Source organism: Calypte anna, chromosome 8, assembly GCF_003957555.1.
Source record: "Calypte anna isolate BGI_N300 chromosome 8, bCalAnn1_v1.p, whole genome shotgun sequence".
Lineage (NCBI taxonomy): Eukaryota > Metazoa > Chordata > Aves > Apodiformes > Trochilidae > Calypte > Calypte anna.
The window spans coordinates 26,631,492-26,766,142 of NC_044254.1; the positions used below are offsets into that span (position 1 = coordinate 26,631,492).

The following is a 134,651-nucleotide window of genomic DNA, read 5'->3' on the forward strand; positions in this document are numbered from 1 at the left end:
GCAGACTGTTTTTATAATGAGGCCATTCAGGCATAAAATCCCTTTAAATAGGGAGTTTGTTTCCACGTTGCAGAATTATTTTCATCCCACTCTTTCAAGGAGGAGTGTATCTAGGCCCAGGGATGGATAAATAATAAACAGCCCTGGGGACAAGGCATTTTTGCTTTTCCCCCCCCCCTCATCTGCTTCGTATCCTGTTGCAGTTGGTCTCGGGCTGCAAAATGAATTTTGTTTTCTGAAATAATATTATTTACTTTGAGCCCAGTCCTCTGCAAGAGGCCCTGAATTCTCTTCTGCAGTTGCAATGTCCTAAACCAGACAAGAGCTTTGCAGTCGTGCATTTTCATTAAATGCCTTTGCTCTGGGTTGTGGGGCAGCTTGCTCTGAGGACAAGTCCAGTCCCGTTAGCTCAGGGACCTCCAGAAAGTTCTGGGTGGGCATCCAGGGTTTGGATGGGAATGGACCAGGGATATCTCCATGGAGACCAGAGATCCAGGATCACTGTGGAGGGGGTGGCTTGGAGAAGGGGGTGGACTGGAGAAGGGGGTGGACTGGAGAAGGGGGTCATAGCCACCCTGTTGGAGATACACCCACCCCAGTGAGACTCTCCAGACAGTCATAACAGGTTCATTTTTTGAATCATGTGATGCTGAGCATCTCTGAATAGATTTTTAAGAGTAACTGCATCCAATATCCCATCCAGCATGACCAGGAGGTAACATCAGCTCTCCTCTCACAAGGTCTCATCCTGCCCACTGGGAGCTTCTCTGTCCCCACAGTAATGGCATGAACATGCCCTGGGTAACTGCTTAGAGGACTTAAGGTCTGAAGCAGCAGCCCAGCCCTCCTGCTGAAGGTGGTGACCAGCAAGCAGCCCTGGAGAGATCCTGCCAGTGATTTAGACCTCATGGGAGGGAAGGAAGGAGACTGGAGCACCCATGGGACTCAACCTATTCACCACTTCCCACCTGTAAGCTTTTTGGAGGGAGTTTGGGTACATATAACCTATGGCTTTCAAGCATTTGATCTCAAGGGTTCTTGGTTTGAATCTCCATCTCTCTCAGCCAGCCATGGCATCTGTTGTTTTCTTGTGACATAAACCTGGGTTTTAGACCCTCATTAGGCAAGAGCAGAACCAGACTGAATAAAGAACCAATATTTAAGAGGCATGAAAGATTGAAGATTGCCTTTTCTAGTTTGGTTGTGGTCTCAGGGTTTCCCTAAAGGCTTGACAGGAGGGAAAGAAAAAGTTGGGAGCTGCTTCTTCCTTGGACTGCTGCCTGGGCATCGTCAGGGATGGATGATGGAAGTGAAAGTGGCAATAGGACAGGATTTGGGTATGAAAAGGAGACTCAGGGCTCAGTGAAGGGATCCCATAAGGATGGAACACAGATCAGGTGGCTGACAGAGGGGGATAACAGGGACCTTCATCATGGAAAGGGGTTGGATTCAATGGGCTCAAGTGAAAAGGCTCCATCACATTTGCTGGGGAGGTCCTAGGGTTGTAGCAGAAGTTTGAGCCCAGGGGAAAATAAATAGAAAAAAAAAATTAAGGAAGGATCAGCCTGAAATGATCCAGACATGCAATAAAGTCCCAGGTTACTGGAGGGGGAGGGAGCAAAATTCCTTCTCTCCTCAAGGAACATGAGTGATTAGTTCTAAATCCATGTGCCAACCCCTCCTCCCTGCCTGCCACCGCTCAAGATAAAACAACAGGGCATCTGCTGAGGTCCTCCCAGCCTGAAATCTAATTTCTCTGCTCCAGGGGCTTAAGTGCTGGTTCAAAGGTCAGCAGGCAACACCAGTCCCTGAGCAAGGCTGAAGCTCATTTTCCCTAAAACCAGAGCCCCCAGAGCAGGACCCTGTGCTCAGGGCATCACACCCAGACTCAGCAGGGAAGGAAATGTTTGGAGATCAATAACCCAGAGGGCTGGTGCATTTCCCTTCAACTCCCTGTAGCCCAAAAACTTGAAAGTACAGACCTGCAAAATCAATCTCAGCACCTCAAGGTAACTCTGAGAGAAGTCCCCATGGCTCTCTTCCTTCACACCAAAACTCTGGATGTTTTTTGTCCAGGAACCATATTATTGCTACCTAAACACTGCCTTCACCTGTTAAAGGATGAGCTCTCTAGGTCTCTCTAAAACCCTTTGGGTTTTTTTGTTTTTTCAAATGGAAATACTCATATTTGTTGTTTGAAAGGCCCTTTCATTTCAGTTCCAGGGTTCTGGTTTCTTAGTACTGGAAGAGCAATACTTAATGGGGTTGAAAGTATGAAGCACAACTGGGACAGCAGACACCCAGTATCTCCCTGGGCACTGGGATGTCCCTTGTCCTTACTGGAAGGAGGGTGACAACCAGCAGAACCTGGAGTTGGGCTGGCAGAGGGCTAGAGCTATGAAAAGGTCACACACTGCTAGGCTGGAAAACAGTTTTTGGGTTTTTTCCCCCCCAGATAGCATGGAAAACCAGTGCAAAAAGGCATGAGAAGTAAAATGAGGAGCCCTTTATCAGACAGGCAAAACTACAGAGAGAATTAATGATTGGAATAGGCTGCCCAGGGAAGTAGTGGATTCTCCATCCCTGGAGATATTTCAAAAGAGACTGGATGTGGCACTCAGTGCCATGGTCTAGCAACCACAACGGTGGTTCAAGGGTTGGACTTGATGATCTCTGAGGTCCCTTCCAGCCCAGCCAGTTCTATGATTCTATGAATCCAGCATAACACTTGTATTGGAGGACCAGTAGATGAAAGAGCACTAGAAATTCTGGAAAAATCAACTAAGTAGGATGCTAAGGAGCCCAAGACCTGTTTCAGATTAGATGTCACTCTATGTTTGCCCTGGGCCATGAATTTCCACCCCACCCTCTTCACTTATACCCTACTTTTTGTTCTTCCCTTACCAAAGCACCTATTTGCTTGCCCTTAAAAAACCCACAGCCCTTCTCCAGGAAGAAACAGCCCCCCAGAAAACCAACTCCAACACAAAAGCTCTCAGGGGTTTGTTGGAGGTGCTCAGCAAAGCACTGAAGGGTTTGAAATGTTTGCTCATTAGAAGCAGAAGCAGCTTTTTTCCATTATAAAGTGATCAATTTCACAGTTTTCAGCCCAAAGTGTCAAGCAACCAAGCAGCAGAGAGTCCTTAATTAATATATTTCAGCACCTAATGAATCTGTGCAAAAAAAAAGGCAGGTAAAGGATAGGAACAGCCCCCAGTTAACCCCTGCCCTCCCCTTGCAAGGATTTTTTTTTCCTCCCCTATCTCCCAGCTTTGTGTTTTTACTGAGTGGCAATTAATTAAAAAGATGAAGATAGAAGAAAGATGGAAACCTTATTACTGGTGTTGTATTTCCATCCTACTTTTGCCCAGGGACAGAGTTTCCCAGGAGATCAGCTAATAGTTGAGGTATTAAAGGCTTCTAAACTGGAAAGGTTCTTTGCAAGGTCAGACAACTTGACTAAGCTGGTAGTTTCAAACTTATCCTGTTGTTCCTTTACTAATTCATCCATCAAAATGACACCTTTTTCATTCTAAATGAAAGTGGAACAGATTTTAATTCCCATCATGTAACCCCTGCAAGAAAACTGGACATTACGAGCCTCTAAGTGCAGTAAGTTTTAAGCAGAAATGAAACAATTTGTTCTTATTATTCCAAGTGCTGATTTACTACAAATTCACCAAGAGCTGAGCCACCCTTCCCCCTGAAAAGGTAAAATCTAACCAGGCTCTCAGAGATGTTCTGAGCAGAATAACACAACATTCACCTCCCAGGAGCATGAGTTCTCTTCCCCACTCCCAGGTAAAGGGACAGAGGCACTTCAGGGAGCAAATAGAGAGGAAGGGGAAAAAAAATCCAGGGTTTTTCTCACAGATTCCCTAACAAAACCCAGAATTTCTCAGTGGGAAGCCAAAAGATCCCCAGAGGAGGGCTGAGCTCCTGCACCTTGTCTCAGGACATCACTAAATCCCACCTGGATTCAAGGCATCTCCGTGCCATTCACAAAGGCTGTTCCCAGAAGAAATGCTTGGAATCAATGATGAAAGGACCAAGGATCTGTTGTTCCCCTTCTGCTTCATCTTTTGAAGCCCATCACCATCAATATCTACATCACCCAGGTCTGATGCCACTTTAAGGGTGGGTGTGTGGGGTTTCCAGCTCTTTATAAGCTTTGGATTTTTTCTTAACACCAAGGGCAGGCACTGCAGAAGTTGCATTTGAGATATCCTCATTTGGAGAGGTTGAGCACCTCTTAGATTTGAAGCCAGCTGCAGAGAGGAATATTTGCTGCTTTTTATAGGGAGAAAGTGGGGTATGAGGTCGGGAGGGGTTAACTCAACCTGCAAAGCAGGCTGACAGGTCCAACCAGGACTGGGTGACTTAGCAGCAATGCCCATTATGGTTGGGATGAGGCCATAAACCATCAGGTTTATTTACAGCTGAGGTTGTCACTGGGGTTTTGGCTCTGTGCTGAAGCAAGAGGAGCAGGAATCTTCCTGAGAAGGGCAGAGGTGCTGCTCCTCCAGGTTATCATCATCTGCTGGGTCTGGCTGCCTGGGTCACACAGGTTCTCCCACATCTCCAAAGTGTGTTAGATGCAGATGTGCTGCTCTGGGGGTAAACTGGTGTAGGAATGGCTCCAGAGATGCAGTCCCAGTTACAAGGTGTGATAATGGCTCCAGACAGGGGTTTGCAGAAAAGCCTTCTCCAGAAAACAGGGTCCTCTAGGAGTATCAGAGTAGGCATCAAAGAACAAGTCATTAATATGGAAAAAAAGCATCATCCTGAGCATCAAACTTGGTCCTACAGCCAGGAGGAGGGAAAAGCCCTCAGAGGGGATGCTTGGGAGGCCCAGACCTCAGAGACCTTGAGGCTTTTCCACCCTGGGCACAACACTCAGAGCTCCCTAGAGCTGTGTCAGCCCAGGGAGCTGTGCTCTGCAGGCCACTTCCATCAGAAGTCTGTGTGCCATCTCATCACCAGCTGCCTGAAAAATCATCTGCTTTTGTGGGCAGCAGTGACAAACGTTGCTTTTCTTTCCATCTGGACCCCTCTGTGTCCTCCAGCAAAGGATTCAGCACTTGTGGCTACAGCTGGAGCAAAACCCATATGGCAAAGCTTGGATCATTTTCTTTCCCAGCCAAGGCATCTGGATCTGTGGCTTGTTCTGCTAATAGCCTTGCTAGCAGGCTTGCAAGCAGCTCTGGAGCTAAATACTCCCAGGGAAGCTTGGGGAGGAGCTCACCTGTCCTACAGGGCACTTTCCAGTCTTTCTTTGGACAAGATGGGACTCCCTGACATAAATTTCACAGACATGCTACTGGATAATAACAACCTCCTTTCAAAGCCTCTGCTATCACATCTCCTGCTACTTCAAGAATTGCTCCTGTCAAGATAATGTGTTTATAAGGGTGTTTTGGTTTTTTTTTTTCACCAGGAATCAGTTGCAAAATATTCAAGGAGCAGGACATATGGAAATCATATGAGGTTTTGCTGCAGTACCTCTGAAAGTGATCTCTAAGAACAAGGGGACTCAGGAGTCACAGGACACTGTTTAATATCATTGCTGAGGCATCACCCAGAGGTGATGGACAGGAGGAGGGGAAATGGGAAACAACTCAGCCTTTCATCTTTGGTGGGATCACTGGAATTTGGGGCTGGTCAAAAAAAAAAAAATCTCCCATTGAACTTTTTTCAGGGAGAACATGGGGTATGGTTATGTCAACACCATCTGTGTTCTCCAAAGGTTTGTTTTTACTAGTGGAAACTGAAACCCCCAGTGGTGAGCAGCCCAGTTCTCTGGATCCAAAACCTGAGGAGGGGATTTCTAACAATGATGAGCAGAGCATCAGAGTCCCAGAATGGTTTGGGTTGGAAATAACCTTAAAGCTCATCCAGTTCCAACCTCCACTAGACCAGGTTCTCCAAGCTCCATCCAACCTGATCTTCAGCACTTCAAGGGATGGGGCAGCCACAGTTTCTCTAGGAAACCTCAGCCAGAATCTCAGCACCCTCACAGTAAAGAATTCCTAATGTGATATCAGAGTTCCTGAGGCAGCACTGCTGCCCCAGAGCTAGAAATGAGACAGGAATAATATTGAATGACACAGTCAGGGACCTCTTGAGCTGCTTGGACCCCCACAAGTCTATGGGACCGGATGGGATCCACCCAAGAGTGATGAGGGAGCTGGCAGAAGAGCTCGCCAAGCCTCTCTCTATCATCTACCAACAGTCCTGGCTCACTGGGGACATCCCAGATGACTGGAAGTTGGCGAATGTCACACCAATCCACAAAAAGGGCTGGAAGGAGAACCCGGGAAACTACAGGCCCGTCAGCCTGACCTCAGTGCCTGGCAGGGTCATGGAACAGATCATCCTCAGTGCAATCACACAGCACCTGCAGGATGGGCAAGGGATCAGACCCAGCCAGCACGGGGTTAGGAAGGGCAGGTCCTGTCTGACCAACCTGATCTCCTTTTATGATCAGGGGACTGCCTGGTGGATGAGGGGAAGGCTGTGGATGTGGTCTGCTTGGACTTCAGCAAGGCCTTTGACACCATCCCCCATAGCATCCTCCTGGAAAAGCTGTCAGGCCACAGCTTGTACAGGAGCACCCTGTGCTGGGTTAGGAACTGGCTGGAGGGCCGGGCCCAGAGAGTGGTGCTGAACGGGGCTGCATCAAAATGGCGGCCGGTCACTAGTGGTGTCCCCCAGGGATCAGTGTTGGGCCCAGTTCTGTTCAACATCTTCATTGATGATTTAGATGAGGGGATTGAGTCCATCATCAGCAAATTCGCAGATGACACCAAGCTGGGAGGAAGTGTGGACCAACTCGAAGGCAGGAGGGCTCTGCAGAGGGACCTGGACAGACTGGAGAGCTGGGCCGATTCCAACGGGATGAGGTTCAACAAGGCCAAGTGCCGGGTCCTGCACTTTGGCCACAACAACCCCATGGGGAGCTCCAGGCTGGGCACAGAGTGGCTGAGAGCAGCCAGGCAGAAAGGGACCTGGGAGTCTGCATTGACAAGAAACTGAACATGAGCCAGCAGTGTGCCCAGGTGGCCAAGGCGGCCAATGGCATCCTGGCCTGGATCAGAAACAGCGTCACCAGCAGGTCCAGGGAGGTGATTCTTCCCCTGTACTCAGCGCTGGTGAGGCCACACCTCGAGTACTGTGTCCAGTTCTGGGCCCCTCAGTTTAAGAAGGATGTAGAGGTCCTGGAACAGGTCCAAAGGAGGGCAACCAGGCTGGTGAAGGGACTCGAGCACAGGCCCTATGAGGAGAGGCTGAGAGAACTGGGGCTGTTCAGCCTGAAGAAGAGGAGGCTCAGGGGAGACCTCATCGCTGCCTACAACTCCCTGAAAGGAGGCTGTAGCGAGGTGGGAACTGGACTCTTTTCACAGACGACCTTCAACAAGACAAGAGGACACAGTCTTAAGTTGTGCCAGGGGAGGTTTAGGTTAGATATTAGAAAGAATTTCTTCACGGAGAGGGTGATCAGGCTATGGAATGGACTGCCCGGTGAGGTGGTAGATTCTCCGTCCCTGGAGACATTTAAAAAAAGACTGGATGTGGCACTCAGTGCCATGGTCTAGCAACTGCTCCGGTGGGTCAAGGGTTGGACTAGATGATCTCTGAGGTCCCTTCCAACCCGGCTAATTCTATGATTCTATGATTCTATGAATGGTGACATGAGCAGGAGACTCCAGGAACGAGATGCTGACCTCCTCTCTTCCCACCTCTCATTTCTTGTCCTGCAACATCACTGAGTGCACAAATTGCTCCTTATCTAACTCCAGCCATGCCTGCTGCCTCTGAACTCTCCTTTTCCTAGATTAACTCCATCCTTAGCATCTCCATCCTTTTTTATGGCAGAGAACAGACCTCTCTTACAGATCAGCTGTAGTAGAACCTACCTGGGGCTTTGATGATTTTTTTTTTTTTAATACGGCAAGTTCAAAGCAGCCAAGAAAGAGGCAGCACACCAAGACAGCTCATGTTTGCTATATGAATTTTGCCTTTGCTGTTCAGCAGATGAATGAAGCCTTGCACATAAGCAGGCTTCAACAGATAAGAAAATCATAGAATCATAGAACTGGCTGGGTTGGAAGGGACCTCAGAGATCATCAAGTCCAACCCTTGATCCATTCCCACTGCAGTTCCCAGCCCATGGCACTGAGTGCCACATCCAGGCTCTTTTGAAATATCTCCAGACACGGAGAATCCACTACTTCCCTGGGCAGCCCATTCCAATGCTTGATCGCCCTCTCCGTAAAGAAATTCTTTCTAATATCCAACCTAAACCTCCCCTGGCACAACTTGAGACCCTGCCCTCTTGTCTTGCTGAGAGTTGCCTGGGAAAAGAGCCCAACTCCCCCCTGGCTCCAACCTCCTTTCAGGGAGTTGTAGAGAGTGATGAGGTCTCCCCTGAGCCTCCTCTTCTCCAGGCTGAACACCCCCAGCTCCCTCAGCCTCTCTTCATAGGATCTGTGCTCGAGTCCCTTCACCAGCCCAGTTGCCTCCTTTGGACCCGCTCCAGCACCTCAATCTCCTTCCTGAACTGAGGGGCCCAAAACTGGACACAGGACTCGAGGTGTGGCCTCACCAGGGCTGAGTACAGGGGCAAAATGCATCAACCAAGCTGATAGAAAAGCAGCCCAACCTCTGGGCAGAAAAGTCATTTGCTTTGCAGAAGGCCTGGACCAGGGCAAGCGGAAAAAAGGGAGAGAGCCAGAAGGAAAGAGAGACACCTGCCCTACAGCCCCAGCACCCACAACAGAAGTGAGGTGTTGGTTCAGACCAGAGCACACACTCCTCTACCCTCTACACAATCCTTTACCCTAAAAGATGGAGTGGTTTTGTGCTGGGGAGAACAGCATTTTGCTATCACAGCCTGACCATCAGGCTTTGTTTCTTATTTAAATCTTTCCCCTGAAGCTCCATCATTAAAACTTTCCTCACTTGTAGTGTCTTGGGTGGGTAAATGGTTTCTTTTTCTGTTTTTAAACAGGATGCACTTTGTCCTAGCACCTTTAATTTCATCCAAGATCCCACACCTCAGCTTCTGGAAGAAATGGCTGAGCAGAGATTTGTGTTCTAGTTGAACATCGTGAAGCCTGTAAACAGCAAGCTTTCTTCTGGGGACAGCATGTGGGTTATTATTAAACCAGAAAACATATGTGAATAATTGAGAAAAGGGATCCAGCATTTAAGCTCAGAAAATGTGAAGTCAGCTTGCTGTGAATAACATAGCTCTGAATTCTGACCTGCTGCTGACAACAAATGTATTTCACTATTACCTGGATAGCAATAGCAATGTAGCAATGACTGGTGGGGTTTTTTGGGGTTTTTTTTTTTACTCCTCTAAATGAAAGCCAGTTGAGAGAAGTTGGCAACAGACAAATGATGCTCATTCCACCCCTGCTTTTACTTAATGGCAGATATCAAGATCCTCAGCATTCATTTGTGACATTCCAATTAAAACCATATTTCTGATCTGGCTCTTTTATTCCTACAAATGGAGGAGGGAAATAAATCTGAGCAGTGAGCACAGAGCCATAGGAAGGAGAAAAGTTGGCCCCAGGCTGGAGTCCACTGAGCTGTGCACCTGCCTGGGCTGAGCTTGCCAGGCATCAACAGGGAACTGCCAAACCCTGATCCTTAGGGACCCAAAATGCACTGGACTCAATAAAAAAAGATGCAAAACCCAAAGGTAAATGCAGAATGGTGTCATATCAACCAGCACTGGTCATGCAATGCTCCATGAGGCAATCCCAGGTGAAGGGGCAATGCAAAGGGGTTGGGATGGCTGCAGAGCATGCTGATCCATCACACTGTGTGCTCCAATCCTGGCAGAAATCCATCTTATTAATTCAATATATAAAGATATTTATCATGGAATTGTTTTGGTTGGAAGAGACCTTGAAGAACATCAAATCCAACCATTAACCCAACACTAAACTGCGTCCCTCAGCACCACATCTACACAGCTTTTAATTCCCTGCAGGGATACTGAGTCTGCCACTTCCCTGGGCAGCCTGTGCCAGGGCCTGACAACCCTCTCAATAAAGGATTTTCCCCAATACTCAAACTAAACCTCCCCTGGCACAACTTGAAGCCATTTCCTCCTGTCTGTGTGGGTTTTTTTCTGAGCAGCATCATCTGTGCCACATGAGATGCAGACACCATCCTATCCAGGCTCTGCAATTAAAAATAGGAATTAAAATTTCATATGAAATTCTAGTTTGGGGAGGACTGGAAAACAGGGCTTTCCCTTTTTCCCCTTCATCCCCAGAAAGGCTTTTATTGGGGAAGATGAGTAAATGTTTCACAGTCTTTTCTACTATGGAAAAGAGGTTGTTTTTTTTTTTAATCACACATGTTTCTGAGATTAAATTGCCTCACCAGATTGGTTTAGAGTACTATAAAACCTGACCTGGAATGGTTATTAAGGTGGGACAACACAGTGAATCAGATGAAATTTAATGACAAAGTCATTTTTTTTTGTTTACATTACCCAAACATGAGTCTGAAGTTGTGCTTTGCCTCCAGTTTATCTGAGTTTCTCTATTTTCTTACCTGTCCTTGGGGCATGGACAAAGCTTTACCTATTTATCTGTAAATATATATACAAAAAATATATATATTTTTCAGTAAAGAAAAAACAAACTTCAAGCTTCTAAGATCTAAAGATGACCATTCAGCAGCATGTTAGAGGTGACTTCTGGGGGATTAGGGCAGCTGGTGAGGAGTTCTAACAGTGACAGGAAAAATCCCAAATTTTTCCTTGTTATGGCATCACCTAAGAACCAACTGGGAAAAAGAGGGATAGAAAGAGAAGAAAAACACTGGGTGCCTCATTATTTCATATTTTTTTTTCTTTTTTATGGCCATATCTTGTTAATTTTCTCCTTGCAAAATCCTTAGGTAGGACAACAGCTCTTTAGCCCCAGGAGGAGAGAAATGTATCAGAAATCCCAGCACTCCTCCTACACCAAGAAGCCAAAACCCATTGAGGTCTCCTAGGGATGGACCAAGCTGCAATCCTCATTTTTTTTAAATTAAAGGGAAATCTTGAGATCTTAGGAGCTGACTGATGGGTGTTTCAGGCTGTGCCAGAGCCACACTCACTGCAGGGACTTCAAAGCCAAACCCTGGGATATCCCAACCTGTAAGGAGCCTGATTTGCAGGGAATAACATCCCTTTCTCTCCCCTTGGAGGGCTCCCTGAGGAATAACATGATATTTTATCACATCACCAATCCTTTACTGCTCCATTTTGCTTCCAGCTCTACAAGGACAACATGGGGTGAATTGAGCAGACAAAACTGATGAGAAACCAGGCAAAGTTGGGGTGAAAACTTCCAGATTTACTGCCACCTCTATACCCAGTTGAAATCACAACTTGATTGACTGAGCACAAGTAGCTCAGGAAGGTAAAAACCATTTTAGAGCCAGACTCTTTATGCAGTTTTATTTTGTGCTATTTTTCCACTGTGTCTGATCAAAGTATTAATTCTGTGGCAAAGTGAATGCAAGACTGATAATTTATGATTTTTTTTTTTTTACCTGAGAAAAGACATTAAACTACTTTCTTTGGCTGCCCTTCTTACCCTGCAGAAATTATTTCTCCAAGCACAAGAGCAAAGTGGGAGAGGGGAGGAATAAAAAGAGAAACTGCCCACAAAAATCTTGACTCCCTGGAACGAAGACACCAGGAAAAAAAAAAAAAAAAAGGGAAAAAGAAGCAAAGCCCCTTGCTGTGTTCTCAATTTCAAAGGGAAGGTGTCAGCTTCGACAGCAGCTCCAAAAGGCTGCAAGGTTCAAGCTGCAAAATCCCTCTCCCATGGTTTTCAAGGCCATAAAGCAGGCAGGAGAGAGGAGAAATCCTGTTTAAAGCAGCTCTGCCTGTACCTCAAAGGCATGTAAATCCCAAAGAGCAAGTTGCTTCCTTGACTCCATGAAAATAAAGCAGAGAAAACACTTGGGAAAATGGGAGTGAGCATCATTGCCCATAGGGAAGATGAGAAGGGGTAGGGGATTTTTTTTTTTCCCTTCAGTGCCTACCACAAACTGCTCTCTTTAGGTTTAATAGAGGAGTCACATCTTTTCCCAGCTCCCTGGAGTGATGGGAGCTTAGCCTGGGAGCTAAGTGGGATGTGCACAAACACTATTGGTGACTGTAGGGCCCATAAAAAAAAAAAATAAAGAGCTCAAGTTGCAAAAAAATAATAATAAAAAAAGGTGATCTAGGAGTGAAACATGAGAGAAGTACGTAGGCTGCTTGACAGCTCCAACCCAACCAGCAAGGCTGTAGAAAAAGCTTGGAGTAACTTCTATCCCCAGGAAAAGCCAGCTCAGTGCAGCTGGGAGGACTGGAAAACATGGTCATAGAAAATGAGATTTGCAGAGTAAGCAGGGAAAGGGGAGATGGGAGCATTTGGGAAAGCAATCTGTGCAGATGAGCAAGGAAGCAGCACAGCTCATCAAGCAGAACCTGACATGAATAAACCAGGAGTGGAGGAAAGGAGATAAACCCTGGCACAGCTTTTGGCAGGAGGGTCTTTTTTGGCTCTTCACCAAGAATAATCCAGCCACCAACAAAAACCCTGACATCTTTCTCTTGCTTTTAGCCAACTAAAACCACAGCCTTCACTCCCATAGGTTTCAGGTGGTGCCATCCACTTCTTTGAGTGATCCTACAGGACTATAAGCAAGCAGGAAGGCATTTCCACCTCCAGCACAGGGGAAGGAAACAATATCATCCCAGGGGAGCCCAGGGACCAAGAAAATGAGAAATGGGATTTTCAGAATCACTCTGAGCTGCACAAGGGCTGAGCTCACTGAAGTTAATTGCAGCTTTCCTCCTGGGATCCACAGGAGCATCATTACCATGGATAAAATGGCTGTGTCTGGAGAAAAAACCCAGTGAGGAGAGGCTGTGGGAACTGAGGAGGTTTAGTTTGGAGAAGAGGAGGCTGAGAGGAGACCTTATCTCCTCTCAGATATTGATATATATAGTGTTCTATATATATATTTTTTATTCAGGGCTAGAGAGGAAGATGGAGTGGATGACAACTGGTGGTCTCAGGGGTCTTTTCCTACTGTGACAATTCTGTAATAGTCCCAATCAGGGCTGTATACCCCAAATGGATGCAGCCAGACAGGCTGGAAGAGCTGTCTCCTGGATTCCAGCAGGAGCATCTTCTTAGAAATGACACCACTGGTGAGCTCCATGGAGCACCAGAAACAGACCTGCAAGCACAATCCATCTCTCCTCACCCCCTGGGCAACATCTCAGAAGACAAAACTTGAAAGTGGAGAAGCTGAAAAGTGCCTGAGATAGGAGGAACAGACCTTTGGAGAGGAAAGCAGGTGACTTCTAGGGGGAGAGGCCTGGTATTCACACAGTAAAATCCCAGAATGGGGAATATTGGATTGCCCTGAACCCTCTCAAACCAGGCCAGGAGGGGGAAAGCCCTAAGGGAATCCCTGATGGGAAGAAGTTGAGCCAGCAGAACTGGCCCTGTTAACATGAAACCCCAGATAAAATTTAGTCCAGACTACCAGGCTTTTCCAAGCCTCCATCAGGTTGGTCCCAGCCATGTGTGAGCCAGATACCAGCTCTGCATCTCCTCCAGAGGAGAACTCTGGTAGCTCTCATGTGGCCTTTCCAGCTTCTGGTTTTCAGAGGAGCCCAGGCTGACTTCTCAGAGGTGTTGAGCTCTGCCTGGCTCAGATTCAGGCCATGCATTATCCCTTGGGGATAGGCAGACCCCAAAAAGCTGAGCTGATTTCCAGAGAGAAACTTCTAGCAAAGGAAATTAATTCAGTGCTGTACACTGTATGCAAGCTTTTTAAAGTGCTTTTTGTTTTAAAGCAGAGAATTCACATTTGGTTGAAACTGCTGGGTTTTTTTTAAAGGATTCATGCATGCAATGGAAGGAGAATGGGTAAAATAATCAATATCAGAAGTAGTTTGGACAATCAGCACCTACAGAGAAAAGATCCTTCTGGATATCCTGCTTTGCAAAGATACCAGCACTCTGCAGCCCTTAAACTCTGGAATTCCTGTCTTTAGGGCTGACTCTAGGACCAAGTTCAGAAACCTTTTTATGGGGGATGCCTTATGAAGCCAGCAGAGAAGCACTGCAAAAAGAGCAAGGAGAGATGCCCAGCACACATACAAACTGTGCTGGGACCTTTCTACCTTCATCAGTCAGAAAAGCAGCTACTCTGATAGGTAATAACCCTGTAGGTCCAAGCAGAGCAATTAACCAGCCAGTCCCTCATCTCCAGAGCATCCTCCATCCTCAACAACACCCCTGGGGCAGAAGGTTTTTGTCCTCCCCCTCCTCAATGGCTTTAAGTGACATCTCCCTGGTGGCTCCCACAGCCCAGCCACTAACCCCCTCCTTGCCTCTAAAAAAATTCAGAGGCTGTGAAATGTTCTTTTAAAGCACTCCTTGCTTATTTGTGACCTTCATGCATCAGAGTTTTCTGCATTGTCTCTTTCTCTGTCTTGGGGTCATTTCCTCTCCACAGGAAACAAGAACAGGATGGCCAAGTTTGCCTGAAATCTCTGTTCTTGCCTGGGAGAAAACCCAGACTGCTGACTCAGGTTAGGCTCCCAAACACTGCAAAATATATAACACCAGCAATTCCTCCAGCTCCTCATTTTCCCACTCTAACCACCCACCACATCTTGGCTCTGGAAATCACCCACCTTGAGGAGCTGCTCTTGGAAAGCAGCAAGGGAAAAAAAAAGAACATTTTGGAAGGCAGAGGCTGAGTACATCCTTACACATCACCTCCTCCTGATGCAGCTCAGAGCTGTAAAACGTGTTAGGGGGAAGATGTCCCCAGTCAGAGCCTTTTGACAGGTTTGGGGGGGTACATGTGCACTGGGCTGTACTCCTTAGGGACCTTCCCTTCCCAGGAGGAAATTAACTTCTCTTCCCCCTGACATCTGTGAGCAAGCTGAGGATGCTCCATACCCCACAGCTTGGCTTCCTAACACTGTGGGGAAGAAATATCTGAAAGAGGCCAAATGATAACTCTGAGTTTGCTCACAGGTCTTCCCTCTGGGTTCCAACCACTCAGTAGAAATCAACAGAATATCTACCCTGTGTGATCAGAGCAGCCAGATTCACTCACCTCTCCTTTTTTTTGTCTCCAAAGGCTCTCAAAATGAGTCCAGCATCCCAGTAAATGTCCACAATAACCTTGGAGCAAGCAATCAGGACCTCCCCAGAAAATCAGGAGAAAATCAGTGACCAACATCCTTCTCCAGCAAGAAAACAGGTTGCAGGAGGAAATATAAACCCACCTCAACCCAGCCAGCAAAGAAACCAAAAAAAAGCTTGCTCAGGAACCATCTTATATTGAGCACCATGGGAAGGAGCACTCTAATTGGGACATTGAGGTCACCTGAACCACCTTATTGAGGTCACCTGAACCACCTTCTCCTCCCAACAAGGCTCAGCTGCTCCTCATTTATCTGCCACATCAACAGCCTGGCAGCAGCTGGGTCAGGTCTGGGGATGTCTCAAGCCAGGATGGCTGCAGGCAATTTCTATCCTGGTCCTCTCAAACCAGGTCATGTTCCCAGTCTGTGTGTCTTGTTTGAGGCTGCCATAGATCAGGAATTCATCTTTGGAATTCATCTTTGGATGAGCTGCTGCTTGCCCAGAGTTTGTCACTGCTTCCAGCAGAAAAATGCCTCAAAACATTCATCATTATTTTAACTGCAATTGCAGCTCATTCCCAGGAAAGCAACATCAATTTCTCACACAGCAATCCCTGATAAACCATCAGCAATTCTTTTTTTTTAATTTTCTTTGTTTTAAGATGTATTATTTCCAACAGGAATAGCATGAACTTCCTGCTCCTTAGGCTGGGAGGGGGGTTCAGATCCATGTCTACGTGTAAACTGCAAGCTGGTCTGAGTGCCAGCACTGGGCTCTGTGTAACCCAAGTGAAAACAGCCAAAGGTAATTGGGAAATAGATGTCAGCAAATCATCACAGGCCTCCTTTGACACATGTTTTTAATTGCTTTTGAAAAAAAAAAAAAAAAAAAAAAGGGAATAAAACCAGTTATGAATAATCTAATAAGCTCACAAACCACCTGTGAAACGTGGCTTCCCAGCTGCAGAAAATTGAAGGCAAGAATAAAAACCAGAATTCTCCGAGGCAACACACATTGACATTAAGATGAGAGTCATTCCAAAGCCCCAGAAGAAAAATGCATTAATGCCATTTTTGGCTCCTGGAGTCCATGGCACTCTTGGAAAAAAAGGAGAAGTGTTTGTTTAAGAAACACACAGCACATCCTTTAAAGTCAAAAGGTAGAAGGGGAAGATGGAAGAGGGAAACCTGCTCCTTGCCATGATTTCAAACAAAAAAGAAAACAAAACCCAACCTCGTCAACAAAAAAATCCCCTGTAGCATTAATTTGAGGGATTGCAGTCCAGCAGGCAAAATTACTCAGGAATAATGAAGCATGTTTCCCTGGTATAAAGATATTTAGGAGTAAGTGCTCCAGCAAAGTTCAAACGCAGAGCTATATAGGCAGGGATTTATTAAAGAAGTAATTTGTTTTCCTGCTCTGAAAAGAGGGTTATGTTCCTCACGTTTTGGAGCCACCCAGCTAATGTCCTGGCGAAGCTGTTTTTTCATGGGAAAGAGCTGTTTCACCGAGGGAAAAAGGTAACATCCTGACATGGAAGGGAAAAAAAAACAAGGCGAGTGTATTTTCAAGGCTGTTTTGACATGTTTTTCTTCTACACAGAACCAGACTTCAAATACAGCTTCTTAACCACGACAGCTAAATGACCCACCCAGAGAAGTCTTTTTCCACAAACAATATAGAGTCAGGAGAAGGAGCCTGAGAGGAAAAGCAAACAGTCCTTAAAGCAGCTGCTTTATTTGGATAGTTCTGAACCACTGGCATTGGGGGTAGATTTGAAGTTTGGGGGGTGTGAGGAGAGGAAAGCTCCTGGTTTTGATTTGAAGTAGCCACATCAAACCCTGTTTTAGAGAAGGGAATGGCAGTATTTTGAAAAATACATCCTTCTTAAAAGGATGTTAGGGAAAACAATTCCGTGGCCTGTTGAATGATAAAAGCCAACATGTTGGCTGAGGAGGGGGAAAAAAAAATAAAATTGCCTGTAAATTATATTCTTGGATAAATCCAAGGTATAGCTGGTGACAGTGATACCTTTAAGGGAAGGAAATCATCATGCAGCCGTGGTGCTAGTGGAGCAGGGTCAGTGAGCAGTGACGTCAGAATGTTTTTTCTTTCCCATCGAATGTATTGCAAAGCTGCAGTGTCAGCAAGAAAGTCAAAACTGACTGTCAGACCCTGGAGTTATGGAACCATCCACCTGTCCTCTCCAAGTAACTCCTGTCAGCCCAGAGTCCCCAAGTCACTGCTGCTGGATGAGACACAAACCTGCATGCTGGTGGCCACGGGATGCTTTTGAAGAGTAACATTGAGAAGGTGGAATATTGGGACAGCTCTTGCAGAGTCTTTTAGCTTTGATTTTGGCTTTGCCAGGCACTCCTGGTCATAGAATCCTAGCATGGTTTGGATCAGAAGGGACATTCCATACCCCCTGTCTTGGGCAGAGATACTTCCCACCAGACCAGGTTGCTCCAAGTCCCATCCGACCTGGCCTCGAACACATGCTGACTCTGTTACAAGTCTCCTCTGGTTTTATTTGGTGATAATATTTAATTTCCCATGCTCCCACAATGTTGCATCTTCCCCAGATGACTGCTGCTAGCTCCAAATGAGGTTTTTTTTAATTTTTTTTTTGTCAGCCACCTTGCACATTTCAGCAGGTAAACATAAGGCAGTTTTTCTGCATTGCCAGAAGCTTCTGGGGAGGTGGGGGAGAAAAGCAGAGAAGAACAGAAGATGGATGATGTCCCCACTGAAATCCAAGCAGGAGGTGAGTGGCCATGATGTGGCTGGACCAGCAAAGGGCCATGGGATTTCTGGCTGAGGCAGCCAGAGATCAGCAGTGCAATTCCACAAAGGTTTCTGAGGACTAGAAATTTGTTTTTATTCAAGTGTGGAACAAAACCCAAACTTTTCAAATGCTTCTGAAATGGATTTTGGGATTTTTTTTTTGTTGTTGTTGTTGTTGTTACCATTGAAACATCTGTTTTCAGACTGGGAAGATCAGTGTTCTTGTTCAGATCATTCCCTGCTTATAAATTGACCCCAGAAACTCTGAAAACTTTCCCATGAAAATGTTATTAATGGGATTATTTCAACGCCAGAAGTTTGGGGCTGGATGAAGCCCAACACACAACAACAACAACAAAGCTCATTAAAATGTTTGCATGGCTCCAGTCTCCAAAAACACCAAGAGGATTTTTTGAGCATCTTCGGATCCTGCAGCATAAAACATGGGACAACAAAGTCACATTATTGTCACCCACCAGAGAGGCAATAATAGTGGTCACTTTGCATATCTGTAATGGACCTACATCAATGGAGCTTTGTTTGCAAGAAATCTCTGACAGAAAAAATGGGAAGAGGAAAATACCATGAAATACCTCCAGACTCTCAATGCCATTCAGCAAGGATGCATTTTGGTCATTAATCACCCACATTTAGGCAAGCAGTTAGAAAAGCCCAGCTGTTCCAGGCCACAATGCTTTCCTTTATTGCTTTAAGGTCTCCATCCTAACAAGAGAACTTCAGCACAGATCTCCAAGAAGGGCTACAATGCCTTATTCCCAATGTGGTCACTGTGGCATTGTTAGAGATTGAAAAGTTCATGGAGTTAATGCCTTTCAAAAATCTTGGTTCAGCCTAATTATCTTCTGAAGAGTTTAGCACAAGCAAGAGCTGATTTCAAACCTGTTCCCAAGACAGAGGAGGCTCTCTGGGGAGCACAAAAGTGAGCTCTTGTTTTCCTATGAAACCTTCACAGAAAGCTGCCAGCAGTTATAGATACCCCCTCTCCAGAAATGCACTTCTGGGGTAGGGTTGGGTACAAAACAAAATCTGAGCTTCCAAGAGGTGGGAATTTGGTGCCACATCCTGCTAAATCACTGACCAACTCATAGAATCATAGAATCATAGAATTGGCTGGGCTGGAAGGGACCTCAGAGATCATCAAGTCCAACCCTTGATCCACTACCACTGCAGTTCCCAGCCCATGGCACTGAGTGCCACATCCAGGCTCTTTTGAAATATCTCCAGACACGGAGAATCCACTACTTCCCTGGGCAGCCCATTCCAATGCCTGATCACCCTCTCCAGAAAGAAATTCTTTCTAATATCCAACCTAAACTTCCCCTGGCACAACTTGAGACCCTGCCCTCTTGTCTTGCTGAGAGTTGCCTGGGAAAAGAGCCCAACCCCCCCTGGCTCCAACCTCCTTTCAGGGAGTTGTAGAGAGTGATGAGGTCTCCCCTGAGCCTCCTCTTCTCCAGGCTGAACACCCCCAGCTCCCTCAGCCTCTCCTCATAGGATCTGTGCTTGAGTCCCTTCACCAGCCCAGTTGCCTCTTTTGGACCTGCTCCAGGACCTCAGTCTCCTTCCTGAACTGAGGGGCCCAGAACTGGACACCTTATTCTTTGCCCTTCCATTAGCAGCACAGAGCTGATGTGTTCCCTCTGCTCACCTCTACTTCTGGTTCTTTTTTCCCAGGAATCAGACATCCTGCTACCCCTGACATCCCTTTTTCCCTGCTCCTCACACCCACTTCTCCAGCAATGTGGCCCTTTTTGCTTCCCACCACTCATCCTCCTACTCAGCAATGTCCAGTCCACCCATAGCTCCCCAGCCTGGCTCTTCCCAGGGATTTCAGTGCAGGATAGGATTCAGGCACTGCTGAGCACTTCCAGGTAAAGTTCAATGCTTATTTTGCTGGATCCAACCCACGAGCATCCTCCCTCACAGGACCACGGGGTCGGGGCTGCACGTCTGGAGCTGCTGGCAGCCACCCCCTCTTCTGGCAGTACCTTTCCCCATCCATGCCTTCCAGGGACTAAATCCCTTGCTGTTCAAAGCCACAGCTTTGGAGTGGGTTTAAAATATCCCAGAGCACATTCCTACAGCCTCCAGTTTCCAAACTCTCAGGAATTTGCCACACAAACATGTTCCTTCCCTTTATTTGTGTCTCCCAAGTAATTAGATGGGGGATTGTTTGCTACCTGTCATAGCTTGGGTTAAGTCATTTGGGAACAAAGTGAGAAAAGAGGGAAAAAAAAAAAAAAAAAGGAAAAAAAAGGAGACTTGCAGTGGATTAAGACTGCTGATTGTAGTAACAAGAGGAGGTATTTTAATGACAGGTTTAAGACTTGCTAAGTAACTGCCATGAGGATTATGAATGTATTTTGTAACAGGGTAAGATTAACAGATAATCCCTTACAAAAAATATAGATGGCAAATGGGTTTTTTAAAATAAAAATAAACTCAAGAAAAAAAAACCACTGAAAGCCTTTGGAAGTTCCACATGAGAAAAATTATCTCCAGAAATGTTGACATCACAAAATATTTTCAGGTCAGTGTCCTTCAGAGAATGAACTTGATGTGTCTTGATGTGAGTGGAACTGTGTTGATTTATACCTCTTTTAATTTAGGCATTTTTAAAATGAACAAGCAAGCTTCTTGGCTGAGAGCAGCCTGGCATCCTCAGCTGCATGGAGCACAATCTGCAAGGAGCAAGCTGCCTTGCTTAGAAAATGAGCTCTTGCTTCCAAACAATGCTGTTATTGATACCTAAATGTCATATGGAAATTTTGAGGACACTTGGGGCCTTTCTCTTTCCTGACTCCTTGAGATTTGTTCTTAACCCTTGGCCAAATGGAATCTCTGACCAAGCTTCTGGATTTGACCCTTTCATTCTCTGTTCCCTATGGGTACCAGAGAAAAGGCCCTGTTTTCATTCCTTACCAGCAGTGGGGATGTACTGGCTGTGACACCTTCTTCCTGGCTCTACCTGGGTGGTTTTGTATCCATGAGTGAAGTTTCTGAGCAGGTTTTGGGGCTTTGGAAAAGCAGCAGTGGACTCAGATGCTCATTCTTGGTAAAGAATGTGGCTGCTCAGATGCTGCCAGCTGCAACACAAGCCCAGCATCAATGGGACAGACTCACTCTGTTTTTCAGGCAGCAGAAATTGGGATTGATTTCCTTATTTTTTCTTTAAATGCCATTTATTCCAGCATGAGGAAGTGTATAAATTTAGAAATGAGTTAAAAGTATTTTCAGGAGATTGTACAGGCTCTTTCAGTTCACTTGAAACTGGACTTCACCAACTCTGATTTCCAACTGCAAAATCAGAGAGCTTCTAAATGCAGCAAGACTTGTGGGACATGGTGGGAATCTCTGGTTTAAGACATTTCTGAGCAAATAACACAATCTGTTTTCCAAGAGGGAAGCACTGATGTCACCATAATTTATAAGTTGCCCATGAATGACAGACCTCAGTAGTCTGGCAATTAAAAGCAGCAGAACAAAATCACACCATGGGAGTAAAAAGAAATATTAATAGATCATTTTTGCTAGGAAGCATCTTACTAGGCTTCTGCTCTCACTCAGCAGAGACAGATGAAGATGAGTGCCTGCCACACCACAGGATAAATCCAAAATTCCAAAGGTTTCTCCCATGGATGGGTCTCTTCCCCTTCTGAGGCCCAGAGGCCAGACAAAAGCTCCATTGCTGCTGTGACATTGAATGGTGTTTGGGGGGCTGCTGAAGGGCTTTCTGAGATTAAAGAGAGACAAATGAAAGCTAACTATGTTTTAAATGAAGGTGGGAAGTGTTGTTCAAAGGATAAAACAGTCTGGACATAAGTTTCCTCAAGAGCCACTGAAATCAGTGCAAGCCTTTTCATTCATCCAGATGGGTTTTGCAGCAAGCTTGTGGTAAAGCTTCCAGTTATGGTCTCTTTTTGCTCCATGGCCAGAGAAAAGTAAAAACTGCTTTTTCTCCCAGAGAGGCAGTTTCTTGCCAAGTATCCCCACACAAAGAAAACAAACACACAAGAAGGCACCATCACAGATACCCAGGGAGATAAGCTGCAAAAACATGTGCTCTGGGCAAAAGTGCAAGGTGCAGAATGTGAGTTCATGATCTACATGTGTTCTTCACTCTGCTTTGTTTATTTTCCCTCGGTTTTGATGTGTTAAATTAAGGGATAGTTCATGGCCCTAAGTCATCTTCTTGCTGTTGGAAACCAACTAGTGGGAAGCAGGTATCTTGCACATCAGAGGGCAGCTGTTTCACAGGGAGACTTCAAATGACTGGGATGAGAAAAGGAGCAGTTGTTCTGTGGCTTAAGATGTTGAAGTTACTCCAGAGTTTCAGAAACAAAGATTGCCTGAGGTCTCAGCTGCAAATTAGAAAAGGATGAGAATATCTGCTCCTCGAAGTGCTTGGATTATTGAGGTCCTAAAATTACTGGGGATGGGTCTGAGTTCCAGTGGTCCTTGGTGGTACAGGTCCTGCTGTGAAGGGTTTGCTTGGAGCAGGAGCAGCCTGTGTGGTGTGAAGGCTGCAAGGGCAATTCTGGCCTTGGGATTCAGGAGGGAAGGGAACAATGATCCTCCTTTACCTGCAGAAAAAGTGTCCCCACATGGCTGTGGTGGTTCCCACTGCCACTGGGAAGAGTCCTCCTTCCCCCATTGCTCTTCTCTCCAAATCCTTTTTCCTCCTCCCCTTCCCCATGTTACCATCTGCAATAGTCCATGCTTGGCCTTACTCTGCATTCATGCTCATCTGTTCCTTTGTCAGTTATTTGGGAGCAAAAAGAGATCCTTCATTTCCCTGTCAGATATTTCCTGCTGTATCAGTGAGTCAAACTGGCAGGATCTGTGTGAAATACACAGAGCTGGGAAGTCCTGGGAGATCACAAGCAACAGAATCCTGTAATCTGGAGAAGAGGTGGGTGCTCTCAGCATCTACAAAGGGTCAGCTGAACATTTTTCTTTCCCTTTCCCAAGATCTCTTTTCCCATGCAGCAGCTGGCAGTGTTATACAGAGCAGTATTTACAATATTTACAATATATACAATACATCACTGATCCTTGAGTGGTGACAAAGACACCTTAAGGAGTTTTAGATTAAGTCATCCCCTGCACCTGGACAGCTCTGGCTGTTGGTGCCTGAGACCCAGCAGGAGGTTTCTGGATGCTCTCACTGTCTTGATGCTGTTGACAAGGGAAACTTAGGCAGCAAGAGAAAGAAAAAACAAACTTCCTACAAAATCTTCCCTTGCCACACGTTAAAACCTGACTATACAGGACTCACAGCTCTTGATCTTTAGAGTCCATCATCCTTAAACATTAGTGGTCCCTCCTGCAGCCATAAACTCTGTGGGTTGTCACAACCCAGCTCCTAGTGCAGCAGGCAAGTGTGCTATCAAGCAGCAGGTTAAAGCAGCAGCAATCAAGGCTACAGGATGATAACAAAAATTCTGTTCTGTGTGTTCACTGTGATCATTTTTATCCATGGTTTTGTAGTAGAACATTTGAGGAGACAGTGGGGAAACTGCCAGAAGCCAAAATCTTGTAGGAGATGCTGGGCTGCAGAGAGAGTGGCTGAGAACCCAAATATTGTCCAGTGTGTGCACAAGAGGGAGGGCTGGATTAAGTAATACAAAAAGAAAAAAAAAAAAATATATATATATATTATTTTTTCCCCCACAAATAAACTGTGAAGTTCTCAGTTTGTTATTTATGGGTTTCATAGTTTCAGCTATGCTCTGGCAGTGTTTCCAAGTGGTGAGGTCCACCAAAGTTTACCATGAAGATGCTTTTCCTCATAAAAAATGTAGAAGTGAGAGATTCATTCCTGGTTACTTAATATTCAGTTCCCTAAGCAAGAAACAGAGGGTTTAAATCATCAGTGGCACACTGAGACTTCACAGAAATTAAACCAAGCACTTTTTTTAACACTCCTCAGTTGCCAAAAGAGTTTGCATAAAATGCATACCAATAATGAATGCTTTCATAGGCTCATCCATCACTGTAAAGTGGGATTGAATTCATCTGGTAATTTCTTCCCAATGAATAACCCAATCTGCTCAGAACACAAAGGACTCACTACCCTGTTTTTCCTGAGCCACCGAGTATTTCCCTCTTCCATCCACCACAACCTGTTGATACCACTGATGCCAACAAAACCACCAAGAGGGAACCAACTAACACCACCAGCAGTCAAATTGCTAACACACAGCTCAGCATCAAGGTTGTAGCTTTCCTGTGTGTTTTCCCAAACCCAGTTTCAAGTCATAACCTACTTTATTAGCTGCAGACAGAATATTTAAATTCAAAATATTTTTTTTTTAAAGTTTCATCTTTTGAAATGGCAATTGGTGGTATTCAAGCCACATGTTAGCCACTTGTTTTTAGGATGGAGGGTGGACTTTAGTACAAACCTTTCTCTGTTTCTTGAAAAAACAACAATAAAACACCCTTTGCCTTTTATCCACATCTGGCTGCAGCAAAAACAGTGACCCATGGAATTCAAAATTTCATACTTCACTGCTGCAGGCAAAGTCCAGAGGTTATTCTTGCTGTGTTTGTGAAAGATGTGGCACTGTCAGAAGGAGAAGTGCTTATTGAAAAAACACGTGGGGTTTCTATTTCCAAAAATGATGGAATTAGCCAGTGATAAGAGAAATTTTAATGCCCTCTAACCAGTCATGGAGCTTCATAGGGAATGGCTCAGGTAATTGCAAGACTAAAGAATAAATTTCAGGTCTTGTGCATGGGAAGTGCCACCACCACTGTTTTGCAGAAGTAATATCTCTTCAAGGGTCTGCAATTCCAAGTAGACTCATACACATAAAATAATAGTAACCTTAAATTTAACCTTATGCTAAAGATGTTGTAATGCCTTAAGGACTCAATGAGGAGTTATCAGAAGGAGGAGGATAAAGTTAAGCCATTTTCCCACTTCCATCACCCACAGATCACCCTTCTGCATTCCTGAGGACCTTCATTTGGTAGAATATAAATTTGATTTGATTTGAGAAACTGGGAGTAATGCTCCAATCCATATTCACCAAGGCACTTACTTTGTCTGACAAAGTATCTTGCTATAGTTACTACAAACCCTGCTTGTGAGAGGTGTGAGTTCAAAGACCATATTTTTATTTTCTCATCCTTTTAACTTATTGCTGGAGGTGCTGAAGCTCATCTCTAATGTTGTTGTCCCCTGGTAGAAGGGGTTTCCTACATCTAAATTTAGATATTTTTATGGAAGAGAAAATACAACTGGGGGAACAGAGTGGGAACAGGAATGTGGGAAGCCTCTGTCAGCTTCATCATTCCCAAATTCATTTTCCCCCAGGTAGGATGTAGAGGGATGATGGAGCTATAAAGTAGGCAGCTGTCCTTTGCTGCAGTGGAATTCAGGATTGTGGGAAGAGGTCATGCTCTGGAAGCTGTGGGCAATCAATGCCAGCACAGGGTAATCTTCCCAACTTTAGGAAAGGAAGAATCTCCACTGCTCAGGTTCTCTGCTCATCTAGGAAAAAGGCTCTTGCAATATGACTGACAGCAGCAGCTCTGTGCTGTGCAGGAGGGGCAGGCCAAGAGGTGTATTTCTGCACAATAAATGCAAATAGTTGTAACCAAACCTCTCTTCTATTTATTTTTACTACTTGCATGGGAAGAAGCAGCAAAACATGGACAGTGGCCATCCCTGTCCCTCTTTTGGGGTCCCTGCAAGGAGCTGCCAGATGGTGTTGGGATACAGGAGCATGATGGCAGGGGGTGAGGAGCTGCTTATCAGCTGGAAGATCAGCATGCTGCTCCTTCCAAGGGAAATGTCTGATTCCCAAATCTGGTTTTGGCTGACATGCAAATCCCATCATCTTTCATGTGTGTGCAGGGTGGGACCACTTAACAACTTTAATGATTGCAGAAAGATATTAATCTGCCAGTAGGACCTTTAGGAAGCACATTTCCTTCTGTCTTGCATGTGATTCTGAAAAACATTTGGTTGACATCTTTCTTTGAAGCTGCCCAACCATCCCACGGATCTACAAAACCCAAACAGCAAACCATTGGCAGAACCACAGTTTCACAATATTTTGATTAAGGAACAACTCATCCTCTCTGCTTTGATGCTTCCCTTTCTGGAGTCAGGAGTTCAGCACTCAGAAGGCCATTGGACCCTGTGCATGTCAAGGGATGATGCTTCTCCTTTGTGCTGTTGAGGGAAACACCCTGAAAACAAGGTGTGACTGGGTATTTAAATGCTTTCCTTTCTTGGTATAGACTTAAGGATGTTTAAGTCCTTTCCTACCTTATCACCATAAGGTCTCAGCACATGCCATAGGAGCTAGATTGAACATGCTTCAAATAGTTGCAGAATAAGGATGGTATCCTGGTGCTAGTGTGTATTTGCTCACCAAACATTATAAATTACAATAACCTAAGTAATTCAGACAGTACAAATGAAACAAAACAGCAAACCAAGTGAAGCAAAAAAATCCACTTCACCTACATAGTGTCATTTCCCATCCCTATTAGAAGGAAAGTCTTATTAATAAACTCTCTATTATTTCTTTTAAGCCCCAAACCAGGTAATACACTGCATCATACTGGTCATATGGGAGCTACAGGAGAAGAATTTCTTTCCATTTTGCTTGCCTAAGAGTTAACCTAGGAGAAAGACAGAGCATGCTGATGACACCAGGCCCATGAAGATAAATATCATATGCTTTCCACCACCACCACATTTGGTTTATATCAGCAGTGCTGAATTCCTCTATAATTCCCCAAATTGCATTCCAGTGAGTTGACATCCACATTAGCTGGATGTTAATCCAGTTAAAAATAAATGCAAATTTTGAAAAGAAAATGAACTCATATGTGCTAACAAGCTATTCCCCCTTTTGCTGTCTCCTGGGAGTCATCAGCAGTTTTTTTCTTCCCCATTCTTTTCAAGCCCATTTGAGAGGGCTGAGAAGGTATTTTAAAACACCAGGAAAATGGGAGAAATGACTCACAAGCTTCTCTGAAGGTCACCTTCATCCTCACTTCCAAACCAGGTCCTGTGGTTTGCTTTGCAAGCCAAGAGCAAGGATCTTTGCCAGCCATCCAGGTCTCCATCACACCTATTCCATGGATTCTTCACCACAGCATGGTTCCTGTTGCAGAGAAATGGGATGAATCAGGAAAGCTTTCCTGCTGCATCACCACCACTCCTAAAAGGAAACAGCATCAAACTGGCATTCTTGCTTTCTCTTTTCCCCCCAAGGTCTGCCCAGCCATGCTCTGTCTCTGGGGTTATCTCCACCATCACCACCTGGTGAGCCCCAGGGATATCACAGCCTCATTAAGAAAAATCTTGGAGAAGGGAAGCACCAAAGGTGTGAGGGGCATTTCCTCCCATGTGGTGTCCAAGGAGAAGCTCCTATTGATGACAGATGAGCCTGGTTCACGCAGCACTTGCCCTCCAGCCTTATTTACTTGCCCATTTTGCTCCCCAAAGCTCCCAGGCTCCCTGTGCAGAGCATTTCCAGAAGCCTTCAGAGAGGCTGGCCCATGCTGGGTTGGAGTCTGCATCCCTGATTACAAGGGCTTTAATGTCCATTTCCCTGCTCCTTTGATCCTGCCCATGGCATGCAGAAGAAAGGAAAATCTGGCTTTTGTCTGAAGTACATTTAACCCCACTGCCCAGAAATGGGACCTTGTCACTCAGTGGATTTCATGGGTGGATGAATGAGATCACAACAGTCTTCAGTTCATTAAAAATAAAAGGCCTTCCCAGCTCTTGCTTGAGATCTATTAAGAAATTAATGCACTTCATGTCAGCCCTTAATGGCAGCAGAACACATAATTATTATTACTTTTATAAGACAAATACAAGCAGTAGCTAAATAGCTCATCAGCTGTGGGCTGGGGGTGGATTTCAGGCAAGCTCCTGCTGCCCAGCTGGTATGAAATCCCTGATAATGGACCACAGATGAGACCACTGCAACCAGGGCTCAGGCAGGAATTCTGCTAAATTGGGCTGCAAACAGCAGCCTGGATGGTGGGATCATATGTCCATGTCTCCAGCCAGGATTTTCAGAGGATTTTGATGTTGAGAGCAAAGCCTGGACACTTTTTTTTTTTTTTTTAACCCCCCACTTCAAGGACTTCCAGAGTCCAGGCTGATTTTAAAACTTCTGGAGGCACTTTAAAAAAAAAAAAAGGATTTGTCAGAGAAATCCATGTGTCTCCCCAACATCTGTTTCTGGCAGATGCCAATCAAAGCTTGAGCCTGTGCTGGTTTCCCAGTAAACCACTGATGCAGTTGAGCTGGGGGCATGTTCAATTATATAGAATACATATATATAATACTCCAGAAACAGAAAGATTTAGATTAGATATCAGGAATTAATTCTTTGCTGTATGGGTGGTGAGATGGTGGCCCAGGCTGCCCAGAGAAGCTGTGACTTCCCCATCCTTGGAAATGTTCAAGGCCAGGCTGGATGGGGCTTGGAGAAAGCTGGTGGGAGGTGTCCCTGTCCATAGCAGGGAGGTTGGAATTAGATGAGCTTTAAGGTCCCTTCCAACCCAACCCAATCTATGATTGTGTAATTTAAATTGCATACTAACAGTCACAAAAACATACCCAAACCCAAAGCAGCAGCCAGAACCAAAGATTTCTTCCTCACTCATGCCAGGACATTGCATGGCAAAGATTGAGCCTCCCTGAGCTAAGTTTTTTGTCATCCTCAAGGTGTGAGAGCAAACAGAAGAAAACCTGAGGAAAATCAGTAAATCTCCATGATTTACCTGTAATAAAGAGGCTGGGAGCAAGGACCAAAAGCAGTCATGACCAAGGCTGGAATAATCCCAGATATCTGCCTGTCTGAAATTTCCTGGCTTGATAGCTGCACCTATGGGGAGTGAGCTCTTCTGGGAGTCATCATCTTCCTGACCTGCTTGCTGATAATACTCATCTGTCAGATAAAGGGAAAGCCAGGCAGAAACAGAAACTGGAGTTCAAATACTTGCAGCCAGAAACTAAACCTGTGTCCTGAGTGTAATTATCCACTGGGGCTCTCCCAAGGGATGTGGTTGCCTCTTCCTCACTTGAAGATTCCTGACCAAGATTGGATGGCAGTCCCAGGGCATTGCCACAGCCCTCCCTGTGGCCCTGATGCATCATGGCAGGAGAGGTGGATGGCAAAGAGCAAACCCTTGTGATCTCCAAACAGACTTCAGGGTTCACTTGTGCTTATGAATTAAGCTGGCAGTGAAATCTCCCCAGTAAATCCAGCAAGTGTTAACATTTCTTGATGTTCATGAAGTCACTGAATGGCTGACTGCAGAAAAGCTGTGCTTATACACCCAAAACTCAGCCTGGGACTATCCAAGGGGCTTAAAAGGAATGATATCTAATCCTTGGTGTGCTCCTACCTGCTGTGGCAGGAGGAGGGTGAAGGGAAGGTGTCTGTCAGCACTTGGTTTCTGTCCTGCCAGAAGAGGTTTTCACTGACACACAGACAGCATTGCCTCTCCCCTGCACGCTTGACTTGCAAAGAGCTGAAACATCTGATTCATGCTTAGCCTAATTATATTAATCCTAAAACAAATAATCCCAGCTCTTAGGTTGTCAGCCTGCAGTTTTGCTGTTATTTCCAAATCACAGCAAATGGAGCTGGAAGGGAGCTCATGAGGTCATGCAACATGTCCAAGATCTCTCCAAACCATCCCTGCTGTGTGGAGGTGCCCCGTGTGGCCAAGCAGCAGCAGCAAATCCACAACCTGTCCTAAAACTCCATTCTAGAGCATCCTCCCCTTTAACCTCTGTCTCTTTTGCCACAGACTAAACCCATCATTTCATTCCCCATCCCTTAGCTGACACCAAACCAGTTTATTCATTTCTTTCCTATTTGAATATTTGAGTTACAATATCATGTTTTCCCCTCCATCCTTCCAGCTCAGGACAGCCCAAGCTCAGTTCTTGGCATCTTTCTGCAGCAATCACATTTTCTAGACCTCACATCACTTGCTGAACTCTCTCCAGATCTTTCCAGAAGCCTGGATCACCAAAGTTGGAGCCTCCACTGGAGAGGAGGCTTGGCCAGCCCCAAGCAGAGCAGGGGGGATAAACATCTGAGGGTGATGGATAGAGATGTGCTTGGCACAGAACACTCTGGTTTCTATATTCCATAGTGCATTCTGCATTTTCCAGGAGTCATCTGCCACTCCAGGCTGTCTCTGTGGCATTTTTGGGACAGCCACCTGAGTTTATGTCCCAGTTCAGCCTTTTTCTGCAGTTCCTTGCCTGCTGTCCCAACCTGTCTGAGGAAATGTCAGTATGTGCCTTTTTACACATTAAATAGCATCATTTTTCTTTCACTTTGTTCAGATCTTTTGAGGCTCCAATGCTATCCACAAAAGGGCTTACAACACCTCTTGCCTTGTCATCACCTAAGCATTGGTTGAAATTAATTTAGGTACAAGGAAAAAATATTTTGTTTCGTTGTTATTGTTGGTGTTTAATAAACTGACAAAGAGAAACCCAAACAAACTCCTTCTGGATTTCTGAATCACCCTGAGGTGCTGAATTTTGACTTCCCAATGACAAGGGTAGATTTTTCCAAAATTTATCTAGCACCTCCAGGCTTTGGCTTCCTCTGGTGGAAACACTGGCAGAAATGTTTTGGGTTTTTTTGTAATAGTAGTTCATTATTTCCACTTTCTTTCCCAACTTTTACATGCTCTGAAAAGATTTGGACACATTAATTGGGATACAACTCCAACTTAATTTTTTTATTTATCTCAAATCTGTTTGTTTGCTGTCATTTAAGTGCAATGTTGAGCTAAGCTTAGTTCTGGGGTACTGTAACACCAGGACAAATCATAAAATAAATTGTCTGTTCAGACATTTTTAATTTTAAATTAAATAACCTAGCAGAATAGGGCTGGCCAGATCCAAAGGTTTTCTCTGCTGCTTTTGGAGCTACCTCAAGCTGAGGGGCAGTTTTGCTTCAAGAAATGGTATTTTTGCTCAGATGAATTTCTAAACTTCATGATTTGGGCTGAACATTCCATGGGAACCTCTATACAGCCTCTCCTTCAAAGCTTTCTTGCAGGGGTTGGGATGGATTTGAAGCACAGAGGGAGAGCAGGAAAGGTTTGGAAGTGAAGGAAAGTAGAGCCAGCTATGACATTGGAAACAAGCAGGGAGTAAGTGTTTGGAGAGTGAGATCTTTAAAAAGAATTGTGGGGCCATGTTCTCAGAATGATTATTCTTGATGTTAGGAAAATAGGCTTTATTTCAAGCCTGGGCTAACCCTGAGGGTTTAGGGCTGTTGCAACATGGTCCCAATCTCCCTCGGTGAGCATCAGGATGAAGGAGAATTTCACTGCTGGGACACAGAGAGACAATAGTCCTTGGCTAACACAGCAAAAACCACCCAAACCCCTGAGAGTTTCCAAACCCTGATCAAACACCTCCCCTGGGAACTGCCAAAGAAGATCATGAACCATCTGGGGCTCTGGATCAATTTCCTTCAGCTCTCCTGCAACTATGAGGGCACTAGGGTCAAGAAGAGCCTCCCAGCAAGGGCAACCATTTCTGAACCTGCTTTTAAAATAAAAATGGATCTGTGTGTGAGAGGGGTCACATGAAGTACCAGCATGAGACAGATGTTTCAGCCTTGGAATCAAAATCCCAGAGAGAAGCAACACGAAGGCAGCATCTGGGGAGAGAAAAGAGAAATAGTGAGTAGGAAAGAGAAAAAGCAAATAATAAAATATTACTCTGGTGAATCACTGCTACACTGTGGAGATAAATACACTTTTGGAGTATGTACACATATTACACACTATTGCATTCTAAAAAACCTTCCAAAACAAAAGCTGCCATCAGAGCTGGTGGGTGAGAGCAGAGCTGCTCAGAGCTGTGACTTCTGAGTCAGGATGTGTACATCCCAGCATCCAGGACAAAACAAATCCCAGCAAAATGTCCTGCTTTCCTAGCTACAAGAACCAGACAAAGCTTACTGAGTGCTAACCAGGAGTTTGGTGTCCAACCAGAACCCAGGTTTGCAAAACTGAGTGAACTCCTCACCAGACTGGGGATGAATCTCATTTTTCAACCACTTTGAAAAGTTCAGTCTTTGCCACTCACAAAAAATCCAGCCCTGTGTTTTTGGTTTCTTTCTCTCTTTGTGCAATAGTGGTGTCTCCCAGAACTAAAAGCAATCCTTTTTTCCAGGAAAGAACAACAAGGGCAAGAAGTCTTCTCTGAATTAATGAATTCCATGTGCAGGGCTGAAAGGACATTCATCTCAGCAGCTAATGGATGTGCAGCTTAGGGAACCCTACTCCCAGCTGGCACAGCCTTCAGGGCTGGGGTTTCTTCTGGGCTGGGGTTTCTCCTGGGCCTTACACCCCATAAATGCTGCTAGGACATGGCACAGCCCTAGTTGTGACACAGAGAAAGGAGGCCCTGACTCCTAGAAATGTGTATGTGGGATGGCAATCCCTGCTGAGCCACTCGAGTGCTGGGTTCTCATTCTGCTTCTCTGCCTGGCAGGGAAGGCAAATGCAAATTTGCAGCCAAGGGAAATGGAAATGCTGAGAGAGAAGCTGGGTTTTGGGATGCACCAAGGTGAGATGCTTTTAAGGTTGGGTGAAAAGTGACGTAGGTGATCTGCAAATGGAAGCACGTGTAAGAACAGAGATTATACCCACAATTACATCAGGAGGGAGGAAAATGCAAGGCAAAGAGCCAAGGCAAAGAAAAAAATATGCCTCCCCGTGGTATATTACTGTGCAATTAGGTATGTGTGATAGGTAGCAGATGAGAATCTCTCTTGCTATGAAACACTATTGCAAAGAAACCCTAAAAGCCCAGTGAACTGTTCCCATATGAGCGTCCCTAAATTCTTAGACATGACCCAGGTTCTGTCTTCAAAGAGTGCACTTTTTTTTTCTTTTTTCTCCCCTGTCACCAGGCTTGAAAAGTTCCCACTCAGCCAGTCCCGATGTGTTCCTCAGGAAGCCCTTTTGCTGCCATCTTACACGGGAGGGAAGCGTTTTCGGGGAGGCCTGGAGCACGGACTGGGTCTGAACGTGTGCTGAGAGCAGTTCAATAACAGAAGGCAGGAACCAAGGTTCTTCCACTGCTAAATAAGCTCCTGTACCTCTGGGGATTCACTTTCCTGCTAACCACCCCCTATTAATGCCATTAAGCACTGCTCTAATTCCCTGCCTCCATCACAAGCCATGGCTAGGCCGGCCCCCACAAACCCCCACAGCAAACCTGCCATTTATTTCAATAACAGGAGGATTTGGCTACAAATATCCACCTTTTCCTGACCTTCTACATGCAAGAGAGTTAAAGCTTCTCTGTCACTGGTTTTGCTCTTCTTTTTCCCCTTCCAGAAGCTGTAGGAGGTCAAAAACGTTGCACCTAAAATGACACCAGGAGCTGCCATGCATGGTGCAGCGGTCTGGGCTGAACCCCACAGACCCCCAGAGCAAACCTGCCATTTATTTCAATAACAGGAGGATTTGGCTACAAATATCCATCTTTTCCTGACCTTCAACGTGCAAGAGAGCTGAAGCTTCTCTGTCACTGGTTTTGCTCTTCTTCTTCCCCTTCCAGAAGCTGTGGAAGGTCAAAAAATTGCACCTAAAATGACACCAGGAGCTGCTGGCGCAGTGTGTGGCGCAGCGGTCTGGGCCCTTCCCTCACAGACACCCATGGCAAACCCACCATTTATTTCAATAACAGGAGGATTTAGCTACAAATATCCACCTTTTCCTGACCTTCTACATGCAAGAGTGCTAAAGCTTCTCTCTTACTGGTTTTGCTCTTCTTCTTCCCCTTCCAGAAGCTGTGGGAGGTCAAAAAAGTTGCACCTGAAATGCCACCAGCAGCTGCCATGCATGGTGCAGCGGTCTGGGCCCTACCCTCACAGACACCAATGGCAACCCCTCCATTTATTTCAATAACAGAAAAAATTGGCTACAATTATCCATCTTTTCCTGACCTTCAACGTGCAAGAGAGCTGAAGCTTCTCTGTCACTGGTTTTGCTCTTCTTCTTCCCCTTCCAGAAGCTGTAGGAGGTCAAAAACGTTGCACCTAAAATGACACCAGGAGCTGCCGTGTATGGCTCAGCGATCTGTGCCCTACCCTCACAGACCCCCACAGCAAACCCGCCATTTATTTCAATAACAGGAGGATTTGGCTACAAATATCCACCTTTTCCTGACCTTCTACATGCAAGAGAGCTAAAGCTTCTCTGTCACTGGTTTTGCTCTTCTTCTTCCCCTTCCAGAAGCTGTAGGAGGTCAAAAAAAGTTGCACCTGAAATGCCACCAGCAGCTGCCGTGTCTGCACTGCATGTCCCTCAGTGTGAAAATGCATGAAGAGCGTTTGAAGGGAGGATCATTTAATGAAATCAGGGGGTCAAAAATTAATAACGTGAGAAAGGTTTTGCATGGACCCAGGAAAGTGCCCTCTTTTCCAGCCATGATCCTCCCACATGCTACAAAAACCCCAGCCCAAACGTCTCTGCCTCTGCTTGCATGTGGGTGATTGGGGTGCCCACAATTTCTCCCTTGTGCCCTATTTACCACAGCAGCCCAGCACCACCAAGCAGTACCATTCACCAATCTCACTTTTCCTTCTCCCAATTAAATATTTTGAGGGATCTTAGCACCTTCAGGTGGTGGCTCACATGCTTGTGGCAGGGTGAAGTCCTGACCATGGTCATCAGGCACCTATGTCTTAGTCCCAAGTCCAAACCACTTCATTATGAACTGATTTTCCCTGGTGAGGCCACACCTCGAGTCCTGTGTCCAGTTCTGGGCCCCCCAGTTCAGGAAGGATATCGAGGTCCTGGAGCAGGTCCAAAGGAGGGCAACAAGGCTGGTGAAGGGACTTGAGCACAGATCCTATGAGGAGAGGCTGAGGGAGCTGGGGGTGTTCAGGCTGGAGAAGAGGAGGCTCAGGGGAGACCTCATCACTCTCTACAACTCCCTGAAAGGAGGTTGTAACCGGGTGGACGTTGGTCTCTTTTGCCAGACGACTTTCAACAAGACAAGAGGGCACGGTCTTAAGTTGTGCCAGGGGAAATTTAGGTTAGATATTAGAAAGAATTTCTTTACGGAGAGGGTGATCAGACATTGGAATGGGCTGCCCAGGGAAGTAGTGGATTCTCCGTGTCTGGAGTTATTTCAAAAGAGACTGGATGTGGCACTCAGTGCCATGGTCTAGCAACCGCAACGGTGGTTCAAGGGTTGGACTCGATGATCTCTGAGGTCCCTTCCAACCCAGCCAATTCTGTGATTCTATGATTCTGTGATGTCCTGTTATACCTCTCTGCATTTTCCTCTGAGCTATTTGTACATTGCTTATAAATATTAGCAGGATTGAGTTCAATGAAAAAAACCAAACATTAATTTTCCTAGTTGTGGCATGAGACTGGGGCTGGCAATGGGGGATGTTGAATTGTTGCATCAAGATCTGAGTTGTTCTTTCATTTGAAACACCATCATGAAATAATAACACAATAATCAAACAGTCTCCATAGAGTCAACTTGTGAGGACCAACTGCCTTTCTCCATGATACTGACCCAGAACTTGGGCAAAGTCAAATAGTGTTGAATTGGTGTGGATCCCATGTGACTGTTGAACAAATGGACATTTGAAATGGGCCTTCTGCCCACAAATGGCATTTTTTCTTCTCTAAAATCACTTTGGTTAGATCATCCCCCTTGGTGTTTAATAATAGATTTATTGCATGTGGAGAAGCAGCTGCTTTACTCAAATCAGTTCTACTAAGCTTTAGCAAATGTATAATAAATACTGGCGTGTTTAATGCAATTAAACCAAAGAGCATCAGATTCTCTGCCCTGTTACGGGGGCAGAAAAAGAGAATAAACAGTCAGAAACAGGCTTAATTATTTCTGATACAATCAAGACATGTTATGGTTAAATTTTCATCTCATTTCTGGTTTTGGCACCCCAGAAGCCAGGAGAGAAGTATCTTTATAAGAGATCAAGCCTGGGTTAAAGACCCAGATGCCATTTATTCCCAGTCTGGCAAATGACCCTAAAGTATATGGTAAAAAGTGTGAATAAAATGACCCAGACTTCCTCACCAGAGACTACTGAGCCTGTTTATTTACTCAGCTCATACAGTCCATGTTTTATACTTGGATGCATATGAATAACAACAATTTTTTAAGCCTGTTCCAGCTGGTTTGCTTAAGACTCTAACTACTTTTACACCCAGGGCATGTTGAAAAGAGTGGAAACACCTTCCCACAGTGAAACCAACCCACCCACCAGTCCCCATCAGGCTCTTACCTGAACCTTGTTTCTTACTGAACTCCCTCCTCTCTTTTAAACACTCTGCAGATGATGTCAAGGTAATGAAAGGGCTTTACAGAAATGACCACATATATTTTCATTATTTCCTTGTGTTTTAAAAATGATCCTTGCAATAGATCTACCATGATATTAACTGAACTGTGTTTTTTCCAAGGCTTTTCTCCTTCCTTGAACACCTTTTCCACTGCATCAAGTCCTCAAGTGGCCCCATCTCCTTCTCCTATTCCCCCTGTGCTTTGCATCTCTCCCACCATAACACCATCCCCTCACCTCTCCTTCCCAGATCTTTCTTCTCCAAACCCAAGCCCTGGATCCAAGCAATGATGCCATGCTGTAAAAGTAATGGAATTTACTATTTGGCCTTTAGGAAGTCTTGTGAGATTTTGGGGGTTTAGGTGAGCATGGGTAAGGTGCAGTTATCAATATTGTTACTTTACTCAGTGCACTTCACTGCTCTCCCACCTGTAGGAGGATGTTTCCTTTTTTCTTCTTGGCCTTTCATGCCTCTAAACAAGGGAAGAGCCTTGATGCCCCCCCTTTAATCAACCTGCTCTGTAGATTAAAACTGCCTTTAAAACTCACAAGAGTTGTGAGACCTGGGGATTTGATGTGGATCAACTATTTCACTGCACAGGATATATTTTTCTTTTTTTTTTTTTTTTTTCTGGCAATCCCAGAAACATCCTGAAGCCCCAGGTCTGTCTGTGGATACTCCCTGTCTTCTTGATGACAGGCAACATCCGCCCTCATAGGACATCCCATTGTGGCCTTTCTGGGACCAACGGGGTAAAGGGGAAGGTGACAGAACCTGGGCATGAGCCACCTTGGTGTGTCCCATCCACACCACAGAAGAATGTCCCTGGAAAACTCATTTTCCTGAACTTGCAAGTGAAATAATTTGGTTGTGATTGTTCACTGGAATAACATGAATAAGAAAAGCTCCTTCCTACAAGTTCCTTCCAGGAGGCTGCACACTACACAGGATGGAGAACACCTCAGCCGAGCGTTCGAGGAATTCCTGTTCACCAGCCAGCCAGAAAAGAGACTGAATCCCAACTTTTTTGTTTCCACTTATCCCTCATTTACTAATCCAGTGTTTCTAACATGTGTAATATTCTGCTTTATTATTATGCATTAGCCTAAGCTTATAATGAACACGGCATGAGATGTAAAAGGGGCAGAGTGTTGTGAGCAGCTCTGATTGACGGTGCCGTGCAGTGATGACAGCACTCTGTTTTCCTTTCATTTTTGGAGCCTAAGTGGCTTACATGTGGTCCCATTTAAAGGATGTCTGGGTGGCAGCTGCAGCCTCCTGTGTGCTTAGGAGAGGGAAATGAACTTTTCAGTCCCGAAATACTGGAAAATAAAAAAAAAAAAAAAGGGAAAAAAAATAGGAAAAAAAAAAAAAAGAAAGTGTTATGTAAAAAGGCTGCATGTAGCTTATTGAAAGGGGGGGAAATATCCTCTCCAGACAATGCAGTTTCCTGTTTACAAAATCCGAATGTTTTGGACATCACTCTGAAATGTCACGCAAGATTTTTGATGCTTTCCAGAGCAGTGTCAGGCTGGTGATACAAATGATTTTTGTTCTTGGAGAATTAGACTCCTTTGAGGCTGGGCATCTGAAATCACGGGGCTGCTTCCCAAATTTCAACCTCCCTCTTGAAACAGGGAGAGCTCCCCTTGATGGATGCTGAGCCTGTGCTCTTAACACCCTCCCAGTTATGCGGGGGTTCAAACCATTGAACCCTGTGCCTGTGACTTCTTTCTTTTCCATTTGCAGATATTTTGCTCTTTAAAAACAGTGCAGGACTGAAAAACCACCAAACCCCTAAACCTGCTGCAAGAGTTAGGACAGGAAAAACAACTCCACCTCTGGATGAAGGGCAAGTGGTCAGCCTGCTCAGTTTCTAGACACAAAGAGAGGAATTTCACTGGTATGGGAAATGTGAGCAGCCATGGCTGCCCCATGTGCCTCTTTACATTAGGACCAAGAGATATTTATCTCTATTTCTTCATAAGGATATCTTAAAACCAGTGGTGGGATCTGCAAACACCTCCTGCACTTCTTCCTAGGGAGCCCAGCTGAATAGGACCTGACAGCATCCATCTCCCCTCTTCTCCTGGATGCTGGCAAGTGGCATTTCTTTTCCTTTCCTAGGACTGTCCCAACAGCTCATTGATTTTTTTACTGAGGGGAAGCCAAGGGCAGCTGAGGAGCTCTCCTCATGCTTTGGCACCAAGGATTGAAGCTGAGGAGGGAGTGAACAAGCAGGTGGGTCCTGCCAAGACAAAATGGTCACTTAGAGGAGAGTTGTGGCCTCATGTGACAAAGTACAAGGAGACTGCCAGCTGAGGGCTGACCCAGCAAAATGTTGGTTTATTTATACATTTCAGAGCATGCCAAATGCATGCACTTTACTATATTCCCTGAGGGGAGTGGTAAGGGTGAGGGGGAACCATGTGATGAAATATGTAGTCTGGAAACCACACACGCCAGGGCTGCACATCCAAGAATGATTTCCAGAATGAATATTTCCTGAGGGACACCCAGCTGTCCCTACTTCCCACTTAGGAATTAGAGACTGAGGGTTGGTGGCTGTGGTATTTATTACACCTGGTACCCAGGGGGAAAATGGGAGACAGGAACTCCTTACCTGCTCTTCCCATCCCTGATGCTGGATGCAGACATGGACCAGCAAGCTCCCTCAAGGCACACATGGTCTTCACAAGGCTCTCACCTGCAACCCAAAGCTGAGCAGCTCTGATGAAGTCTCTACCACCACAGACATCTCATATTTGGGATAATTTTCCTTCTCCTTTCATCCACCTTTGTCATACAAAGGGAGGAGATAGGGAAGGAGATTTAGTGTCTAGGGTACAGAACATGCACCAGTTTGGATCCCACATCTGTAAGGTTAAACTGCAATATTTCATTTTCTTTTTCTTGTTGGTCTGGTCACTGATAAGCTGTGTCTGTGAAGCAGCTAAACATCAGCACTTGCTCTCAGTACACAGAAGTCACTGTTTGGGTCATTGCTATCATGCACATGATGTACCTCAAATGTTCCTTAGATAGTCAGAAAACACAAAGCATCCACATGAGCTAAATTTAGTGCTTTTTTTCTTCTTTATTTTTTTTTTCCCCAGCACCAGAAAGCAGGCACAGAGGAGAGGAGACCTCTCTCAGGCTCCTTGCTTCTGTCTGCTCCCCAAATAGCACATTAATCACCCTGAAAATGTAACTGAACTCCAGGCTGCTCGCATTTTGCTTTGAAAAATGCTCTTATCACTTCTGAAATATTAGGATCTGGGAAGCAAGGCTGTCACGGTTGCATTTTTCTGAAATTTGACATAGCCTGGAGAGCCTCATCTCTTGGGAGCACTGACTGTGGGTCCATGGGCCTGTCTGAGGAACACATAAAATTTTCTCTGCTAGGAAGCCAAGGAAGAGTGTGGTGCCCATCCTCACCCACACCTAACCTGGATGAACCTTGTTATGGCACAGACAAGTCCTGTTTGGGTTCAAAAGAGCTGTTGTTTATTGTTTAAGCTGATTTAGGACATTTTTCACCCTGACCCCTTATCAGTTGTGCCCCTAGCACCTTTAAAGGGTTATCTAATTCCTTTCCAGACCATGAGGGCTTCTCAAAGTGTATAAAATGCCAGGCAGAGATGAATCCTGAATGGTCCAAGCTGTGTAGGAAGAAAACATCCTTCTCCTGACAAATCCCAGAACCAGCCTGGTGAGGTTATTGACAGAAAAGTCAAACCAAAGCACAGAGAGTGTTTTATGGGGTGTGGGAAAACACCAAGGGGCTCAGTGAGAGGAGGAGAGCCAAGGCTTTGGGGGTCTCTCAAAGGACCTTGGTGGTCCTGGGCTGGCTGCAGACTGGCCCAGTGAAGAATAATCAGGGAACTTGTCCTCCCTGCAGAAGGAACAAGAAGACGAAAACTGAAAATGAATTTTGAAAATCAAGTTTGCACCAGGTCATAAAAAAATAATAAATGAGGAAAAAAACTGTCCACGGAAGCTTTGCCTCGCTGAAGGTCTGCTGGGGTCAAGGAAAGCAGGGCTGTGGGGTGGGAGGGTGTGATATCTGGTGAAAAAGGGAGATAAAGGTGAAAAGAGAGGAGGAGAAGGCACAGGGGATATCTAGAGGCAGGCACTGGCCTTTCAGAAGTCTTGTTTACTCCCCTGGGCTCTGTGAAACCCCCAGAGCTCTCACCTTCACCTGCTGGGGCTGTAAGTCTTAATGTAAGACACCAGCTAAAATTGCTTCCTCTGGACTGTGATAAACCCACTCAGGTCCAGGGCAGGAGACTGCTGCTTACAGAAGCAAAGAGAGACAAGAAATTAAAAAAAAAAAAATGAAGATGGTTTCTGTAATAAAGGGAAAAGCAAAGAGGAATGTTAAAGGTAGTGAGTGCATTTTGTCATCTTTGGAGCATTGCTTCCCCCCTGGCTGCCCGTGAGGCAAAGCATCTTGCCATGGTGCCAGGCAAGACTTGAGTGAGCTGAATCCTTGTTTAGAAGTGCCATGGGATGGGATGCAACCCAGGAATTTTCTTGCCCCTTTGCACCCTGAGTGACTCCACCACCTCCCTCCTGGTGCTGGGAGGCAGCGCGTAAGGGGACCACGCTGTTCAGAGGCACAAACCTGCACTTGGCTGTCGTGACAAACCTCCTGCATGACCCCATCATCATCTCTGCCTCAATCCATCTTCATTTGGCTTTGAACAGGGAGAGATGGCTCAGCAGGTTTTGATTATGGCAATTTGATCAAGGCTCATGATGAGCTGTGGAGAATTCCCCACCAGCAGCCTTATCTCGTTATACTTCCATGGCTGGCTAGAATTCTTGATTTCCAGGGGAATAATCTTGCTGGGAAAGCTGACCAAGGATTGGTATGTTGGGAGGGAGTGAGAAACAGATTTTCCTCACCATTTCTTGCTTTTAACACTCACAACCTGGTAATGTCTCCCAGCTCACTGCTTTCTGCAGCCAGGCCTGTGTTTGTGGTTAGGGTTGAAGTTTGCCCTGCTGAGCAATTCCACTTTGTTAGCTTAAAATCATAATACAAAACAAAACAAAAAAGAAACAACCCAAAAACCATTAGGCATGAGTTTTTAGAGTGAGGAAGAAGCCAATCTTTTCCACATTTGATGAAAATGAGATGCTTGCTCAAGCAGCAGTTAGGGGGGTGATGCCGATGCTGCTGAGTGAAGCTGGATGGGCCGTGTAGAGCAGGTGGTGGAGCTGGAAGGGTCCTTCTCTTCTGGCCCTAAAATGGATTAATAACCTCTTAAAAAAATAATTTTTTTGTTTTTCCTGGGGATTAGAGAAAGATGAAATGAACTCAAATGAGCTTTGGAAGTACCCAGGGACTATTCACACCCCTATGGCTCTGTGCAGTCAGTTCGTCTCACTTGCAGGATTAAACTGGGAGGGTTTATTGGTTTATGGTGAAGTGAGGAGACCTCCTGGTGCTGATGTGCCACAGACCACTTGCTGCCTTGCTGGCCTGTGTTTCCCTGCTGTGCTCCCATCTGCTGCACACAGGGGTCAGGCAAACAAAAGTTGCCCTCTTGCAGAGGAGGACTGATGGCTCTGTGCTGTTCCCATGGTGTGGAGCTGCTCAAAGCCACCTTTTCACTAAGGGGACCCTCCTGCCACCCTTTCACTAAGGGGATCCTCTTTTTGTGCAGCATGGGAGGTGCAGAAAGGGCTTAAGCGTTTCCCTAGCAGGGCCCTTCTTGCTTAGAGTATGGTAAGGCTATGAAAAGGACCTATTAAAATGTTATATCACAGCATCAGGAACTGCACTGCTGGCAAGGCACTGCTTTGACTTCTAGGGAAGAGAAGCAGCAGCATCTGTTGGGATCTGCAGTGGCAGAGGAAGGGGATGGATGGCATTTGCTGCTGCTCCCAAGCACTAATGATCCTTCATCAGTTTATGTGCAGGGTCTTGTGGTCTTTAGTCCAAGTTTCAGCAGAGAGAAATACCTCACACACTGTTTATTATCATTATTCTGAAAAAGCAAACACCAAAGCTTCCCTCAGCTGAGTCACAAGATTCTTTTTTTTTTTTTTTTTTTTTGAAGGCAAACATGCAAAACTTTGGAGTCTTTTTCCTTAGTTATTCTTGATTTCTTACATAACTGATGTGGCTCAAGTCAAATTTACTCAGGGAAAAAATGTACAGCTCCCACAGCCAGGGATGGTCAGGGTTTTCCTGAGCTCTGAATCAGAGCCCTTGATAACAGGGAACTGATGATACAGTTGGGGCTCTGCAATCCAGGGGCTGAAGAGCAGCTGCAGATTAAAGAGCAGCTCAGTGCTTCTGGGTGGACCACAAGCTCATTGCAGAGAAAGCCTCATCATGGTGTTCCAAATGAAATGAGAGCAAGAAGTTTCCAGGGAGTTGCTCTGAAGGTGCTGGAGGAAAAGGGGAAAATGCTTTCTTCATGTCTTCACAACCTCCAGGACATCACAGCTGCAGCCATGATAATAAATGAGGCAAGACCAGAGCTGAGCATCCCCCAGATGCCAGCATTAATCTCTACTTTTCCATGGTTCACAGGATGCTCTTCTACATGGGCTGCCCTGGAAGGTCTCAGCCAGGTCAGTGAGCACTTTTTGGTCCCCATTTCCCAACATTAAGGGTGCTTGAGACATGAAGGGATGTTGTCCTGAGGCAGCTCAGAGTCCCTAGATTTTTTTTTGTAGTTTCTAGGGAATTACCAGATTATCTTCCAGTTACTCAGCCGTGGCACAAAGTGCTGCTTCACCCTGCATTCTCCCAGCTTTGCCAGGCTGTGCTTTTCCTGAGCCACATTGGGCTGATGACCACAAGCACTTCTGAACTTTCCATTTATTTACACTGCTTAAAGACACCTTATTACACCCACTTTGCACAGATAGGCAGGGGAGCCTATTAAATTAAGACAAAACCCCAGCAAATTATCAATTAATACACTCCTGAAGCTATTTAGGCAGTCTCCTGGGGGGTGTAGGTTGGATCTGCTCTTTCTACCTTCTCCAGAAAGAATTTAATGCTTCCCCCTGAATACACACAGGAGCAGAGGAGAGAAAAAAGTTCATTCCATTGAGGCCACTTAGCTGGAGGCTCTGAAAAATCCCTTTGCTGGTCAGGAAACATAAACCAGTCCCAGGTGGTACCACAGCTTTGCCAAGTTCTTCTCTCTTCCCCTCCTTGAATTTTGCCACCTTGGGGCTCAGAGCCCTCCTGGAGGGGATCAAAGGGGCAGCCTGGATGGGCTGGAATCCAACCCTTGGAAATAAACCCCTTCCCATTCAACCCACAAGTGGTAAGGGTGCAAGAGGCTGTTCCTCTCCTTCTTTTATTTCCCTTTCTCTGCTGGTTCAGTGTGGATGACAAATCATGTTTGAAGCTCATCAAGGAAATGACCTCAGAGTTTTAAGTTCTTTCCTGGGACAGCTCTGAATATTTCAATGTATGTGTGTGCTTTGCTGCCTCTTTCTTCTCTCCTACACATCCCATAAAACAGCTTCCCCTCCTGAAAGGAAGAGGGGCTGATATCATAGCTGGGTAAAATGCACTTGCTGCTTTAGCCCTCCTTGGGTTTCTAAAGGCTCACTCAAATTTCACCGAAGTTGGCTCTTTTTCAAAGCTTCAGATGATGGATCACTGGGCCAGATTTCTCCTCTTGCTTTTGCCATTCCAGAGGCATATTAAGGCAGCAAAATTAATAATGCTGTGATTTTACTAGGAAATGTTATCCATTACCAACCCTGTGCTCTTGAACGTCAGTATTTACCATGACCTCCTTGCTGGCTCCTTTAAGCACTTCCCTGTCTGTAAGATTTGGGTCCTTAGAGCAGCTCTGTCAGGTGGAAATATATCCACTTCTACTTTATGGAAAGGAGGAAAAAAAGCACAATTTATCATAGGTTCAGGAGTAATCTCACCTACCCCTAGCTACCCATACTACCCAGCTCCCATCTCACTCATAAAAGACACACTGACATCTCCAAGGTGAAGCTTTTAGATGTCCACAAGGAGCTCTAGAGAATTCTCCTTTTCTTTCTTCACAGACTACAGATGCAGTTGGGGCATAGTGAGATGAAATCTGCTCTGCTTGAGAGCCCACATCAAATGTTTATTAGCTAAAAAGGAATGAAAACTTCCCCTCCTGCACTTCTGAGATTTATGGGCACTTCTTCAGAGAGCCAGCACCTGCCTGTGAGCTCAGCCCTACCCCAAACTCTGCAAAGATGAAGATCTCTGGGCCATCTACAGAGAGACTGAGATGTTACACATCATGGGAACAATGGTGCTCAAGATTTCACTGGAGGAAAAAACATCTGTCCAAGAAAAGATAATTTCAAGTTGAGCATTCTTTAGGGTGATTACTATTAGAGCTACTGCTGTACTAAAATAAATCTCTTCTATTGCATAAGGTGGGGAATATTATGCAGCTTTGCAGTCTTTCATTAGCAATTGCCCTCCCAGGACAGCAAGCTGGGATTCTGTGAGAAGACACGTGGCACTTTTTAAAGACAAGTCATCACAAATCATTTTATTTCTTCTGCTCTTATCCAAAGTCCTTCAATAACACCGAAGATTATTCAAAACCTCATTTAGGAAAGTCTGGCACTTCAAGTTTGGGGAGGAAAGAGAGGAAGATTTAGGGTCCATTACAGCTTTCCTCATGTGATATTCAACTCCATCACAGAATTACCAAAGTAAAAAGAGGGGGACCCACAGAGTTTGGTGTGTTTTGTCTCAGGGACCTCGATTCAATCTGCATCTTGGTAAATGAACTTCATTTCTGTAACGTCTCTGAGTACCTCACACACACACAAAAAAATCAGAATAACCCTGTTTCAGAGCAGCTCTGAAGAAGACAGATCCACAGGAGGCTGAGCTATCAGGTTTGCCTCCAAACCTCAGTCAGTGGAAAAAGGATAACATCTCCATGATCGTGTTTCTCCAGCCGGTTTGTTAATCCCTTTGCCACATGGATGTAAAGTGCTACTTCCTCCTTCCTCCAGAGAATTCAATCATCTGGTTTGTGCACCAGTGGTGATAAAAAATGTACCATTCAAGCTAGGCTGAGGATGAAGATATTTAAAGAGAAGCAGACAAGCTGAGGCAAAGGCAGTTGGTTATGGAAGCCTGCTAAAGGCCCACAAGTGAGATGGGCAGGAACAATGTTTGGGGAAGGGGGGTGTTGGAGTTGATTATTGGCTCAAAAGCATTTTTTTATATGTACAGGCACTGTTGTCCAATGTTGTCAGGCACAATTCATGCAACTGGTGCCCATCTTGCACCCATGAGGCAGCCTTTGGAGTCTATTGGGATGTAGGAGCTCATTTCTCAACCAAACCATAGCTGGAGAAACTTCATTGCCAAATCACTGCAGTTGACTGATGGTTTAAACCAGGATGAGTATCAGGCCAGGGAGATGGGAATGGAACATGGAGAGACTGATAAAATAAGACATGCTTAAAATGGCATCGTGTTATGCCAAGTCTCCCTGAGCAGAAATCCTCATGAATAGAGAAAAGGAAATAAAATATCTGAAAGCTCAAACAATGTGAAGGGTTTCCAGCTTGCAGCTGAAGGCACTGGTTATTTCTGCACCATCTGGGCATGTTGGGTGCAGGAAACATTCTACATCTGAAGGCACAAAGCTGAGAGGGTTTTTTAGCACAGTTTTCATGAACTGCTCATATGAGAAGAAACAAACCCCAAGGAAAGGAACTGTCTGCCCAGGAGTCACAACTGGGAAAAACCAAAGCAGCAGACATTGAAGTAAGGATGATGTGGGTTTTGACACACCTGGATGTCACTTCCCCAGCCTGTTCACCATCAATTCCATGTCAGTAGAAACCTGTTGGACCCCTCAAGAGCAAGAGCAAAGATTTGGGGAGAGATGTAGCTTGTAGTCAGAGCTTTCACTAACCCTGGTGATCACGAGAATTGGTTTGCTCGTGTGGGTTTTGTTTCTCAGGTGAAACTTTTCACCTCCTGGTTTGGTGAGAACCAGTCAGGAGACATTTTCAGAATCTCGCCTCGCTCGCGTGAGTTGACAGCCCAAAAGGATTTGCCAAAAAGTTGGGAAAAGGGCCAAGTTTTCATTAAACCTCTTGTAAACCCCCCAACTGCCGTCCTGCGAGGCCACATCTGGCATGGAAGCCATCTGTGATTCGTAGGGTCCTGCTCCAACAAAACGACAACAGTGTGAAAAACTCTTTTCTCTGGTCGGCAGTGAACTGTAAAAGTAACATTAGTAATAGCTTCTGCAGGCTCAGGAATGACATAATTGACATTGGCTGAAAGCACAAGCCCCAACCCTGAGGTCTTGCCAAAGCTCTGGGTTGATTCATATCAGCCTTCCAAACTCCAGGTCATCGTCAGTCGCCCTCCTGGACTCTGCTTCGTGTGCTGGGGAGGTGATTGCTCTCCTCCTGAGCAGCATCTGCAGTGAAATCTGTCAGAGTACAAGAGTACAAACCTCCTGACCCCAGCCTTAGCAAAAAAAGTTTAAAAAAGGGGAGGGGGGAGAGGCTGTTCTGCTCGACTGAAGACATTTGCTTGATCCCCAAACAAGCCCTGGCTTTGGAATTGTTTAAAACCCTGCACAGAGCAGTGCACATTGCACCTACTCCTCTCTTCTATCTGTAGCAACATGACCTGGTGTGTTTTATTTAATGCAGAGCCCTAGTGAGGAGACTGGGCTCTAAGCCATCTGCACATATGTTTCTTGGATGCCTGATATTTTCATTTTGCTTCAGATGAGCTGCACTGTTAGGGGGCTCCCATTTATAGCATCCGGGATTTTTTCCAGTATATGTTGTGCTCACCCCGTCTGCAAACCCTGCTTTCCCCCTCAACCCCTTGCACCCCCATGACTCAAAGAATACAAACCCCAGCAGATGTCCATTACAAATAAAAATAAAATAAAATAAAAGAGAAAGAAGAGAAGAGAAAGAAGGAGGAGGAGAGGAGAGGAGAGGAGAGGAGAGGAGAGGAGAGAGAGGAGGAGGAGAGGGAGGAGAGGAGAGGAGAGGAGAGGAGAGGAGAGGAGAGGAGAGAGAGGAAGGAGAGGAGAGGAAGAGGAGAGGAGAGGAGAGGAAAGAGAAGAGAAGAGAGAGAAGAGAAGAGAAGAGAAGAGAAGAGAAGAGAAGAGAAGAGAAGAGAAGAGAAGAGAAGAGAAGAGAAGAGAAGAGAAGAGAAGAGAAGAGAAGAGAAGAGAAGAGAAGAGAAGAGAAGAAAAGAGAAGAGGAGAAAAGAGAAGAGAAGAGAAGAGAAGAGAAGAGAAGAGAAGAGAAGAGAAGAGAAGAGAAGAGAAGAGAAGAGAAAAAGGGGAAAAGATTGAGTCAGAAAGCACTGATTTGCTCAGATCTCTTGCTAAAGAAACCCTTCCCCAGCTCCCTTTGTATTTAAAAGCTTGAGGCCCCCTGTTTTAGAGAAATCCTAGAAATAGGATTTAAAGCCCTCGGTGGGACCCTGCAGCACTGAGAGGCTGCATGCTTGCTGCTGGGGAATGTTTAGAAAAACAACACCTAATGCCACCAAGGTTTCCATTCGCACCTCTCCTGTTCTACACGTTTCACCGAGAGCCTGGCTTGCAACACAGGAGCTTTTCCTGCATTATTTATACAAGTAAGTGACAAAAAAACACTGGACCATAGCCTGAACTCTCCACTAAATCTTTAGACCTTCCTGATTCAGGCAGGTGGGGGTTTAACCAGCTGAGGGAAGACCAAAAGAAGATGAAAAAGAAAATCAAGAGCCCGAAGGACTATCGGGTAGCACAGACCCCAGGGCCTGATGTTGACCCTCCCCTGTGGAGTGAGTGAATCCACATTTGTGAAGATCAGAGGCTGCTCTTTGCTGAGTGATGGGCTCCAGGATGGAGGAGGGGGGACAAAAGATCATGGAGAATGTGCTTTTAGTTTTTCAAAAAGTGTCAGGACTGAGTGGCCAAAGCCAGAGTGGCTGCCAAGGGGTGCACCTCCCTCAAATCCCCCTCCTGCTCAGAGTGCCTGGGAGTTTGATGAGGGAAAAGATGAAAGCAAGAAAGCTGAGGTGAGATGTGCTGGGCCAGCTCTCATTGGGCTATTCATGACCCATGAGATCACAAGCATCACTATGCTGCTTGATGTCCTGCTGGGGTCACCTCTGCTCTCTTTCTGCAGCCACCTTAACCCAGCCCAGCCCTTTCTCCCTGTGCTTGCCAGACTCCCAGGGCCAGATTAGCAAAGGGATTTCTCTGAACTCCATTCCTCCTGCAGCTCCTTCCTCCTGCCAGCCCCTGTGCCAGAGGCAGAGCCCACCCAGACTGCCAGAGTTTCCAAAGCCAGAGCTTGGAAGCCAGGTTGGGATGCTGGGAACTGACTCTGAACATGCCCTTCTCTGGCTCCAGTGTCCATTGGCTCTTGCCTTTGGCATGGTTTGAAGGTCCCACGGGCCATAATCTGTGGTCTCTTTTTTGTTTCACACTGACTCTTCAAGAGGAGCCTTGGGGGGATGTTCATGGGCAGCTTGTTGGGTGGGAGACAGGGAGTTCATAAACTTGTCTGCCAGAGCTCCCGGCTGGCAATGCAAGGCTGCTTCTCAAAGGGGAGGTTGGGGGTTCTTTTCAACACCAGTGGTGCTGGAGGGTTGTGCAAGGCTGTCATGAGGCAGGGATGGGTCTCCCAACAGGGTTTTGTAACATGGATGTGCCAGGACAATAGAGCTCAACTGGAGCTTTCCAAAAATAAAACCATCCCATCCCCAGCACGGCCCGAGGGGTGTGAAACTTGAAAGGCTCCAGTGCCTCCTATGCAGATGCTGGCCCTGCTGAAGGACATGTCCCTGCTGCTGAGGAGGGACCAGAGCCACCAGTGAATGCCACACAACCTCCATGCCACAGACACAGCCCAAGGACAGCATTTTTTGGTGTGCCTAAGAGAGCCCTGTTGCCTTGGAGCACCACTGCCCAGGTTCCCTCAAGTAACAAGGATTTGGGGTTGGCCACCCTCGAGCTTCCTTGTTGCTGATCTTTCTGCACTGAGGATTTCAGCTGCATGTTACCCTGAGAACTGCTCCCCAAGGAGCCCCCCCAGACCCTCCCAGTTCTCACAAGCTGGGTCTGAACTCCTTGGTCCTGCTAAAGCAGGGGGGGAGGTGATTGCAAAAGGGAAAACTACGTAATGCAGGCAGGGAAACAGGCAACATGAGCAGAAATCTGGTCAAGGGTGGTCATTTCCTCCATTTGTATGAGGATTCAGGAAGGCCATTACAAAGTACTCCATCACTGTCACTTAATTCCAGCTGGATTTACAAAAGATTAATGGTTGGGCTCCTTCTACCCCCTGCCAGCGTGGTGCAGAGGGTGTTATCAGCCCCTCAGTGAGTGTCAGGTAGAGTTTCCCAGGACTTTGAGGAGCTTTCTTTTACTCTCTAATGCCTTCATAATTGGACCTAAATCATCATGGGAGCCCTTCAGATTCTTCCAGGCATCTCAATGCAGGAAACACACGGTGGGAAGAGCTGCTGACCAGCAACATGTCTTTGGAAGGCAGAAATGAAGCTGTGGTGCCTACAAGTGACCTGGCTGGGAGATCTCCTTTTTATTAGGTTGTTTCTCAAGCTGGTATTTCTGTCACTGTACACCAGAGGCCATTAATAACTCTGGGTCATGGCACCAGGGTGATAAGCAAGGCCTTTACAAGCTGCATTCTCAGCTTTGGCCCCAACCTTGTGGTCCTAAGCAATTCAACCTGATCTCCAAATGTTTTACAGCCTCTTCTTTTGCTTTTCCTCAGTCTTTTCCCACATAAACTGACTTTGATGTGAGAAGCCACGTGAGCAATCACAAGAAAAAGTGGGGATTTGACAGAGGCTTCACACTTCCACCACCTCTTTACGCACCTTGGACTGACACATCAGGTAGCCTGGTGTTATTTTCCAGGCATCTTGTCAGGATTCATATGAGCTCTGTAATATCAGCAGGTGCTCCACTTGCTCCCAGGGCTATGATGGGATGCACATCCCTACCCATTATGTCAAATTTAGGGAGAGATTTGCATGGGATGTTGGTTCATGGAAAGGAAGTAGGGAAGACCCAAGTGGCTCATCCATATCTGCTGCCTCTCTGGGACAGTGATCACTGCAGAAGCTGGAGGGATAAGTTTTTATCACTTTTTCACCCATCAAAATGGGGCTTGAGGAGGAGAAAGGCTATGCATGGAGTCAGACCTGTGAAAAGAGGGAATGCTGGCCCTGGAAAATATCCCTGTTTTTCTATCAGTGATTCTTAAATGCAAAGATTGGCCACGGGAATGCTGTGAATATTCATTTTGTTGTTTTCTGCATCTTCACGTGTTTCAGATTTTCTTTTCCTAGTGCTGTGGTTTCAAAAATGAACTTGAACCTTGGAAAAGGTTATCCAAAAAGATTATATAGCCCCCAAGTGAAGCAAAAAAAATTCTCACATTTAGCCAAAAGTTTCAGACTGCTCCACTAATGAAAACTTCGAGCTTTGTTTCTTCCCTTTTAGTGACAAAACAAGTAAGATACAATCACTGAGCTAGCCACGAACCTCCCCAGTGATCAGTGGATGTAAGAACTAAAGGAGAAAAAATGAGAAGATTTAATATTGGTATAAATATTAATATTGCTGCTGTAGTCATTATGAGTGTTCAGTCAAAGCATGATGCTTGTAAAGGGGTGGTACCTCCCTACCCTGGGCTCCAGAGCCATGGACCAATTTTTTCTCTTTGCCTTCAGGGCTGATCTGACTGCCAAAATCCTCTGTGGCCTTTGTGTTCCATCTTCTTGGCTCCCAAACAGGGCACCAAGCAGACAGATAATGAAAAAAACCCCAAGGGTCAGACCAAATATCTTGGACAGAAATGTGCAGGTTGTTCTGATCAGTCCCCTTTGAGAAATTGTCTGCTGAAAGACTTGGGCTCTTCTGTACCTCCTAGTTCACACTTAATAATTTACATACCTTGTCTGGCATTTTTCATTGTCATAATCATACGAAGGGTCACAGTTCACTGCTGAATCTGGATTTTGTGGTCATATCAAACACAAGGATAAGCCTCACACTTTAACAGCAGAAAACGATGCTCCTAGAATCATTTTTCCCATCTGTTTCCTAAGGGCTGGCCCAGAGCTGGCCAAAAAATCCTCTCAAAGGCTTTTTTTTTTTTTTTTTTTCCCCTTTTCTCCTTCCAGAGTTTCTTATTCCACTAAGGCTGTATTATTATTTTCAACTTAATGGGAATTTAATCAGAAAGGAGTGACGCAGTGACTAGTCACCAGCTGAGCTCTGCAGAGAGCCCTGCTCCTGCCTGCCAGAGTTCTCTTTTTGGTTTGGAAATCATTTCTTTTGCCTCCTGTGGCCATGGCAGCTGATTACAGTACCAGGGGAATTCAAACCCTTCACCTGCCCTGGCACTCACTCAGTTTTCCTCCCTGCCAAGTGCAGGTAACAGGCTGCAAAACCCCCAGCACCTCCAAACTGCTGCAGATGTTTTGCTTTAATAAAGGGGGGGATGAGAAAGGGGAGGAAAAGGAATTGGTGAGGGGCCTTGGAGAGGAAAGGTGAGAGGAAAAAGAGGAAAAAATGGACCCATCCCATCTGCTTTTAGCCCTCCATTATCTGACTGGTTTACCTGGGAGGGATGCTCCAAGTGGAGAACGAGGTGAAGGTGTCCACCAAGTGCTTCTCACTAAAAAAAAAAAAAAAAAAATAAGACAAGAAGGTCCCAAAATTTGACCCTGACCTAAACTTAAACTCACTTGGTGCCTCATTAACATCAGCCTAATTTTCTAGCCTGTTCTCATGCCTCTGAGTTCAGGCTGAGATTTTGTTTTAAGTGGCTCTGCAATTTGGAGTTGTTGGGGTCAAGGGTTTTGCTTTGGCAAGCTCTTAACTATTCCTGGCTGTTCCTGTGCCATGGGAGGTCTGAGAGTATTTCCAGGTTTATCAGCAGCATTTCTTCTGAACTTGCTCCTCTAACCCTGCATTTTTGTGTGCATTGCTGATAACCCATGGCTGAAACCATGGTTTGACTCTTTGCTTGGCTGAGATCCACCTGGATGTAAAAAAAGCTCCATGCCAGAATGGTCCTTTTTTGTCAGCTTTATTCCCACTGAGGAGGCTTCTGAGCTAATGAAGATATTCAGAAGGAATGAAGCAAATCCTAAGTGAAGTCCCAGGGGCTTCAGACCCAGGTTCCTGCAGCAGGAATTATTTTGCCATAATCTCACCTTCTGCACTCCTCAGGCATCTCTTTTAAGCAAACAACAAACTTCACTTCATCTCCCCCCATCCTCACAACCTCTCTGAAAGTGTCCCTTGTTTTCTTTTTCAGATTTAACCCTCCCAAGCCAACTGCAACACCAAAGCAAGGGATGGGAAGGTGGGATGCCAAGGGTGCTGTGGTACAGCAGGAAAGCTTTGTCAACCCATTTAGAAAAACCTTATAGACACAGAAAGCTGGTACAGGCACCAAACCCCACTTTCAACAGATCTCCACCTCACAGGACTCTTTTAGAAGACATGCTGATTATGGTTTTTTTTTTTAAACAGAAATCAAGGATTTAGCCTATTTGCTGTGCTGTGGAGCAAACCCACCTGCTTTCCATTTTTAGGGTATTTTTCCATTCTTGGGAAAGACTGGACAATTGTGTGACTATATAAAAGCTGGTTTATTTCCCCTCCATCAGAAGAAGAAATGATATGCAGGATTTGCAACTGTAATGGGAAGAACCTTTCTTGCTCCTGAGGCTCAACGAGCTGCTGATCTCTCCATTGCCTCACACCAGAGTGGGCTGAGCTGGGCTGCCCTCTGTGGGTGTGTGTCCCACCTTTATTGGCCCCCTGGTAATAGGGGGCCTGCCCTAACCAGGCACAGGTGGACTCACACCCACTTTTTGGCAACTCAAGGCACCTGGTTTATCTTGTTTCTCTACATTTCCCCCTTTTTTTTCTTTTTTTATAGCTTACAACACAAACATTACATATTTTTTTCGACTGACACAAACATACACTTATAGCTTACGGGATTTAAGCCTAGCTTGCAAACAAAGTCTCTGCCTTTCCAACTTGAGTTGTTCTTCTCCCTCCTGTATCTGCTCTTCTCTTGGCTTCCCTCTGCTCAGGGGTTTCCAAAGAGAGAATCCTTATCTTGGCTTCCCTCTGCTCAGGGGTTTCCAATCCAAAGAGCTTGCTGGTCATACCTTTCAGGGAGAGTGTTAGCCCAGGCACTTTTTCAAATCAGGGAGAATGTTCCTGTTGCCAGCTCCTCACATTGCTGCTTCTTTAGACGTCTGTATGTTACCTGCATTCTCCACCAAACGTAGCAGGAGGAGCCTTTCTTGCTCCTGAGGCTCAACGAGCTGCTGACCTCTCCATTGCCTCACACCAGAGTGGGCTGAGTTAGGCTGCCCTCTGTGGGTGTGTGTCCCACCTTTATTGGCCCCCTGGTAATAGGGAGCCTGTCCTAACCAGGCACAGGTGGACTCACACCCACTCTTTGGCAACTCGACGCACCTGGTTTATCTTGTTTCTCTACATGCAACTAGATGGACAAAATATGTGACAAGAATGAATGAATCCTTTTCATTGATATGTCTTTTAGCTCAGATTTAGTGGAAAAACTGCTCTAAAGAAGCTTAAATGTGACTTGATGCCTGATGCTCTGCTAACTTGGCAAATACCTGAGCATGAAGTATGGAGGAGAGCTAACCTATAAAGTATCCTGTATTTTAACAGCCTGTTTCTCCATTAAATATTTTTAGACATCAATAAAAACAATCATCCTATATTGTATGTTACAAGTCTGTGGGCAGTAAAAACATGAAGGTTTTTGTCAGCTTGCTCCTTTAACCCTGAAAGACATTCCTGATGGCTGCTGCTCCAACAAAGTCCTTGTCCCTTGGCTTTTTTTTTGGGAAGCTGCTGTTGATTTTATGGCTCTGCAACCACATCATCATTTGTTTTCACCCTCAAGAAGCTCCAGATGCTGGTGGTGATTTTATTGCAGCTGCTCTCATGGTTTGCTTGTGAGCTCCTCCATAGACCAGGATGCTTTCAGATGGAGAAATACATCAATGTCAAGCAAAAAGACCCCAAAGGCTTTTGTGATTTCCACCTCAGCACTGCAGCTCTAAGGCAGGGACATTCCTGCAAAACACTGGCAAAAAAATAAAAATAAATCTGAAGACCATTAGTTGCATGCTTGTCCTTGGGCACTTCCACGTGAAAAAAAGTGAAAAAGTGCAAATTAAACTCAAACCTTGGCAGCTGAAGGTATGGAAGGAGACTGGAGGTGGGTGGGGTGTTGAAAGAAAAACTGGGGGCTTTAAATTTGTGCAGGAGTGAAGTCCAGGTGGACATCACTGCAGCCTGGGTCTCCCTCTGTTGACAAGGGTTGGTTGCTCTGGCTTTGAACCTTCTTGCTAGGATTTTTGGCACCATCTTCACCTCTTCCTGCTTGGGGCTGGGGCTGGGTGACTCCCTGTGTGTCCTGCCTGACCTGGAAGCAGCGATAGCCCCAGGAGCAGCTCCCACTCACACAATATTCACATCATCCTGGTTGCTTCCTGCACATGGGACTTGGAGATAACCACCACCCACCCTCTCTATGGGTACAGCCTATAGAGCAGGTTCCCACCAAGCAGGGACTGTGCTAAACAGCTTGTCCTGGAGTAATTGTCTTAATTTGAATCAAATTCCTTAATTCACAATAAGTCTGAGTTAGCTCAGCTCTGTTTCATTGATTCATCAGGACCCCATTGACATTACTCAGGACTATCCAACCCTACAACTACAAGGGCACCACAAGGTACCTCTGAAATTCCTGTTTTCAGGCCATGGTGGCTCTGCTTGCAAAACCAAAAAGAGAACCAAAACCAAAATAAGGAGCTCCTTTCCCAGTGCATTCATGTTCTTCACCACTGCATATTGGGCTGGGGAGAAATTTATCCTTGTTGAAATTAATTCTCACTTTCTCCTTCTAAAAATATTGGTTACAGCACAAAACCATCTCCAGGATCTGGCCTGTACAATTTGGGCAAGGGGAGTGGTGGAGGCAACACCACAATAAAGATGCAGAAGATGTTTAAAACTGACCTTTTATGACAATAAATTATTCACTTCAATGATTGAACCATTCACAAGCACCTGCTGGGGGCAAGTGTAGAGGGCAAGAGCCCTTGGCTGGTCTCACAACCAACCCAGTGGGTCTCAGGCTTCACCCAAGGACCACCAGAGCCATAAGACAAGGAAAAAAGGGCTGTGATTTCCTCATCATGCTGCCAAACACAAAACCCTGTTCACCTTTATGTTCTCAAGAGTGCAAGCAAAAAGAAAAGAGTATTTTGGGGAAATATTGCAATAAGTGAATATGTGTCTTGGCTCCCTTCTTTTACTAGTCTTATATTAAAAAAAAAAAAAAAAAAGGGAAACTTGATGGCACATCCATAAAGTGGACTCTGGGTTCTCCTCTAAAAGGTCCCACAACCCTCTAGTTGAAAAAAAAAAAATAAAAATCAAACGTGGAGGCAAACTGAATGACTCTGATATTTCTGCCAAGCTTTTAATAAGAGAGCAGTAGCAGCTGCAAGGCTCACCAGGAAAGAAGTGAGTAGCCAGTGCTTGGCCAGCACCTTGGGGAAGGTGTTTGTGAGGAGCTGGTGACTGAGGAGCCTCCATCAGGTAGGTGGTCTCTGCTCCCCCTGTGTTCCCTGGAATGGCCATGGCTCTCTCCCAAGCCCCATGGGCACTGCTCTATATTTACATTCCTCACCATGGTATGTGAAGCAGCTTCTCTGGAGCCAAGAGGTTTCTTACCTGGAAGTCCCATAAGCAACTCTCACACGAAGCTGAAGAATTCACCTAAGAGATGGGTGATAGCAACACCCAGGGCTGCAAACTCCTGCTATACCCCCCCCCCCCCTTTTTTTTTTCCTTTTTTTAGCATTTTACTGCTGAACACATGGAAATCTCTGCTGGGGGACATTTCACAGAAGAATAAACAGGCTCCCCTCTCTCTTGCTTTGTGTTGGAAGCTGGGAGTTCACATCCTCTGCCTCTTCCTCTTTGCTGCTGCCTCCCTGGAAGAGCAGAACCACCCCCCAGGGACAGCCCAAGGGGCCAGAACAAAGAACTCTTCAGCCCTGTGAAAACCTTGTCCTGTGAAAACTTTGTCCTGTGAAAACCTTGTCCTATGAAAACCTTGTCCTGGAAAAGGGAGTCAAGCCCAAGGTGGGATGGGGATAAAAAAAGCACCAGGAAAAAAGAATAAAAGCAGAATTAAAGAACAAAACCAAAGATAACGGGGCTTCTGGAGCATGTTTTAGAGTTTGTGCCCACATAGCTTTCCACATATATATTTCCAGGAGGGAAATCTGAGCTTTATTTATAAAAACTACAGGCTGAGTTTCACCTCTACCCTCTCCACAGCAGCCTGAGCCCAGGGATTGCTTTGTGCAGGGCAAAATGTTCCCCTGGCCCAATTTGGTTTGGAAAGGAGGAAGCAATTGAGGAGTTTCTCACCTCCTTGCTATCTGCTTTTGTCTCCCAGGAGCCCAGGGAAAAGCAAGAAGTTTGCAAAGAGCTTCAGGTGTAGCTGTGGTTGCATCATTCCCATCCTGGCATCCACAGAGCAGCTCCTCTTCCAGTGCCTTTGAGACTCAGAGTGCCAAAAGCCTTGTTGCTACCTCTGGTGCTTGTAACTACCTTGTAACTACCACCTGTAGTTATTTCTTGGCTACTCCATTCTGTTTCCCTGGTGCCTGGAGATCTTGCTGGCTGTAGACACAGCCCCCAGGATTGATGTGATACTTCTGATAAACACAAATATGCCTGCAGGCCTCAAATGCATAAATCAGTGGAAGGGTTAGGTATTTATCTTATATATATATATATATTTATAACTTGATTTTAATGGTGTTGTCCCTCTTAAAGCTGGGCGTGGAGTCTAATATATGGTGTTAATATATTAAGATAACCTTCCCACTCATTTACTCCTTGTGGTGTAGGCATAGTGTAAGACAGGAATTCAGCTAGAAAAAAGCTGCCTTTGCAATACCACTGGATTTCCCAGGAAAGGTGTAAACTGGAAGAAGTGGGCAGGGAAATCCCCTTAAGCATGTCCTTGGGATGTCCTTGGGCAAGCAGAGCTGCTCTGTTGGGAAGAAAAGGTAGAGGACTGAAATGACATGTGGGCTGTTGGTCTCTTGTCCCAGGGAAAACCAGAGCCAAAGTGGGTTATTTTTTAATGGCTGGGACAGCAGGTACATCCAGGTATGAATATTCAAATGTCTCATTTGCATTTAATCTTTGGGTATCAGGGGACAATTTAATGAGCACCACACTTTGCCTGGAGTGTGAGCTCTGTATGGCCTCAGGAGTCCAGGCAGGGCTGAAGGAAGGACAACACCATCACAATCCATTAAAACTCTTAAATGAAAGAAATTGGGTGTTGGAAAAAATAATCACTGCACTTCTGCCAGGAAAATTCCTGCTGGGAGCACCCAGGGGGTTGCCCGATCTTGTGTTGCTGAACCAGAGCAAACTTTGGCTCTTTGGGAAGAGCCAAATCAAAGCAGAGAGTTGCATAAATGGGAATTTTCTTGCTCTGAATCTTTTGTTTCAGTTTGCATGATTCATCCAACGATTCCATTGGAGCCTGTAAATAACTTCCCCCCCCTCAGCTCTATTATTACCCTAATAATTCTCCTGAGATTGAAAATGTATTTATTTTGACGCAGAGGTTGTTAAACCACAGGAATAAAACAAGTTTAGGCTGCCAGAGCTTTATTTAATTTCTTGTTCTTTTGCTGAAGCTCTGAGAATAACTTCTGCTTCCTTCCTAAGAAGGAAACAGTGTTTTCCTCAGCTTATGTAAATATGACTTCCCCACTCATACATTTTCCCAGTGCTGGAAAAAAAAAGGCAGGAATCTTCCCAGTGCCTGAAAATTGCAGCCTGTCTATAGGATTTTTCCTTGTGCCCAGTTCACTGTGGGCTGGCTTGGAGTGGTTGGAGTTTCCCCAAATGGAGTTTAAGTCCTTTTGGGTGTGCAGAGGTTTGGCAGAGCAATGGAAGGTGCTGACCAGATCTCAGCAAGGAGCTACCTCCAAACCAGAGGGCTCCAACTTCCCTGTGACCTCCTCTCTCTGCGTTCAATTTTTTTTTTTTTTCCCTATGATTTAAGTCACTTGGCCACAACGTATAATCAAGACTTCCCTTCCTAAGAGGAGCTGCAACAAGAGCAGAGGAGAAAAATATAGGCTTAGCCATGTAATAGGAGTGTGTGAGTGTGGGATGGGACATGTAAAGAGCAGGCCAGGGAGGCAGAGATGCAGAATAAAAGCAGCACTGACATCAGGAGTTATTCCCCTGGCATGTGTATAATCATATGATAATACCCAGTTGGGAGAACATGGTAGAACGTTTCAAACAAAAGAAATGGCCAGTGCCTGGAGCTCCTCTGCATATTTATTACATCAACATAATGATATAGAGAAATAAAAGAGGCATAGGATGGTGTTACAAGTGGGTGAGTGATGCTGCTACTGTGTGGAGAACACAGGCTTGGTGTGGAGGATGGAGTTAGGAGAAGATGCCAGTGATTTAGTGAGAACTTAGGGAAACACACCTGAAGACTGATGTGTGAAAACCTGGCTGTGCAGTGAGCAGCTCAGAGTTTGACCCCTTGAGGTCCCCAAGGAGGAGGGCAAGAGGTGGTTCCCTCAGTTCCTGGTGACAAATCAGTCTTGCATTGAGCCAGCAGAAACTGGAAGATCAACTCAGATAAAATCAAGCCAGATGGGAGGTGGAAATGTTCAACCATTCCTAGTCATGACCCATACTAATGGGTGACTATAAAGACTGCTCAGGGAAGCTTCTCCAGACGTTTAGGTTGGGGCTTTTTCTCCAAGCCCTGCTCTTAACGCAATCAGGGAATTACAGGCTTGATGCAAAGATTATAAAATTTAATTATCTGGCCTCTGTTATGCAAGAGGCCAGGAAAGATAACATTCCTGCCAGGCCTTTAATCAATGATCTGCCTGTCTGCAAAAGTACTGAGGGATTTGGGGCTCCCCCATTTCTCAGGGGTCCTGATGCAAGAAGCCTGACATCCCCAGGGCAGGTACCAGCTGCCTCTGGAAATCTGGCATCTTCCAAGGATTCTCTCTCTCCATCCATCCATCCATCCATCCAGAAATTAGGCCATTGAAAAATCACTGTTCACTGCTGAAAATGGTGTTCCCATCATTGCAGTGACAAATGAACTCCAGTTCTAGAAACCTTAAGCCCCTAGGAAGCCCTAAGCCCCCTCCCTTTTCCATAGAGACAGTGAAATTCCTATAGCTTGGTTCTTTCAAAGGTTTCCCAGAGTGCTGTCTCTGTAAATGAACCTTCTCACCTGAGGAAGACATCTATCTGCTTCCCTACCAGGCCTATTTCTATTCTCACTGCACTCCCAGCTATCTTGCAGTCATCTATCTATCTTTTTTTTTTCCCTTTTCTTTCTATTACTGCAGAGGTGATGGCAATTCCCTGTAACAATCTAATCCGAGGTAATTTATCACCATGGCTCTGTTCCACTAATGCAGTGGAGTCCCTGTTAGCAAGAAAAAGAAAATTACAGGCAAGAAAAATCAGTGCAAGCCAGATAGGTCTTGCAGCTAAAGGGCTGAGAGGGAAAAGCTGGGCTGCTGCTGGTAATCAGTGCTGTCTATCACTGCTGTGGTCTACTCATAACCCTTGAAATGAGGTTTTAATTCCTGAAGTCTTGCACAAACAAAGGAGTTGCAGAGAGAGAGACACACACTGGGGTGGAGGGGGAGAGGAACAGTGACCTTTGCAAGTGAACTCCCAAGAAAACAACAGCGTGCCTCAGCCTCGGCCTGATATTTTAATTTTTTTTTATTTTTTTTTTTAACTCAGACTGAAGCTTGCTGTTGGAAAGCCAGAAGCACTGGCTGCCAGACACTGGCCAGATCCTCTGGGATTTGTTATTCCAGTGTTTAATCCAAGAAGAGGTCATTCAGATTTAGGCTATTGGGCCTGGGTCCTCATTGCTTTGGACTCTATTTCTGTATGGTCAGCAGCTTGAGGAGTTCTGACCACCTGGTATCCCAGAAAATGTAAGGATGTGGCCAACTGATGAGCTGGTTTTATCCCTGGAGTAAACCTCACCCATGCCCTGGGCCTGGTGTCATAGAATCATAGAATCATAGAATTGGCTGGGTTGGAAGGGACCTCAGAGATCATCTAGTCCAACCCTTGATCCACTACCACTGCAGTTCCCAGCCCATGGCACTGAGTGCCACATCCAGTCTCTTTTGAAATATCTCCAGACACGGAGAATCCACTACTTCCCTGGGCAGCCCATTCCAATGTCTGATCACTCTCTCAGTAAAGAAATTCTTTCTAATATCCAACCTAAACCTCCCCTGGCACAACTTGAGACCCTGCCCTCTTGTCTTGCTGAGAGTTGCCTGGGAAAAGAGCCCAACTCCCCCTGGCTCCAACCTCCTTTCAGGGAGTTGTAGAGAGTGATGAGGTCTCCCCTGAGCCTCCTCTTCTCCAGCCTGAACACCCCCAGCTCCCTCAGCCTCTCCTCATAGGATCTGTGCTCCAGTCCCTTCACCAGCCCAGTTGCCTCCTTTGGACCTGCTCCAGCACCTCAATCTCCTTCCTGAACTGAGGGGCCCAGAACTGGACACAGGACTCAAGCTGTGGCCTCACTAGCGCTGAGCACAGGGGCAGAATCCCTTCCCTGGACCTGCTGGCCACGCTGTTCCTGATCCAGGCCAGGATGCCATTGGCCTTCTTGGCTACCTGGGCACACTGCTGGCTCATGTTCAGCTTCCTGTCAATCCAGACTCCCAGGTCCCTCTCTGTCTGGCTGCTCTCAGCCACTCTGTGCCCAGCCTGGAGCTCCCCATGGGGCTGTTGTGGCCAAAGTGCAGGACCCGGCACTTGGCCGTGTTGAACCTCATCCCGTTGGAATCAGCCCAACTCTCCAGTCTGTCCAGGTCCCTCTGCAGAGCCCTCTTGCCTTTCAGCTGATCCACAATCCCCCCCAGCTTAGTGTCATCTGCAAACTTGCTGATGATGGACTCAATCCCCTCATCTAAATCATCAATAAAGATATTAAACAGCACTGGGCCCAGCACTGATCCCTGGGGGACACCACTAGTGACCGGCCGCCATTTTGATGCAGCCCCGTTCAGCACCACTCTCTGGGCCCGGCCCTCCAGCCAGTTCCTAACCCAGCACAGGGTGCTCCTGTCCAAGCTGTGGGCTGACAGCTTTTTCAGGAGGATGCTGTGGGAGACGGTGTCAAAGGCCTTGCTGAAGTCCAGGTAGACCACATCCACAGCCTTCCCCTCATCCACCAGGCAGTCCCCTGATCATAAAAGGAGATCAGGTTGGTCAGACAGGACCTGCCCTTCCTAACCCCGTGCTGGCTGGGTCTGATCCCTTGCCCATCCTGCAGGTGCTGTGTGATTGCACTGAGGATGATCTGTTCCATGACCCTGCCAGGCACTGAGGTCAGGCTGACAGCCCTGGAGTTTCCCGGGTTCTCCTTCCAGCCCTTTTTGTGGATTGGTGTGACATTCGCCAACTTCCAGTCATCTGGGATGTCCCCAGTGAGCCAGGACTGTTGGTAGATGATAGAGAGAGGCTTGGCGAGCTCTTCTGCCAGCTCCCTCATCACCCTTGGGTGGATCCCATCCGGTCCCATAGATTTGTGGGACCAAGCAGGTCAAGTCTATGGGACCAGATGGGATGGAATGTCCTTGTGCCATGCACTGGTTTCTTTAAAGGGTTTATTTTGGCCAGAAGATTACAGATTAAAACATCCAGAAGGAATAAAAACTGAGGGATGATACCTGTTATCCCACGTATATCATGTATATTATATTTTATATATATATATAACATTGTAGATATTACATGTATAATGCATATCAGGATGTATGTAGCATTATGATGACCACTTTTTTTTTTGGATAGTGATGATCTGTGAAAAAGAATTTTTAAACCCCAACTATTCCCTCACTTCTCTACATCTCCTCCAGCTTTTTCATTTTTTTCTCTCTTGCTGAGGGAAATCTGTGAAACTCTGGAGGGCTGGGGGTTGTTTTCCCATCACTTTGCTTTGGCCATCTCCTGAAATGAAGCCATTTATTCCCTTCCTTGCTCCCTTTTGTCTGGCCCAACATCCCCACACCTCCATTGACCTCTGTCATGATGGCGTGAGATCCTGGACTTCTGAAGCAAAGAATGAAATGAAATAAAATGAAATAAGTAAAATGAAATGAAATAAAATAAAGTAAATGAAATAAAATAAAACTGAACAAAATAAAATAAAATAAAACAAAACAAAATAAAACAAAACAAAATATAAAATAAAATATAAAATAAAACAAAATAAAATAAAACAAACAAAACAAAATTAAATAAAACAATGCAAAACAAAATAAAATAAAACAAAAAACAAAACAAAGCAAAATAAAACAAAACAAAATAAAATAAAACAAAATATAAAATAAAATATAAAATAAAACAAAAAATAAAATAAAACAAAATAAAATAAAACAAAAAACAAAACAAAATATAAAACAAAAAATAAAATAAAATAAAATAAAATAAAATAAAATAAAATAAAATAAAATAAAATAAAATAAAATAAAATAAAATATAACAAAACAAAACAAAACAAAACTCCCAAGACCCACGCTGCTGTCTCTGGCTCAGAGATTTTCCCCCTCATCCCCCTGTCCCCACAGCCAGCCCTCCTGTTCCAGCCCCCCCGTTCCTGGAGCTCCGGGGTAGGATCGCCAGCACCAGACACGTGTTTCCCATTAAAAGGCGAAGACTCCGCAGAGCCCCAGTGAGAAGAGAAGAAAGCAGCACCGGGGGGAAAAGGGGCCGCAGGTGGGGGAGGGATTGGCTGCTGAGAGCCAGGAGGGGACCCAGGTCTTAATAAAAGAGGGGAGAGAGGGAAAGGAGAAGGAAAAAGGAAAGGAAAGAGGAAAGGAAAGGAAAAAGGAAAGGGAAAAGGAAAGGAAAAAGAAAGGAAAGAGGAAAGGGAAAGAAAAGGGAAAGGGAAAAGGAAAGGAAAAAAGAAAGGAAAGAGGAAAGGGAAAGAAAAAGAAAAGGGAAGGGGAAAAGGAAGGGGGAAAGGAAGGGGGAAAGGAAGGGGGAAAAGAAAGGGAAAAGGAAAGGGAAAAGGAAAGGGAAGGAAAAAGGAAAGGAAAGAAGAAAGGGAAAGAAAAGGAAAGGGAAAGGGAAAAGGAAAGGAAAAAGGAAAGGGAAGGAAAGGAAAAAGGAAAAGGAAGGAAAGGAAAAAGGAAAGGAAAGGGGAAAGGAAAAAGAAAAAAGGGAAGGAAAGGAGAAAGGAAAGGAGAAAGGAAAGGGAAAGGAAAGGGAAAGGAAAACCAACCACCTAACACCTTTGTTTATAGAAATGACTTAACCCAAGTGCTGCTCTCCCAGGCTGCTGTCCCATTCCCTCACCCCACTTGGAAGCAGTCCCTGGTTTCCAGGGTTGTGTTACAATCCCATTTGTTTCTCCCTATAAAACCAGCTCATTAGGTGGCTCTTCCCATCCCCGCTGCTACAATACAGGCCGCAATTTTGCATTTGCTTATGACACACCATGATCCCAGCAATTGAAATATCAGGGCTGATCTGGTGTTAATCATCCCGGGCCTGGCTGATGGGATGGCAATTGAAACTCCAGCTCAGCTCTGCAGGTTGTTCATAGCACCAGCTACCTCATTTTTTGCTGGGATCCCTTGGCATGTGAATGACATGTTTATTGGGACTTCTTTTTTGCAGTCAAAGAGAGTTCTTGTGGGCATGGTCTGAATGCATTCAGCTGTTCTGCAGGTAAATGCCAGACTAGGGTTGAGCTGGGTTGGAACACCCAAATCACCTTTGTGTCTCACCAAAACAGACTCCCAAAGGCTCTACAGGCTACCAGCTTGATATAGATTAGCCTCATAGAATCATAGAATTGGCTGGGTTGGAAGGGACCTCAGAGATCATTAAGTCCAACCCTTGATCCACTCCCACTGCAGTTCCCAGCCCATGGCACTGAGTGCCACATCCAGGCTCTTTTGAAATATCTCCAGACACGGAGAATCCACTACTTCCCTGGGCAGCCCATTCCAATGGCTGATCACCCTCTCCAGAAAGAAATTCTTTCTAATCTCCAACCTAAACCTCCCCTGGCACAACTTGAGACCCTGCCCTCTTGTCTTGCTGAGAGTTGCCTGGGAAAAGAGACCAACCCCTCCCTGGCTCCAACCTCCTTTCAGGGAGTTGTAGAGAGTGATGAGGTCTCCCCTGAGCCTCCTCTTCTCCAGCCTGAACACCCCCAGCTCCCTCAGCCTCTCCTCACAGGATCTGTGCTCCAGTCCCTTCACCAGCCCAGTTGCCTCCATTGGACCTGCTCCAGGAACCATAGATCAGCACTTAGCCTCATGGTAAAATCACAGGAATTGTCAGAGCTACAAATGCTACGGCCAAGCAGAGAGCACTCGGAAAAAGCAGCCCTAGAAGGGAAGTGGGGTCAGCAGCCAAAAGAAATAAATCACCTTCAGCTCCCAGCACTTCAGCTCTATCTAAATCAGCTTAAATGTACGGCATCCACGGGCTGGTTTCACCTCCTTGGGTGCAGGGGAGGGTTTGCAGTGCAGCCATCAGTGGCTTGGCTTTGCAGCATCCTCTGGGGATGGAAATCACCTGCCAAGGCCTCCACCTCCCAGCCCTGCCTTCCCTGTCTCCCAAAGAAATCTGGTTCCTCTTCTCTTCTCTGTCTCCATGTCAGATCTTTGTTGTTTTACATGACAATGAGCTCCCCCTCCGGCTCCCAAAGCATCCCAAAGCTCCTGAACCATCCCAAAGCCAGCCGGGAAGGAGATTCATTTGGGAGGTGAAGTCAATGCAAAGAATCCTTTCTTTTTGCTGGTTTTTATAGCCTAAACATGTGCTGTCCTGGAGGACTGGTATTTAGATGAACTCCATCGGAAAAAAAAAAAAAAAAAAAAAAAAGACTCCTGACACTTTCCCCACCGGGATGGTTTTATAGGCACATTAGCACCTCCTTGCCAGATCCTCCTTTGCTGATGGGAGAGCACTGGGGATGGGATTTAATTCCTCTCTCTGCCCCTGGGAGCTGTGTAAAGCAGAAAACAGACATTTCAGGTTCACCGGGGACACAAAACCTGGCAAGTTTTGCACAGAACTCAGCAGAGACAGAAACCTGGCCTGGGAGCTGCCAGCAAGAGCAACCCTGGCCCCCCAAATGAGCTCTGTGCTGCCTTGCAATAAAGTTCTCAGTTGGTTCTGCAGGACACGAGGGCTTTTAGCCTCCAGTTTGGGATTTTCTTTTGAGTTTCTGAGGCTCCAACCATTTTCCTTGCAAGTAGGGCAGCTGGTTTGGTTGGTTTTGGTTTGGTTTGGTTTTCATTTTTTTGGGAGGGGGGAAGAAAATCAAACCAGGCAAAGCAGAGTTCATCAGAGCTGCTAATTTGGCTTTTGTTGTGAACCTGCCTCTCCCCCAATGCAAAATGGGATGAATGGCAAGCAACTGGAAAAGCTGAAGTTGCAAAGGGCACCTTTGCATTTAAAAGAACCTTGGGTTGCCACTTTTTCTTTTGTCCCTAATTTGCAAACTTCACATTCTTTAGGGAATATGCCTAAAGGAGGCCAGGAAAACGATAGCAAGAAAAGTTTTCATGCAGTGGATTCAGACAACACCTAAGTGTAGACTTGCAAGATTATGAACAGGAACTTTTTCCCATCTGTGAGCTCTCACTCCCTTTCTGACACCAAAATGCAAACCAAAATAACTCTGAAATAACTCTCCCTAAGATATTTTTGCCCAAACTTTGCACAACGACAGGCAAAAGCCCAAAGTGTCACTGGATGCAAAACATAAGTGACTTGTCTTATAAACTACCCAGCTTAAGGGTTAGAGAACTGCTCAGGAAGAATTAAGAGGGTTCTATTTTTCCCAGAACTCTGGAATGAAACTGGGGTCAGATGAACAGTGATGTGAAATAAAAAAATGCACAATGCAATCAAGAAATACCTTTCTTAAGAGGATCATCAGAGGCCATTTTCACAGGTTCACCTTTTTGTTTCTACTCTCTGGTTTTGCAGTTCTCTTGTTAGAGGAAGTGACAGGAGTAAGAGGCAGTGTAGGGATTAAATATGGGCAGGAAGCTTCCCACGTGGGGAAGGGCAGAAAAAATAAATTTGGTGAGGCATTAAAATTGAGCCCTGCTCCCAGGGAAGTGGATGTGAGACCAACACCTTTCAAAGCTTCCAGATAGGAAGAGAGCTCACGCCTTGCACCAGAACTGGTCACAGTCCAGACATTGGGGGGTTTAAATACTTTAAATAATTTTTAGAGGAACAGTTAAAGCTGGAGTCCCTGGGGATGCAAGATGGTCAGCTGAGATGTTTTGGTTGGATTTGGTGAGCAACCATGCCAATAAGATCATTGCCAAGAGGCTACCAGGGATGGAGATTTGGCCAGAGAGCTCTGACACGGCTAGGCCTTAGTTCTGGGGGGTCTTCATGGCTAAATACACATTCTTTCTGACCATAAAATGATGTCAAGAAAGCTTTCTTCAGCAGAGCTTCATTAAAGAGAGTTGGCTCCCATGAAGTGTTTCTTTTGAAAGATAACAAAAATAAAAAGCAAAGCTGTTCATCAAAATTTCCCAGCCATCTCCTTGCCACTGGGATTTGGGCAACCTCACACTTCATCCATCAGAGACAGAAGGTTGGAATAAGTCCTATGGGGCTCCTAATTCCTGCTACCCCCCACCTGCTTTCTACTTGGGGTTAAAAAAGGTATTTGGCTTCCCTACACCTCATCTCCTCTGTTGGGAAGTGCTGATTGCAGCCTGCTTTGATGAAGCCTCCTGTGATCTACAAATGAAAAACACCAGGTAAATGCAAGGACCATAATTACTATTATCACCAAAAGAAGCTGCCCAGTCACCTGGGAGCTGGTTTATAGATTCATAATTGCTGGAGATGGAAATGGTAATGAGGCAATGTGTTCAGACACGCCATCCCCCTCTCAATATTATACCCACTCCAGTCCTGGGGGACAGGGAATATTGCAAGCAGGGTTTTTACCTGTGTTGCAGGGCACTGCAATACCTTTACTTTTGATAAGCATCAAAAGCTGTCCCTGTGAGAGTGGGATTTGGAAATTCCCACTCAATACTCATTCTGTCCTACAAGTCAGGTTGGGTTTCAGCTGATGTTTTGCTGAACAAACTCCATGCAGAGCTCAGGAAGCATAACGAAATATTGTTGGACCTTTACAGGGAGTATTTAGTTTCAGAAAGAGCCTTCATCTCTAGCAGAATCACACAGCAATTCAAAGCCCCTTCCAGCCTGAAAACCAGCTGCTAGGTAATATTATAGAATTACTTTAAGCTGCCCAATATCATACCCACTCCAGTCCTGGGGGACAGGGAATATTGCAAGCAGGGTTTTTACCTGTGTTGCAGGGCACTGCAATACCTTTACTTTTGATAAGCATCAAAAGCTGTCCCTGTGAGAGTGGGATTTGGAAATTCCCACTCAATACTCATTCTGTCCTACAAGTCAGGTTGGGTTTGAGCTGATGTTTTGCTGAACAAACTCCATGCAGAGCTCAGGAAGAACAACTAAATATTGTTGGACCTTTACAGGGAGTATTTAGTTTCAGAAAGAGCCTTCATCTCTAGCAGAATCACACAGCAATTCAAAGCCCCTTCCAGCCTGAAAACCAGCTGCTAGGTAATATTATAGAATTACTTTAAGCTGCCCAATATCATACCCACTCCAGTCCTGGGGGACAGGGAATATTGCAGGCAGGGTTTTTACCTGTGTTGCAGGGCACTGCAATACCTTTACTTTTGATAAGCATCAAAAGCTGTCCCTGTGAGAGTGGGATTTGGAAATTCCCACTCAATACTCATTCTGTCCTACAAGTCAGGTTGGGTTTCAGCTGATGTTTTGCTGCACCAAACTCTGTGCAGAGCTCAGGAAGCATAACTAAATATTGTTGGACCTTTACAGGGAGTATTTAGTTTCAGAAAGAGCCTTCATCTCTAGCAGAATCACACAGCAACTAAAAGCCCCTTCCAGCCTGAAAACCAGCTGCTAGGTAATATTATAGAATTACTTTAAGCTGCCCTCCAAAACAGAGGGTGAGGATTCAATGCTGCATCCTGTTAAAATTACAGGAGAAGCCCCTGTAGACTCGAAGCCATTTTCCAAATGGGAGTTTAGCTGTAATTATGGGTCAAATAACTCCTCTAAGTAAAAAGTCCCCTTGCTTAATGATGTGACACAGCATCGCTGTAGGGGCTTTGCTTTTCAGCAGTTTTTTTGCCCTACCTCTCATTTATTAAACTAATCTGGCCAGAAGGAGAAAACAACACAACCATGGGGAGGGCTATAAATCTTCCTGCATTGGAGCAGAACTTGAGCCCTTAATAAAGAGAGGTTGGGAAACCACTTCCTCCATCGACAGGTTATTCCATAATTATCCTCTCCTGGGCTCTCTCCACCTTCCCCTGCAGCCTGTAGCAGGAATTAGAGCCAAGATTCTGGGCAGAATGGACGACAAGCAGCAGGTCCCCTGCTTCCCAGGCTTGTGCAATGCTGCTGCTGTGTTATCAGTGTCCTCAGGATCTTCCCACAGCTGAGACAAAAGGTCTGGGGGTTATTTGTAGCTGTCTGTAATTTGCAGGGTCCTCCCTCAGTTTGATTTGCTCTTAAATATAGGACTGGGAACTCCTGTGCTGAGTGTCTCTTATTGCTGGATGCTTCCTGTGTTCTCAGCACTGCTCTCAAAAACAAATATTCCCCTCCCCTTGTTTACCATGTGCAAGGATTTGGCATGGCACAGCATCAGGCCCAGCTCTTTGCAATCAAAGATTGCCTGGCTAGGAGCTATTAGAGGCTTTCAGCAGTCCTTTCACCCCCCCAAGAAAACTAATTCGATCTCTAGGATGTGACATTTGGGTTCTTTTCATGGAAATGGTGGTTAGAGGTCCACTTAGCTCTTAGGTAATACCGAGATCATCATGTCCCTAGCTTTCAGCCCATCCCCTTGCAGCCAAACTGGCTCCTGCCTGGTTTCCTCCATGGATATTTAAAGACTGTTGGAGTATTTATCTCTCCTTCCTTTGCTACTTGCCTGCTGGATCCTCGGGCTCGGGTTTCATCACCCTCTTCATCGTTTTTTCCCTTGTTTCAGCAGTCGGCAGCGTTTGCTCCCAAGGTTGTGGAGAGAGGAGGAGACCCAGGGCATGGAAGGGTTGGGACGCTTGCATCCTTCAGCTCTTCCCAAAGGTCCCACTTAAGGTGGAGCTGGGGCTTCCCAGAGATCAAGCCCACAAATCCAGCCTGGACACCATCAGTTTCACACTAGCCCACAAATCTCCATGATGGAAACTATTGAGCTGAGTTTTTGGGTGGGTTTTTTTGGGTTTTTTTCTCCTTTAGGACCACAGGCTATTCTGGACTTGTGAGCTGCAAGGGGACAAACCTGATGATTTCTCCACTAAGCCACACAGGCCCCTCAAACAGCTCCTTAATGGAAAACAGCTGCTGCAGGGGCCCTGCAGTCACTTCTCACTTTGCCTTAGCCCCTGTTTGCTCCAATGCTGAGCACCTCCAGACAACAGGGCTTTTTCTGGGAAGGAAAAACAGCATCCCTGGAAATCCTCTTGCTGGAACACTCTCTTATGGTTGCATTTTGTTAAATAGACTGGCACTTATTTTTGAGTTATTTAGAGGAGGCAAAGGAGGCTTCACTTGACCTTAATATTGATGGGTTGGTGCAGATGAAGCAGTTTGTCAGTAGCAGAGCATGGGTACAGCACAAAGCAAATGCTCTGGACTTGGATCCTTTATGCAAAAGGTTATTTAGACCCCTTGCTCTCAGTTAGGACCAGCTCCTCTTAAAATCTGCAGCAGCAGAGCACCTCAATAAAGCAACCCTAAGGTTCTCAGAGACTTTCAGGTGCTTGGCAGGTGCCATCTATCAAACTGCTTGGGGAACCAGGACTGGGTGACTTGCATTTAATCTCCATCACCTTGTTATCCTTGGCATCAGCTTCCACCTTACCTCCCTGCATTGCTCCAGGGAGAGGAAATGGCTCATTACAACAAATCTCATCTTCCTCCCAAGATTTTAGCATGTGATGGCTCCATCCTTTCTAGCAGCTGTGAAGCACTTAAGGGTGATTAGCTCTGGGTGCTCAGGGGAAAAGAGAGAGGTAATCTCTGCTGGGGAACCAGCAGCTATGCCAGGAGGCCTGAGTTTCACAGAGTCAGGCTCCAGGCAATCCCCCCCAGGTTGCTGTAAGCAAATACACCCAGAGATGCTGCCCTGAAGCTGAGCTCACCACACTTCTACTCCAGCCGGTGGGCAAACCTTCCCACTATGCTTATTTCAAAATAATGAGGTTTCTCTTGCTGCCTGTACCGTGATTTGAAGTCGTAAAGGAAAGAAAAAAATATGCTCCTTGAATGCTTTGAGATTGCAAGGGATGTTGGAATCAAGGATGCTTCTCTGCTGCCCTGTAGCTGGGTAAACTGATCTGCACAAGAATGTTTCACATTCCCTGATGGGGATTAGTTGGAATTTCCCATTCCATCTCCAGTAAAACAGCAGACTTTCTCGAGGGATAGAAACCTCAAGCTGAAAGTGGCCAGTAGAAAGCCCCCACCCCAAAATTTTAACTAGAAATACCAGATCTGCTTCCTCTACATAAGGTTACCTACCTGAGCTGATGGTGGGGAAATGCCATAAGGATGTTCCTGGAGTTTACTCTTCCCTTCTGACTCCTGAGACCACCCCCAGTGTCCTGGATTACCTATACCCAACCTGAAATGCTTTCTATGGGCACAGAAGGTTCATTGCTTTAGGGCCAAAGCATTTCCATGCCCCAGCTTCACTCCATTCCTGTCCACATCAGCACTGTACAACTGGCTTTGTCTCTCCTCTATTATTCTGCTAATTTTCTTGATTCCCTGGATCCTATCTGAAAAAAAAAATATATATATATATTGCCCCATAATAAAAAAAAAAAGAGCAGCAGCTGATGGATAGACATGAAACACCCCAAAAGGTCTCCCTGTCTCCATGCAGAAGGCCCAAGTCTTGCACCAGGCAAGTGGAGCTCAACCCAGGCATTTTTTTTTTATTTTTTTTCCCCCTTTCTGTACTTAAGCAAAAATAGCTGCTCGTAAATATAACCAAGTTGGGAGAAAACGTCCTGAGGCAAACTGGAAGCTCATTACAGGTCCTGTGCTGGAAATGTTTGTGTTACATTTCCAATAAAGCAAAATGTGTATTTTGGGAGGTTGGCTCCAGGCAGCCTCTTCTCTCCCAAACCCTCTGGCTCCTTGCAGAGGTGCCAGCTTGTCCAAGGCTGCACCGCTATGTGCTAATATCTTCTCCAGGAGAGCTCTGCTGGGTGGTTCATTAACTTAAGCATTTATCCTTGTTGCCTGGTACTTATTTGGATGGAGACCTGCTCTGCAAGAAAGATATTTTCCATGCTCTTCCCTCTGAACAGTTAATCCACCTGCTGGGTGCCTAGCCTGGCCCACTTCCACATGGAACTGCTCCCTTCCTTGCAAGATAAGACATGCATGGCTTAATGCCTCCAGTAAGCTTGCCTCCTTTATTCAAATCCTCCTGGAAGAGCTCAGAAAGGTAATTGCCTTCCTATTTTCAGAGCCAGTTCAGACAAGGAGCAGGTACACAGTTGTTTGAATATTTTGTCCTTAATAAACAAGACTGAAGATGTAACCCTCTGCCTAGCATCCCTCCCCAGATCCCTCCAGCCTGTTAGCATATGGTGGGTGGAAAGTCTTCTGGAGCCTTTTGTTCAGCTCATCTTCACCATTGTCTGCACAGTTATCTGTTATCAGAGCCCTGTGCTGCTGGCTGATGCCAGGAAGGTCACATCTGCATTCAGCTTTGCTCTGGCTCTGCTGGTGTGTCAGCTGCTGGGCAAGAATCTGGAGTAGAGGTAATTTCTAGTTCCTTTTGTAGCTCCTTTGGGAAACAAAACTGATGGGAGATATTTCTGCTGTGTGAATTTTAAGCTACGTGCCAATCCATGACAAAAGCACCTTTCCAAGCCTTCTGAAACTTCCAGCTCCACATCACTTCAAGGAGTCATCTCCAAACCTCAAAGACATCTTATTCTAAGACATCTTATTCTAAGACACATCCTATTTATACCATATATAGATTAAGAAGTGACATCCTCCACACTCAGCTCTGTTGCCCACCCATCAACACTGCTTGAAGAACCACAGCTTAGACACTGGCATTAATGCTCCTCTTGAAAAGAGGCATCTTCTGCAGCTTCAGACAACCCCATGGGAGAGGTTCATTTTTTTTTCAGAAGTACCCTGAGATATAGCAGATAAGGTTCCTGCCTGAAGAAGCCATGAAGGAGGGCAAATGCTATCAAGCCACTGTTCTCCTGGGATCTGGAAGGTGGAGGGGTTAAGAGCTGATGAGGAATTGCTGCTCTTGGAGAGCATCAGATTAAACCTGACCTACAAGCAGAAGGTGCTTGTCCAAAGAAAAATTGGTCACCAGCTAGTCCCATTCCATTGATTCTGTGTTAACTTGCAGCCTTTCTTATCTTGCAAAAACCCAAGCAAAAAGTGAGTGAGTTTTAAACATCAAAGCAATATTTATGGGGAAATCCCACTACAAGCTAACCAGAGGAGTCAGCTATGGGAAAACAAGGATTTACTAGAAAAAACCTCTTCTTCTCTTCTCTTCTCTTCTCTTCTCTTCTCTTCTCTTCTCTTCTCTTCTCTTCTCTTCTCTTCTCTTCTCTTCTCTTCTCTTCTCTTCTCTTCTCTTCTCTTCTCTTTCTCTTCTCTTCTCTTCTCTTCTCTTCTCTTCTCTTCTCTTCTCTTCTCTTCTCTTCTCTTCTCCTCTCCTCTCCTCTCCTCTCCTCTCCTCTCCTCTCCTCTCCTCTCCTCTCTTCTCTTCTCTTCTCTTCTCTTCTCTTCTCTTCTCTTCTCTTCTCTTCTCTTCTCTTCTCTTCTCTTCTCTCTTCTTCTCTCTTGCTAGGACCCTTTATTTTTCCATGGAAAATACTGTTAAAATAAAAAAAATTTAAAAATCAAAGCAAACACCATTTTTTGTTTTAAAGAAAAGTTTTTCTTCTCCTAAGTCTTGGTAGCTGCTCTTCCTTTAATTTAAGCAAGGCTTTTATCAGTTGAATTTTAACTTGCGCTTACTTGCAAGACTAATCCCGTGTAAAACTAAGAACATCTACACAGTTTAATAAAATAGATTAAAATTTTACCTTCGTATTAAACATTAAAAACGTTCCTTGCTCAGACAAGCCTCGGGAGACTGGAGCAATATTATTAATTTGCCTTCAACATCACTGAAATTTCTTTGAAAATAAGCAAATGAAGCATTTGTGCAGAAGGCAGCTCCCTCTGACCTGCTTGTGCTCAGGGGAGATCTGGCTCCCTTCCTTCTTTGAATAAAAAGAGGGTGTCTTTTTTTTTTAGAGTTTATTTCTTTATTTTATTTTATTTTAAAATTTATTTATCCATTATTTATTCTTTTTTTTTATTATTTTATTGATTTCAATTTTTTTCTTAGTCCCTTTATTAAAACAACACAATTCTTCCTATTCAATTCATGATGTTTCTTCAGGGGAAAGACCAACCCAGCAAGAATTAAACACTCTTTTATTTAATTTAATTTAATATCTCAGGCTGACCCCAGCTAGAGTGCACCCACACCACACACCTGGAAATGGCGACACCAAAGCACAGCTGAAAAGCCAAGGATTTCACAGGAGTTCCTGTACAAACTAGGAGATGCCTTTGCTTCATTTTATTCTTTTTTTCAGGGAATAAGAAGCCACATTATCTCAAGTCCTGGTATAATTTGAATCCCTTCAAAGACCTGAGGAGCAGGCTGACCTCCCCTCCACTCCCGTTTCCCGCATCCCCAGCTGTGTGTTTACACATCTTTTGGTGTTTTGGTGGTTCTTTTTCTCAAGTTTCTGCTGACACGTGGAAACACTAAAAAGGTGTTTTTCTTAAATAATGGCCCATTGTTCCTGCTGGTTATGAACCCTGAGCAGAAAGCAAGATCAAACCCTGCAGAGTTCATGCCTTGAACCCCCGCGGATGACGCTGCCTTCGCCACCAGCGGTGAATTAGCCTCACGCACCAGAGTCACCTGATGAGAGATTCACAACAAGAACAACCAAAACCAACCAAACAACAACAACAACAACAACAACAAAAAGAACTCAAGACGGTTATTTGCTGGATGAAAGACAAAAATGTAAATGCTAGGCCAGGTCACACCACTATATATTAAAAGCAGTGTTGGCTGCGAGCTCCCGCGGCGGCGGTCGGGAGCGAGGCAGGAACTCGCCGAACGAGACTTTCTAAGGAAAGCAGGAGATTGATTTTTCCTGGTGACTTCGCTCCCTTCTAGCTACAGATAGGCCAGGGCAGGGCTTCATCTCAACCAGTCAGATGACTCTTCCCCAAACACGTTCCATAGGTGTAGTCTGTGCCCCGAGGAAATTGGAACTCAAGACAAGCTAACGCAGGCGGTCCCGCGCCGGCTGGTGCCAGTGGGGGTGGCGTGCAAAGGTGATAATTGAAAGTTCTTGGGGGTTGAGGTTGGTTTGTGTGGGTTTCCCCTCACCTCCCCCAGACTCTGAGTCAACAGGAGGTTGTTTTCTATCTCCTGCTTCCTTTGGTGGAAGTGACAGCTTCTGTTTCAACCTCGGTAAGATGAGGAGTTGGCCATTGGGGTTGTGCCAGAGCCATCACCCAGCACCCAGGGAACAAGGGGAGGAAAGTCTGGAGGAGTTGGGAAGTAGCTGGTGTCTGCAGGCAGGTCTATAGACTGTGTTTACAGAAGCCAGGAGGCAAGTGATTCACTTCATTCACAAAATCTGCACCTCTGATCTGGTCTCCAGAGGTAAAGATAAATACTGGGTAGGAATCACTTGCCTTTTGGGAGGAGAGTGGTGGATGAAGGCAGAGGGTGTGTCAAAAGAAAGGGGACACAGAAGGGAGAAATGCAGCCAACGTGGGGTGCTGGCTCCAGGAATGGTTTTTTTCAACCATGGATGTGGGCCTGACATCAGCCCTCTGGTCCTGCAGGATCTCCTCAGCTCCAGATGTCGTCCTGCGGCTCCATGGCCTGCTGCTGCTTTTTCTTCTACCAGCAGCTGGATGAAAACTTTGGACACCCAAAAGAAGGCAGGCTGTTGGAGCATGAGAAAAACAGGTCCCAGCTTGTGGGGTGAACCTTGGTCGAGAACTTTGTGTTTGAAAATCATTGAGCAGAAGAAGTACAACAGCCTCAGCCTCTGGAGCCTGCCAAAGGATTCCTGCTGAGGGAAGCTCTTTAGGTGCTCCAGGAACCCGGGGGCTTGCGTAAACCTTTTCTTACCCTGGAACAAAAGCCCTGCTCCCATGGCAGTCAGGTGCATGCATGAAGCCCTGCCTGTGAAAACACGCTGAACCAGTCTCTCTGAAAAAAAAAAGGAAAAGAAAAGAAAAGAAAAAAAATAAAAAGAAAAAAAAAATAAAAGAGACAGGTTTGACCAGAATGGCCCCTTAAGCAGAAAGGATCTGCCAGCCAGGCCCCAGCATCAAAGAGAGAGGCTGGGCTGGCTCCTCCACTGCCTCTGATTAGCATCAGGTGAGCAGAGCCCAGCATCCAGCTTTTGCAGCACTGAAGGCCACAAGGAGCATCCAGCCTCCAGCTTGAGCAACTCTCCTTGTTTGCATCCACCCATCAGGGGCTGTCCAGCTGTCACCCTGCAGAGCATGGAGCAGGATGCAAACTGGTGGGCATCCCTGCAGATGTCTGCTTGCCTGCCTGCCTGCCCAAACAGAGGTGCCAGCTCCACCTGATGCCTCTTGAGGACCGCCCACAGAAGTGGTTGCCTTGGGATGCTAATGCTCTTGTGGGGTTGGGTTTTGTTTTTTTTTTTTCTCTCCATTTCACCCCATTTCTCCTTCCCTTCCTGTCTGAGAGATGCGCCCTTGCACCGGTTTTTCAGCTTGTGGTACCTTTACCTCCACTCCTTTGGCTGCCCCACCAAAGGCTTTCACATCTCTGTGGGGTTTCATTGAAAATCTTGAGTATCAGCCCTTGCTCTTCCTGCAGAACCTAAATATTTATGCTCTGCTCATCCAGAGAGGTTTCTGCAGACTATGCCACCACACACTCCCTTCTCCCATCCATGCCCACTTCCCTTTAAGTCTTTCCCAAGCAGCTGGTAAGGGTGGGCCCCCAAAAAGCTGCCTCCCCCTCCAAAGCTGCCTTGTGAGGCTGCCTGAATCTGCCCTTCCCCTCCCAGCCCGAGGGTGTGGATGGGACAGGGCAGCTCGGGGAGGTGGATGGGAAGAGGGGAAGGAAACATCCATTGCTCAGCCAGAAATAGGACTTGGCACTGCTGATGCTCAGCCCTTCACTGGAACGTTCAAACCTTCCTCGGAATTATCCACAGCCTTTTTTCCTTCTCCCCCACCTGACCCCGACATCCTGAGTGAGGTCCCATCACTCCCCATCCCTGCAGCCCCTGGCTCTTATCACCTCCTGTGCTGTTTCCCCTTGGACACATCTCCAATCCCTCCTCTTTCACCCAGACATCTGTATTCCTGTTTTTTTCCAAGGAGCTGGGGGTTTTAAGATGCAAAGCAAACACTTTTTTTCTCACCCCAGCCCTGCATGAGAAGGGGTCCCCCGGGGGCCAAGCTCCTGCCAGACAGGGGCAGATGTGGGCAGGATTTCCTGCTCCCACCTGGGTTCCTTAGAGCCAGGCAGCATAATTTGGAGATTAACTGGGGATTAAGAGTCTGTCCTCACAGCCCTGAAGCTAAAGTTGCACTTTTCCACCACACTCAACCCCCAAACACCTTCAAATCACACACACAGCACCACGAAAACTCCCTTTGCATTTAGGACAGGTTAACAAAGTTTTTTCCACGTGTAAGAAAATATTGCTCTTAATTAGGGTAATAATAGCAAGTGAGCTCTGCTTGCTTAATTTCCACCTGCTCTTTCTTTGCAGTTTGATGTGGTATTTGCTTCCTGTCGTGCATTCTTGCAAATTATTTCGGTGCCGCGTTATCTCGCCCCTGTGGTTCACCCAAGGAGTGGCCGAAACGCAGCTCTGACCACGTGTCACTGCTGAGCAGTTTGTTTTCTTCTGCAGGAGGAGGAAGAATACAAATAATCATTAAAAATAACATGAAATAAATAAAAAAAAAGAAAATCCAGGCAGCCTCACAAACGTATGCTATGCATGTGCCCGAATCGGAGTGCACGCCGTGGGGTTTTTTGTTTTCTTCTTTTCCTCTTCCACCCACTGAGCCACTGAGCTCCAAGGGGTTTTGTTAGCTGGAAAGTGTCTGTTTTTCATGGAAAAGATGCTGGCATGGAGTGCAGTCTTGAGTCCTCCAAGGCAAGGGCATCCCTGTCCCAGGGCATCCAGCAGCCGGGCTGTGGCTCTTCAGTCTCCATTTTACACAACATTTCTTTAAATATAGTCTTATTATTATAATAGTGCTAAAGAAAAAGCCCTCAAAGACTTGTGCATAAGCAAGAGTAGTTCAATGCAAATCCACCAGTGTCCCCATAACACCCTCCCCAGCCAGGAAGTGGGGGACCTTCTCCCACACCCATCGAAAGTGGCATCAGGTCCTTTTTATCCAGATGTCCTCGTGCATCACCAAATCCCAAAAAGACATTCAATCCAATCCCTCCCAGGTCCTGTTTTCCTGGCAGGGGAAGGTCAAGCCCAAGTCAGAACACAGCTCGTGCCAGGGTGTTTAGTTGTGTTATGAGCTTTTATTTAAAAAGCACATTTATACAGCAATAATTTCGCAGATACAAACTTCAATTTTGTATTCTACAAAAGTCTTTGAATATTCTTCTCTTTACAAAATGGAACATTACAAAAATACAGACAATTTAATGAATTTTTTTTTTTTATACAAATGTCTCTAATTGTAGTTATTTTCATTAAAATATTACTACCACAGAACTACAATATTTTAGTCGACTATAAAAAAATTAATTCAATGCTTTTTTAAGCAGCAAAATGTAAATAACACAGGTCAGGACACAGTTTATAGTCATAGTGGATATATCTAAAATTGTTTCAGAAATAATATTTTACATAGTTAATTTTTAAGGTTTTATACATTATTTATATAATATTTATATATATATAAAAAAAAAAAAAACATAGCTTGCTATAGTTGAAATGATAGGACGGATTCTGTAAGAAGGATGTGCAAATGGCCATTCTGCATGCTTTGTGGGATCCCTTTGCAAACGCACTCTGTGAAAGGGTTGCAAACCAAGAACCTGTGGTTTCCAGGCAGAAAAAAAAAAAGAAAAATTAAAAAAAAAAAATAAAAATCATAAATCACACTTTGATATAGGCACAACGGGTTTACCACTGGTGTCACCGAGCGGAGCACAGGACCTGGTATCTGCCACTGCGTGCACCGGGGTGCCCAAGGGAGGAAGAGGAGGAGGAAGAAAGGGGATGCACAAACTGACTGATACCCAGGCTGGGACGTGCCACCCAGCAGCCCGTCCCAAAACTGCAGAATAAAAGTTTTCCCCAGGACTCAGCCCCGGGGTCGTAGTGCGAACGTCACTTTGGCAGAGCTGCCGCTACCCGAGCCACCAGCTCCTGCGGGCGGGCACAGCATCTGCTGTGGTTTCAGTTTTCTATTTATTTTTTTTTTTATTTTTATTTCTTTTTATAAGGGGAAGGGTGGGTGGGGGAGGATGCTCTTTTCATGAAGGGCCATTTGAGGGTGTAGCTCGCACCTGGGGGTCCAGCAGGACCAAGGCTCGCCAGGGAGCAGAGAGGAAGAAATGTGGCTTCTCCACGCAGAGGATGGAGCAATTCAGCCTCACTGTGCATCTCAGGACTGCTCATTAAAGGTGTGTAGTGTGATGAGAGACCCTTCAGAGATCTTAGACCAGGCAAGCTTCTTCTAAACTAAGTCACAGTACGGAACAGAGGAGGCAAAAATGAACCAGTATCATAAAAGAGAAAAAAAAGCAACTCATACAAACCAATCCTAGATCTTGACTCAGTGCTGTTTCTCACATATAGTGCTATACAATTTAGTTGTGAGTTGGTTTTTTTTGTTTGTTTCTTGGTGTTCTGTCCTTGCAGGCACTGGAAATCTTCATAGTGAAAAAAAAAAAGATGGCCAGCTTTCCAAAAATCCCTTAGTGTTCATAAGGTTATGAACAATTTGGCGTTCACTACAACATGAACACTCAAACCAATTGCACATCCAGAACTCCGGCACCTCTCTTTGTTCAGCTTTCATGTTTTGTTGTTTGTTTTTTTTTTTTTTTCCTGTTGTTGGTTTTTGTTTGTTTTCTTTTTCTCACTGTCCTTTTGACTCAGTTGACCACCACCCCTTTCATCCATATGTTGCAAGTTGAAAAGACCACAGAGTAAGACTTTACTGGTCAGGCAAGAAAGTCTCTCCCTACATTCTACTGTCTGATGAGATTTGAGAGCAGCAGGTAGTTGCTGTCAGCAGTCATTTTTTGCAAAAAAAAAACCCAAAAAAACAAACCAAAACAAAAAAAAATTAAAATAAAATACAACACCCATCCAATTTCTCAAAAGGTCTACACCATGTTGTGGTGGTTATTTCGCTCAATGATGTCCACAGGTGAAAGGATCTCCTTCCGGATGGGAGGTGGAGGCAGGCAAGTCTTTGTCTTGGGCTTGAAGAGATCTGAGACATAAAACACCTGTAGAAATAAATGGAAAAGGTAAACTTAGCCACTCCAGTGATGCTTTGTTAAAAAAATCCAGCATATTTATCTTCAGATTTCAAAACTAGCACTTTTTGTGCTCTTAATGCCTGCATGTATCACCAAGAGCTGTGAAATTCCAGTTGCCTGCTCCCACCTTTGTGTACAACATAGAAAAAAGCCCAGACCTCACAAAACACAGGGTAAAAACCTGCTAGAACCATGTCATTTCTCACTGTGCAATCACTCAGTGCTATCCCCAAACCTCTCCTCAACAGGCTGAAAAGCCAGGAAACAGATCCAGGGCCCACACTCCAATAAAACAACAACAAAGGTCTCGAAAGGACTGGCCTGACTCACAGCCAGTGCTTTTAGGGATGGAGTCGGAGTGAAACAATTCATTCAGCCAGACATCAGGTAAGCAATTAAAAGCTTTCCAAATCAAAGCTGAGTTACAAGTTGTCCACCATGAGTCAACAGTGACTGATGCTCTCCTCTTGCTCCACCAAGGCACTGAAACCAAAGGCTGAGGAGAAGAGAAGCTATTCCTGACTACTTCTTCCTAAATATCCCGGGATGCAGCCCCTCTCCCGGATGTGAAAAAGCCAGCGCTTGGCAATTTCAAGAGGTAGCAACACAATAAGGAACAAAATGTTGGGAGGAAACTTCACATCCTCTCTTGGCAGCCGCCACACAAACCTTATCGGCCCTCCAGGACCGGGGCACTTTCTCCCTTGCCAAACCTCAGCTCTGGGCCAGAAGGGAAAAGAGTCAGACAGTTTGGATCCACTGGACAATAAAAAGGGGCAAAAAGTGGCAAGAACTCATCGTTTTATTAGCTGCCATCAAAGCCCCAAACTTTGGTCCTGCCACCCCAAACTTGCTGGCTCACCTCAGCCATCCTCAGACACCAATAATTCCCACCAAGCTGTGGGGTTGCTGAGCTGGGAGGAGGAGGAGAACATAGTTGTAGGAATTAGTTTGATTTTTCTCCTTTAGTTCTGAAATGCAACGTTTAAGCTACAGGAAAAATCAGGAGAGCAAAAAATAAGTCCAAGGTATCCCAAGGAATAATATTAGATTAGCACAACCAGGCTGGGTAACACGGGGAGGGAGCAAGTTTCCCCCTCAGCACCTCCAAATTTTGCAGCAGGTTTAGTTGTCTATATTTTAGTTGGAAATAACTTTTCTAAGTCCCTATCAGCACAGGCAGATAAGGAACTGAGCTGAACAGACAGTGAACCTGCTGCTAGTGGCAATTTACTCCTCCAATTATAACCAGAGATGCAGGAAGCAAAGCTGTTGTTGCTTGGCTTTTATTACTTTGTGGAAAATCAAGGAAGGAGCTGATGCATTGAAGAGCTCTTTTTTTTCCCTAGCATGTTAGTGTCTGGCTGCCTGGTTGTGTAACAGAGCTGATAAAAGTTGTTTACAGGGCATCCAAGTGGCAGCATTTGTGCTTTTGGTTAAACAACAGAATCTGCCAAGGATGGCAAGCTGGAGCCTGGCTCCTTGGTGTAGCCTCACAATGTATAAGTGTGTTGAACTGCTCTGAAAATGGTTTAATTTTGGGTCATTAATAACTGTAAAGCCTCAGTTTGGCTGGCTGGGTGTATTTTTGATGCCATCTCACTCGCTGGCCCACCTCAGAGAGCTGGATTCAATCAAAAAGTTGTCCAATTTCTGCACGAAAATACCCGTGACAAATCAATTTATGGGAGGAGATTGGTGAGTGCAAGAAGCATATGGGACTTACACTGAATCTGGTCCCTATTTTGGATAGGAATGAGTTATGGTGGAGTGTCATCCTGGGTATTTTAGCTTAGTGCTTTAAATTCAGAGACTGGGCAAGAGGTTTAATTTCTCTTTAAATTGTATTTCACTTTAACATGGCTGGAGGTTATATAAACATTTACAGGGAATCATGAAATGTGATCTTTGGGGGTTAAAACAGTGTGTTAAATCCTCCTAATGCTTGAACTGCTTAACACAAAAAAGGACTAATAAATGTGCAAAGTTTTTCACTTGGATTAGCTCCATTTCCTGTAGAAGGTGCTCTCCACCCATAAAGAAAACTTGACAGCAGAAGACTAAGAGTGTATTATACAAAAGTAAGCCCATATCTTATATTGCCACTTAAAAATTCCTATTCCTTTTCAGTATCCTGAAGAAATCCTTAATCACATACAGAGAGGTTAAAACAACTCATCTGAGCTAACCAGAGCAACACCAGGAGCACGTCCTTCCAATGCCTGCCTCTTACTCCCTCTCCATCCTACGAGACGTAAACTACACAACACCCAGCAGCCTGCCTACAACAAGTACAAAAACTCTTCCCATTTAAGAATTCCTCATCGGATTTCACCCAGGCTCCAAGTCTGAATGTTTCATCAGCTGGAAGTGCTTGACACTAATGTCTTCTGGTTGTTATTTCAGGCACTGAAGGACGAGCGTGGCTGCTGCAGCACAACCTGGATTTAAGCTCTGGCAGCCCTCGGAGATGAAACCCACAATTGGTTTCTACTGAAAATTACAGCCTGATAACTATGGTATTTTAACAGCCCTTGACTATCATCAGAGAGGACTCTTGAAGGCTTTGTTGGAGGAAGGTGTGTCTGGGAGCACCCAGGGTGGGTTGGAGGGGATGAGTCTCCAGCTCCCTCCCTCTGCTTCATTCAGAGCATGCCAGGCATGGAGCTGGACCCCAGAGCTGGGCAAGAACCCCCAGGAGAAACCTGCTATTGCTCTGATATACCAGTAACTTTAGCAACAAAAAGCTGCTAAACTCTACATTTCATGCAAACTCCAGGGAGTCTCAGAGACTCAGATTCTTCCCCTTGTTTCTTGTGGTCACCTCCCAGAAGTCTGCAAGTCCCTCCTGGGCCATGGCTGATGCCAGCCAAGCTGGGTTTGGGAGAACAAGAACACATTACTGGCTCTTTGCAAGCCTGTGAAAGAAGGCTAGGGCTGGCTTTAAACCTCCTCCAAGTCCTAAGCTGCTGCCCAAGATGTTCCCTGCCATGCCTGCAAAGTGTGGAAGTGACAACTTGGTGCCCCTCTCAAAGTCAGCAGGAAAGAGCAGCACAGGTTGCCCCAGGCTCACAGGCAAACCAAAGCCTGCTTGTGAAACTCCAGGCAGCTGCTTCCTATCTTGGTTTACCTCGACACAGGAAAACAAGCCCAGTGCTGCTGCTGCCTCCTCTTCCCAGCAGAGTTTCCAGCTGCCGGAGGGTCGGGAGGGGACGTCCAGCCCTGCTGCTTGTCCCAGCCAGGAAGCATCCGGACGCCCATCCCGAGCATCCGGAGAGCTATTGTCTTGCTGCAGCCACTGTCAGGATCCATGAATGGATTGTCTGGTCTCTTACTCCCCACATATACTTCTGTTATCCCATTTCCCAAGCAGGAAAGTACATGGAAGGGTAAATACTCCCTTGTTAAACCACCTGTGATGTGCTCTTGGGGTCTTGACAAACCCACAGAAAAAAATCAGCAGGACTGAATAAGCTGTTTCATTGCTCCCTGCATTGCCCAGGGCTTTTTCACCCCAGGGCTGCCATCCTTGAGTTCCAGCTGACTGCTGGGATAGGAAAAGATTTCCAGGATTTGGAGAAACTCCCTGCCATTGTTGGAATGAAGGATACAGGACCTTCAATGCTGTTGTTGTGAGCACACGCCTCTAATGTCCCTCCAAATGTGCTGGCCCCACATGGGACACTGGCATCAGGCAATGGCAAAACCCAACAGCTACAGCTCAGAAAGTTAATAACACTTCAGAAAAAATTCCTGACAACAACATTTCTGTCTTGGCTTTGGAATACTATCCACGAGTGGAAAGTACATAAATAACCTATTTTCTCTCCTTGCAAAATATAACATTAGAGAACTCAATACCTTCAGCTCTGCTTTACTTTTAGATTGGCCAAAACCAAAACAAATAAAAATCAACCAAAAAATGAACCTAAAAAATTCAAATAAGTGGTAAGCTGTTAAAACCTTGCTTTCAGGAGTTCATACAGATGCAGGACCAGCCATAATCCCCAACCCCTTTGTTTTCAGGCGAGACAGCCACTCGACCCAGTGCCCCCCAACCCTGCCTACTTTTTTTAAACATTTAACATGTGTCACTTCGAGTTACAGGCCTGGGCAATCAGGCCACTCTTTGGGAAGTAAATTGCATGGGAAATGAGCCCAGCAGACACAGCTTTTGTTCACCATTTTCTCACAAGCCCTTCCGCTACATTAAAAAACCCCCAGCAAACGGGGCACCCGGCCTCCCCTCCCTAGGGAGGCACCACAGCTTTTGGGCTGGATTGTGGAGGGAAAAGCCATAATCCCAACTACTCCAGACTCCCTGTCTGGTAGAAAAACTCAGGAATGAGTCGATGATTCTTGGTGGGTGCAGATGAAGAAGCAGAAATGTTGCTGGTGGACAGGGAAATGCTGTCCCTGGTTGAACACCTTATTGGGACCCCCAAGCTGCCTGGGTGAAGGGGTTCTTTGCCCAGGAGCTTCCTGGAGCTCAAGGCTGAGGGAAGCAAGGCTGCTAAATATATTATTTTTTGCTGAATGTGCTGTTTGTTTGGTGGGGGAGAAGAACTGCACTCTGGTTTGTATCAGCACTGCTGTGGCCAGCAGGATTGGGGACGGAATTGTCCCCCTGTGAGGCTGCACCTCCAGCCCTGGCTTCAGTTTTGAGATGCTGGAGCACATCCAGAGAAAGGCAATGGAGATGGGGAAGAGTCTGGAGCACAAGTTTGACCAGGAGGAGCTTAAGGGAACTGGAGGAGGAAATAAGGAGGCTGAGGGGAGACATCACTCTCTACAACCCCCTGAAAGGAGGTTGGAGCAATTGGGGGTCGGTCCCTTCTCCCAAGCAAGAAGCGACAGAACAAAAGGGAACAAAAGGGACAACCTGGCTCCCTCAGGTTGTGCCAGGGAAGGTTTAGATGAGATATAAGGAACAATGCTTTCTTTCCCAAGAGGGTTGTGAGGCCCTGGCTGCCCTAGGCAGTACTCACCACGCAGTAAGCCACCAGGGCTCCCTGTGCAAAGCCCGCCAGGACGTCGGTGGGGTGATGCTTGTGGTCCGAGACGCGGGACAGCCCGGTGTAGAAGGCCATCATGATGAGGGTGAACTGGAGGAGGGGACGGAGCAAACGGGCTCCCTTCCACGTGAATCTGGCCTGCAGATAAAACTGGGGAGAAGAGAGGAGAAACAAACAAAAAAAAAAGGTTGAGTTCAGTTGAGGGCAGCCAAGGAGAAGCCGTGCCTGAACGGCACTCGCGCGGAGGCAACTTCTCTGTGGGGGGCACCTGCACCCCTGTGTGGCTTAAAAAGAGGGGGAATTGCCAAAAAAAAAAGGATGGTCCTTGCAAATGTGTGGCTGAGCTGGTGGACTTGGTCCTGTGGAAAGGCTGCTGGCAGGGATGAGTGGGCACACCCGTCCCTCAGCAAGCCAAAGCTAAGGAGTTTGGGACTCCCCAGCATCCCAGCTCACCCTCCAGCCTCCAAATCCAGCAAGGTCACAGCTACCATCCCACCAGGCTGAGTAAAGAAACCCCTCTGCTATTTAGTGTGCAACAGAAGCAAGGTCCCAAAATTTGGGGAACGCAGGATCCATGACACCCTCTGGGAGGAAAACCAGGCAACAACACATCCTGCCACACCTCCAGAGCCAGCTCCGAGGACTTCCAGACACAGCCACCGCCACTGACAACATGAAAGCACAACCCAATCCTCTCAGATCACCACCACAACCCAAGCAGATGAAGCTGATGTGAAGCCAAATGGACATTTTCCCACCCTTCCACTCCTATCCCAGCCCCCTTCCCGTTTCGGCCGGCGGGCAGAGCCAGTTCCTGTGGGAACAGGGAATCCGGGTGGGAAAAGAGGACAGGAAAAGAGGAGCTCACTGCCCACTGCCCAGCAGAGCTGGGTGGGGAGGAAGGTTGTGACACCACAGCAGCCTTGGGGCTGGGGGAGGAGAGAGGCAGGGGATGGTTCTGAGAGCATCAAAGTGCCTGGAAAACGCTGCTGGGACCTGCTACCCCTGGGCTGAACCCCAGCAGGTGTTTTCTCTGCTCCTTCCTAAATGAAGTGCTGGGAAGTCAGAGGCAGAGTGCTTTGTGGGACTCTGCAGTATCTGGGAAGGGGTTGGGTTTAAAACCCATTTACGATCCTTTTTACACACCCAGAGGAGTTTACACTGCCTTGGTATCAAAGGGAATGAAGCTCTAGCTGGGTTCCTGAAACCACAAATAGCTTAATGACACCATTTACCTATAAAAGCAGAATTAATTGTAAAGCTGATAAGGAGGAAGCATCATTTTAGCCAATTTAGAATGTTTGCTGTTGCATAAACATTATATTTACCCCTTTCTAGGAAGAACACACACTGGGCTCTTTAGAGGAAATGAAACAACGTGGCACTTGAATGGAGCAGATGCTCCAAATTATCCCAATTGGTAGCCAATTAACATGGAAGAGAGCAACACCAAACCAGCTCAGCACTGGCAAACACACATTATAATTCTGGGGAATATATCTGCAAACTAATCCAAGTCTGGGAACAGAGCTACATCACCCCAGTGCACACCCTGAAAAATGGTGCATGTGATGCTATGGGATGAGCTACAGCTCTCCAGAACCTCACTGCAAACCCATGATGATAGAATATAGGGTTGATTCTCTAGTTTGTGATGGTTATTTCTCTGTTCAGGAGAAAAACAAGTCAATAATTAATGTTATAAAAATTAGGAGGCATGTTCTGCTGAGGAGGATGTAAAAAAATTCTAAAAAACCCACAAAAGATATAAAAATATTCTCCTATTGCCATGGTAAGAATTATTTTCATGTTCTAGAGTCCCAGCTCAGCCCAGGTGACAGTGCAAAACTCAGGTTCCAGTATATTGTGGCAAAGCAAAATTAGCTCCAGGTATTATATCTTAATAAATTATTAGTCTTAGTTCCAGCAGGAAGACTTGAAAACCAACATCTCACTTTAAAAACTGTTCTCAAACACCAGGGTGCTGAAGATGCTCATCAGAGATGAGCTTCAGGGTGCTCCAAATTCTGCCACAGCCCTCAGTATGAAATAAAAACCAAGCTAGTAAGAGGAAGTCAAAAAGCAAAAGAAGCTCTGGGACTGAAGAGATCAGAAATTCCCTTAAACAGAAACTAAGAAATGGGAAATTCCTGGCAATTTCTCTGAAAACTTGCTTTTGAAGGTTTTGGGGTTTTTTTTTTTTTGAAATCTGAGAGCAAATCTGAAGTGCTGTGTGATTTGGATGGCAACACGGGGCTGAATGGAGTCCTTCCATGGAAGGGATGAAGAAGCAAGACCACAACCAGGGTTATTTCCACCACAGGGCAGCAAAACTCAGAAGGAGCATCACCAGGAGCAAGGGTGGGTGGAATGAAAAGGGATCAGACAGAGCTGGAGTTATTTGGAGCTCCAATCCGCTGTCTCCTGGCAGAGGCTGAGTTACCACAAAGCAGATGCCTTGAAAGATGTCACATTGCTCTTCTTCTGCCAGGGGACTTCCATAGTGTTGGTGGGGACAGTCCACAGCCACACACAACCCCCAAGGAAACCCATTGAGGAGGAGCTGGCAAGGGCCATGGGCTAAAAGCATCACCTCCAACCTCCTGGGGCTTTTTGCCACCCAGAAATCCCATCCTGTTCACACTCTCCCCACTGCAGGGCTAAACTCCATCAACCACAGCCCTTAGTCCCAGCCAAGATTTCCTTCTGGGAAACATCCAGTCTTGTTTCTGACTGTCTGACCCGAAATTACCTCCAGCTCTAGCCCCATCTTCAAACAGAACAGTACCCAAAGTGGTACAGAGCCAAAACCCCTCAAACCCAAACCCACCCCAGCATATGTTCAGCATTCTCCCATCCCATTGGGAATATCCCCATCAGCTCAACAACACAACTGACACCTTAACCCCACCTCTGATGTCACCCCAGTTTGTTTGCTTACTCTAAGTCACCACTAAACTTGACTACAAGTCCACAGCCAAAGAAGTTCCCTTTGCATCCCACCACTCAGCAGCAAAAGGACACTTGGATCTTATCCACTTGCCTTTTGCTTCAGAAAGAAACCCCAATGCAAAGCTTCATGCCCACCCAGACACACAGAACCAGCCAACACCTCTAATATTTTAGAGCTTATCAGAAGAACACACCAAACCCAATCTGAAGGCTTCAAACCCACCAACACATTAAATATTCAAGCTGCCCTGTTTTACACCCATTTTACCCTGAATCAGACAACATGTTAATTTAGCTTTTCTGAGAATAATTTGGTTTTTCTGCACTTTCTATATGTGGCTTCAGGAAAATCTGTGACATTAAAAAAAAAAAATAATCAGCATTACGACCTCATGTGGTTAAGGGGAGTGGAAAGGCCCCATCACTCTCTGCAGAGGCTCCCCCAAGTCCAGCAAAGAAACCCCAAGAGGTGTGGGTCAGGCCCAGAGGGGGCTGTTACCTCCTCTTTCCTCAGCCTGCTATAAATATGTGTTTTGGGCTCAGGCAGCCAAGGAGTAACAAAGCAAGGAAAATTAAGACAAAGAGGATTACCCAAGTGTAATTTCCCCTTTTAAATTTTTTATACAAAGGCATGATGTTAATTGGGTATTCTTGGGGACCAGAAGGCTGCAAGAAACTCAGCCCTGAAGTCTCAGTGTTTTGAACTAAATCCCAGGAGATTTTACTGTGTTCCAAGTACATTTCCTTGGGACTTTTCCCCCAGAGCCCTGCAGCTCTTGGCATCTATTTCTATTTTCCTACCAGGAGAGCTACTGCAGGGCCAACCACAGTGCCAGGAGATGGGAAAGCCATGGTCACCCATCTAGTGGCCACCAAACACCTGGATAAATCCCTCCCTGTGGTGTAGGCAAAGCCCTGTGGGATGCGTGGGAATTGGGGTCTCCTTTAATAGACTGAACTAAAGCTTTCTGGCACCCATCTCCATCAGGTGAGGCAAACTTGAAAACATTATCCTTTAGAGTGGGAGCTAAGAGGGAGTCCAGGGAATGCCAAGAAAGACGGGAAGTGACTTATCCTTGAAATATGAAGTATTGTTCAGGAGGGAAGGGACTCAGGATGCGGCGGATCGGCCAAACTTCTGCACCACATGCTCAGCCCCACAAATCCCCCCAACTCCACAAAGGCAAATTCCTGGTACCCAAAGCATTGGTAGCAATCTGCTGTGGCACAGCCTTTGCTTCCCTGGAACCAGGGAACAACTGTTTCGTTTAGATTGAGGTGATTCCCTGGTTACATCCATCAAACCCACCCCCTGGCACAGCGGATACCACGTTTCTAACCAGATTTCTGAAAACTCACTCCATCACCAAGCTGGGCAAAACAGAGGGGTTTATTTTGCATTAAATAAAAATCCCTCTGGGTTATTACAATGTCATTTTTGAACATTTTGTTTCAATTATTTTGGGGTATTATCAGCCTCTCCAATGCAACAGATTTTCTGCTTCCCTTTTTCTGTAAGATATCTCGTCCTCTCAGGGGCCAGAGAGCCAGAGTGATGGAGAGGAGAGTGCTGTGAAACAAGTTAAAATCATAAAGACTGAAGAAGACTCTCAAGAGTATAGTTTCCTCACCTCCAATATGCACTGCACCGTGCTGTCTTCTCTCATATGGCATTTTTCTCCCTTCAGTCTATGACTGCAGACTTATTGTAATTTTTTCCCTGAATTTTTAAGGCACAGTGCAATGGAGCAGCTGGTCAGATAGAGCCTGCTGCCAAATTTATCCCAGTTTTTGGACAAGGAAGTAAATAAAATTAAAAAAAAATCATTCTTAGGGGTCAAAAGAGGGATAAGTGAAGAGGGATCAGTGGCACAGACACTGGTGTTCCTGCTGCACTGCCCCAGGCTGTTTCATTCCTCCTTGCTCCATAACTACTTGCTTTTCAGGAAAACATGGAAAAAACCTTGTAAACCAACACTGTCTGCACAGCACAGCTCTCTGGGTAAACAGTTTCAAGTCCTGGTGATTTTGGGCAGCCACTGCTGCAGTGAGAAGGGTCGAAAGATGGGAAGGGGGAAGGATGAGGCCCCTGAAGGATGCTGCAGGGCATCCTCTTGTGCAAAAGGTAAAACATTGGGTCTGGCTTCCAAAAAGGCCTTGAAGCAGCATCCCCTGAAAAAAATAATCTGAAAAGACAACCCAAATCTTGCTGAGTATTTGGAGAAAAACCACCACTGAGTTAATAGGGACTGGAAGTCCTTGCTGTTTCCGGATGCCAGGCTTGAAAGCATCTCAGGGATGAGTTATCTGCCTGCCTGCAGATATCCTTGGGAATAAATAAATGATGGTGTGAGTGATGGTTTCCAAACTCAGACCATTTCTGAAAGGCAGTGATGGAGGGTTGACCCTCCTGCAAAGCATCACCAGGATAGCTCTGCATTGTAACAGAGCTGGAAGGAAACGGCCAAAATGTTTATTGAATAAATTCAAAACTTTCCCAAGAACAAAAAAAAAAAAATAAGGGGGAAAACAAGGAAAGAATTTAATACACCACCCTCAAGAGCATGGAAAGCTTGGTAATAAATTACAGAAATTCCTCATGGGGAGCAGGAATCCAGGGCTGACCAGGCAGGAGGGAGCACTGGCAACCTATCTTTTCAGAGGGAAAGGTAAAAGTACTGGTGGGGAGGAAACACTGCTCAGTGATAACAGCTCACATTTAATATTTTTATCAGTCCTGTGCTATTTGTTTGCTTCCTAGGCTGAGCTTCCAGGAGATGGAAAGGGGACGGGGGGGCGGGAACACAAAGAACCCAACCCCCTTTTTTTCTGATTTAAAAAAAAAACAAACAAAAAAAGTTTTTTTCTTTAAAAAAACATAAATAATATTTAAAAACCTCAATATTGAACACAAATCACTCAGCAAATCCTCCCAAAAAGCTGCGTGCAGGCATAGCCCCTGGGGGGTGCAGGCACCGTGCCTCCTGCAGCCCCTGCAGGAAGCACCTTGGCAGCCGCCCCGGTGCAGGAAGGGCAGAGCCATTCCTCACTGACAAAGAAAAACAAGTCCCAGCCCCTCCACTCCGGATCCAGGCAGGCAGAGGCTGCTCCACCTGCTCCACTGGCAGGATTGGGAACCAATCTTCACCCCTGACAGAGCTGTGACTGTGCATCTTCCCTCCCCATCAGTGCAATAGGAAACCACAACGTGGGGTGAACAAAATTGCACAAGTTGTTCACAGATTTAGTAGAATTTTGATTTAATTGCAGCTCTGGCTAAATCCCAAAGCTTTCCATCTCAGCTACCACCCCAGAAATCTCTATCCCAACGGGGCAAGGAGTGGATCTTTCCACCACTATCTTGTTCGAGCTCCTTTTTCCAACCCATCTCCCCTGTCTCCGATGCTCATCATGCCATTACTGCTACCAAACACAGGTGAGTGCCTTGGGAAAAGGGACAGGGGATCCACCAGGCTGAAGCAAAGCTGAGATTACTTACCACCAAATACAGCATGGTGTAGAGGGAGAAGGACGCGTGCCCGGAGAAGAATGATTTCCTGCAAAACAAAGCAGGTGCTAAGAACCAGCCACTGCAAACTTCAGTATTACAATTTTACATGTAACAAGGGAACTTGCCTGCTGCTTCTGAGAGAGTGCCAAAGCAGGGAGGAGCCCCAACCCCCAAGCTTTCAGGTTATAAACCCCCCGTTATCCGCTCTGCTTGCTCACAAGGCAGAGAGCAAACGGATGGGCAGGATGCTCGCATTGTTCACCCCTTCCTGGTCTACTCGTGGGACAGCAGTTATTTCCAGGATAACCTGATAACTCATCATCTCGCCTTAAATAACCAGGAAGCAGTAAAGAAATAAGAAGTGACCAACTTCTCCAGTTGCCTAATTACAGCATGTGAAATGTGCCCCTGGAAATGTCAAAATGAGCAGCTGATGGATTTGATAAGAGGGGTTAAAGGGGAGGTGCTGGCAGCCCTGTCTGCAGAAAGCCTCCTGGAAGAAGAATCATAACATGGTTTGGGTTGAAAGGGACCTTAAGGATCACCTTGTTCCAAACCCTTTGCCATAGGCAGGGACACCTCCCACAAGACCATGTTGCTCCAAGTCCCATCCAACCTGGCCTTGAGGGCCAGGAGGGAGCACAAATGCTCTGGGCAAACGTGTGCCAGCATCCCACCACTCTCACAGGAAAGAACTTCTTCCTAAAACCTAATCTAAACCTACCCTCTTTCAGCTTAAAACTGTTCCCCCTCATCCCACCACTCCATGCCCTTGCAAAAAGTAACTCTCCAATTTTCCTGAAGGCACTAGAAGGGATTCTAAGGTCTCTCTGGAGCTCTCTTTTCTCCAAGCTGAACAACCCCAACTTCTCTAACCTGTCTTCTGGCTCCACAGGACAGCTCAAGCTGCTCGCCATGAGCTCAGCTCTTATAGTGAATTCTCACATTGAGCAACCACAATAGTGCAGGGGTAAAGAGAAAGGAAAAGAAACATCATTCAGCTGAGTCTCATGACTCCCAAGGGAACCTGCCAATCACTGGCAGACAGAGTTTCAGCCAGAAAAGTGGCATTTGGGTCACCTACTGCTGGCAGAGAGACCCCGAGATGTATTTAGCATGAGACCCCAATTTTAGTGTCACCCCTGGGCTCTCACCTGGCTTCCTGGACCTTGCTGTCACTTCCCCTGCAGGTGTAGTTCTGGATGTAAACTCCCTTAGCGCAGTTGATGGTGGAGAAATCCAGGTCACAAACTTCCAGGAAATGAGGCCGCAAGCGCCCGACGGACACTTTGGCAATGTCTGTGAAGGACTGGCTGATGGCACAGCCAAAAACAAAGCAGCCCACCTGCTTGTAGAGAGCAGCCACATAAGGGTTCTGGATAAAGGAACGTGACTTCTCCTTCAGGTAGTGGATGCGGTAGAGCTCCCCTGTTATAATCTGCAAGGGAAACACAACGGAGACGTTAGGAAGGATGCAAGAGCAGTGATGGGTGGCAAAGACAGAGCTGGGACAGCTCTTTGTGCTCCAAACATCAAGCAGGAATCTGGTTTCCCAGCAAGGAAGGAGAACTCCCAGCCCAGCATCTCCCCATCCTCCTCCCTTTCCCTGTCAAGGAGAGATCACAGTGCTCAAAATGTTTATTGAATTCTCTGATGATGGAAAAAAGGTAGATTTTGGTTTACAGAAATGAAATAATCCCCCAAATCTATACCAACGTAGTGGAAAAAAAATTAACAAGATAAAGCATCAGTGTGTGTTCGGGAAGGAGAGGCAAGATCCACTCCCCTCTTAAGACTCCGGAAGAAGTCTTCCTCTCTGAAAACCATGAACACAACAGAGGAAGACTCAAAACCTTTGAGATTCTGGCCCAAAATTTGCCACCACCTGACCAAATTCAAGCTGCTCAAAGCCTTCCTAACACCAGCTGTTGGGCATTTCAAGGGGTCTTGATGCCAGTGCATGGCAGCAAGTGATGTATTTCTTGTGAGAGTGGTGTTGGTGTTAGATAATATTGATATTAATTCATAGTCAGGGAGCAGAGGACTTGACTTCTCATAATACCAGCTCTGAAAAGGTGGGTTAATGAAAATCAGGCTGTGAAATGAAGTCCAAATGTCTCACCACTCCCAAAGAGGCAAAGGCTTAAATTGTTCTCCATCACGTTACCCACCTAACTTTTGAGCTCCAGATTTACAGCTTTAGGATTTTATTCATTACTTTGAATGTTTTTATACCTGAGTCATAAATCGGGGTGGGTTTTTTATTTTTTTTTCATCTGCCCCCTTGTACTTGCCTCTTTTCTAGTCACAAGGCCTATGATATATAAAAATAACTGTCAGGAAAAATGCCTTCATTTTAATCCCTTTCTGGAGCAGCCAGCAATATTCCCCCTGCTGTGGCAGCGTGCCAGAGGCACACAGGAGACAAGGCTCCCCTGCCTACCTTTTTTAAAAGCTTGGCACAACCATTGGAAACTAATAAACTGGAAAAGTATGGCAATTAGACTAAGAGGAGATGAAGCTGTATCATTGTTTGAACTCACTCATAGCATTGCTTGAAAAAACAAAGGTTGACCCAAGGCAGCCAAAACTGCAGCTAAGCAGGGCTTAATCAAAAAGAGATACAGATGCAATAATAAAAAACAAAACCCCAAGCTCTCTGCTGCCATGCACAGAAATACCTTGGGTGGCTACATCATCATCTGGGGTTTACATGTCACTGCTCTGATTTACTCTTGGAAATCTGGTCATGGCCAAGAGTTCTCTGGGGAGCTGCAACTAAACAAGTCCATCATCACTCTAATCCTCTCAGACTCCAAAGACCAACATTCATCTCTGGTTTGGACCACCTGCCAGGAAATCTATTGGCATGAGAACTGCAGAGGGAGGTTGGAGCATCTCCTGCTCCTCTGGCAGGAGCAACTCCAGGGTGCCCTGGATGCTCCTGCACAAGGACAAGGTCACTGCCTGCAGCCTTCCAAAAGGCTGAATTCACAAGAAGGGGAGCCAGGAGGCTCCAAACTCATGGTTTTTGCAGAAGGGAAACAAATTGATTACATCTGATACTGGCAGATGTGCCACGACTCCAAACTCACAAACAGATCCACATAAACCTAAGGCTTTTGGCCTGGGAAAGGCATGTGACTGCTTTAAAACAGGGACCAACAGAAGGCTGGGGATTAATATTTTTCTCTCACCCTTGGTGGTCTGGGTAATTGCACACATGTAGCAGATTGTAAATTGGAGACTTCATTCCCCCCTTGCTGGGCAGCCACGAACCCTCCCCACTCACTTAAAGCCATGGCTCAGCCTTAATGAGAACCTAAAAATTGGGTAAACTTGGTTTTTTGGCAGTGCCATCCCAGAGGAAGCAGGATGGTGAAAAAACTAATGCAGCAGAGGTGCACAAACTGAAAAGCAAACAAGATCTAAAGATATTAAGCTCCTGCTTCTTATGCCTTGCACTACTGGAGAGCCATCCCCAAGGGACATGTGATGGGCACAGCTCCCTGGGGACTGTCACACACACTTCAGAAAGAGGGTCATTATCAAGACAATATCAAACTTCTCTGTCTGTGAATACCTTCTGCAGACCTGGGGCCTTTTTGCCCTTTTCTCATGACTAGAAGGTATCACACCAGTCATCCAATTAGCCTGTAATTACTTTTAGAGCTTTTCTCATCACTTATGTCTCTGGTGTAACATTCTCTGTGTTTAATCACACATCATCAGCTGTAAAACAATTAGCTAATCCAGCTGGGTAATGTAAATCATCCAGCTAATTAATTTTCTTAGGTATTTTCCATAGGCTTTCAAGACCTATCAGGTGTGGGGAGGACACAGGGTGGCTCAGCAAAAAAGAGGAAAATGTCACCATTCCCTGGCCATCCCAGGGACCATCAACATGCCTCTGAGCCCAAGATGAGTAATTGGTTGCTCTTCCAGTAGGAAGAGCAGTCAGAAGAGATGTAAAAGGGCACAGCTCAGGGGCATGAGCCTCTTTAGGGTTACCTGGGCAGAAATTTGCCTGAACTCAGTAAATACATAGGTACTAATATCAAATGCACAGCCTCTCACAACCTGATCAAAGCCAAAGGTCTTTGCCTCTTTACTCCTGGGCTAGACTGCCCATGAGACCACATGAAGTGAGGGCATGAAATCTGGGGCATGCCATCCAAAAGGCAGGATCCCTGGAAGTCCTCAGAACCCCTGTCCTGCCTTCTGCAGGCAGCTGTGGTGAGTGAAAGGAGTAGAGTCAGTGCTCTGTGGATTTGGAAGGAATTCCTATTATGCTCCCTCCAGTAATGCTGGGATCTGGGTTACATCTGAAAAAAACCTAAAGAGGTCAGGCTGACTTGAATTTTCCACACATGCTGCCACAGCAAAGAAATCTCTTGCTTCAGTTCCTCGTTAGCCAGTTGTATCACTCAACAGCAACCAACCCAGAGCTTGAATTTACCCTATATTAAGTTACATTTGTTGTGGGCACAGCAAAAAGCAGGGCAGAAACATCTAATTCTTGGGGGATTTTCTTTTATTTCTAATTGACCTGCTAGTTTGTGGGAGAAAAGCTGATGGATCACATTGGCTGCTGATAATGTTTCCAGATCTGGTTCCAACTCCTGGTTTTGCCACCACCTCATTACAGATCAGAAGCCCTCTCTGCATGGAGCCAGCCTGCCAATAGCTCAGGCAGTAATGTGAAAATGAGAGGCTTTTTTATTTAGGTTTTGGTTTTGTTTGGTTTTTTTATGGCTTTTCCACACATGGGGGTAATTCACCTGCAGGGTGAAATTCTGCTGTGTTTATGGATTTGGGGGGCTGGCAGCTTTTAGGGTTTTTTTGAGGAGGGAAGAGGCATAGGAACAAGGCAGTTTTGGGGAACTGCTTTGCAAAGGGTGGTCAGGAAAGGATGGAGAGGATCAGGAAATGATGGAGATACAGCACAAAGCAGCAAGCCTAGGAATGGGGTATTACAAAAGCAGGCATGGTGCCATGTTCAAATACCTATTGCCTGTGACACTGCACCTTGTGACACGGAAAGGTGAAAGCCAGAAAGAGAGAAAATGCTCCTGAACTCTCCATCTCTCCCCAGCTGAAGGACCAAGAGGAAGGCAGCACCTCTGGGAAAGCACCTGAGCTGTGCCAAGAGAAGGTGAGAGGGAAAACAGGGACTTTTCCTAGGGGAATTTCAGGATTTCACCTTCAGCTGGAAGCATTTAGCTGACAAGCAGGAGACACCTTTTGCCTTCTGCCCCAGCACCAGATACATGCTGGAGGAATCTCAGCTCCATGGGCTGACATATAAAGCTGTCACCTGCAATTGGATCCTAGCAGAGCTCTAGGAAACCTGGCAGGGAAGGAGAAGGAGGAGACACTGGGCAAGGTGGTGCAATCACTGCTTTTTATAGTGAGGACTCTGGTAATGCACTCCCCATGGAAGGTTTTATTTGTTTATTTAATATGTTTGTACTATACAATCTCTTAAAATCTAATACTAACTTGTGAAAATTTTCCATGCATGAAGAGATATATATTTTTTTTTAACCATAAAATAGGCAAATACCAAGAGTGATTTGAATAGGGACAAAACATGCTGAGTCCTTATTGACACTCAAGCATTTTTACTTCTACTCTGAACTCATACCAGAGGGTGAGAAAACTCTTGTGGAGCTCCCAGACTTGCCCAAACAGCTTTGGGCCTGTTTATGGACTTCAAGAGTAATCTTGTTCCTCCCATTACAAGCTTTCATTTGCAAAATGTTTACTGCTCCACGCTCACCCAGGAGTCAGGCAGTGACAGAGGGGGTGTGCACCTCGCCAAACAGCACGGACACCAATGGGCCATTGGTGCCATGGGCTAGGGAAGTGACAAAAAAGCCCAAGAGGCAGGAGAGGAGGTGTCTTGTCAGTACTTACAGCCAGGATGGCAATGAGGATGCCTGCAGCACACAGCACTGCATCATTGATTGTCTCCATGGTCTTCAGCGGGTACCTGATGCTGTCATCGTCGCAGTAGAAGCCCCGCTGGTAGGGCTGGATTGTGCTTGTTTCAATGATGAGGAAGGGCAACCCAGCTACAAAGAAAGGGAGACAACAACCAAACCCATCAGGCATTGCAGGCAAACACAAGCAGCTTGTCCCTAAAAAAAAAAAATCAACCTAAAAAGACCCCACTAGAAACCCCCTTGCCATCCGCACAGCACCATTCCTGATACTTTTCCTGTTGCTATCTTTCCAAAGGGAATAGCATTGGGATTTGTTTTTCCAAGTCACTCTTGAGGGGAAAAAAGGCATCTCCTCTGTTATGGTTATCAGATGTCTGCACTGTCTGGTTTCAGTTAAGCTTTGTGCACTGCAAATATTAACTTACAGGAACGGACCCCTAAAGCAATCCCTCTGAAAAAAAAAAGCCATGAAAATGAATCTGGCACTTTCCTCTGGGGAGAACCCACTGCTCTGCTGGGTGCCCTGTGGGCAGGCAGCCCAGAGCTGTGCAAACAAACACCAGAGGATCAAGTATCAGCCCAGCTTCTACCTGGGCAGCCCAGCTTCACTCCATCCCCATTATTTTTATGCCTCTGAAGCCTTCCTCAGCTCCCTCCTCTCTAATGTGTGCCTAACAACACACCATGACTACATGGGAGGACACCCATCCTTGATCCATCTATGCAAGGGGAACTGGAGCATGCACCCAGCCAGCTAATCCTCAGGAGAATTCCCACCTGAGCACCTTTCCCTTCAGTCACATTAAAGTCCCAGGAAATCTGGGTTTGAAATGCTGTTTGTGCATCTGCACAGCCCAGCTGGACCTTTGCACCATGCACGGAGCAGATGGGCTGAAAACCAGGGTGTGATGGGTCAGGACATGCAATGGAGGGCACACCTCAAAACCATTCCATATGTGCAAGCCCATTCTCCTCTAAGGATTTCAGAGTAATAGCATTGCCTCAACCTGGAAGGAAAGCACTGGGGTATTTCCCAAGTATTCCACCTTTGCTATTGAGCCCATCGTGGAGAGAGGGAGAACATCTCCACCAAAACAAGCCCTAAAGTCCCTGAAACCCAAGTTCAGAGTAAATCATGAGCCACGAGGTACAGGAAACCCTCCTCCCAGTTGCAGAGCGAAACCCAGGTAAGGAGAAAACAAACTCCAGAGTGGTTCAGATTGTCCTTGGGCCAAGACAAGTCTCACACCCAGATCCTATAGAAAGCACTAGGGAATAATTGTTGACCACTAACTTGCTTAAGTATCTGTGGGTTTGTTTACACAGCTAGAAGTGTAAGACATCAGAGGGATTTTCCTTCTAAAATTAAAATAAATAAATATGTATATAAAAAATTAAGTGCTCTTGGGTTTCAGCGAAATTTGTCCATGGCACAGTTGTAGTGGTCACAATCTGCTGGGTGTGATTAACAAACATACCATCCAGGGAACTAAAAAGTGTCATCAAAATTATGCTTCTCATCTCCACGAGAACCACTTTCTACATTTCACTTTGCACAGTCCCTTTCTGGCTCCCTTTCCTCCACGTTAATGGAGGAAAATTGCTTAATCCAGGATTATTCACTGGTTTTGGCAGCCTTAAGAGAAGGGAAAGTCCCCATCATCTGCTCCCTGGGAGCAGGAAGGGCCACATCCAAACCTGAAGCCTCTCAGGTACCTGAGAGCAGGCAGGGCCACTGCTCAAGACCTTTCTGAACTTTTCCAGAAGCTCTGGAAATGGGATCATGGAGAGCACCGAGCCCCACGGCGCCTGGCAGGGCTGCACGGTTTCCACCACACGTGTGAACTGGCAAGGCAAGGTTTGCAAACCACCTGCCCAGCTCAGATTTGGTGAATAATAATAATAAAAGAATATATATAATATATATATAATATATATATATATAATTGGACATCTCGTGTGAATCCAGTTGATCTTCATTCCACTATTGAACCATTTTGAGGCCCAGCCAGCTCGGCCCCAAGTCCCACCTCTGACGCCAGCGCTCTGATATTAAATAGGTCACTTTAAAAATCCTCTAGTTCCCCAATGAAAAATGGCAGGAGAAGAGCTAATGTTGCTTGGCATGCTCCAGTTCCACATGCACTTGAAGCAGTGGCCTAAAGAGTTGAACTCGGGGAGTAGACATGCCAGGGTTACGTGGCTTATTGTTATTCCTCCAGTTCCTCTTGTTAATAGCTTTCACATGACAGGTCTGTAAAACATATGTTCCCACAGACAATAAAATACATCTGAAAGCTAAAACTGACTTGAAAAAAAAAAAAAAAAAAAAAAAAAAGACAATAATGTTCCTATACATTATGTGAACCCAGGAATAATAAAGATTTGTTTTCCCTTCATTCAGTCAGCAGCATGAGGGAGTATTTCCGTGTTTCAATTATACACACGCTTGCCACAACTATAATAAGAGCAAAACTGACCTATATGCTATAACATTTTCTAAAAGTGCACATAGGCAGAGTTCAGAAAATCCAATGGTTTTATTTTCTCTCCTACAAACTTGTGGTTTAGTGGGATATTGCCAATCAAATCTTGACATTTTTCCAGCAAACCAGTAACCTCATATTCCCTTTTTTTTTTTTTTTCCCCTCCTTTTTTTTTTTTTAAAGAAAAAACAACATGAGAAACATAAACATACTCTCCCTAGCTAAAGGGATATTGCTTAGAAGACACAACATGCCCTTGATTTCCAGGGCTAGATGACAGGCTGCTCTTTCAACTCAAGGAAAAGAAGCTCCCTAGCCCATGTTCAAGGGTCAATCATGCTCAAGATGGCTTCTTCCAAAAGGTTATTCCTGGAGGATGAGTTTTCTAAATCACTACTAGGTCATCACCCCCCAACCTCCCTTTTATTTTTATTTTTTTTCTGTGACAAGAGCATGGAGAAGCTTATAGTGGTGCCAAGAGGCAGCCAGAGAATGAGTTTTGCAGAAAAAACACTATAAAGGGAAAGGCTGGAAGAAGACAGAAAATTAAATGTGGACAGCAATGCCTTTGGGATCCCTTAGGATCACCAAAGACCTTATTCACATTAGAATCATCTGCTGGAGGCACAGGTATCCTATCCAGAAGTGGGGATACAGCCCACATGCCCTTGGAAAGGGAAAGCAAGGAGCATCAGGTCCTACCACAAAGATGGTACAGCTGGCCTCCTGCACTTCTTCTGCCCCAGTCTACCTCTGCCTTGGATTAAGTGTTTGATTAAGACAATTAAATTATGCCTCCCTGCCTGCACTGATTTGCATCTACAAGTTCAAGAGCTGAACTCCTTGTAAAGATGCTGAGTTTTCAACCTCCATCACTTCCCATCCCTACCCATGGTACAAATTTTATCAAGAGTACAAGAGGTGCATTTCAGAAAAACTGTAAAAAATGGTGACCTGGAATGAGTGACAGCCCTAGAAGGCAGATAAAACACTATACTGATTCTTGGGAATGGTCACTCTTCTCTCAAAACAGTCCTATCTGGCCTGCAAAAAAGTAACTGGAGTGGAGATCACCTTTCTGAATGGCAACATCCTTCAGGAGCTAAAAAATAGGTTGTTGGGGTGTTGTTTTTCTTTATATAAAAGGGATTTTTTACCTTAATAACAGAAGAAGGAAATCCCAACCACATGCTTTTATCTTGCCATGCTGTAGGAGATCAAACAGGGCTCCAAACCAGGAGTGTAACAGGAATCTCTTGGGGACTGATCCAGCCCCTTCCAAAGGAGAGGGGCACGGAGCAGGTGCAGACAGTGACACACTGTGGAAGGCACCACGGGATGCCATGGGGCTGGACATTGAGAAATGATGTTACTTTTCTTGGGAAGAGCTCCAAGTGACTCAGTGACCCCTAACCATTGGTGTCCTACGCCAAGATATTTCAGTGTAGGGTTTAAATTTATTTGTCTTTCCTATTAATGCAGCGAATCAAGTTTGGAAATCTAGCACCGAGGCAAAACAAAACAAAACAAAAAATAATTTCCCTTTCTTTGGTCAGCCCCTTTATTAAGAAGCAATTAATAAGCAATAATCTTGGGAAGGCTGGCAGCATGAAAGCTAAAACCCCATCACTAAGCCTAAACAAAAAAAAAACCTTGCAAAACCTCCATGTGCTCCCTGACCAGCTTGAAATGTGCATAAAAGCAAAGGCAGAATAAAAAAGGGCTCTGTGCTGGGCACAGAACTTCAAGTCTCAGAGTCTTTGAAAAGTTTTAATGGGGGTGAAAAAGAAAAAGTTTTTTTTTTTTTTAAAAAAAAAAGGGCTAAGCTTTCATTCACCACCCATTGGAAAAGCCATGGGGTGAGTGGGAGGGGAAGAGGTGTTTCTGGCAGTGACAAATCCATGCTGCTCTCATCTTCCCAGCCCAGCCTTCACCTCTGCACTAAATTAAACACTGTCACACTAGTTTCTTTTTTTTCCCCTTTTAAATATTTGGTTTTGATGGAAGGTTGTTGGTGTTTGTTTTTTTTTATCCACTAAATCTTTCTTCTTTCAACCCTGGAGGTCAGTGGGATGTTGCTGGCTATCTCAACAAAGCAATGGTAATTTCTAACAAGCACCCTGTAATGTGTTTGGCTGCCAGAATCCAGGTCCTGGGTGTGTTTTTAGGGTTTTGGTAGATTAGACACCTAGCTTAGTAAGTGAAAAAGATCATTAAATAATTTGGCAGGGCTGAGTGGGGTATCTCATTCCTCGTTCAAGACACACTCTGTAAATATTTGGGTACCTACAAGTGATGGATTTTCTATTTGAAGTACTTAGTGGCTGATCTTGGGTACATATAAACCCTATTTGGTTTACAATATTTGTACATATTTTGAAATGCAAAAAAACCCCAAAAAACAAAAAACAAAGCCAAACCAACCTAAATTAGCCTATTGTAGGCTTTACTGGGGCTTTAAAAGTGGGCTTCCTAACTTCTGAAGAACTGAAATCCTACAGATCAACCTTGGCAGCTGCTGCAAGAGTGAGTAACTCTTGAAGCCAGTTGACTATATACACACAGATGGAATTAATATTTAAGAACACAAAAAAACACAAGTGTTTCCACATTTCTATCCTCTCAGATATATGCTGGCAATCACAACAGAGCCTGATTCTGCACCAGCACCAAGAAAACACCTGAGAAAAGGTACAACCTTGATCAACAAAAAATATTATCTCAAGGGGTCTGATCCATAGCCCAGAAGTTAGCAAAGAAAGGATCCCACAGCAGGCTGGATAAAAATCCCATTATGCTGGGATTTTTTCAGGTCTTGAGAGCATCAGTGGGGTCCTTCCTCCCCTATGGCTTTTGACTGAATCCAGATGTTTGATGTTGATACAGTCCCAAGAGACAACTAAATTCACATCAGAAATGCAGAATACATTCAACTCTGCATTTTGTTACCTGCTCAAGACTTAATTGCTCTTCACCTGAGTTTCAGCAGTCAAAAAGACTGCTTTGTGCATCTGCCTGTATTTTGGAAACATATCTAATATCTGTGTTTGCAAAACAGATTCCCATTCAACTGTATTACAGCTCCACAGACACAGGACAATTCTCCAAACACACAAACAAACCCTAGACTTTACTGTAGAACAGGTACCTGCTTTGGAGCACTAAAGAACCTATAAACAAGGATCAGAATATATTGCATTTCTTTGACTTGACCTGGCTGGAAAAGTTCTAGGATTCATCTGGTGATTTCCCCCCAAACCCAAGATATTAGGTTATTTTTGACTTGCTGGAGGTTCTTCCACATAACTCACACTAAACTTTATGCCTATCTATGTCAATCTGTTTTATGTCCTTCCTATCAAGAGGCTGACATTCCAGTCCACTTTATAATTATTATTATTTCAACCAAATCATGGGAATTTCAATGTCAGCCTCACCATTCTCAGTTCCACCAGCTGCTAGATCTAGTCCAGGAGATTTCCAACAAGCAGACTCAGCTTCATTTTGACACAACATCATCTTTTCTTACCTTTGGGGTTTTTTTGTTTGGTTTGGTTTCTAAATAAGAACTGGTTGGTCAGGAATGCTGAGCAAAATGCCTGCTAGTGCAATGGCAAACAAGAAGGAAGCAAAGAACACTCATTTTCTACATGGATAACTCTATGAACGTCGATGACCCCAAGCTGCAGAGCTATTGGAGAAGTGCCTCTAAAAGGACTTGGTGATGGTGGCAGGATTGCCACTGGATGAGTGACATCAAACCCATCCTTGGCAGCACCTACAGCCCTGGGTGACTTTATAGGTGCTTTTTTGACCCAACCACCCTGAGGGCATATTGTATAAAACCACAGAATCATATTATTAGAGAGAAGCTCTTGGTAACAGATCCTTTAAACCAAAGGTCAAATGATTCTCATGCACTGCAAAATTCCTCTGGATTCAAAACCTGGGTGGAAATGTTCCCTCATGTAGCTGGAGCAGGACGGGCCAACCTTGTGCTCCAAGAGCTCCAGATGAATGGGAGGGCTGCCATTGGTTTTGTAGGGAAAAAAAATATGGCTTTTAGAGTACCTGTTACCTATTTCCAGAAGTAAACACCACGTGCAAATAAAGAAAGAGGAGAAGGGATTCTAAAAAGTATGTTAAGATGTTCCTCCTGGGAATTTGGCATGAGCTGCTGTGTTAAAAAGAGCTTTATATTAAACCCTGCATATATTCTTAATACCTAAAAAATGCATTAATAAGAACAAAAGGTCCTATCCAACCCACAATATCTAGATGCATATAAAATTCTACATTTGTGGAGTAAAACAGATTTAAGGCAGACAGGTCAGCCAGCAAAAGTTGGAGAGGGTGAATATAAAAGACATTATCAACAGAAACCCAGGGCCAGCTCCAGTCAAACACAATGGAAACAAAGCTTTCATTTCATAATTTCTCCAGCAAGGCCAAAAATGGGATAAGCCATGAAAACCCCAACGTGTCAGCATCTTTTGGGGCACCTCTATATACCCAAGTGCTTCAGAAGGTCTCCCAGATATGACAAATCTGACCTTGGATGACCCAAAAGAGAGAGAGAGAAAAAAAAAAATAAAATTAAAAATGTGTCTGTGAACTCTGCAATAGTCAGGGCAAAGGGATCGTGTGAAAAAACACACTGTGGTGACTATTATGTTTTCAATTACAACTGAAGTGAAGATGGTTTACTCTGCCAGTCAGTAGGGTTTGGAACAAGCCACAACTCCTCCAGACTCTGCCTTCGAGGAAGGGCTCGGACCACTGCCCAGCACTGGCAGTCTTGGTGCTGCAGGAAGGGGGCACAACACCCCATTTCTTTTTGGGGGGAATCTAGGAGCTTTCTGCCAAAGCGATGGAAGAGTGAGCAGAGCTACTCCTCCCCTTCATCCACATCATCCCACTGGCACGTGTTGGCTGCATGAACACTAATATTTCCCCATATAATAATATATTTGTTCAATTCCATCAGCCTCTATTTAAAAGGAAGGTTTTTTTGGGATGTAGGTGTTGTTTTAATAGATAAAACAGGAAGCAGAGACTCCTTATCTCATCTTACTGCCCTCAGACACCACCAGGTATAAGCTCTGGCCCCTTCTTTGCAGACCCTCAACTGAATCCTACCCCAACCTATATTTCATATAGAAATATGAAAATAAAGGCAGCATTTTTTTTTTTTTTTATATCAACAGATTTAAGCAAAAAGAAATCCAGTTCACTGGGTCAACTCTGAGTCCCTTAAACAAAAATATTCATCTGCTGAACTTCCAGGCACTACAGATCTTACCAAGCACATTTTGGGGAGCATCTGCCCTGCCCCTATGCAGGAGGCAGCAAAGCCCAGGTCCTCAGCTTGCTGTGAGCAGCTTTCTGACCCAGTTCTGTCAATGTACCTATTGTAAATCCAATTCTTTGGATTTGAAGCAGCAGCCACCTGCATAAATAAGGCCGGGTTATAACTCTGTAACCAAATACAAGCACTGAAAGCTTAAAAAGTTTGTAGTCCAAAAGGTACTTCTGACCTCTTCCTTAAAAGTTCACTAATCACTTTTAATTCATAATTTATTTCCTCTTAATACACTTGCCTTATATAATACACCCCCCCTTCTCTTTCCCCCTCCTCCCCTCCTTCTTTTCTTTTTTTTTTTTTTCTGGAGTTCCCCAGGAGAAAATGGTATTACACAACTCCCTTGATTAACTGGAAATGAAACTTTTCCCCCTCGGTAGTTGAGATTTGGTAGAGTTTCCAGGATATAATGCATGGCACACAGTGCTGAAAGGCAAAAAAAAAAGCCATGAGCATAGGTGGAAATGATCCAAAAGCCCTTCAAGAGTTGGGGGTTTGATCTCAGTGGTCCCTGGAGCAGAACTTAGTAAGGCTTTGCCTGTTCACCTATGGGTTTAAAAGGTGTAAGATTGTATCTTTTTCTCCCTCGTCTGGATTTTGACTGCAGTTACTGTGTGAGAACAGCACCCTAATGTAGAGCAATACATGATATAACTGAGACCAGGTAATATTAGGAAGAAAAAAAACAAAAAATCCATGCTGCTAATTAAAATAGCTTTATAGAACAGGGAGGGCAGACTGCACAGGAAGGCAGTGGTGTGATGGCTTCTGCCTTGGCCCTGCTGCTGCAAAAGTCTAAGTTATTTTGGTGGAAAAAAAGGTAGGAATGGGGTATCCTGGTGGCGAGCCACCACCCCCAGTGACAGATGTACCAACCCTAACCCACCTCCCCTGTCCCATTTATGAATATCTGGGTCCCTGAAAGCCAAAAAGAGATTTTTTTAGGGCACAGTGTGGTTCTGCACTATAAACCATCCCAGACTTCTGGGTGCTTTTTATCCTGCACATCCAGGTGACACAGCAGTGTCACAGTGATGCCCAAGATGTCACCACCCCATTCTGCAAGCACAGGGCCAGTGCATGGCCACTTTGTCACACCTGGTGTCACAACAGTCCCTTTCCCACACACAGCCCCAACCTCAGCAGCCAGGTGACATTTCAGACCCCCTTGGAGAAGGGCAGAACTCGGGTGGGCACAGGCACCAGCCCAGTCCCTACTCACACAGACTCCAGGGACACAACATGGACTGTGCTCTTTAAACTCAAAAATGGATAATTCCCAATTTCCCTTTCCAGCCCCCCTGTAGCAATGCTGTCAAGGAAAGTGTGAATAAACTGGGGAAAAAGAAAAAAAAAAATAGGTTAAAGAAGCCCAAGGGAATAAGCAGTCCCTTTTTCTTTATTGTGGTTAATTCTGACAAAGGTTTCTCTGTTTTGCAGCCCCCCCTCTTCCCCCCCTTTTTTTTTTTTAAGGGCTTTGTGCCAAAGTTGCATTATTCCTCTTTACCATGGTACTGCCATGAAACCAGCCTGGTATGTTTGCCTGAAAATTGCAGGTTTTCATGGAAATTGTTTTTATGTTAACAACAACTCCCTTTGTCACTTCAGACACGAAAAGAGGAAGAGAAGGACTCAGGCTCAGATCCGATCCCAGCCACAAAGAATTGACAGAAAAGCACCACAGCCTTCCAAATCCAGCATCACAAAAAGCTGCACTCCCCAAAGGGGCAGAAACCCTCCAAAAAACACTTTCATCACCTCCCTGGTACCACTGACACAACCCCAGACCTGTGCGATGAACTACAACCTACTTGCACATCCTTTGCTTTAACTCCTTTGATACTTGGGGAAAAGCCCTGACCATTGGATAGGGTTGTTTTGAAGAGTCTGTTTTGTTTTTTTAATGGAAATAAGATTCTTTTTTTGCAGCCCATCATGGCAAGCAGAGCTTGCTGGCTCCAGTCAGCAAGGAGCTGAGCAGCTCCTAGGGGGTGTCCTCTATTTCCAGCCTATTTACTGCTCTGTTGAGAAAGGAGCCTATAGATGCCCCAGTTCTCAGATGGGACTTTGGAGGGACACAAGTTATTCAACAAACCAACCCTTTCTCAAGGCTGTCAAAGGGGTGATTTGATGCCTTTCAGTGCTTACTATACAAAACTCTGAAAGAGCAGAAAAACTTCAAAAGGCGCAGAAGCGGAGCTGGAGTTTGGCAGGAGTTCATTAGCTGCCTGTGTCCTTCTGTGTGTGGCTTGTAATTACATGCAGACCCAATGCCAAATCCTCATCTACTGAGGGCCACCAATTAACATGCTGCTGGCTGATTCACAGGTACCTAATGTCAAGATTTAGACAGCCAGCATGCCAAATATCCCATGCTTTACTATTATATTTGCTTGAAGCTGGCCTTCCCCCCACCCCTCTTCTTTTCAAGTCACTGTACAAGGGAGGTTTTGGCTGCAAAATTAGGATTGTCCAGCCTGTTCCCAGGCCACAAAGCAGTGGGACTGATCCTGCTGTCACTGCTCACCACCCTCTGCAGGGAGATGGGAATCCCTCAGTGCAATCCCTCAATTTAAACTCAAATTGAACCTCCTACTGTATTTTCCCTTCTGCATGAAGCATCCTTTTCTCCTCCAAGGAGAAAAAAACTCTCAGACTGAGGTATAATTTTCACTCCATAGTTGCCATTCCTCCTGCTTGTACCCTCTTACTCCTATGGGTAATAAAACAGTAGCAGCAGGAGCTTTAGGAACAGGTGAAGAAGCAGGTACCTAAAAACAATAATTCACTTTTGGAGGGGAAAAAGTACACAGAGCTGCATCTCTTTCAAGATAATAAAACAGTTATTAGATCTCCTGACCAAAAAACCCATTCTATTGAGCTCTGCATCCCTTTGCAGCCAGCTGGCTCTCAAGGCAGCCCTTGGCATTTAAAACCTTGGGAAGTCAAACGGCACGGAAATGAACCTTTTGTTTCCCTGCTTTTTCATTCCCATCTTGTGTTTGATTCCCAAACAGAAATGCAAACACTGATTTCTCAAGCTAGGGGAAACCATGGGCCCTATGGAGCATCTTGGCACTGACTTGGAGTAGGTCCCACCACCACTGGCTTTCCACAGAGAGCAGACCAAACCTCATTTTCTTCATTTGCTTGACTTGCTACTTCCCAAAACCCAAGGTAAGTCCACTGAACCTCTCCTCACCCCAATCTGCAGCATCTTGGTGGTCTCCTGTCCCCAGAGCCACTACAAAATGAATGGCACATGAGATGGTCTCAGATTTACTGGAGGTTTGGTGCTCCTGGGCAGGAACATGATGGTAAAGAGGGGCAGCAAGAGGGGAATTTGCAGAAATAATCAGCCTTGGGGTAACACTGCTCCCTGTGGAACCAGCCCCAGGACCACCATGCACTCAGTGATGGGTTTGGAGGCATGATGGCCATGCATTAATGCTCAGAAATAATCATTACCAGCAATTTGATGGCTTTTGCTCCTCTTCCTGTACCTTTCCCATACAGCTTTCCCCATCAGCCAGTTTCTATGTTAAGTTTCCTGACAGTTGTGATCCATCTCTCCCTCATTTCCATACATTACCATACAATTTCCTCCTTCCATAGGAGAGGTGGTTTCCCCATTGCACTCCTTGCTCCCATACCACTGCAAAACACATCCAGCCCTGGGGGATAACTCAGCACCAGAAGGGCTGCAAGCACAACCCAATGCTTGCACCACTTCAGCCTTCTAATAAACCTTTCACTGCATTTGACATGATACAGGTCTTGTGAAGCCATGAAAGCTTTCTTGCTTATCAGGAGAATTTTTAATCAACCAGAAAGGAAAACATGGCCTGGCATTTTATTGCTTCCTTGTGCTTTGCTTTTAGAGGTTTTGCTTTCTCCCAATTTGTACTCTTGCTAATCTCATTACCCAGGGATGGGTGGAAAGCCTCAAGTCTTTTATACCCAGCAGCTTCCCCCTGGATAATTTGGAAGCAGGGAAGGCAGAGGAGTGTTGGGGAGGGGGGAGCGGGGGGCAGCTGAAGAGAGGGGGGGCTCATGGTGGGGTGGGAGAAGAAGGCACCAGGCACCAAGATCCCCAACTCACTGCAGGTTCTGGGACATGGTTTTGTCCTGGCCACAATCACAAAACAACAAACAACGTCTGTGGGGAAGGGTCATAAGAAGTTCAGCTTTCCTCTATTAAAACCATCTGGTGCCTATAAAAAAAAAAAAAAAAAAAAAAAAAAAAAGCCCAAACAACTCAACTGGTTGGTTGGAATGGTTGGTAGCATCTCCTCCCTGCTTGGCTCTTCTTGGAATTTCTCTGGAGTCTGGTGGCAATCAGAGGTGCCACCATGAGGGACAGGGATGCTGTGGGGACAGGAGGGCTGGGAGATACCCCCAAAACTTTATATCCCTCCTGCTGTGAAGAAGCTGTTCCAGCAGCCACCTCATTTCACCTCTTTTTATCTAAGTCAGACCATTCTTTAGGAGGTGCCTGGCCCCCAGAACACCCCTGGGGTAGCCTGCTTTCTGGGCAAAACAAATTGCACCTAAGAACCTGGTGTGGGACCCAGGAAAGGGTTTCTCCAGGTCAGAGACCCCACTGGGTTGCCCTGAGCATCGAGAGCCAGAAGCATCACCAAAGCTGCAGTGGAGGTGGGCCAGGCGATGGGAAACTTTATTAAAAAAAAAACAAAACACAAACTAAACCAAAACAAAAAAGTTAAACCTCTCCCTTTGTTTCCAACAGAAATAAAAGGAGAAAAAAAAAGAGAGAGCTTACAGCCAGTTCCCCAGCCTGTAACACAAAACCACACTGTGCTGGGAAACCTTACACCGCCCCGCATCCAGCTCCTGGGCTCCTGCTCCCCTCACCACCTCCCGGATGCTTCCCCAAGCCCAAACTGCCCTTGAGAGAAGCCAAGCCTCAGCCTCTGCTGAAAAGCCTCTTTGTTTGGATTCCCTTTCCAAATCAGCGTATCCTGAGATTGAACTCCCTCCCACCCCTCTGCAGGGTTGGTTTTTTTTTTTTTTTTAATGTTCAGATGCCTTTGGCAGTGGCCAGATTTGCCAGCAGGTTTGTGGTCCTGTAACAGCTTCCAAAACCTCGGTGTGAGGGCACATACAGGGCTAGGAACTTGCTTCATGTTAAAGGAGAGAGAGGGAGGAAGAAGGAAAAAAAAAATAAAAAAGAAAAAGAAGTCTTGCAGGATTGCTCCAAACAATTCTTTAATGGTGACTTGAGACCAGAGGAGCTAAGTTCTCCTTAATTAAACAACGGCTTTAATCAGCCTCCCATAGCCTACATTAAGGCCTAGCAGTGAGCTGGAGAGGCACTTTTTTTTTTTCTTTTAAACTGGGATAATTGGAGGAAAACCAGACAAGGCACCACTGCTCCTCAGAGAAACCCAAGCACAGGGTTTGATCCATGCATGCAACACAGGGAAGGTTCAACTCCTTTTGCCATGAGCTTCTCATGCAACTTCTAGTTGCACCCAGAAATTAAATGTATTTTCCTGTATTTTCCTTGGTCTGCAAGCTCAGGGGACAAGTCTGCTACATCCACAGTCCCCTGTATCTCTCAGGGTTTGCAAGCACCCTACAGTCCCACAAAGGGCAGGAGATGTGGTACTCCTAGGGCAGGACCTCCTGAGACACACAGATAGCACCAAGGTGATAATTTCATGGCATCAAGGGACTCAAACTGGGATATCAGCCTCACACCTCATCCTGACACCAATGGGTTAAAAAAAAAAAAAATTAAAAAATAAATTCAACCCTGTTCTCCAAAACGAGCACCATGAAGCAATTTAATTGGGGAAAAGTTGTTTTCCACTTGCAGTCAGCTTTTTAATCAACCTCAGCATTATATCTTTCTCTCTGAAAGCAAACCACTGAGCATTTAAGCAGGTGGATTTTCAGCCTGTGGCATTCATAAAGCAACACCCAGTTTTGCAGACAATTTCAGTGAGAGCAAAGTCCCTTATGTTACATCCCCATCCAGATGCATCCCAAGTTCTATCCCACGTGCCTGGCTGCTTCAAACACAGTGTCCCTAGATCCTGCTCCTAAAGTTTTAGGCACTGGAAAACTTCTTTGTGCCTATGAAAGCAGTGATTTCTCAAAGCAGGCTCTCTCTAAAACACTATTTGACTTTTCCATGGGTTTAAAGCTTCATGCCAGCTCAGTCAGAAAAATAAATGCCACAAAACTTCTCCTTTAAGGAAAAAAAACCACCAACCACCTAACCCTCCCAGCCCAATGCTTTAGAAATGCTTCCACATGCTAATCAGCCTCCTATTCAGCTCCAGACTGAATAGGACTCCAACAATGACAAAGAAATAAGCTGAACCTATTCTGCTTTTCATCCCCTTCACTCAAAATGTTGCTGTTACCTTGGTTTTCAGCTGCTTTGTGGGAGCTGCAGCAGCATGACAGCTGCATGCTAAAGCAGCAAGGAGTGCTAGGTGAAAAAAAAACACACAACTGTTCTGGATGATGGGGAAAAATATGGAATTGTTTGAGGAGATAGTCACTGATGTATTAAAAAAAAATAAAAATAAAAAAGCCCCTTCCAAGCCCTTCCCCTGTTAGTTAGTGTTGGGTTTTACCAGCTGGCAGATGTCTCAGAGCACCTTCCCCTCCTATAACCTTACCCAGAAAAATTGCAGCTCTTATTTTGGGAACGGATGAGTCGGTTCCTGATAAAACAGATGATGCAAGGTTGTCTCCCTTTTCTGCAAAACAGCTTTCCCAGCTGGGGAAGCTTTCACAGGAATTGAGGTGGGAAGCTCCAGGACAGGTGAATACATGTCCTAGGGACACGCTTTGGCCCAAGCCCTGGGAGCTGCAGAATTTCCTCCAGGGTTGCACATCATCCAACTTCAAAAAGACACCTCTGGAAGCAGGCTTGACAGAAGCACTCAAGTTTACAGCTTCACTGATTTTTTTAGGAATTAGAGGTGCCCCAGTAGCTCTGGAAACCCCACTGGGCTTCCTGGGTGCATCTATACTGGGAATACTGCCTTCAAAGGGTGCCCTCATCCTGCTCCTGCTCCAGCTCCCTGCCCATGCACAGAGGTGATGCTCCTTCATATTCCCTGTTTCCTCAGGTTAAAAAGTCCCAGAGGCACAAACCTCCCCTGCAATGTGCAGGATGGAGGGCACAGGGCATCCTGGCACCCATCTTGGCACCCATCTCCTCTAGGAGCTTTGGCTCGCCTGCAGCCCAGGAACAGAAGAGGGAAGCAGCTCCCCCAAAAAATCAAGGGTCATCTGATCAATGATCAAAGAGCAGCCTCACAAGCCTGCTAACACCAAACTGATTCACAGCTCTTGACTTCAAAGGAGTTTTGCTGCCTGCCACCAGCTTGCTGTACATCCAAAATGCCTCCATGAGCATCACTCAGAACATAAATGGACCCCACGTTCCCTGACCAGACCTGCACTTACCAGAGCAGAAGGTTTATTTTCAACTCTCCCGTTGGATACCAACACTTCAAAGAGTGGCAGGCTTTGCAGAAAAGCCTTGGAAAAGCCTTAAAAATGCTCAGGGTGCAGGACTGGTTGCCAGGGCCACTGCAGGGACCAGAGCAATGTCCTTGCTGTCCAGAACAGGGCTGAGCCTTGCAGAAAGGTCCATGGCTGATCAGACACAGGAGTAAAAGCTTCCAGAAATGGCTGCCATGCCCACTAATTTACAGTAAACCCAGCTGAAAACTAATTGCAGGCTGCCCTGCAGCTTGTCACTTCCCCCATATAGCAGCCCTGGGACATTGCTGGGAGAAGCCAGCTCTCTGAGGGAGCATCACTTGTTTGCAGAGGGATGGCTGCCCAAAACCACTAACCAGTAACTTTCACTTTTTCTCTTTAACACAGTGGAATTCCACTCAATTGCACAGTGGAAGGCTGAACCATGATGGTTCTCAACTCCCCCAACCAGCAAAGCTGAAGTGGCTCCTAGAGGTCCAGCTCTCTGCAAACTCCTGGAGCAGTGAAGGGCACCACAGCCACCTTTGGGGTTCAGGGCAAGGTCTGGGTTAGCCTAACAATTCTAATCCAGCTTCAATTTGTTGTTTCTCAGGCCAAACCCACTGGGAGGTTTCATCAGCAAGGTTTGAAAGCATCTCCCAAGCTTCTCTGTGCTACGCTCAACACAGCTTTCATACCCTTTGGGGCAAGGCATGAAAAAAATCATGGGAAAGTAGTAGAGGATTAAAAACACTCTCCACTGATTTCTTTTGTCACCAGCATTGTCAGACCAAACGCAGCTTCATTTGAGCTTTGTTTGGAAGCTCCAGCCTGGCCCTGCAGCTCCTGACTGAGAGCACCATATGCTCAGATAAGACAAATTCATGTACGGGTGTGAGTTCCAGGGAACACTGGGGTAAGAACACCCAGGATAAAGAGCACATCCATTTTCAGAGCATCAGGAGCTCTGGAGTTAAATTACATGTTCCACTTGTAACATTTACTTGATGCCCAGAGTTGGTTTTCAGTCCTCTGTCTGCAAACATCCAATGCATGTGAACACCAAGCCCACTTACGTGACCAGCTTGAAAGGATGGAGTGTACAGAAATTTCTGATACTTAAAAACCTGCTGGTTTTTAATCTTCCAACTCATTAATACATTGCCTTGGGAACTAAGTTATGCTTAAGGCAAGCTTCCCAATGGTTTGCATCAAAAACTGCATTCAGTCACTTCAAATTCCTTCATTTTTGCCTAATCTGAAGAGCACTTTCTGCTGATCATGATCCCACCACTACAACTAAGCCATCGTGTCCAGCTAGAAGGAATGAAGGGATTCCTGGGTGTAACTTCCCAACAGCTGCTCCAACACAACCCTACATACACAGACACCCATTCTGCCCCAAGAAGCTTTACACCTCCCAAAGTCATGAAGCAGGTAGTGCTTCTCCTAGATAGACGTCCTGGGATGGATGGGGGGGCTTTGAAAGGGATACAAATGCCCTTCTGAGAAAGGGTCCACGATGTGGCTGATCCACAAGATGTGACACCAAAAGGGCAGCTTTTGATGGGACACGCTCCAGCTGAGGTATCTGCAGCCCCATTTCAGTGCTGGGGAAGCACAGAGGGCTGATTGAGCCTCTGCTGTCCCAAGGGTCCCATAGCTCTGCCACACCAGCCAGTGAAACAAAAAATAATCATCAGGAAACATATTCAGAAAACTGACTTCAGACATTATAATTACAGAATAAATGCTGGATTACTTTAATTAATCTTTTTAGGCTTTATCATTCACTTCATTCTCATTTTCCAGCCTTTTGACAATATAAAACTTGACCTATCTAAACCAAAACCAAAAACCAAACCAAAGCCAAACAACCTCAACACAACTGCAGAAGCCAAGGCCATATATAAAATAAAGAACTAAGAATACACAGACTTCTACTAATACCCCAGCTGGCATCTTGCTATGCAGGAGGGCAAGCTGCATCCAGGGAAGAGCTCTCCCTGTGGCCCTCATCACGGGATGCAGGGGAAAGCCACCCTTCTCAGTGCTGGCTGTGTGGATGCTGGGGAAAGGAAGGTTTGAAGGTTGTTGTTGCCTTTCCCAATGCTGCCTTCAACAGGCATGCCCTTGTTCCAAGTGCAGGCAGACAGGGAGACCACAAGGGTCCCTTCTGGATTACCAGGGATGAAGCGGGAGCATTGTACGAACCAACCGGAGAGGATGGAGCCTGTTCCACCAGAGCAACCAACAGAGAGAGCAAGGCTTGGGGGGGCTTTTCTCCCCCTCCTCTTTTAAGTAACTTCAGACAGAGATGGAGGCATGCAAACACCCTCCTCCCTCCCTCAATTGCACTAAAGAAGAGCTCTGGTTTTGCAAGGTTCCCCAGCCGTGGTATGCAAAGCATCCTTGGGTGGTACAGGGAGGCACACGCATCTGGAGAGATACCCCCAGCCTGTATCCAGACAAACAAAGTCAGACCAAAAACAGCCTAAGAAAGGCATGCATATTAAATTGAGATTTAAAGGATATAAAAATAATCTGTTTGATCTGGGAGTGATGTTTATATTATTTTCTGTGCTCACTACAAACAGAGACGATAAAAAAAAAAAAAATTATGTCATCTACTGTAATTGTGATCCCATCTCCTGCCTGCCTCCCTCAGCAGCAGGTACACAGGATTCAAAGCACTTCTGGCCATGAAGCAGTTGCACTTAATTCTGCTTTCCTGGAGACACATCTTCAGGCTGGCCAAATTCCACTGACTCGGGAAAGCCAGAAGATTTACACCCCTGAGGACTCAGTCTGCCATAGGTACAGCACTTCCTTGTTCTGCAATTAACACCTTAAGTATAATTGTCATTAATAACCTGCTCTTGATAGGTTTTTTGGTTTTAATAAAACCATAAAAAACAAATTTAAAAAAAGTGTATTTTAAACACCTCCAAAATATTTTTCTCTCCTCTTTGCTTCCAGTCATCTTTGGCTCCCATGGTCTTGCAAGAGTGGATCAAAACTAAGGATGGTTCTTATGTTTGGATGCCAACTCTTGGTTTAATAAGAAGCTTTTCAAGGTGCAAAAAACCCTCCTTTACTCCCAGGTGATGGTGGGATGGAATCACAAACCCCCAATGTGAGATGCCACTTCTTCAAACCTGCCTTTGTCAAAGCCCTTCCTGGTGCCTCACAGGGAGCTCACTGCCACCAAGAGATCCACAGGTATTAAAATAAGTGCTGCATAAATATTAACAACCAAACCCCATCTAGGGATGCTGAAAACATGATGATGACTCTCCACCCACACAGCTTCTTGTGTGTGGTATGGACTCGGTCCTCCCCCACCACCGAGAAGACAACACCAAGGCATGGGGACTGTCTGGATGGTTTAGTACACTCAGATCTCCTTGTCCCTTGCAAGAAACAACAAGAAACAGCTGGGTCAGCACTTTTTTCAGGAGCACACAGCAAGATGTCACCTACACGACAAGCGAGCCCTGCACAGTCTTAAAAAGAATAATAATAAAAAAAAAAAAAAAACCAAACCACCCTCAACTCAAACACAGCAAAGCTGCTTAGCTCATCAAATTCAACTTAACATTCAAGTAACTCTAACCTCATCCTTCCTCTTCAATTCCTCCCACGCTTAAATGACAATGCCAGCCCTGTTTGCATCAAGTTTGGTGACAGAGCAACAAGGTCCTCACTGGAGCTCAACCCCTTTTTGCTTCTGCAAATGGGATGACAACACAATTTTCTACAAAGAAGAGGAAAGTTGAGCATAATCTAAACTGTTAGCCCAAATTATAAGATTATGTCCCCAGTTACATAAACATGTCAAGGTCCTACTGGGGTAAATATTTACTTTCAAAGTTCATTTTAGCATCAAGCTCGCTAGATGCCAAATTTGAGAGAAAGCTGAAGAGATATTAAGGTCACAAGGAGACCTATCCATCAGTTTCTTCAAGAACCTCTCCAAGGCAGTAAAACTTGTGTTGCACAGATGAACTGGGATTGACAGAGGAGAGAAAATTAAATTAGAGACAGAATACAAGAAAGGCAGTAAATTCTGTAAATTCAGTGAATTCTGCTGCCTGAAACATATGCTCCCATAAACCCCATTTCCAGGAGCAGGTATGCCAGATGAAAATCCCTTTATTTTATAGCACAACCAAGATTTTTTGGAAGCTGTTCTACCTGCACAAGCTGCATAAACAGAAGCTACCGGAGACCCTCATCTGCCCCATCAACCTTGCTGACACAGCCTTCCCCTTTTCTGAGATTAAATGCTTGACTTAACACCCCTCAGCAAAGCACAGGTGGCTGCTCAGAGTTTGCTGAACATGGGGAGCTCCTGCCAAGGGAAAAAGAAAAAAAAAAAAGAAAAAGAAGCAGGTCTAGGAGGAATAAATTTAACCCTAGATGCAACATCTGTGGGGCCAGGATCAAAAAGATCCTAGCTCAAAGGTCAGGCCAGGAGGCTTTTCCTCACCTGGCAGAAAGGTGGTGGTTTGTTGTAGCAGTGGTGTATCTGGGTAGGAACAACTCCATGGCCAAGGTGCAATGAATTCCTGGCAAAAGGATGGGGCTACAATTGGTCTGAGGATGAACAGGTGGAGTGAGATCTTCCTTAACAGAGTTCCTCACAGCTCTACAACATGAAGACACCAACCAGCTTCCTGGGGACAACCTCAGCTTCCCCCCACCTGAGCTTCTCAAAGACATTTTCAGATGTGTTGGAAGTGATCATTGAGACAGGGATGGGGCAGCAGGGACACTTCCACAGCATCAAGCTTGCCTGCAGCCCTAACAATTTCAGGAAACATCTCCTAATTCTCTAAACAGAGCCCTCCCCAGAGGAGGAAGCAGATGGAGAAAGTTATTTTCCCCCCCTCAGATGACCTGCTTTAATAAATGCACACTCAGTTCTTTTCTGCCTCTTGCACCGAGTTAAGCACTGACATGAAATTTCTGGGAAGTTCAGTGATGAAACCTTTTATTCATGCAAGAAACCAGGGATCTGGCAGTGTCAAGTGTGCTCATTAGAGGAACGGGGTAATTCCAAAATGCTCAGCTCCCTGCCAACCCCACTCAAGTTGGAAATATGGGAGAAATGAGGGGTCTGGTCCAGCTTCACCCAAATGACTCCATCAGCAAGGCACTTCTGACAGTGGCTTGAAGACATTGCTCCTCATGATACCCAAAGAAGAAAGATACAAATCTTCCCCTTCTGCATTTACTAGCAAGATAACCATTGTACTTAAGGATGAAAGACACAAGTGGATCATATAACAACTTCAAATCAAATTAAAGCTGCAGGAAGCTCCTGATAGCTCTGCTTCACTTATTCTGACTTTTAGATGTTTATGATAATTGTCTTCTGGGTAATTTGTTTAAATTTGTATGTAAACAAAGAAGGGTTTGTAGGCATCTACCACCTCGAAGAAAGCTGACGTGTGGCATCTCTGAAAGACATTTCAGCCATAATTTCTTCTTTCCATTTGCCTCCCCCCATAGAAAGCTGACTGGGGTCAGAGTTCCAGCAGTACCTGAAGCCAACACAGCGTCACAGAGCTCTGCAAATCAAATGACTGGTTTTAATATTTCCTCAAGTGGTCCTCGAATGAGAAAAAGCCTTCTGTTCCTCTGCTGCTCTGAATGTCTTTGGGCAGCAACTCAAGAGGCATAACTCAGTTTAACTGCACTGGAGGCCATTGGCCATGTGCCTACATGCACCAGCAGAAGACCTCAGCTGAGTACCTCCAACTTTAAAGCAAGTCATCTCACCCAATTCTGCTTCTCATTAACTTATCTAGCACTTCAATTTAATTTATTTTTTACTGAGGGTGTAAATACCCATCAATTTTTATCAGTCCAACTTTCTCTTAAAGGCTTTAGCTAGAGCACCTTTTTTCACCTTCAAAGTGTTTTGGGCTTGGTTTCTTTACAAGCTCAGGAAGGATAAAAATGTGAATCAAGTGCTCAAAAACTAGAATCTCTTAAGTCTTCCTGGCAAACAGCAAAGAGAAGAAAGAGCAAGCCAGTCCTTCTGGGAGTGGGGCAGCTCCCTTTCACATCAACTCATGCCCAGTCATCCACCAGTAGGTCTGACAATACTGGTCTGGGTGTATTTGAAAAGCCCACCCCAAACACAGACCAGGGGCTCTCCATCATGCAATCATCTCCCTTACCACGTCCCACTCATGCTCTTCACCTGCTGGCCATCAGCCAGATCTAAAAACTTTCCTTCAGCTGTTGAATTCATGCTTTGCTTTTAAATGCTTCTCACGCTACCAAAAAAAATAAAATAAAATAAAATAGAATAAAAAAAATCCAACTCCAGTGTTTACTTTCTGATTTCCACCTGTAGTAATGTGAAACACAGCAGCAATCAGGTTTTTTTTTTTTTTGCTGTATCACATTATTCCCCACTAACAATACCTTCCAGTGATGCTTGATAAGTCCTGTTTACCCAAACTATCACAAGTAGAATAACACATGTCAACTAACTGCTTTTGCAGTGAGAACCCTTGGTCCAGAGGAGGGGAAGAAAAACCCTTTACCCAAAGAGCACTTACTCATGCCAGGAATGCCTGAAGTTAAGAAAACTTGCATAAATACAAGTTTAAAAGTTTTGACTCCTAGGAGCTGTTTTACTAGGAACCCAACCTTCTGTTTAAAGAATTGAGGTAAGTCAAGCTAGTTATGTTTTTATTTAAATGGATTTCATAGATGGGATATCAAGTATTTTTTATTTTTTCCAGCTCCAAGAAGATGAAGCATTCTGCACTGGCCCTCTATTCTTGTGGGAATATAAAGAGAAAACCATGCCTCTCTCCTTAATGTATTAGTGCCTCATAATACACACCAGATGATCAATAAACTCCATAAAAATTAAATCAAACTGACAGTCTTTTAAAAAAATGGGCTCTAAGCAGAAACAATTGTTTTAAAGACTGTGGTGTCTGGAGTATTAAACTCACGTGCTGCTGGGTTATTAATCTCTTTTGTTGGAAGCCAGTTGATTTCCCCTGCCTGTGCCTGGCAATTAAATATTCAGCATTGCAGCCATAATTGAACGCTTGATGTTTTGGCATGCAAAGCCTTTTCCAGACAAACTGTTGACACTTTCCTTACGTGCCACACCAGTTCCAAAGGAACCAAGCGGGCTAGCAAAGCATGGGCTTTTCCAGGGACTACAAGATGCCCGGGAAGACTTCAAAGCAAGCTTCAAGAAATGGGTTTAACCCTGGGTGCAAAAAAGGGATAGAAAGAGGAAAGACAGAACCACTGGGAAACCCGACAGCCAAGCAAACAAAGTAAACGAGTGGCAAGAGTTTAGGCTCGGTTTGGTGTCTTTTTTTTTTTTTTTTTTTTAAATTTTTTCCCAAAAGCTACACACAGGCAGCCGTAGAGCTCTACCTCCACCTGGAGCTGATCCCGGTTCTCCCGAGGTGCTGGGCAGGGAGTGGGATCCAGGGCCAGGGCCGGAGGGGGAGCTCGGAGGGCGCTGGGCAGTTCGGGGGGAGCATCCCCGAACCCACAGTGCCCCCTGCGTACGGCCGGGCTGCACCCTCCCCCCAGCTCATTCCCCCTTCTCTTCCAGCAGTGGGGGGAAAGCGATAAATAAATAAATAAAATAACAAGAAGAAAATCGGGAGGGAGGGCTGGGGAGGGGGGGGGGTTGTGCCCATCTCCCCCAGCCCCTCCGTGCCTCCGGGGAGGCCCCGCTCCCCCCGGTTCGCTTCGGCCGGCGGCCCCGCTCCCCGTCCCGCTCCCGGCTCCGCTTTTGTTTGGGAAACGGCGCGGCCGGGACACGGCCAAGCTCCCTCCCTTCTCTCCCTTCCCTCCCTCCGCCAAACTTATCCCGAAGTCGTGCCGAGGGGTTTCAGAAGGGCTGGGAGCGGGGTGGGGAGGGGGGGAAAAGGGTCGCGGATCCCCTCGGAGCCCCCCTTGGCTGCTCACCCATGAGGAGGCAGAGGAAGTCGAGGCAGATGAGCAGGGCTTTCTTGCTGCTGCTCTTGGCCGGGTTGTTGTTCAGAGCCGGGCTGCCCCCATTCTTGCTCTCCGGCGGGATCGCCTTATCGTACTTGTAGCTCTGCATTATCGGGGGCGAAAGCCCGAGCCGTGCCGTGCCGAGCCGGGCCAAGCCGGGCAGCTCTGAGCCAGGCAGGGCCGCTCCGAGCCGGGCAGGGCCGGGGCAGCTCCGCCGGGCTCACACGACGTGCGCCGGGGAGGTGCTGCCCGCACCGCCGGAGCCGCTGCCGGCCTCTCTCCGGTTGGGATAGAGGAGACGAAAAAAAAAAAAAAAAAAAAAAAAAAGCAAAAAGAAAATGCAGGCGGGTCTTCCAACAACAACAACAACAACGAAGTATAAATTAAAAAAAAAAAAATTAAAAAAAAGTCAAAACAAAACAAAACCAAGCAGAAAACCACCAGCAAAGGAGGGGCGGGAAGGAAGGGAAGAAGTTTGCGCGTGTTCCAGAGCGGTGGAAAAAGTCCTGAAGGAAAAAGCCGAGGGGGTGGGATAAAAATAATATATATAATCTGTATATATTTGTATCAAGCTCTCGGTACGCGGGGGGATGCGGGGAAAGGTGCGGAGCGAGGAGCCAGGCGATGCTGCGTCCCGGGGGCAGGTGAGCTCTGTGGCTCCGCGCTGCGCTGGGGGCTCCCGCGGTGCCCGCCCCGGCCGCTCTGGGAGCCACCGGCTTCTTTCTGCACTTTTATTTCGCGAGGTCCTTTCCACCCCTTAGGAAAAAAAAAAAAAAAAAAAAAAAAAAAAAGGAAAGAAAAAAAAAAAAGAATCAGTCACTTCGCCTCGGATGGGATATCCAAGTAAGCACAGCCCCTTTCCTGCATCTGACATTTTACATAGATAATTAACTCCACATTTTTTTCCTGAGGGAAGTTAAAAAAAAAAAATTACACACACAAACAAAAAAAATTCAGGAACTAAAGTTTTTTCGCAAAGCAGAAGGAGAGAGCCTCTAGCGTTCACAAACCAAAAAAGAAGAGTGCAATGAAGGGGGAGGAGGGGGTGGGGAGCTGGGAAGGAAAACAACCAGCCCATGCAGGGCTGGAGTCCTACCGAAAGGTGGGAACGGTGTGAAGGGGAGAAAACTAGTAAAAAAATCACTTTAAACTTTTTCCTTCTAATCTTTTTCTGCCTTCCAGCTCTGCTCCATGTTCTGAGGGGGTGCTGGTGTGTGGTACCCCCACAACCCCATGCCTGGCAGACCCCAAAGAGGTCACCTTGGCAGGGTCACATCCTGCTGTGACTTCCCAGGGCTAAGGGCTGGGTTTGGCCATGCCACCAGCTCACCTGGTACCACCACTCAACCCTCCCAGCTTTGCCCTCCTCCACCAGCAATGCCCCATTCATCGAATGGGTGGAAGGAGAAGAGTGTTCAGAGTTGGGGGAGGGATTATTTTGGTTAATCACCCCTTGGGTCTAATTAAAAATCACCGAAGAAGTAAACAAAAGGTTTCCCAGGAAGCCTAGCTGGGGGGATGGCAATGGGAGCAGCTTCCAGTGGGGTAAATGGAGGCAAGGAGTGGTGGGAATAAGTGTGGGGTACCAAAGGAAACTGCTCAGGAGAGCATCCAACCACTTTTCCTTTTTTTTATTGGTCTTCTATCAGACCTCAGCCCTGGGAAGTGCTGGCAAACCACTGCCAGGCCAAATCTTCTGCCAAGGTGGGTCCCTAAAGTTTCTCTGCCTGCAGAGGCAGGGAGGGAGGAGAGGCAGGATCCTTCACCCTTCCCTGCTGCTTTCCATGGAGCTGCAGAATATATCCCCAGTGCTAGAGACTCTGCCTCCATGAGGGCAGGTTTTCCAGGAATCTGTTTAGACACATACCTGGGCATATTTGGGCCAGCCAGGGAGGAAGAAAGCAAAGGGACTGTGTTCATATTTTACTTTTATATGTGTGGTGTAAAAAAAAGAAAGGCATAAACAGAGCTTGGATTTTCCTCCAGTCATTTCATTATTCAGTGACAAGCACCCAGGTGCTATCTCCCAGAAGGCTTTTTTTTTTTGCCTGGTATCCCCACATGGCATTGAGCACAAACCCATCACTTTTGACCCCAAACCGGTGCCCCGTGGTGATGCTTACACACCCCAGGGGCCAGGCAGCTTCTGGAGGACACCCCTAAAGGTCTTTCTCTCATTCCCCTGAGTTCAGCAGGGGTGCAGGTGCCTAATTTAGGCTCCCCAGATCCCTGGAGTGAGTGGAAAGAATCTTCACGTGGGAATTTCTCAGCCAGCCCTACAGCAGCCATGGGCATCTCGCCCAGCTCAGCTCGCTGCCTCCTCTCTGGAACCAAGCACCCACCCTGCCTCCCACCCTTCAGAGCCTGGCCCTGACCAGGGAAACCCATGGATTTCAAGATCCACCTTGAGATCTGCTGGGTGAGAAGCATCCCCACCAAAAATTCTGTTAAATTCACTTTTTTTTTTTTTTTTGCATTTAAAAGGAGGAAAATCTGAAATTAAAAGAGACTTTGTCGCTGTAAACAAACAAACAAAAAAAGAGCCTTTTTTTTAATGTCTTTTTTTTTGTCCTTAAAGGGAAATTGAAATTAGGGTTTGATATTTGCATTTACAAGCCCCCTCGGGCTACTGGCGTTTGCATTTTCATAACAAAAAGATTGCACTGTTAATTGATGCAAGCAAGGGCACACAAATAAGTGGGAACCTTGGACAGTTTCTTAAGGGAGAAGCAGCCACCACAATTGCTCAGTTCACATCCAACAATGGCTAAGTCAGCAGCACCAAAAAGCAGCTTCTGTGCCTTTGTCAAGAATATGCAAGAGATTCCTTGGTAATAATTGTTTATTTATAAGTGACATTATTGAATATACCACGTCACAGCTATTCTTTCAGGGCTCAGCTTTTCCTTTGGCTCTGAATTCCCACTGTGGACTGAGGTTTTGCTGGATATGGATTAACTAAACCAATGCAGTGATTTTTTTTCCTCTCATTTTTTGGAATCTAACTGATCTCACAGCATTCTCACCATCTTCCCATCTCCACTAGACCCAGGTGAACAACGGATGCAGCCCAGAAAATAAAACATTTTCAGTGACACTTGTTCTTGCCCAAGTTTAAACATTAACCCAGACATTAAAGACCCCCCTAAAAAAGTATTAAACCAGGAATCATGTTTTATTCATGCAAGCTTGTCCTTTGAAGACAAAAAGCTCCTTAAGGTTACTCCTGGAAGGGGAAAAGGTGCAGGAATTGGATGTTGCCCCTTGAACCTTTGTAGCTGCAGGAGATGAGAAGATGGAAATCATGGCAATGATTTAAAACTGAGAGAAGTTCTTCCTCATCCAGCATGATCTGTCACCATGATGCAGACCAAAGGGTATCACTCCTGTCAAAAAAAAAAAGAGTCAGTTAAAAAAAGTTCCTGTTTTCACTTGTTTCTCCATCATCCATAGAAGAGTGTGGCCAAGGGGGACAGAAAGGTCTGGTTTGGGGAAAGAAGAGCCTGTCCAGAGCTTGCATTTCTACCCAGGATGGGTCTGGGGAGAGAGAAGGGAAGAGGAGCAGCTCCCCTGTCTGCTGTAAGGCTGATAAAAGGAATTTATTCCCCATGTTATTTAATGTAAAATAAGTTGGGAGTGGATCTGTAGCTTGTCCTCACACTCCACCTTACCCCATTCTGCTCCCTTTGGCCTCCACAATTTGAATTTGTCCCTATGGTAGTTTCATGAGTCCAGAATTCCTGATGGGACATCCCAGAGCTGCTCCTCATCCACACAGGATGTGGGGCTGGGATGCTCCATTTGCAACGTGGGGAATCTCTCCTGATCTTCTCATGTGCTGCAAACACAGATGAAGTTGTAGAGCAGTTTGATGTCTAAAGACTGAACCCTTATTTTGATGCCCAGCCCAGTGCCAAACCCCTCAAACCCTACAACAAGGTTTTAGGCAGGGTCCCAGTTTGCTTTTCCATCCCAGGGAGGATTTGGCAGCAGTTTTTCTGGAGAGGGGACGTGCAGTGGGGGAGGCTCAGGCCCATTGTATTTCTTGGAGCTGTTAATGAGCCTGTCTACAGCCACCCTAAAATAAGAAAGTGAGCTGTGTTCAGTCTGCTGATGGTTATCTGCATCTTATCTCAGATTCTTCCCCACCAAACAGGGGAACTGGAGCAAAGTTCCGTGCTGCCCATCAGGTGCTCTGGAGTGGAGTCACGAGGCCAGAGCACCAGCAAACTTCTGGAAAACCCAAAGCTAACCCTTATTCAAGACTATTTTTAGTAGCCCATCAGCTGCTGCTGGGGAACACACCAGGAGAGGGGCTGGGAGTTGTGGGGAGGCATTGCCAAGCCCCCCCCAAAGGGTCAGCTTGTCCAAGCTCTGCAATCACTGCTGCCCCATTAAGAAATGTTTGCTAAGGCTGGACTTGGGTCTGTCAGTGCAGAGAGAGGCAAATAAAAGTGAAATCCCCAAAAGGGGCCCAGATTCTGCCCTCTGCAACACCACTGTAAAGAATCAGTCCACATAAGGCTTAAAAGTCATTAAAAAAAAATTAGTTGCCAGATGTGATCCTGATAAAGAGTTTTGTGCTGCTTGGCAAATTGGGTATTTAGATTGACACAGGGGTCATCCCTCAAGCATGTGCCTCAGTGACCCATGGGGTAGGAAGCTTTGTGGTCATGGACCCCTTCTTGGCATCCCAAATATTGGTCAGATGCATCCAATTTACCAGCCCTCATCCAGCCCAGTCTGGTTTGAAAGCAGTCAAGTTTCACAACCCTGCTGTTTGTCCATAATTTAATTGAGTTCCCCTAAATCTTCCTGGCCCTTGACATGATTAGAGGATCCCACTTCACATTGTTATGAAAAGAAGGGGGAAAAAAAAAAAAAAGATAAATTTCAAATGACCCAAATACAACAAAAAGCTTGAAAATGTCACCTCTGGATTTCACCGAGAAGCTCAAAATGTAAAATCTGTAGAAAAGTACATTTTTTAATTAAACCTGCAGATTTGCTGAAGCCCAAGGAGGGTGAGAGGTGACCCTGGGACACCTTGTGTGCAGTCCCAGTTGTGCCTCTGCCTTCACTTGCCCACCTCTGAACTCAAAAAAAGAGAATAACAGCACCATCTGCTGCCCTTCCTCTGCACTTGCTTGGAGAAACCAAACCCTTCAGCTCCATCCCAGCATCTCCAGCAGGTCCTGGTTGTACTGATGGAGAAATCCGAGCAAACTTGGACTGCAAAAATCCAAAGCAGCATCTTAATTACAAAAGACTCACTTTAATTAATTATCAGAAAATCACAGCCTTGAATAATCCACTTCTTCCTCAACCTGTGGTGTTAAAAAGGGTTTCAATACAGCATTATTTACAACAGTTCCCTTAAATCCTTTATGGGCTTACCTTAAGGGGCTCTGTCTCATTCCTAATTTCTCCTGGGCAGAGATTTCACCATCATTTTCACCACCAGGAGCAGTGAATGAAGGAGGGGACACACAGCCACTCCTTTCCAACCTGCTAAAACCCAGCTCTGTGCTCCGTGCTGGCAAACTCCCAGGAGTTTGTTTGGAAGTCAAACTCCCAGGAGTTTGTTTGGAAGTTTGGCATGGTTTAATTCTGCTTCCAGATCAGGAGCTAAATGAAAGGCCTGTTAGAAAGAGGAAAAGGTCCACACTGGAGTTTTTAGCCCCCAGTTGATTACCAGTTAACTGGGAGTAGTTAACAGGTTTGTAATGTCTGCTCTGGACCCTTCCCAGGTGTTTGTTGCAGGATGCAAACATTTGGGGTTTATAATATAAACAGCTTCCCCTACATTTATTTTTCTATCTCAATAACCTGCCTGAAAATCCTCAGCATCCAAATGAAAAGTGAAAGGAAAATAAATAATTTAATTTAATTTTTTTTTCCCCCTCCCATGTCTAGACTAAACCATTTTATGGGCCACTCCATAGCTTCTGGCATCACCTTCAAAGGGTGAAACCCCCTGACAATGAACGTGGGTGCTGATGGGGACAGGTGTCTGGTTGGGGACATGCAGAAAAGGTGATGCTGAGCCACCTCTTTGGTGGTGGCATCCTTAGGCTTGAGCCAAGCTGCTGCTCTGGTGGTAGCAGAGATGCTGGGGAAGGAAACTGGGGTAGGAAAGAGAAGGTTTTGAAAGATAAAAACTGATGCAAGACAAGATCTGATGCAAAAAATAGAGGCAGGAATGGTGGGGGAATGATGCAAGAAAAAATGAAGGTTGGAGCCCCACCTGGGAGGGTTCCTTTGTGACTCCTCTCTTGCACAAGTGTATGATGTGAAAATGAAGATGCACCAGGGAAAAGCTCCCAAATCCCTCTTGCTGCCTCCTCAGAGCTGTGAGGGCCAAGCCAGGGATTTGTACACAATGCACAAGTCCCTGGGCTTATCTGCTCCCAGGTCTTTATCCTGATAATTCATTGTCTGCTCTCCTGGAGGGTTTTAAAGTGTTTGCAAGGGCTCAGCTGGACCCTCCCCAAATATTTGGTTCAGGACAGAGATCAGGGGTCTGATCTCTGTGGCTTCATCCCATGAAATGAAGGGATGGGATGCAAAGGGATGGGGTGTAAAGGGATGGGATGTAAAGGGATGGGATGTAAAGGGTGGGATGCAAAGGGATGGGATGTAAAGGGATGGGGTGTAAAGGGATGGGATGTAAAGGGATGGGATGTAAAGGGATGTGATGCAAAGGGATGTGATGTAAAGGGATGGGATGTAAAGGGTGGGATGTAAAGGGATGGGATGTAAAGGGATGGGGTGCAAAAGGATGGGATGCAAAGGGTGGGATGCAAAGGGATAGGATGTAAAGGGATGGGATGTAAAGGGTGGGACGCAAAGGGATGGGGTGTAAAGGGATGGGGTGTAAAGGAATGGGATGTAAAGGGATGGGATGTAAAGGGTGGGATGCAAAGGGATGGGATATAAAGGGATGGGGTGTAAAGGGATAGGATGCAAAGGGTGGGATGTAAAGGGATGGGATGTAAAGGGATGGGGTGTAAAGGGATGGGATGTAAAGGGATGGGATATGAAGGGATGGGATGCAAAAGGATGGGGTGTAAAGGGATGGGGTGTAAAGGGTGGGATGTAAAGGGATGGGGTGTAAAGGGATGGGATGTAAAGGGTGGGATGTAATGAACTGAGAGGGAATCCTGGGATCTGGGACTCTGCAATCGACACACGTGCCTGGATCGATTGATGTTTGGGGGAATCGATTGGTAAACCTCGGATCTGTATTTCTGCAATCGGCTGGTTAGCCTGGGATCCACGATTCAGGGATCGATTTTCAGCCTAATGCCAAAATCAATTGTCCCGAATTTAATCCCGGGATCAATCGATGATTCTGTGATCGACAGAGGTGAATGGTTCTGCAATTGATTAGTAATCCTGGGAGCCGTGTTTTTTTTTTTTTCCATTGATTTTGGTTTCTTGTCAGGATTATGAATCAATCACAGAAACATGGATTCCAGGCCTATCTGTTGCACACAGAGCCATCGATCGACCCAATTGCCTCTATTGATCCCCAAATCATGGATTGATTCCAGGATTTTCTATTGATTACAGATTCATTAATTCCAGGTTTAGGGGTAGAAAAGGAAAGGAAAATGAAAAAGAAAAAGAAAGGAAAAGAAAAAAAAGGAAAAAGGAAAAAGGGAAAAAGGAAAAGGGAAAAGGAAAAGAAAGGAAAAGAAAGGGGAAAGGGGAAGGGGAAGGGGGAGGGAAAGGGAAAGGGAAAGGAAAAGGGAAAGGGAAAGGGAAAGGGAAAGGGAAAGGGAAAGGGAAAGGGAAAGGAAAAGGAAAGGGAAAAGGAAAAGGAAAAGGAAAAGGAAAGGAAAAGGAAAAGGAAAAGGAAAAGGAAAAGGAAAGAGGAAAGAGGAAAGAGGAAAGAGGAAAGAGGAAAGAGGAAAGAGGAAAGAGGAAAGAGGAAAGAGGAAAGAGGAAAGAGGAAAGAGGAAAGAGGAAAGAGAAAGGAGAAAGGAAAAAGAAAAAGGAAAAAGAAAAAGGAAAGGGGAAACAGGGAAAGGGGAGAGGGGAAAGGGGAAAGGGGAAGAGGAAGAGGAAGGGGAAGGGAAAGGGAAAGGGGAAAGAGGATAGGGAAACGGGAAAGAGGATAGGGAAAGGGGTAAAGGGAAAGGGGAAAGGGGAAGGGGAAGGGAAAGGGAAAAAGGGAAAGGGAAAAGGAAAAGGAAACGGAAAAGGAAGGAGAAAGGAAAAAAAAAAAAAAAGGAAGAAAAGGAAAAAGGAAAATGGAAAAACCAACCAAACCACACTTCATCATCATTTCTTCCTCAGGGATCCAGAAGCCCCAGAACTGCCCTCAGGAGCACACAATACACAAGAATTGCCCTAAAAGGCACCTGTAGGATGACATCCTGCATCCCAGCTGGACCAAAAGCTGCAGCAGGGTGATGTCCTTTATCACCCCTTCTATCCCACTTTGCCCCAAAACCATTTGCAAGGTCATCATGATGCCCCAGCTCCCAAATTAACCAGTAAATTCCTAACATCCCCTTGGAAAAAACTTGCAGCATGTAGTGGAGCAGAGAGAAAAATTCTACTGGTGCACAAAGTTGCAATAAGAGGGAAGTTCAAGTGATTTCCCTGCTTATAAAAGCAGTGGTATCAAACAGGCTATAACATTAAATTCCTGGGCCAGCACATGATGCAGCCTGAGCAGAGGCAATTCCACTGCATACACCCATGGGCATGGGCAGTCTGTTATGAGGCATCCCACAGGATTCTCCTGGAAAAGCTGTCAGCCCATGGATCAGCCAGGAGCACCCTGTGCTGGGTTAGGAACTGGCTGGAGGGCCGGGCCCAGAGAGTGGTGCTGAACGGGGCTGCATCAAAATGGCGGCCGGTCACTAGTGGTGTCCCCCAGGGATCAGTGTTGGGCCCAGTGCTGTTCAATATCTTCACTGATGATTTAGATGAGGGGATTGAGTCCATCATCAGCATGTTTGCAGATGACACTAAGCTGGGGGGGAGTGTGGATCAGCTGGAAGGCAGGAGGGCTCTGCAGAGGGACCTGGACAGACTGGAGAGTTGGGCTGATTCCAACGGGATGAGGTTCAACACGGCCAAGTGCCGGGTCCTGCACTTTGGCCACAACAACCCCATGGGGAGCTCCAGGCTGGGCACAGAGTGGCTGAGAGCAGCCAGACAGAGAGGGACCTGGGAGTTTGGATTGACAGGAAGCTGAACAGGAGCCAGCAGTGTGCCCAGGTGGCCAAGAAGGCCAATGGCATCCTGGCCTGGATCAGGAACAGCGTGGCCAGCAGGCCCAGGGAAGGGATTCTGCCCCTGTGCTCAGCACTGGTGAGGCCACAGCTTGAGTCCTGTGTCCAGTTCTGGGCCCCTCAGTTCAGGAAGGATATCAAGGTCCTGGAGCAGGTCCAAAGGAGGCAACTGGGCTGGTGAAGGGACTCGAGCACAGATCCTATGAGGAGAGGCTGAGGGAGCTGGGGGTGTTGAGGCTGGAGAAGAGGAGGCTCAGGGGAGACCTCATCACTCTCTACAACTCCCTGAAAGGAGGTTGGAGCCAGGGGGGGGTTGGGCTCTTTTCCCAGGCAACTCTCAGCAAGACAAGAGGGCAGGGTCTCAAGTTGTGCCAGGGGAGGTTTAGGTTGGAGATTAGAAAGAATTTCTTTCTGGAGAGGGTGATCAGACATTGGAATGGGCTGCCCAGGGAAGTAGTGGATTCTCCGTGTCTGGAGATATTTCAAAAGAGACTGGATGTGGCACTCAGTGCCATGGGCTGGGAACTGCAGTGGGAGTGGATCAAGGGTTGGGCTTGATGATCTCTGAGGTTCCTTCCAACCCAGCCAATTCCATGATTCTATGATTTACTGACACAAAGAACCCTTGGAGCTCTTGAGGTGTCCAGTTTCTGAAGGAAGAGATGTCCCAGCCAGCACTGGTCAAACTGGGAGGGTAGGAAGCACATGGGGTGAGTCAGATATGTTTGAGTCAGTGCTAAAAGTGATAGAACCAGAGTGTCCCTGCTCAGCTATTTTTAATATTTGCTTACTCACATTTACTGTACAAAAACCTTTACAGGAAAGGTAGTTAAAAGCTCTTGGAAGGTCTTAAAGCCATTTTTTTATGGCAAAAGCATAGTGATTTAAAGTGATGTCTTCAGTCCTGCCTTTTTTGAGATTTTTTAAATTTTTTTTTTAGGTCAGCATAGTTCTTACTGTGCTTGATGCTTCCAGAAGTACTGCAGGCCAGTATTGACAGCATTGTATCTCAGACCTACATGGATAACTTGGCACTGAACCTCCCAACCTTTGGGCCTTCCAAGCTGCTCAGCAGTGGCTCAGTTGAAGTGGAAAGGAGGGAGGAATAGTTTGGTGGTCCCTGGAGGTGCTTTTCTGCCTCACCAGCTGGAAGGCTTTAGTAAGGAACATGGTTTAATACAATCAAAAATACTTGCCTGGGTTTTAACTCACAATGGAATATACAAGTCAAGGCTTTCCAGTTGTAAAGTTCCACCTGGAATTTGTAGCATCCCTAAGGTGCTGCCCTTCCTTCTGAGGTACAGAAAATATTGCCTCCTCATGAAAGAGGCTTTGGGTCATTTGTTTTTAAGGTGGATGGGCAAGTGTAGGACTATTTTTGCAATATGTTGACTCTGAAGCCTGGGAAGCAGAGCAAACACCTTTATTGTGTTCAGCTTGTATCTTCTGATCATTAAAATACAAACATCTTTTTTGGCAAGGTGCTAATTTATTCAGTTTTGGGGGGTTTTTTTACATGGCAGTAAGGCACAGAAGCTGGAGAGGAATGGGAATCACAGAGTTTTCAGACCCTCAGCATCTCCTGCTGGCTTTGCCACAGGATCAGGTGAGTGCACTGGGAAAAAAGTCTTACCCCAGATTGGTTCCTGGTGGTGTCAGATCAGTCAATCTCCCCCTGGGCTGAAAAGAAGAGAACTCAGCAAGTTTGCTCCATCAGTGCTGGGTCAGCTCTGGCACCTGAAACTGCAGAGCAAAAGAGGGACAATGACTTCTTTGACAGGAGCAGCTCTGATTAAAGCACTGAGCAATTATTTCTCATCAAAGCCTCGAGATAATGAAGCTTTCTCTCCAAATGAGGGGCACAGTTCCCACTCCTGCCTTGTCAGGCTTTGGGGACCTCCAGGGACATCCTTGCCATGGCCTCAGACAAAGCTCCAGCTCAGAGCCAGATGAAGGTGACACTTGTGGCATTCTCCTCCAGCACCCATTTTGGGGCAACCTTATCACAAACATTGCAAACCCTAAATTTCCATTCTGAAAGGCAGGATTGATGGGCCTGTTGGAGGGAATATTCATTTTTTTTCCCCCTACCAGCCAGCAAAAAACCTGAATTTTTGAGTGCAGATCCAGCCACAAAGGCCCAGGCAGCTCTTTGGCTTGTTTTCCATCCCTAGCAAGCTCTGTTATTTATATCTGATCCAGCTGGGATTCAGGCTAATGCAACTCAAGTGAAAAATCTCTTGTTGCTCTTGTAAATAAATTGAGCCATCCTCTTGCAGTGTCAGATGAATTTATAAGGTAAAATCTGCTCTGTTTCATTCCTCCTTGCTGGGCACAGGGCTGGGAGGAGAGGAAAAAACCTTCAATGAATGGCTGCAACTTACATCCACTCCATCTTCATGGAACCACAACCTATATAGAGAGAGGTTCTTGTTCTATATAGAACTAGATCCCCCCTCCCAAACTCCCCCAGAGATATTTTATTGATTTACCTTCAGAATTTGAGTGTTTTGCCCAAAGTTTACATTTTTTAAAAATATTTATTTTGATTTTACACTACATCTACATCTAGGAGCAGTCAAGCAACCTGCTTGCTTTGCTTCCAAACTCTTCATTTACCCAATTTTTGTTCAAAGAATTTTTTCCAGGAAGAGGAGCAGCTGGGTTTTGAGCTGGGAAAAGATGCTCCTGCTCCAGAAAACCCTCCTGAGAGCCTCTGCACAAAGCAGGACTCCCACTTGGCAGGGCAGCATCCAAAAATCCCTGCACAAATGCACTGATACTTAGAAAAAAAAAATAAAAATCACAACCTCTAAGTGTCTAAATTCAACCCCCTGGGAATTCAGCCTCTTTTTCCATGATCCCCTGAGCCAGGACATCATCCTGCCTCTCATCCACCCTTCTGACAACCCCCCTGATGTCTTTCCCCCTGCTCACACACATGGAAGCTCCCAGTTCTCCCATTTTCCTGATGTTACCATGGTTTCCCAGGTCTCCTCCCAAAGCTCATTCCCTGCCCTGGAACCTCAAATGGTTTTCTTCAAACCTGGAAGAGATTCCTGGTCCTGGATTGCAGTCCCCATCTTCTCTTCTTCTCCTCCACAGGTGTTTATTAAAAACACCTGATCCCACCTGTGCCTGTTGCTGAGGAACACAGCCAGTGCCTTCTGGAGGAAGAGCAAAATGAGGTAAAAATATCAGAAATAAGATTTCACAGCCATAACAGCTAGCATCAAATTTAGGGACATAATCACATTGAATTCCTGATGATCTTTATAGTGTGGGAGGTTATTTAAAGTCCTCCATCTTTCAGATTTTTATTTTAAATTTAATAATAATTGAAAAGAAGCCATTCAAGCCTCTGAAACCAAGATTTCTGATGCAAGAAGTCCACCCTGCATTGCAAAAATAGCAGAATTATGAGTGCTGGAAGTGTCTAGCAAGGCTTTTTATTTTAATTCATATTTGAGGAAGGTTTCTAGCAGCTGGAGCAAAGTAAGAGCTGCATTCATAAATCCCTTGGCTATTTGCCACACAAATGGTGCTTTTATTAAGCAGAGGTGGTGGAGGGGGGGGGGGATGAAAGTGGAATAAGCTTATTCCACCTCAGGAATGTTTCTCCAATTCTCCCCCAGCTGCCTAAAGGAAACCTTTCCCAGTTTCCCACCAAGATGAGAGAGGGGGAGAGCAATTCTCCAAGAATGGCAGCTCTGGAATGAGGCATTTGTTGAAAAAACACTTTAAAACACACAGAGAGACAAACAGGACTGTGTGCTACAGCCTGGCTGAGGGATGCTCAGACCTGGCACAAACAACAGTGGGGACAAATGTCCCAAAGCTGCAGCCAAGCCATCACACCAGCAGCCTGCCACCAAGGGTGACATCCTGCCAGAAATAAAACAGAGAGTTTTCTGGAGAGCTCTGAAATACCCACTCAAAGGAGGATGTGGGGATGGGGAACTGAAACATAGAAGGACTAAAGTGTAAAGAAATCAATTAGGCTGACTTCAAAATGGATAATAAAAAATAATAAAATAAAAAACGTATAAAAATATAAAGATAATAAAAATAAAAAACAATTGGAAGTGGAAATTACCCCAGGCAAAGCTTTGCCCTGAGCTGCAGGTACCACAGGGCACCAAGGATGCTCTGAAGATGGAGCCCCTGAGCACCTGGGTTTGGTCTGGCTTCAGCTCAACACTTAAAAATGGAGCTCAACTGGAGGGTTTGGATGAGGATATTTAGTCTTCAGCTCTCCTACTTTGCAACCCTTAACTCTGTGTAATCCTTGACAACTTGCCCAGCATCTCACAGGGGCTGAACCCAAATCTCAAGGTTGGGATATGAACCCAGTGCTTGATGTGCAGGGACTGACACCATCCCCCCAACCCAGGCAGGCCCACAGACCTCTC

At 45.7% G+C, this 134,651-nt stretch overlaps 1 protein-coding gene across 1 annotated transcript; it reads right to left on the reverse strand.

The window, feature by feature from the left end:
• Window positions 1-78,249: 78,249 nt before the first annotated feature.
• PLPP3 (phospholipid phosphatase 3) lies at window positions 78,250-121,693 on the reverse strand. The gene is made up of 6 exons (XM_030455169.1): window positions 120,959-121,693; window positions 97,647-97,804; window positions 92,882-93,165; window positions 91,716-91,773; window positions 85,238-85,414; window positions 78,250-80,216 (listed from the first exon to the last, which is right to left on the reverse strand). The coding sequence occupies exons 1-6, from the start codon at window positions 121,095-121,097 to the stop codon at window positions 80,091-80,093; spliced, it is 942 nt and encodes a 313-aa protein (XP_030311029.1). The 5' UTR covers window positions 121,098-121,693; the 3' UTR covers window positions 78,250-80,090.
• Between the last annotated feature and the right edge of the window lie 12,958 nt (window positions 121,694-134,651).

Coding starts and splice junctions, on each gene's coding strand:
- PLPP3 (XM_030455169.1), bottom strand. CDS start 121,097: ATGCAGAGCTACAAGTACGATAAGGCGATCCCGCCGGAGAGCAAGAAT. Junction 85,415..91,715: donor ACACCATGCTGTATTTGGTG/GTAAGTAATCTC, acceptor TCTTCTCCCCAG/TTTTATCTGCAGGCCAGATT. Junction 80,217..85,237: donor CCCTGGTGGCTTACTGCGTG/GTGAGTACTGCC, acceptor TTATTTCTACAG/GTGTTTTATGTCTCAGATCT.